The sequence below is a fragment of the Lampetra planeri genome, chromosome 13, assembly GCF_965212315.1.
Source record: "Lampetra planeri chromosome 13, kcLamPlan1.2.h2, whole genome shotgun sequence".
Classification (NCBI taxonomy): Eukaryota; Metazoa; Chordata; class Hyperoartia; order Petromyzontiformes; family Petromyzontidae; genus Lampetra; species Lampetra planeri.
The window spans coordinates 11,897,252-12,026,572 of NC_136119.1; the positions used below are offsets into that span (position 1 = coordinate 11,897,252).

Here is a 129,321-nt window from a genome sequence, read left to right on the forward strand (position 1 = left end):
TGTCATTCACATGTTACAGGAATAGGGCACTGGTGGAGAACGCATGGGGATTAAAAAAAAACTTGATTACATTGTTTCACGAACACAAAATAAAGGAACGGGAATAAAATGCAATTTAATTTAACAAAGTGACAACAACAGTCCCCCGATACCCTGAGTGTGATCCACACAGAGACTGGGTGAGGGGGGTGGGGGCTCTTTCGCTTGTCCACATCTGTGAAGGAAGTTTTACTGGTAGTAACCTCCTGGTTACACCAGCCCACAGGGGATTATTGCGTCCGTCCGTCGTGCATCAAAAAATGGGTGGGGAGGGGCTGGGAGGGGAGGGGCTGGGAGGGGAGGGTGGGGAGGGGCTGGGAGGGGAGGGTGGGGAGGGGCTGGGTGGGGAGGGTGAGGTTGTGTGGGGGGTGGGAGGGGTGGGGCTGGGTGGGGAGGGGCTGGTCACCCCGTGGTGCCCTTATAAAACTCAACGTTTAACCTACTCACGCCGGCTTGTGCCCGCCCTCACAGTCGGGCATATTTGCGGAATACACCACGCTGCCGTTGACCCTGGCCATTGACCGAGCAACCCAACGTTCCTACCAGCTCCCTCCGCAGCAGGAATGTGTTTATGTTAACACTCGTTTACTCAGGAAAATATCACTGCGCCTCGAGACTTGGTGAGGAGGGTTCTGCCAGTGTTGTTCCGTCTCATCCTAATAGAGTCAATTGCAGTCAAGGAATCAAATCCAGGCGATTCTTGCTGTAAGGCGCAAGTGTTACCACTGTACCACCCTGCTGCCCAAAATGCCGACTAGGAAATAATGTTTGGCGATAATGGAAGACAATGAGAATGGTTTGGACGAGTGTGAGATGTTCACAACCATCAGAGTTGCTTTCCAGAAAGCAGACAGCCAAATTTCACCCCGTCAAGTAAGAAAACAACTTTGAGTGAGCCTGCAGTGAGTCATCAGTGGCAACGAGGATACGTCCATTGCCTTGGGGTAGATCAAATGATAGGGAAATAGGGCATTGGAATATAGCTAATTATGTAGGTCGGCCTAATAAGACCACTGGCCGGGGTAATTGGGTATGCAAATAAAGTGCTGCATTTGGTATTGGGTGTTAAGCAATGTGTACGACCATTGTTTAACTTGGTCTGCCATTGCGCAGATGTGAAATTAACAGCATTGGAAACATTTTATAGAGTGCACAACTAAACAAATTATTGATGCCGATGGAAGACTGAAGGATAGTGGTACTGGCAGTGCTGAAATCGCACGTGTTACAACAAAACATCACCTCATTTGTATTCATTAACACTGCCTTAAAGCAATAAATGTGGCTCTTATATTTTGACTTCTACAGAGAAAATAAGTAATATTAAAAAACTTGTTTTAAAACACGCTTTAATTAAATGTACCCTACTCCAGGAAGTGGCCCCGAAGCTTGCCATAACGTAAGGGACCATGGTGATTTACAGCCAACGTCAGTTGAGCGTGGACAATTAGACCCAAGCCCAAACATAACATATAAAAATGAATGTTTAAACACATTCCTGCGGAGGGAGCTGGTAGGAACGTTGGGGAGCTCGGTCAATGGCCAGGGTCAACGGCGGCGTGGTGTATTCCGCAAATATGCCCGACTGTGAGGGCGGGCACAAGCCGGCGTGAGTAGGTTAAACGTTGAGTTTTATAAGGGCACCACGGGGTGACCAGTCCCTCCCCACCCAGCCCCACCCCTCCCACCCCCCACCCAGCCCCACCCTCCCCGCCCAGCCCCTCCCCACCCTCCCCACCCCACCCAGCCCCTCCCCACCCAGCCCCCCCCCCCTCGTCACACATCGTCACAAATGTCTGACCCCCTCCCCCTAGGTGCGTGACGTCATTTATGGACGGCCTCTAAGCCCCCCGCCCCCCCAACATTTTTTTTAAATCAAGCAGCAATCCATGCTACTGGATACGATGGTGGAGGAAGAATCGCCGTGGTCACGGAGATGCTGCTGTGCTGTTGGCGCGCCACGCGTGGGCGCACGAAGAGAGGGGGTAGGGGGGGGAAGACCGCGGGCACGAGGGCAGATGGGACATTTGTTACTCGGCTGTCGGCGCGTTTGGGTAAACCACACGCCTGTCACTTGCTGTCCGCTTCAAACACCCATCGCGCCAGATATGTATAATAATAACAACAACAACAACAACAACGGATGTATATAAATAAATAGCCGCAGAGAGCACACAAGCCTTTGGGTGTTGCACGAAGAGCTAGAAATGTTCCCCACATCCGAGGTTCTTTTTTTCTAGAAGGTCTACGTTTAAGTCTGTTTGCCGTGTTTTTATTGAGCCTCACCCCGATGCGCACGCGTGTAATCTGGACTCTCCGAGGCTGTGCTGAAGGGGGATATCCATCTTTGTTATAAACAACATTCATTGATTCGTTATTTCTCGACGGCACTTACATTCTTCAGTATCCTGAGGCTTGGTAAATACGATGGGCCTTCGTTTTTTTTTGGTAACTTTTCTTTTTTCTAAACGCGTGGCTCTGTTTTGGCACTAAAAGTTTTCATAGCACTTATCAAGTGGCCATAAAGGTTCGAGAGGGATGGAAATGAATTAAACGAAATGTTTTGCCACATTGCGGTGGCAGTGTTCCCTTACATGCGAGTCGCCTGCAGCGAAGTAGAATTACCTGTCGCGCCGTTCTAATTTCAAGTAATGAACCAGCATACGGATGGATGGACAGATTGATTGATGGAGAGAGTGGTGAAGGATCAAACGAATGGCTCATTTGACAGTTGGGTACGCGAGTGGCTAAATTGGTAGATGGACATGTGCGTGGATATATAAATGAATAGGTAGCGTGTTTGGTTTTATGGACAGATGGCTGCATGGTGTAAGATCTGTGGGAGACAAAACACGGTTGTATGTCCGTTGCAGTTCTTCATTTGTAGCCGCAGTTAATTGCAGCCACAATCATTTGGGCCCCCTAAGCGTTCCGAACTCCAAAGAATGTTCTCCTAAAATGTCAGCATCGAGGCAAAACTTGGACGCACACTTTCCCCAGCACGCAAAGCACCTCGACTACAAGCAGCCCTCGGCTTACGAACAAAGTTCGTTCCCCGAGACCCGTTCGTAAGCCGAGGACCTCCTGGTATTTTGAAATTTGCCAAAAGCTTACGGCTAAAAATTAGTTGCAATGTGGTGGGTGTTTGTGTGTGTGTGGGGCGGGGCGGAAGACACATTTCCAAGCTGCGTTGACTGTTGGTCCCATCCCTAATGAAGATGTAAAACTCTCCGTAAGACATCGCGGGGCCCCTAATGAGCACCGCATCAAGTCGGCGTGCCGAGGCGCGGGTAAAACAAAGCACGTGGTGGGGGTCCCCCCCCCCGGCCCCCCCACGCGGGCTTCCGATCCGCCCGGCCCCAGTCTAATGAAGAAAGTGACCGCCGCCGCGTTTACAACCATCGGCACGACAAAGCCGAGTGACAGCCCCACTCAGTAGGCTCGTTGTCTGTGGCTTTTGATTACTTGCAAAAACATATTTTTTTAAAGAAAAAAAGTACAAAAAAATAATGTTCATATTTATTTTTATCACGCAAAAAATGTTTATGTTTGCCCCCACCCCCCCACCCCTAAACTAGTGTGCTTTCACAAGGGATGACTTAAAGATAATTCAATGTGACTATTAAAAATACACGCGGAGTGCAGGCATGGCCTAGGGTCTTGTCATCCGTCAAATCAATTATACGGGCTGCCTTGACTGCCTGTGACTCCATTTGATGTTAATTTTACCGCTGGGCTCACCCATCTGTCACAAGCTAATTGTGCTGCCGCTTGAGTTTTCGAGTCAAAGGGACCGCAGCGATACCTACGTGGCGACGTCGGTGGCGGCCCATCCATTACGGGCCACCCAATTGTTGGGGCCGGGTGAGTTGGGGTTGGGGGCGAGGGGCGGGGCTGTGTGTTGCGAAATCTTAATGTGAATGTGACGTTCAGCATTTGCATGGGCTTCAAACGAAGCAACTTGGCCAATTTGGCTCTCCGTTTGATCAAAATTCACGGAGGCCACCGTCGCCGTCTGCTCTTCAAACGAGACGACGCGGACGCGACGGGGTTGAATGCCTACAAACGAAAAGACATCTAAATACACCGCAGGATTCGCCGGCGACCGACAAATTCACCGATGCGGTCGACTCGTTTTGACGATGCTTTGTGAAAGCATAAGCTTAGTTGCAGATTTCGATTTAAAGCTTTCGTGACTGCAAGGATTCATCTTCTTGGTTCTTTCGGTAAAGTTACGTAGAAGGGAAATAATAAAATGCAGATTTCAAGTTAAAAGGAATGGCACCAACAGCGAGGTTGATAAATTGACATTCTGTTACGTGACGACAATGGAGATGATGAAACAGTGACAACAGTTGTGATTATAAATTTGAAGGCTCATTTGCAGCCGTATAACTGTATAATATATATAACACAATAAACTAACACTGCTGTTGATTCGCCGTTGTTTTTGATACACGTTCTACAACATGTACAGCAATTTAAACACAAAAACAAACCTACAGCGAATTCCCACTTCGTCTCGTTAATGTCCCTGTTTTATTTACACTGCATGACGTGAAATGGTAAAACGCAAAGTAAAATGAAGGGTCGGAGAGTTTTAAGTTTGACACCGCATGGCGAAACATTGCAAGGCAGCTCTCATCATCATCGTCACAGTCACGACCCATGAGCAGATAGCCCGGAGGTACCCACTGCACATTTCGTCGTTTGTTTCCACTTTCCTCTCTGTCTTGTAGTGCCAACGTGCCCAAGTAGTGGCCACATCTCTCTGGCACCAACCTCTTGTGACGTCATCGTCGTCAAGCCATTCTCTGTTGGGTCTTCCTCTATTTCCGGTTCCTTCCATTTTCCCCAAACAACAACAACAACACTTTTAATGTTCCTGTTGTTGTCCATCCTTACACGTGTGTCCAAATAGTGCCAGTTTCCTTCTCATCACTGCGTGCATCATAACGTCTTCTTTATATGTGCAACATTTTTTTTTATTTCTTCTACGTTGGTCACTCTCAGTGTTGCTCAAAATAGAACAACAACAACGACAACAACGCAATCTGGTGACGGCCAATGAACACGCTGTTGCTGCTGCACGAGTGTTTCAGATATCAGGTGGAGACGCAGATGAAAATCCTCCGGCACGATGGGCCACTCATTCTCACCTGAGTGAGCAGACGGTGCAGCTTTCGCGAGTCGGGGACATTGGCTGGGGCACTGCAAACTCTCTCGCCGTTGTTACGTTGAGGTGGGGTTTCCGACAAAATGAAATCGACGCCAGCGGTTAAGAGTTGGGATCCCCTATACCTTTTACACGTCAGTTTAACACGTAGGCTTTCGCGACCAATTTCATCTATCATACTCGTTGTAATTACTGGAGAAACGTCGTGCTCGGATTGTAAATGTGGCTTGGCTCTCCAACACACCGGTGTGCTGTACTAGTGACGAATTGGCACGTTCTGTTTACGTGACAACGCTTACTAATTGGCTGTGTCGGGTGGTGGCGGGTTTTAACGACACATTTATATATCTACGCGATGTAACCCAAAGAAAAACTCTTATGGACTCATTGATATGCTAATTCTCTCTGCCCCCTCCCTCTCTCCGTCCCCGCCCCCCCTCTCTATATTAAGGGACCGTCACAGAAACGACCCCTCTCTTTGTGCCGATGTGTGTCATCTCGCTGTGTGCCGTTGTGATGTCTGTCTGCTTGTATGTCTGTCTATAGTTTTCTAGTTAGATTTTTGTTGCTATTTCTTTTATACCTGATGTAATATGTTATTTTAATTTATTATTTTATTTTATTTTTAGACGTGACTTAACCGAAAAGAACCAAAGAATAATTCCTGCAGTCACGAAAGCTCCTAAATTAAGATATTATGGACCTTGCCACGTGTCGGCTAAAAAAAAATCCAGATTGCGTCTGTAGCAGAGGGCGTTGTGTATGTAGTTAGGTAGTTGCATGCATGCTATATGGGGTCATGAGAAGGAGGTCCGTATGTATGTACGTATGTTGAACTTCTTTGCACCGTACGGAGCCAACCGTGCTAATCGGAGGTGCGGGAGAGGGCACCATTCATGTACCAATGAATATTGCATTGACTTGGCGGCTTTTGGATCGGCTATATGAGCCACTTTTGTAAGGGTAGAGAGGTTGCGTCATTGCTAAAAGATGGGGCATTTTGAGGAAGGAGTGATGTTTGTGGTGCTGTACCAGTCAGAGAGCCGTACCAGTCACACGAGTAAGACATTGTCGGAGGGCTTTCAACTTTGTAACTAAAGGAAGGAATGGTGAGGGAGTGGTGACATCGGTGGTGATGACAGTGATGACCTCATGAGTGTTACAATTTCATTGCAGCTATGCGTCTTTAATGCCGGTTAAATTTTCAATAACACTTTACCAAGAATCGTGTTTTCACTTCCATAGGACCCACGCATCACGACTCTTCTGTCACTACAGCATACATTTTTTTTCCAAAGGGTAAACCTAGTGAAAATTAATTCTAGATTTGAAGCTTTCATGACTGCAAGGATTCATACTCTTTGTATTTTTTCGGTAAAGTCATGTAGGTAAAACAATCAATAAAATAAATGAAAACAACTAAATTAAATCACGACGTTTCGGAGGCAACACAAGCTTCCTTCCTGATGATTGCCTCCGAAACGTCGTGATTTAATTTAGTTGTTTCCAGTGAAAATTGTTTGTGCGCGTGTGTTGTCTGCGTTCATGGCTGGCTTTAGTGGCAAGGCATGCCAGCCAACTTCGGGCAGGCAGCAAAATTCAGTGGCAACTGCCCCACGCGTTTGGAAGTTGGAGGTGTTGGGCGGGGGGGGCTAACGGCTCCCGGTGGTTGTCGCCGAGGCTACGGAGAGGATCCCAGAGGGTGCGCCCTGCCCTTCATTACGGACAGACGGAGAGAGAGACGGAGATCCTCCTGTGCCATTTCAAATATACGAAGTCGACTCGACTGCTGTGGCTACTCGCTCGGTACTTGGCCTCCTGTTTCTGTGCCCCTGGGTATTATTTGCAGGCGCCATCGTCAGCATCAATGTCACGGATGTTGACGAGAAGAAGGAAAAGGGAAAAATCCGCGGAATAAATAAAAAAAACGTGAGATTTGTCCGCATTGGGATGCACGGATGAAACGCACCTCCCAAATGTAAATTATTATTGTCTGATTGTGTTGTGTTGGGTGATGGGGGTGTCCAGACACTCACGACGCCCTATACGAAACTATTCTTCTTTTTTACCAGGTAAGGTCCACTGAGCTATACAGTTATTTTTCAGAAGCAACCTGGCCACAAATGATAGCTCAACGAAGTGGCTTATCATCACGTGGAAATGTATAGCATTAAAAAAAAAACCCGGAGCACTCGGACAAAAATCCACGCGTCCAGGAGGTGCTCTAACCCTGGCTTACCAGGAGATGGCGGTACAGCATAAATGCGCGGATTCCACCCGTTCCATCTGCATGGGAGAGTTTCCGCCTCGCACACGTGACTTTTCCCCGGGTGTTCTGCTTTGACCGATTAGAACACCTCGACGTACAGAGGCCCGCAGAGCTCGGGCAATTGCTGGCGTCGGCTTCCCGCCTGGCTGCTGCTGCTGCCTTCCCCGCTCGTCCGTGGGTCCCTCCTCCCGGCACCTCCGAGTCGTCCTCTCTCTTTACGAGAGCGAGGAGCGAAGTTACGAGTTTAAATTATTATAATCGTCATAGTCATCATAATTAGAAGATGATTTTTCATAATTTTCGTCCCGTCGTGTGTCTGCGTGAGATTTCACCGGCATGGTCGCTCCACGCGCAGCGGCAGCAGCAGGGTGACCCCGAGGGTCACGCGTTCATGCTTTTGGAGTTATTTTTATGAAAGCCACTGAACCTTGGACCCTGCTGCGAGTTGAGAGTTGCTGGGGCCAGAGCTGAATGCAAAACTGCTGCCTGCGCTGCGACCACGTTGAAGGTGCGTTACGTCTGACAGTCTACGAGAAACGATCCGTGCTTTTCCTTGGAAGTTGTTACGGCAATTAGCTCCGACTTACGTCTCCCCCCTTTTACGTCGTTTCCCAAACTCGTCGTCACGTCGTTGTGAACACCGCCACCCGCATCTGCGTCGCCTCAACCCCCTACGCACGCTCACGTCGCCGGCAGCAGCATCGCCCCTGTCGTTTCTCGTTATCCATCGCCTCTCAGCCTTCGTCACCACCACCCACCACCCACCACTATCCCCGTACACATCGCTTTGCTTTTACGTCGTTTCGATATTCATCGTCGCACCTTTCAGGAACGCATCCCCCGACGTAAACCTGGGAATGACTACTGCACCTGCAAGGGCGGCCGATCTGAGAGCTTACGTGGTGGGCGAGTCACCTTGCAACCCGACACCAGCGTCGAACCGACGACGCCTCGTCTGTTTCTGTTTACAAAGCATAAATACAACGAACCATAGCAAGAACGAGTTTATTTTATTTGTACCTGAACATCAACGGTGTTATGTCATGAATAGGAGAACGCCCGTAGCCCACTTGTGCGCGCAAGCGCGAAGGAAAACCGATAGTTTACGATTTAAAGCTTTCGTTCAAATGTTCGCATTAAGCAAAGTCCAAAGTGCACTGCCAGGCCACGTGGTGCTCTCTCGTGTTTACTGTTTTGTGTTCCAGTTGACCGCCGCTAAGCAGATTGCGAGAACTGTTGGGCAAATTCCCCTAAGTCGCCCGAGATTATCGGATTTAATTTTTAACTGCCTGGCTGAGAGGCGCGAGGGCCACTTAACTGTGCGTCGTCCTCTGTCACGTGGTCATGTTGCAGGAGCAGCTTTGATGATAATTATAATATACCCAAGAGCTGTGAGAACATTTCTCTGATTTTGTTTGTATACTGTTGTAGTCGTCGTTGTGTTTTTTTCCGGGTGACATCTTCCACATCATCTCAAGACACCCCAGAGAGAGGGAGAGAGGGAGGGACTTCGTTATCCGAAGTGGATCGGAGTGCCAGGTGTGGCCTCTGCTGTGGAACTGCTGTAACGCGTCGAGTTCTGTGCGTCGTTAGGAGCTCTTTACAATCTGAAGGTAAAAATCTGTTACTTTGTTTGTGACAGGCATCGAAATGCCACGAAAGGTAAAAATAAACGCGAACAGTTAATACGGGCAATTTATATTGCTCAGTTTGAGCCAATGAGACGTCTAAACGTGCAGTATAATATTCACAACAGCCCAACACTGCCGCGTGTATTTTAGTGGTTCGAGCGCTACGCTACAAAGCCGGCGATCAGAGATCGAATCTAGTTGGCGGCCAATACCAGTTACGTGTTTGTCTGAACCGGTCCTAGGCCTCTCTTAGGTCGACTCAGCCTCAAATGAGTACCTGGCGGCGATGGTGGTACAGGCTAAACGGGGGATCTTTCTCTCTGTTGCTGGTGGTGTTGTTGTCGCTCAACATGAATGTATTTTCTTGCTGAGAATGGTTCAACAACGGGTATCGAATTTCTCCACGGACCGTGATGATGTTATTGTGGTTTTTATCGTTTTTATTTTAACTTACGAATGAATTCTCGCTCTCTCCATGATTACCTCTATGTTGTGTAGCTAAACGGGCCCTGTGATGGATGTACAGAACCTCTCTGTACATAGTTTCATATTTACATAGTGTAGTGTATTACGTTTCATGGACGGTGTTTTATATCAAGGGATAATTCTAAGTTAAAGTGGGATTAAATAAATTGTGGTTGTTACTGTATTTGTTTTTGTTCAGGAAGCAGATGGAATATAAATGAAACACTTCTTGGCGAAAATGCTTAAACATTTTAGTAACGTTACAATGGCAATAAAATCATGAACTCGGGAGATGTACGCGTGGATATGTAAATCAACCAAAGTCTTTATAAATATCAAAATAAGAAGCTATATGTAATAAATGTGTTTTTAATATCTAGGTATCAATTGTAGATTTTAAGCTTTCGTGATTGCAAGGATTCATACTCTTAGGTTTTTTCGGTAAAGTCACGAAGGTAAAACATAATAATAAAATAATAATAAATGAAAATAACTAAATTAAATTACGACGTTTCGGAGGCAACGCAAGTCTCCGTTTATTGATACAGTAAATTTAGCTGTGACGGTCCCACCTGAAGACGGAGGACTTGTGTTGCCTCCGAAACGTCGTGATTTAATTGAGTTATTTTCATTTCTTATTATTTTATTTATTATTATTTTTACCTACGTGACTTTACCGAAAAAAACCTAAGAGTAGGTATCTAGGTATCATTGTACTGTGATGTCCTTTTCATTGAAACAGCGCCACAACTGAGTTACCATCCACACTTCTTGGGGAGGAATCCCTCCCTATACCGTGCCGGTCACTGGATGATTGTTTGACCACACTTCACCACACTTCACCACACTTCACCGTGCTGGTCAATGGGGGTTGGTGTAGGGAGGAGGAGCTCACGGACCGGTTGAGACAGCGAACCGGCCCAGGACCGGTTCGATTGCCAATTATATTAGTCGTAGCCAGGAGTCAAACTGTAGGGGCCACGTTCATATCACGGGGTGCACATCGCTGCCATTGATGTGCTTTATTAAACTATTTCGCTGTAAACTGAATTTAAATACCAGTATAGATTTGCGATAAATGTTCATGAGTATCGCTGTAAAAATAGCATTGGTAAACAACTCCTAAATGAAACGTGGTAAAATGCGAATTGGCTTTTTTACAGAGTGTAAAAAAACAAGTACAGTAGTGATGGCAGGTTAATCAGGGGTGGGGGTCTATTCACAAAAAGAACACGCATCATATATTATTATTATACCACATCTCACAGTAACGCGTCTGACAATGTTTAGGGTGCACTGACCTTTGAACCCAACCTCGGTCTAACTCTGGGCAACAGCAAACAATCAGTGGGTGAGTCACGCCTCGTAAGGAATCAACCCACCCAGGCACACTGAGTGATGACTCGTGTGGTGGTGGTGGTGGCGTGCGGTGAAACGAACTCACTCCTTGGCCGCGACACAGCAGCGTTGTTGGAGGCCTTCATCCAGCCACTGGACTCATTCTCATCATAACACGAGATCAGAAAAAGAGGATCGAGGTGAGGGAGGGAGGGAGATATTAGGGAGGTGGGGGGGGTGAGATAGAGGAGAGAGACTGAGGATGGAGTGTGCGGGAGATGGAGGACGAGACGGAGATAGGGCGGGAGAGGGTGAAAGGGCATGAAGCAGAGGAAGGAGAGAGAGGTCAAGAGGGAAAGAGGGGAGCGGATGAAAATCGACAAGCAGTGTGGGAGAGATGATTAGGGAGATGCAAGAGAGATCGAGGCTGGAAAGGAAGAGGTGGGAATAAGGAGAGCGGCAGAGAAACAGGGAGAGAGATGGGGGGGGGGATCGAGTGGAGTAGAGGAATAGAGAGGGAGAGTTAGAAGGGGTGACAGAGACAGAGCGACACATCGAGATAGATTCAGTGCAGCGAAGGCAAGAGAAAGGTGGAGACAGGGCTGTTTATAAGATCAAAAAGGTTTGCGGGTTTGGTGGCCAGGACGCACGGTCGCATCCCAAGTCCGTGAGTGTTGCCGGTAATCAGAGGTGGGACAAAGTCATTGTTATGCAAGTCCAAGTCGAGTCGCAAGTCATCAAATTCATGACTCGAGTCTGACTCGAGTCCAAGTCACATGACTCGAGTCCACACCTCTGCCGGTAATTATTATTAATTACGCGAGTTCACCACGGACAGCCCTCGCTTGAGTCTCTTCACTTTTTTCGGACGGGATCCTTTTCGCTTTCCACTGTAGGGAGTGCGATTATTACTTCTATTTGTGTACATATTCTAAAACGGGTGTATTATCATCACCACGTAAACACGTGTTTCCTTAACAGCAAAGTCAAGAAGCGAATTGAAAACGACCGACTCCTCGATCCAACACTCTGATAACCCAATCATTTGCTTTTAAATCCATCGACCGCTGTCACTTGGGCTCACGGCCGAGGGGGAGAGAGCCAGAGAGAGCGAGAGAGAGCCGTGTTGTGGCTGAGTTTGTCGGCCTCTGGGATGGTGACATCAGCACCGTCGTCTGTGATGTCGCTCACAGGGCGGGCGGCAAAATCAGGACGTGGACAAGTCAGCGAGACGGCCACCCCACCCCGGGGCCCCCATCACCACCAGCCCATCGGTCATCTCATCCCAGCAGCATGCAGGAGGAGGAGGACGACGCCAAGATCAACTCAATTGTGAGCTTTCCGCGATCGCTGGATTATAACCGTCTGTCTCGTTCTGTTGCCAACATTGTATGTGCGTACGTACATACGTACGCATTTACATACACGTGTATATACGTACGTACGGTGCGAAAGAAGTTCCAAGAAACATACATAGACTCACACAGATAAGCATTTTGACTTAAAGCTTTCGTGACTGCAGGAATTCATATTCTTTGGGTCTTTCAGTGAATCCATGTAGATAGAAAAAATTACAAAAATATGAATAATAACAATGTCACGACGTTTCGATCGCAATACAAGCAATCTTCATCAGGTGAAAAAAAGAGGGAGAAAGCTGCCGAGGCAGGTTGTTTATAAAGATTTAGAGAACCGGCAGTAGGTCTACCCCAATCAGAGAGCTGTTTACAGAGGTTTAGAGATGCTTGTCAATGTAAGCTCGGAGAGAGCTAGGAAAGAGCCATCACCACATGGAGGTGGAAAAGGATGGCAGGCCGCCATTCACTAACACAGCTAACGGTGGCTGTGTGAGTGAATGTAACTCAGAGAGTCGAAAATAACTGCTCACATCACAGCCAGTTAAGACCTAAACTGGTTGATAACGTCCTTCCAATGGTTGCTCAGTTTGTACCCATCTTCTCGGTTGAAATTGTGTCTGTGTTTATATATCTGGATGGCTTCATGAACGAATCTTTGCTGATAGCCAGTGGGTTTGCAAAATCGATTTCGTGTGAGCCCACCGCGTTAAAATAATGATTGGCCACGGCTGAGGTATTGGTCCTACCGTGTTTCAGATCTGCCTTATGTTCACGAACACGGTCCGAGACATGTTGCTTAGTTTCCCCAATGTAACTGCTGACGCAGACACAGTTTGGTTTGTAGACACCGGGGTATTGCATGTCAGGGATCACATCCTTCACAGATGGGATCAAATCACGAATTTTATGTACTGTGTTGAATCGTACCTGGATCTTGTGTTTGCTCATGATTTTGGAAATCTTTTTGGTGACCCCTGCTATGTATGGCAAGGTGATGGTTTTTATTGGGTCCTCAGATGGTTCTTTCTCAATGGTTGGGGTGATAGCTTTATGGATTGTGTAGTCTGAATATCCATTCATCTTGAGAGCTTGGTGTACGTGTTTCAGTTCACTGGCTAGGTGGTGATGGTCGGAAATACAACGAGCTCTATGGTGTAGAGTTTTGATGATGGAATTCTTCTGGGATGGATGGTGGTGGGAGTCAGGTTTTAGGTAGGCATCCGTATGGGTGGCTTTCCTGTAGAAAAGAGTGTCCCATTGAGCCATCAGGTCTCTTTTCGATTAAAACATCCAAGAATGGTAACTTGCCATCCTTTTCCACCTCCATGGTGAATTTGATGGCTGGGTGTATGGAATTGATGTGGTTGAGGAATTGGCTCAGAGCTGGTAGGCCATGTGGCCAGATGACGAACGTATCATCCACGTATATCTTCCACAAAGAAGGACGTAGGGTGGATGCCTGGATGGCATCTGTCTCAAATTTCTCCATGTAAACATTGGCTACAACTGGAGATAGGGGAGAACCCATTGGGGTACCTTCAACTTGTTTGTAGAATGTTCCATTCCAGGTGAAGTCAGTGTTGGTGAGGCACTTGCCTCAGCAGCTGTCCCCCTATTTTTTCACCTGATGACGATTACTTGTGTTGCTATCGAAACGTCGTGATATTGTTATTATTTTTATTATTTTTTCTATCTTCGTGGCTCTACCGAAAGACCCAAAGAATAAGATAAGCATTTCTTTCGAAGTTTTTTTGTGTTTAGTTTGTTGTCCTTCCCCCCACTCCTGATGGGCGCGGTTGGCTACGTAGGTGCAGAAGAAGTTCAACATCCATACAGACGTAGATAATTTGAACAAGAACTCTGCTTTGCGTGACGTAAACATTCCCCGGTTCGGTGACGATTCCAAAGTTCAGCGTAGATTATCTGCAGAAACGAATGACTGCTCCTGCGCCTGAAAACAAGACCTTCATGAATGTGGCGTTAGATTACGAGAGGACCCCACCTTGCCAAGTGTCTATAGGTGTGCCTCTGCTACAAGTTAATTGCTTCACCTCATATGACGCCTCCTCCTCTTGGAGCCATATGGGGTGAAGTAATTTACACGGTTGCGAGCACACTTACTCTATAAGCCCGGCTGCCCGACTTAAATTCGTGGCCACACAGCTAGCGTCAGTGTTAATTCATAGTAACGTGTTTTGGGGTTAGATCGCGTAAATGTAAATGCGCCGTTAAACCCGCCACCACACGACACAGCCAATCAGTAAGGTTTGTCACGTGAACAAAACATGGAAATTGGTTACTAGTTCAGCACACCGGTGTGTTGGAGAGAAAAACCCACAACATTTACAATTTGAGCACGACGTTTCGCTGGTGATTACAACTAGCTTCATCAGGCCATTGACATAATCGCGAAGAAGTCTTCCTGTTTCCGGTCTTATACTCCCCCATAAAAGTTATTATCAATAACATTAATCGCAAAAGCCTCGTGTGTTAAATCGGTGTTCACTGATATCTTTCACCAAACCTGCATTGACCGGAGTGGTGAGATATGACTGCCATGGCATGGGCAGGCCTTTATCCAGCTATAGTTGTACTTTTTAATCTCGAAAGCTAAGCAGCGTTCAGCTTGGATAGTACGTGGACAGGTGACGACTTTGCACAAACATTTTGCCACGGGGTTTGCGCAGCACAATCTGCTCGCTCCCCGACTTCACCAACCTCACCGACTAACGCCGTGAACCACGGCGCCGTCAAATAGCGCTCGTGGCTCGCACGGGCACGGGGGGGGGCCTCTTCCAGCAGTGGATTGACGACGAGGGCTGTGCCGTACACGGGCGTACGGACGGAGACAGCCGGAAGGTCTGTCTTCGTCGTCGGTTGTTGTCTTGCCTGTCGGCGTGCGTGTCTCTGTGTGTCTTTATGTGTGAATCGTTAACGAGTGACGATTGTCTGTACCGGTCCTGCGCCTCTCCTAGGTCGACTCAGCCTCAAATGAGTACCTGGTGCGATGTGTAAAACATCGCCACTCGGGAGACAAAGGCGGCCGGGAATGCCGTTGGCCACCCACCCCCCTTCGTGTGCCGTGCCGGCCTTCGAGCACCACTTGCCCCAACACTCTGTTAAGGCTACACGGGGGCATCTTTGTCTTTGTGTGTGTGCGATAGATGAGCAGCGCTCTGGTGCAGCGCAGCACCGGTGACACGGGCGTGCTGGTCTACACGCACGCCGTGATCAAGCACAGGCCCCGGCCCACGGGCGAGACGCCCTTCAAGGTGCCGCCCCGCGCCGCCCCCGTGAGTCTTGCCGGCGTCACGGCCCGCACCGCACGGCCCGCCACGCACACCGCGTACCACGTTCATTGTGCCATGCTCATCGCACCACGCTCACCGCGCCAAGCTCACCACACCACGCTAACGTGCACCGTGCCACGCTCACCACTCCACGCTCAGCATGCCACGCTCACCACACCATGCTCACCGCACCACGCTCACCGCGCCACGCTCATCGTTTCGCACGCCGTTTTGGCTCGGCACTAATTTCACAGCTGCGGCCTATGACAAGTTAACCGACTCGGAGACCGGAACCTCGGGGTTCTCCGCTTGGATTATAAAGTGAGCAGGTTAATCGGGAGAGGGCTTAAGGAGACTTACCCACGACTTACCGTCATATTTTAACCGTGAGTGGCACATTTCTGATGCGACTACAGTGAGGATGAGGATTTGCATTTATCGAGTGCTCAAATACTGAAAAGGCATCTCGAAGTGCTTTACAATGTAACCGAGAAACCATTGAGCAAACGAAACCGCAAAAGAATTCACGCACACGCACAACTGGCATACCTGTCAACCCATACGGTTTACCCCGTATTCTTGTCCAGGGAAATTGAGTTTTTCAGGTCCATACGGCGTACAGCCGTTTCAATACGGGCAAAACATTTTTGTTTATTTGTTTGTGTTTCCCCCTTGTGATGGGACTTTGTAGGATGAACGTTTATAAGGGCACGGGGTGACCAATAAGGTCTGAATTGGTCTGTAATAATGTAGCGGCACTGATAAGGAGTTGACAGGTGTGAACTGGGTACAGCAGCAGTGAAGTCCACAGCACTCGTGAAGTAGTACCATGGACTAAAATAAATAATGCAGGAATAAGATGGGCGCTCAACAGGCCAGCCACCATCCCTCTGCACCGTCGCTCAGCATCCTGCACGTTGTCGCAGGCGGGGCCCGCAGGAGCGTGCTGTCACCGCCGCGTGCCTCAGAGTTCCTGCGCTGCCACATCTCTCAGTGTTGCCAGCTGCGACGATGATGTTGATGTTGCTAGCCCTGGCAACTTTTTTGGCTTTCCCCGGTGACAACATTTTGTCATAGCTACTCGTGACAAATCTGGCGACCTTCTGGGATGAGTATATTATGCATATTTCGGAGTGATTCCAAATGTGTGTTAAGTATCAGGTTAAACTGTGCGTAATATTTGGGCAAATTGTCCAGTGGCATTTTTGATAGCAACGTCTCGCGACTTTTTGAGGTTTGTCATGTGACTCCGCTTCAAGAAGTTTGCAACGCCGCTCTCAGACACGGGATAGGGGGATTTCCATGTTGCGATGTTGTGTCTCAGGCCGATCCCAGGATCGTCCAACGTTATGTCTCAGGCAGGCGTCAGGAGCCCAGGAAGGCCCTGAGAGAGTTGTCACGCTCGCCACGTCGTCCCTCAGACCACAGAAGTCTGCACAGCGATGCAATGCAGAGTCTCCGGCAAATCCTGGGTGAAAGCCCAGAGAAATGGCGTCGGGAAAGAAGCGGGGCTGTGAGATTGAGACGAGAACATGCCCTGATGCAAGGGAGACAAATCATTAAATTAAGATCATATTTAATAAGTATGACATCACCGTAACATTTAAAGTAGGGGAAATTATAGGGCAGGTAGGAAATGCATTTTAACCGCACATATACTGTGGTGTCGAACGGAGAAAATCAATTGGATCGAGAGAGTGATGAGAAATGCAGGCTCAGGTGGAGAGGATTAAAATTATAAGAATCCAGAGAAGGAAAAATATGTGGCTTGGGCACATTGTCATGAGGGAAAGCTGAATAGAGGAACTGTGGGGAGTGAACGCTGTTGACAAAAAGGCCAAGAGATACATCGGTGCTGCTTAACGGCTTCAAGGAAGGGAAGGGGTCCATACAGTAAAATATCCTTCCCCCGCACCTCCGATGAGGACGGTTGGCTACGTACGGTGCGAAAGAAGTTCGACGTGCACACGTAAAGGTTGTCAACTGCTCGCAAGACGAACTGAGGTGGAGAAGGACAACGTAAAAAGAGACGCGCCACTTTCTATCCACTAAACTATTTTTGTTACTATACCGGACAAGGTCCGCTGAGCTATACAGCTTTTTTTTAGAAGCAACCTGGCCACATATGACAGCTCAACGAAGTGGCTTATCACTGTACAGGCCATCTACTACCTGAATAAATATCCATCTCTCTATATTATAGATTACCTCCCAATACGTACGGTGCGGATGACGTTCAACATACGTACGTACGAAAGGAAGAAGAAAGCACAAGATCGGACAGGATGGAAAGAGTTGGAGCCAGCCAACTGAACATGGGACAGAATACTAAATCAGGCGACATGAAGCAAATGAAAATTGGCAGGCAGGAGGAGCAGAGAGCACGTGGCAGCCAACTCGCTCGGTGTCGACATGGTTGTCCCTCCAGTGCGGTGCTGTACCAGGTTAATGGGTGGCGTTAATTCCATCAAAATAATGCAATTTTAGGTGACAAATGCATGCTGAGCATCACAAGGCCCCAGATTTGATCTATTAATACACGTGATCGATAGCGCTAAATCGTGTTGTATTTCAGGACACTAACGGCGACGAACTAACGAACAAAATCGCCGCATTTGAGAGACGGGCCGCACTCAGTGGGAGACCAAACACAGTGATGGAATGAAGAAATCAAAGCCACGTGTGCGAATTACGCTAATTGGATTACAGCTGGTGGTGCCATTATGGGGGGGGGGGTCTTAATTGTGATTGAGAATTGACGATTGATGATGATGACGGCATTTGATAATTATGCTGAGATGTGTACACGATTACCCAAGCCATCACCACGAAGGCGAAAACGTAACTTTCAGACCACCACTCTTGTGCACGAAGTCATTATTGGAAGCAAGCACATTATATTGAAGCCTATGACTCAACTTTACCGTAGGGATTTTTTGTTTTGCATGCGAGTGTGCACAGCACTCGTGGGGATCGGTAGTGGTTAGCACACCACACTACGATCCTGGCCAACATCAGTGACGATTAACCGAACCGGTCCTGGGCCTCTCCCAGGTCGACTCAGCCTCAAATGAGTGGGTGCGACGTGTAAACATCGCCACTGGAGAGACCACGACTGCCAGGCGTGTGTTCCGTGTCGGCCTTCATAGGCTGGGGCAGCACTTGCCCCAACATAGTTGGCACATCACTGTGTAATTATATCCTGAGTGCACTAAAGCACAGTCTACAAAGCCAATTGAGATTTTTTTACTATTTTTAGGACGTTGAACGTGACTTATTTAAACTAGAGCTCTTGTTTAGCACACCGGCTCGTGAAATCTTGTGTAATAATCAGCGCGCTTGTGTAATAATCAGCGCTCCTGTGCAGGCCACCCACAAGAGACGTGTTTTCTACTGATAGGAACCTCCTGATTTCACCAGGCCACAGGGGATTATTGTGTCCGTCCGTCGTGCAGGGAGGGGCTGGGTGGGGCTGGGTGGGGGGGGGGCTGGGTGGGGAGGATGGGGAAGGGCTGGGTGGGGAGGGTGGGGAGGAGCTGGGTGGGGAGGGTGGGGTGGGGCTGGGTGGGGAGGGTGGGGCTGGGTGGGGCTGGGTGGGGAGGGGCTGGTCACATCGTGGTGCCCTTATAAAACTCAACGTTTAACCTACTCACGCCGGCTTGTGCCTGCCCTCACAGTCGGGCATATTTGCGGAATACACCACGCCGCCGTTGACCCTGGCCATTGACCGAGCAACCCAACGTTCCTACCAGCTCCCTCCGCAGGAATGTGTTCAAAGCCACCCAACGGTTCTGAGCCGAGCACTCAGTGCCCGAACTGGGAGATGGAGGTGTGATGGTGTCTCGTCACCATTTGTCGATGAAAGACTTCCATGTTGCCTTCTCGGTGCTCTTCTCGTTTTATAACAAAAAATATATTTACAAACACACATTCAGATTGCAATTAAAAATAGCCGTTGTATGTTTTGAAAGTGCCAGACGCGAACTCCGAATCACCGGCAGCGTTGACAAAATGCAAATAGTTTGGTGTTGTCATCGTCCTGCCCTCTTCTCTAATTGTAATTTGTAACTCACGGCTGCGTGTGGCGGCAAGGCCATTAAAGAGTTGTTTGGCGTGACGTGTCGGCCGCTGTGGCTTAAATGACATCTCCACCAGGCAGCTGCATTGGGGGGGACTGCCGTGGGGTGGTTGGATTGCAGCTTCTATTTTGTACAGCGTTGGCTGTTATTGCTGTTTTGGCTTAACCCTCTCCTGTTCCGAGATGCCTGCAAGTCGCAGGGTCGGGGTGCGGTGTTCCCGTTCACCGACGAATCTCGGAACGCGCGAGCGGTTCGGTGTTACTTTTATTTAGAGAGGCGTAGTAGAGCCGTTGTTTCTATGAAAGACGTTTTACTCGCCGCGGAGAACCGTAGCGACACGACCGCCGCACTCTACGATAGCCGGCGCCAAACTGTGCCATGGCCGTGTGGGAGCCTCGCTGCCGATAAAGCGATCTTATTTCAGAAAAACTGATGCGGTACATGAATGTCATCGAATTTGGAATGGGTTAATTAGTCTGTCGGACAGCATGTGCGTTGTGCAAAAATGTTACCTGGAGAGTGAACAAAATTGCAAAAGTTGTTAATGATTTCCAAATATATATTTACAGATGCAATATGCCTTGTGGGGGTGGTGAAGTGGTGGTGCAATGGTTAGTGCACTGCGCTATGAACCCACCGATTCCACAACAGCAATTGAGATAAGAAAGCAAAACGATTGTGGCAAAAACATTTTTAAGTCGTTATATTCACACGTAAAATCTTGTAATTTGAAGCTTGTCAATGTGGAAACAGACAAATAACCAACCTGAATGTGTAAGCAGTGATCTTACATGCCAAGCACATTTGTTGGCATAAGTGCCCGATTAGTGTCCGCTTAGCGCGGTTGGCTGCGTATGGTGCAAAAGAAGTTCAACATGCGTACGTACGTATACTGAAGGAATGTATTTAATTGTCCGAATAATAAGCGTAAAAACCAGCGAACACTTGTCGCGTGGGCCAGCAGGGCTATACAGCACTGGTGATTCTTAACAAGGGTTAGACTTTGTACACGGCAGCATCGTTTACAAAACTTCCGTTTGAAAATCCACACTTTTTTGCTATTTTAATAACAGTGGCTGGCAATCGGGGCTGGTAGGCAGCCCACACCAACACAGCGCCACGCCTGGGAGTGGTGGACTGAATTCGTTCCATTCCAGTGAGGTGTTGCCCGAATGTCTCCCTTAATCTTTTCCCGTTCCGAGACGTCTGCAAGTTGCAGGGTGTGGCGGTCCCATTCGCCGCTGAATCCCCGAACATGCAAGCGGCTCGGCGTTAATTTTATTTAGAGAGGCGGAGTGCCACATTGTTTTTAGAGACATTGTACTCAACGCAGAGAACTGTAGCGGCACGATCGCCACTCTACGACGGCTGGCGCCAAACTGTGCCACTCGGCCTCCTGCATGGCATTTTACTTCCTATTCCGTTCTGGAATCGATTCGGATGACGTGCATTTACGTCATCGGAACTGAATCGGGATAAAAACTGATGACATACACGTGCAAGTGTACGCTACGCACGTACCGTCATCGGAACGAGGAAAAAGTTAAAGAACACAGTGCACTGAGCGTAGTTCTCGCGTTAACGCGTGTCCCCGTAAGAAAGCGCCTGTGCAGCAACCCCCCCCCCCCCCCCCCCCGTGTTCCGCACGCTCCCAGCGCAAACAGCGCCACCGCGGTGGCGGCAATCGCATGCAACGACGGCGCTTCACTCCAAGTGCTGCGTAAGGCCCTTCAGCTCTCCAGAGCACAAGCCTGGGGTCTGGCTGCTTAACGGCAGCCGCTGTGTTCCTGGCAGGGGGACACAAAGCCCCCCCCCCGCTCTACTAGTCGAGTGCAATGTTTAGCGCCCCACGTTACTCTTTGCAGTCCGGCTGCTGCATCGCTGTTAAAGGGGCCACACTATTATATCAAGAATACATTGTAAGCCACGCACGTTAGAATGAATTCCTCTTAATTGGGCTCAGCAGTCATCTACATTTCAATGCATGGGTGAACTAAGAAAATTGTGTTGCTTTGTGTAACACAAGCAACTCCGTAACGTGGCGCCAAAATGATGGAGTATATTGTCACGCGTTTGCCTTCATGATATTAATCATTTCTGTTACGCCTACTAAAAAGTGCGCAGAGAAGTCCAATGTCCCGTTATAGCCTCATTTTTCTTACGACATCTTTCACGGTGGACGCATTTCATCTCTGCGAGTAACACATTAAAATTTTCTTAAATTAAATGAGAATCTGTTCCTAAGAAATAAATAAGTCAATCGACGGATTTTCAAAGACCAACGAAGCAATGTAAACAAGCACGATTGGTAAACTCTCCGCTACATTTTCCTGGTGGGAAAAATCTCACAGCTCCCACCGCATGGAGCGAAACGTCGGACAACACACGGTGCGACCCGAACACACATCGAGGGCCGTGAAGCAGCAGCGGCGGCGGCGGCAGCACCACGGAAACCTGGAGCTCTTGCAGACGATACAAGAATGAGTGACGCTTATGTGCAACGCGTAGACATGAGTCAAAAGGGGACCTGTTCAAGAAGAATTGATTTAAAAAAAGAGGCAATATGCGACGTACACATTGAGCTTCGCTGTGATAGGAGTTGTTATTATTTCTACTTATGCTTTACCCCAAAAAGCCTCAACGAGTCTCAAGTCTCTTGCAGGAGGTCCTTGCCAAGTGTTTGCCGTAGGGGGTGGTGATGTTGCCACGACGTGTAATCCAAACTGAGCAAATTGCAGGTGCATTTTCTACATTGGGATGCTTCGGCCAATCCCGGTTACGTTGAATGATCGTTGAGTTCAGGGAGGAAACTGGAGACACTGGAGGCGGGGGAGAGAACAGGCGGATGCCACGCGGAAAGGCGCCCGAGTCTGAAATCGAACCCAGGCCATTCTTACAGCGAGGCAACGAGTGTTTGCCAAATTTCTCTGCCGCCCTCGGCGATGTCCGACGTGCTCTCCTGATGTGTGCCTGCAGACCGATGTGTCCCCCGTCGGTGCACGTTCAGAAGCGAAGACTCCACGGGTCGCGTCTCCTGCCAAATCTGTGCCCTCGAGCCCGGGCCCACCGACGCAGCATTCCGAGTCGATCACTTCCTACCCATTCTCTCCCGGGAGGAACGTCTCGGGTTATTCATCCGATTCGGATTGCGGGCGCAGTGGGGATACTCTGAAAGCGAACGGAAGAGCCGGCGTGAAGACGAGGGCGAGGAAAGAGAGCAAAGCGAGGATTTCTAAACCAACGCGGGCAACGGTGCCGATTGGAGGAGGAGTGAGGGGCACGCACGATGGTTTGAGTTCACAGTCGGAAGGCGAGCAGTCGCAAGCGGCCAACGAGACTGCAAAGCAGAGGGGGGACGCCTCGGGCAGAGAGAGGACGGCACAGTTTACGATTAAACCGGCACACATACGGGCTAGAATCAAAAGCCAGCCAGATCCGGAGCAGTTGGAGGGCGACGCTAAATTCAAATCCAAGCGGTTAGTGAAGGACCTGGTCAAAATATATTCTTTGCCAGTGGACAAACAATTGGAGAGCTGGAGCCAAGAAGTCGACGTGAAAGCTCAAGGTGCAGGAGGCGGTAATGGCACGGACGTGACTGAGAGCCTAACGCAATTGCGCACGGACAGCCGAGCGTCACGGGTTAAGGATGAGTCTAAGAGCGCTGGCCAAGCACGTCATTCTTCTTCTTCCTCACTGAATGGAATCAAAGCGTCATTTAATGGCGTGGAACCAAAGGAGATAATGGCAAACATAGGAATCGAGCAATTACCAGAGACGTGGGACACCCAGAGCGGCGGAATAGCCGAGGTACAAGGGACAATTTTGAATAATCACGATGAAGCCGAAGGCATGGAGGCAGATCGGCAAAGCAACTCAGCAGTGCTTCAAGGCCGGGTGTGTGCCGATAAATTAGATTCGTGGGGGACGGCGAGCTCGCCCGCGAGGAGCCAACGTAAATCACCGCGCGGGGGACAGATTGTGAGAAGGCACGTCTTGAGCCACGGAGGGGAAGATAGGCCCAGTGGGGAGGAGGAGGCTTTGGAGTCATCTGGCTCGGATTCAGATCGCGGAGAAGTCGGTGGTGCAAATCCATCCGAGCGAAATTCAATCGGCAATCCCCATCGCAATTTGCCTCACGCCACGATGCTTGAAGGCACGGGAACATCCCTGCCACGTTCCGCAAGGAGTGTTCAGGCAAGGCAAAATGTTCACGTTCGGTGCCTTGTTGCACCACACGGCCGTAAACATTTCACACAGGCGCTTGCACCGTAGAACTTTGTAGCGGCACGCAATTGAGCGCATTTTATATTTGCTCCCTTAGCGATTGACTTGATGTAAATTAAATACTGTACGTCACCACCCAGTCTGATATGCCACTCTTTCCTGCGTCCCGCGTTTAGTTATTGGACGCGGAAGGAGGCGTGACGGAGGGCCCACAGGACACCTCGACCAAGGCAGCGGCGCAGAACCACCCGCGGAGCCCTCGCGTGCGGCTCGAGCAGGTGATGCCCGTGTGCCGGGGAATCGTTCAGGATCGCAGTCCAGTCCAGTTCGTGGGTGCTGCTGCTGTTGCTGCCATGGTGTTGAGGTGCCGCGCGTGGTGGCTAGGAGATGTTAACGACCTCGCCTAGTATACAGGAGGTCGTGGGTTCGATCCCGACCCTGACGCCTGCTGCTGCATATTTGGAGTGTACGTGTCTCTCTCATCAGCATCACGGTGGCTAGGAGATGTTAACTACCTCGCCTGGTATACAGGAGGTCGTGGGTTCGATCCCGACCCTGACGCCTGCTGCATATTTGGAGTGTACGTGTCTCTCTCATCAGCATCACGGTGGCTCGGAGATATTAACGAACTGCCCACCACAAATGATGGCTCAACGAAGTGGCTTATCGTCAAGTGGAAATTTATAGCAGCCAAATTCTCTGCTTGCGGAGGCCGTTGGAGCTCAGGACCTGAGAGCGCCCACATCCAACATCTGGCTGCTGCACCCTTTTACGTCTTTGTGCTTTTACTTCATTTGTAACTAAATGTTTCTGTCGCTGCTGTTACCGCTACGTGCGTGGCTGTCCCCCCCCCCACCCCCCCAGTGACTCCCCCCGATCCCCTTAATGCCACCATCGCCTTCAATCCTCCGTGTTACAGTAACTCCCGCCTCTACGGGCTGGTCACAGATTACCCTGCCTGCGTACACCCAATCTCATCAGATCTCGGAAGCTAAGCCGGCATTTTGAGCCTAGATAGGACTCGCACGGGCAATCGCCATGCACGTAACAGGTGCTATAGGCTGCGATGCGACTCCCTCGTCAGCAGTGCAATAACATACAATGTTGTGTCTGTACTAAGCTCCCAACTTCTTTGTGTTCGCCTTGACTAAATCGCACTGACCGGCGTGATGAAGTATCGTTACATAATGTCACTGAACATGCACGCGTGCTAGTGAGAGGTGCGCGGATTTCGTTAGGTATAATATTGCACACTTGACTATGCAACGGTAGCATCTATTTATGATAAACCGCCTGACCTTAAAAATGTAATCGTTTGCAATCAAGTCCGAGATTTCCAATCCTTCCGATTCAACGGTGCATCACAAGGTGGTGAGTTTTATGACAAGAGCGCATACACAAATAAATATGCAAGGAAATACTTCGTGAAAACCTCTGCGTGCCTAATCGCTCTTTCCAGTTGCGTTATGAAAAATTGATGACCAAATTAGTGCACCTCTCCACTGGCCCGGTGATTTAGTAACATTACAGACTCTTCCACTAATAATACAATGGGACAGCACTTCCCATGAAGTAACCAGATGGTCATGTGAGAGGCCATCCATAATCATTCTCACTGTGGCCAGTCTTGTCACAATTATAAAAAAACATTATAATGCTGATTGATAAAATGTACACGTGCAACCGTGGATTTTATTTCCCCACTGCAGAGAAGTTCCATTTGTGTGATGTATGAATGGCTTCCTTATCCTGTGAGCCTTCATATCTCTCCATACAAAAGGGATGTCTGCACACAGCTTTGTCCTGGTTTTGATTCATGTCTGCAATTAGGCCGGATTGACCAACATTCAGTGCAGGGCCCTGTTAAATAAGGCTGAGCACGATCAGCGCTCACATTGCCATGCCTCTTCAGCTGAACCTAATTGATGTCGTTCAACCAAATCTAACCGTGTATATTGCATCTTTGCAAACGAAAGACATCTATAATATAGTTTTTTTGGGTTAGAGCGCTTAAATATAAATGTGTCATTAAACCCGCCACCACCCGACAAAGCTGATTAGTAAAGTTTTGTTACGTAAACAGGGCGTGCCATTTCATTACTAGTACAGCACACAGGTGTGTTGGAGAGCAAATCCACAACATTTATAATCTGAGTACGACGTTTCGCCAATAATTACAACTAGCTTCATTTGGCAATTGCCAGATTTGTGGAGAAATCCGCATTCAAAATCCTCTGAACTTTCCAATGCTGTTATGTTTTTCATGTATCCAAAATGCTTATACACCAATTAAATACAGGGGACATGGCTGTGGATACAAAATAAAAGTTAGTGAGCAGAATCATTGATGTGCCTATCAGTGATGCCACGGATAAGATCATTAACGTATTGTGCAACTCCTTATCCATAAACACATTTTCCGTGCAATCTTTGAAACAAAGGCAGTGATTACCTTTGTGTGCGGAGTGGCCACGTGTGTGTGTGTGTGTCCCTGCCCATACGATGTATGATTAACCTGGACATACAGTGCACTTGCCTGGACACCCATGACGTGGGCTATCAGTTCAGATATGGGCAGTGCGTGTCGGTACTCGGAGAACAAATTCCACGTGTACACACTGCAGCCTGCAGGTTCCACTTTCATGTACGCCTACATCGTCAATCGGAATGCAATAATAAACCGCGCATTCCGGCATTCTCTGTAAAAGAAAAAACACTCGGCCCATTTTCTGCCTACCTGCCAGAATGGTGCCTTCTTCCTCTTGCCTTCCTCAACTCCCACAATTCCTATCCCCAACAAGAAAGCCAGTGATATATATGTGGCAATAATATCCCTCTCTACACTACACAGAGCCCAGTCGAGAAGTTTAAGTAATTCATTTATCGTGTCCTCCCTTCGGAAGCCGTCTTCTTCCGCACCGATACATCGCTGCCAGTGATCGTGCAGCCCCTGGCAGCTGCCCTGTGGAAGCCTTCAGCTGAAACGTCTTTCAGTTGCCTCGTCGCATTCGATTTAACGCGCTCGGTGTCTTGACAACGAGATCCTTTCGCAGCGAGTTTCGCGCATCGCGTTCCCGGCGCAGGCTGCTGTGACAAGGCGGCGGGAGGTTTTTTTTTTTTTGGAGCGGCGCCCTAATAAAAGAATATCAAATAATCCCACAAACATTTTGACCGGAGCTCGCACGAATTCACGTTTCCCTTCGCCACCACTCGCTCCCCGCCGGCTGTGATGCTGACGGTGGAAGCAGTAATAAAACTTGACATCCTACATCAGGGGTTCTGAAACTTTTTCAACCGTGCGACCTCCTTTTGCGCGGCCAAAAAACAACAACCACATGGGGCCGCAGGAGTGGGGTTGGGGGAGTGGTGGTAGCACCACCACCACCACCCACAACTCACGGAGAGCGAGTGGTTGAGGGGGGTATCACTCTGCAGGCATCATAGCCTTGAGATGTGAGAGGTCTGGACGCAAGTCATTCTGACAAACGATGGAGCTAAATGTTAATTTGTTTCGGCAATTGAGCCGACAGGGTACCTATTTATTTAATAATCAATGGACAGGGTCAACAGGAACCTGGGTGACGACCCACCGTTCGGGATACACCTCGCCGCAACGTAATTGATCTGATTGGTCGGAGCACTCTGATCTGCAAATCACATCGGGACAGATTTCCCTTACCCCCCCCCCCTTATCCCTTACCTCACCACCGCCTCTCTCCATGCACCCTCCCGCCCCCGCCTCCACCCTCATCTGTGCCCAGCCCGGGCAGGTGTGGGTCGGGGGCAGCCTGCCATAGCTGCCACACGTGCAGCCTCGATCTGCTCGATCTGTGCGCGCGTCCAGTGAGCCATGCGCTCGCGCAATGTGAACGGGGATCCTGAGTTAGGGGGTTGCCGACCTTGGCGTACAAAAACCTCGGCAAATGTCGTGGGAAGAATACACTTTTTTATTTGACCAGGTAACGCCCACTGCGCTCTGTAGCTCTGTTTCAGAAGCGACCTGGTCACAAATGATAGCCCAATTAAGTGGCTTATCCGGTGGAAATGTATAGCAGCCAAATACCCTAAACGCGTGACGTTGATTCTAAATGTGGAAGGGGAAACCCGGAGCACCCGGAGAAAAATCCACGCAACCACAGGGAGAGAGACACGCAAACTCTAAATATACAGCAGGTCGGGATCGAATCTATATTCCAGGCGGAGTAGAAGGATGTCTAAGAAGGATGTCTAACACTGGAAGAGGGGAGAACTACACTGTGAATGCGTTGTACTTAGTCGTGTATGATTATAATGATGATTATTTTGCAACTGACAAACAACGGGACTTTTAGGTGTCCCTGGAAGGCTTACAAGATTTCCCAGGAAGGCAACGTCAAATAAGAGGACCCTGGGCGAACCAGCACAGGCGGCAAACCCATTGTCTTACGTGTCAGAATCGGAATCTTTCTTTTGACAGGAGGAATCCGATGAGCTATGAAGCTCTTTTTCGCAGATGTCCAGTATGGGCGCGTCAGCATTGTCCCCACGGTGAAGAGGTGGGCTCGTCAACTTAAACTCCTCAGGGACAAATGACAGCAGAAGGCCATGATGGCCAAAGTGTGTCGATGATTTGAAGCTTTCGTGACTGCAAGGATTCATACTCTTAGTTTTTTCGGTAAAGTCACGTAGGTAAAAAATAAAATAAAAATAAAATAATAAAAATCACGACGTTTCGAAGACTTTGTGTTGCCTCTGAAACGTCGTGATTTTTATTATTTTATTTTTTATTAATTTTAATTTCATTTTTTACCTACGTGACTTTACCGAAAAGAGTAAGAGTATGTGTCGATGAGTCTGAACAAAGATCATCTCGGTTTACAGTTGCCTGGTTGTACTGCTGGCCAAATACAATAATTGCCACAATCTCAGCTGTGTTGAGCTTCCGGTCATCGCAAGTCTGCGTGCATGATGTCCCCAAGGGATGATGATGATGTTATATTAACATGCAAAGCATTGCTGGGATTCCCATTATGTTTTTCTCTTCAAGGCACCTCTTTGAATATCATTTGTTTCCAGTTTAGACACACGCATTTGTCGAGGCCTTTGAATTGCGTCCTCAGCCGTGTCTAAAAACACGTCTTAGTTTGACGTTGCAATTGTTAAAACAATTGATCCGTCTATGAGTGCTGTTTTTAAAATAATGATATACTCGATAAAACATTGCACCACTTCATTTCCTAAAATCGACTTCACTCAACAATTGCAGAGCATCGACGCTGTCTTAGAGTATTTGTTGCAATTTGCCCACGGGAGGAAGTCATTGGCAAAGGTGCCGTGCGGAGGTCCGGTCGCTCGAACACTCTCCTTGTCGCGAGATCGGGCACGTCGTCAGCAGTGGCGCTGCCGTCAAAGTCGGGCATCCGCGTGTTTCGTGGGCCGAGCGAGAGGATCGATCCTAAAAAAAACCCCACAACGTTAAGGCAATCGATAACCCCGATCGAATTCATGACAATGGCGCCACCTGCAGTTTGACCTGCGATAGCGTGGCGAGGAAGGCATTTTCAGAAGTGGACTGTAGTTCAGAGTTATTCGGTAATTACGACAGTTGTAATATAGTTATATTAGCTAACACTTGTCTCTCCAGAATAGTTATTTTTTTTTACCAAAACAAAAGGTGACGCTTCCTTTGGCAGTACGGCACAAGCACAAATAAAAAAAACTCATCGCATTCGTCAATAACAATGCCCTAAAGAGGAACAATTATGTAATGGCAAACGTTTCGGGGCAATGCCACCTCTTCATCACACACACACACAGAGAGAGAGATGATAAGTGCAGGTTAACTTTCACCGAGCCTTTGCACGTATCTCATGCTCATTCATCGGATGGTAAAAAAACTTGATGACGTTTGGCCACGAGGACATCGACAGCAGTTGGCGACAACCATTTTCGGTCCATCTTCTTGGTTCTTTCGGTAAAGTCACGTAGAAGGGAAATAATAAAATAATAAAAATAAAACATAATAAAATAATTCTCACGACGTTTCGGCCACAACGCAAGCAGCCGTCCTCAGGTGAAGACCAGGTCTGTCGGGGAGACATCATTCAGACGCTGTCTCCCCCCCTGCAGTCACGAAAACTTTAAATCGAAACATTTTCGGTCCGTTGTGCTGTCACCAGAGTGATTGGCAGCTGAAGGAGAACAAGGCCATGCCGCAGCAGAGGCGGCAGCTGCAGGCAACGGAGGCTGCGTGGGAGGCTCAGCGAGCACCGGCCGGGGCGAGCAGACCCAGCACAAGCCACGCCGCGGATGTCCTGCGCGCCGAGATCATTCGTCTGAGCGAGAGGGTGTCTGCCCTTGAGGTACGCACACTTTTTTTCTTTTTTCTTAGAAATTGCGCATGTTTTCGGTTTGTTACTCTCACGTGAAACTCGTGTTATTTTACTTGATGATTCTTGAGCGGAATTAGTTTAACTTTTTATTTTAGCAGGTAAGGCCCACTGAGCTACGTAGCCCTTTGTCAGAAGCGACCTGGCTCAACGAAGTGGCTTATCAAGTGGAAATGTATAGAAGCCGAATAATTTAAACGTGTATTGAATCTAAATGTGGAGGGAAAAACTGGTAAGACACGGACAAATATCCACGTGACCATGGGGAGAACGTGCAAACTCCAAATATACAGCAGGCGTCAGGGTCGGGATCGAACTTACGAACTCCTGCATAACAGGCGAGGGAAAGGCCACAAGTGTAATGGAAAAATATTGAGCTCTGCTCATCTCTTTGGTTCTGGCTAAGGAAATCTCACACCCCGGTGTGGCCAGGAGAGGTTCTAGTGAGAGCTTGGTTTGTGTGGTGTTGCTGCTTGCAAAATTGTACGTTCGTGATTTGGTACCAGGTGACATGGGAAATGTACAGATCCAACTTGCTAATCTAAATTTCGATTTAAAGCTTTCGTGACTGCAGGGATTCATCTTCTTGGTTCTTTCGGTAAAGTCACGTAGAATGGAAATAACAAAATAATAATATATTATAATATATAATATTATTTTATTATGTTTTATTTTTATTATTTTATTATTTCCATTCTACGTGACTTTACCGAAAGAACCAAGAAGATGCTAATCTAAGTTCATTTCCTTTAACATGCCAGGCTATTTATTACCTTTACACGATAATACCTCATTAACACTATAATTTTGGCAACCTTTGTTCTCAAAACCGTCTAAACTCTCGCTGATAACAGCTTCTCTTCACAAGGCAGCAGACATCGCGGCTGTCGCGATTTTCACCTGAAGATGATGGCTTGTGTTGCTATCGAAACGTCGTGATTTATTTTGCTTTATTTCTACTTACGTGACTTACCGAAAGAACCAAAGAGTATGGATTCCTGCAGTCACGAAAGCTTCAAATCAAGAATGTACAGATCATTGAAACCTTATCACTTGAGGATATGTTGGCACCTAAACAATTGTTGTAAGTGATTTAAGTCAGCCGGACAAGACATAAGTGATTACCCAATTTGTTTCTGTACAAATAGACTTGAACAAAATATATATTGTGGGTTTTACACCGGATCTCAGTTGGTATTTAATTAAATGTATATTTTCTTCATCTTATTACTCATTCAAACTATTAAGGCCTGCAACAGTGAGATTTAGAGTTAGGATATCGAGGCATATATTGCTAGTCCCCATCTAAAATAAATATTGATAATTGTGATGATGATGATGACCATGATCAAAACATGCACATTAAACTACAGCAACAAAATTACCGTTTGCGAATATATGGGGCAATGTGCATTGATGTCGTGTGTGTGCCAATGCTGTGTCTGTGAACCAGGGAGAACTAAGACAGGCTCATAATGCTCTCAAGCAAGCAGAGAAAGCCGAGAAGTCACTGGTAACAGAGAAGGTCTCCCTTCACAAGGAGCTGGAGGACACGCAGGTAAGCCTGCTCCACCACCCACGCGAAACAATCGCAGAGGAGGGCCTGTGGGCTCACGTAAATGCAATACGGTTGAATTCAGGGGTGGCGATCTCGTGAGTTACAAAATCCCAGACATAGCACGCGAAGACTATCCCACAATACCAGACGAGAGAGCTAAACATAAATGAATTGTCTTGAGTGGTGGATTGTTGTTATTCGTATTTTAATGTCCTGGAGAGATTTCCAGACAGTTTGCTTAAAAATCCTGCCAACACCAGGACAGGTGGCAACGCTGTTAAACAGAAGCCACTGATTTATATTTCCACATTTTAACCAACATTCTTTTTCACTGCATCCAACGTTGTCCCACAATGCACGCGTCTGGTGATTGGTAAAAATGGAACCTGCTGGTGATGCTAGGTGGAGGATAATCACGGAAGTTTGGAAAGTCATTCGATAGTGTCCTTTGCCTTCTTCCCATCGCCTTTGATTTATTCAAGGGCTACATTTTGCTGAGCTCATTTTGATATTTTTTGTGCTTTTTTTGTTATTTTCATTTTCAGTGACCGTGTTTCAGGTCAATATTTTTCAACATTCATTGATTTCTGTTAAGACTGATTCAAGTCAATATCATCATAGCAGTGTAAACTTACAATCCATGTTTGTTTTTGGGGTTAGGCCACGCAGTGTCAGTTTGCCAATTTTTTATGTCATTAACCCTCCACCACCCAACGAGATTGTCATGTTTACAAAAACATATAATTCACGCGTGCCAACCTATCCATCAAATTCTGACCAATCAAGCTCCTCACCCGGTGGCTTAGAGGACTTTTCATGACCGAATTCAGCATCCACATGTGACGGCGTTTCGCTCCGACTGAATATTGAGTGGGCTGCCTCATCCGTGTAAAACTAAAACTGACAGCTTATTTGCACTGGTTGTAATTACTGCGAATGAATGGGACGCTTTGTGCGATGTCACCCCGCTGTACGGGGTACAGCAATGTTGCCGCTTGCAGTCGTCATGTCCGTAGTCACCCTGGATTTGTTTTGGTGAGTTAGTTGTTCACGCAATAGTTAAACGTGTGCAGTCGACATTGACAAGGCGACGTCGTTTTGGTCAAATGAGGAATTTAACATTTTACAAATCGGACTACGTTCCACATCCTGTTTCTTCAACTCCCACAGCCCCACGCCCGTCAATGGGTGTCGACATACCTGACTGAAGGGCAACACGGAATGCACGCTGCTTGAACTGTCAGCCTATTGTTCAAGTCACAAAAAACTCCTACGCGTTCGTTCATAATACTGTGGCCTTAAAAGGGGACGTTCGTGCCAATGGCCCTGCTCTAAAACACATTTTAACAACAGCCATTGCCCACAATGTCACCGACTATATGAATCTCCTTCTCCGTCTAAGGCGAGAGAGGGTTATCGACGAACACGTTGAGTTCTGTTGTTATTTGTGCTCGTGCACTACTGTCAACGCAGCAGCAGCAGCACCACTAAATACGTCGTGTTATTGGTCAAGCGATCGGTCGGGGTGTCACCTGCACAGAGCCAACATCTTTACGCACCTCTAAGAGCGTACCTCTGCCTGCCTTCGTGGGGGGAGCGGGCGGTTTTTCCCGCTGTGCTCCCACCTACCCAGGCGCCCTGGGTTCAATTCCTGGTCATGGGTAGCACCAGTGGTGTGTGGAAGGGAGACATATCCCGAGCCTCATATACATCGGGGGGGGGAGGGGGGTTGAACAAAATAAATGGGGGGGGGGGAGTTGGGGGGATGTAAACAAAATAAATGGGGGGGGGGAGTTGGGGGGATGTAAACAAAATAAATGGGGGGGGGAGGTTGGTGGGGGGGGGGAGGTTGGGGGAGTGAACAAAATAAATGGGGGGGGGGAGATGGGGGGGGGATGTGAACAAAAGAAATGAGGGGAGTTTGGGGGGGTGAACAAAAGAAATGGGGGGGGGGGGGGCGTTGGGGGGGGTGAACAAAACAAATGGGGGGGGGGGAGGTGGGGCAAAGCGGCTGAGGGTGGTTGCAGCCACTCCACCCCCACGCGTGTCGTGCCAGCCGAGGTAGGAGCCCTGCACAGTAACAGCTGACCGCATGGAGTCCATCAGGCTTAACAGGAGGCCTTTATCTTAGCGCGCGTGTGTGTGAAGAACTTATCGCCATCACTGTCAGGGTAATAATGTTCTCCTGATGTTTGCTATCGGCACGGTTTGCATGCTAGGGGATTGTTGAGGGTGCGTTCAGAGTATTTGTCTGCTATAAATGTCCTCGTGATGGTGACAAGCCACTTCGTTGAGCTGTCATTTGTGGCCAGATCGCTTCTGGACAAAAAAAAACAACAACAGAGCTACATAGCTCAGTGGTGGGCCCTTACCTGGTAAAATAAAACAAAATTGTTTAGTTAAAAAATCGTTTAATCAAACTCCAGTGTATCTCACTCGCACTCTACAGGATGGTCTAGATGTCTTGTGACCCCCCCCAATTTAATTATCTAAAACTTAACGTTTTTTTAAAGAAAGGTTTATTTAAAACATAAATTAATGTGCAATAGAAAATAAAGGGTAGGGGTTCCTTAATTGGGGGGGGGTGTCACAAGACAACTGGATCACCCTGTCCATCTGACTCGGTTAACGCTACGCGCTAATGCTGCTGTATTGGCTTACTGCCGGAATACAGTAAGCCTTTACATACCAGGTAACGCTTGCATTTAATACATTTCCTGGACTCTTTGAGTTCTCACCTGGTTAACCAAAATAAAACTTAACAAATTCGTGCTCTCCGATCCATCAAAAGCGTTTCTGCAGTAGGCTGCTCTGAATGAGGAACACGAACGACTCCCACTCCAGGACGTGTCACCATGTTCAGCCTAAATCTTGCTGTACGTCCTAGCTCATCACCTGGAATGTTGTTAGCGTGTTTGCAAGCGCCCAACCTAGAGTCATATTCCACGTGAAATAGGTTACAAACATAGGAACTGTACGTCATTCTACTGTATCACCCTCTTCTTCCAGACAAAAAAAACCCCACCTACCCCCATCATCCTCTCTTGAGCTTCTCCCTTCAAGCTCCTGCCAAACCCAATCCCCCACCCACCCACCCACTCATCCACGCGAGACCCATTCAACCTCTCCCACCAAATAAAAACCTGCCTTTCCCGCTCAGTGTGTCTATTCTTATCCTCCGGCTCAAACTCAACCACCACCTCCCCCCACCTTGTTTTTTGATTACCACACTTTCGTTTGGCAACAGCAAAGGAGAGACCTTGGAACGGCTACGGTCTTCTTTGTCTGTCGGTGGATTCGCTGCATCTCGCTCGCTCGCTCGCTGGTCACCTGTCTTATGCTTCTGCGCCTAGGTTCCGTGTTCACCGATTACAGGTATTGTGTATCACGCACACGCGCGCGTCTGTGTGCGCGCGTCTGTGTGTGCGCGTGCGTGTTGTTTTTTGTCGTCTTCGCTTCGTTCATAAGTCACGAGCTCCAGGCAGTTTTGTTTTTTTGGAACGCCGAGTCTGCAATTGGGTTATTTTTTTGGTCGTACGTTTGTCTCCGGCGTTGAAGACAAAGACGGACGCCAGGTAAGATGGTACAGCCGGCAAAGTGGAGTTGTCACAATGTAAAGCCAGGTGAGCAGAGTCTGCCGTAGGGGTGCTGGCGTGTCTGTGAACGTTAGTTCGTGCCAGTGTCAAGGTGCCCGCCAGGAGGGGGGCGGTACAGGAAATTTAGACTCCCAACTCTTCCATCTGTGTGGGATCGAGTGTTGCCCCCTCGCACGCGTGAGTCCCCCCCCCCACATGTAAATGATCATTTATTGGCTAAAACCATCTCTTATATGGAGGACTGCAGAGCTTGGGAAATTGTTGGTGCCAGCTCATCGCTCGCACTTCTCAGTCGTTCTCTCTCTCTCTCACTTCGAGAGCGAGAGAGAGAGCGCTGTGTGCGTTATAAGTTTAAATAGTTTTATTATTATCGCAGGATCGTGAGAGATGGCGGCAGCCTGGAGAGGCTTTTATCCGGCAGTGGCTTGACCTTGGCTGATGATGATGACCTTTAGATTATAAATGTAGAATTCCCTTTTGTTACAGTTTGACCAAATTGTAAATGAGCCCTATTGGTGGAAGTTATATATCACAGTGATGCTTTTGGTGGAAATAATTAATGGGCTGTCTTGTAGTGCCCTCATGTCGAGAATCATACCAGCAGCCTTACGTCACGATAAACAAAGAATGAGTTTACACATACAGGATTACACATGCAACCACAGGAATATTGATGCTGTGATTATACATACCTGCGACCTTTGTTGACATAATCATTATACTGTATAATAACCAATTTATATGAGCAATGGGAAATTATTGAAGACCTTAAGAAAGAAGGGTGCAAAGTTGGATTAAAAATTATAATTACGAAACAAGTTAAATAACTAACTCCCCTATTGTTGGAAGGAAATAACTGGAGTGTGAATATTGATTTGATCATGAAAAGCAACATGAATATGCCTAAATATATATTTTGCTATCATTAAATATTTCCATTTTTGACATATGGATCAGAAACATGCGCAAAAAAGTACACAAAGAAGCGTGGAGAGATGCATGCTGAGTATTGCACTCTAAAGATAAATTAGGATCATAAACACAAAATACATGTAAGGATTTGTTGTGATTTATTTTATACCTACGTGGCTTTACCGGAAAAACTTCAAAAGAAAGCTGTCTGGTGTGGACCAATCAGTTTCAAGGACAATGCATGTATTATCAGTGTGTTTTTTGTTTGCATTCTGACCACAAGCATTGTGGTTAATGCAGACATGATTCATTGTAAAAGGTTTCAGTTTGGTGTTTTAACATCTTAACAGCTGATGTACATGTAAGGATATCACGCGGTGTTGGGTGTAACGAAAAATAAGTGGGCATGAAGGGAAGATGGCCATTGGGTGAGACGTGTGAAAGGATGACAGCCAAAGGAGAGAACATTCCAGAGAGGATAACCACCACAGATATGGAGCGATAGAGATCGGCTCGGGTGGATTACGGCGGCATCGTAACATTGCGAGGGGTGGCAGTGGCGTGGGAAGGCTTATTTTCAGCGTTAGAGTGATCATGACCGTTGATTTTGTTAGTGGTTATCAATATGCAACTGTCGTGAGTAATTGGTCTAGATTGTAACAATGTTATATTAGGAAAAGTCTATGCGTTTAACTAAAACAAATAAACAAACATTTTTGGACCATCTAAAATGTTGGGGGTTGAACTTTTGTATCTTTGATCTTTGGCCTATGAGAGTTTGTGTTCAGATGTTTTTAAAGTTTTTGAACTCGAACATTGATATCATGTTTTTATCGCTCTTAAACCAAAACTATTTTAATTTGGCCTCCCAAAAATTACAGCCCCTACACAACTATGAGTAAGTCGCCTAAAAAGCGAAAGAGTGTCACATGTATTCAGCCTGTGTTTATCACGAGAAAAATCCCCAAATTAACATTTTCAAGTTTAGTCCCCCACTCCCCCAAATTGGTGGGGAGGTAAATATTGTGCACCGTTTTTGTTTTTGAACCTATGACAATTTTTGTACAGTTCTGCCCGTTAATCACTTTGCACGGCGGTGTCGTGACAGTGAGCTGTATTGTGCAGTGTGTTACGTGATAACCCGCATTAATAAGAGATGCCAGCAAATGTGAAAGAGGGCATTTCAACAGGTGCTCAGATCGTGAACATAATACTTTATACTGCACAGTAAATCCTAGACTGCAATTTCACCTGGCAAGATCAAAGCATGCACTTGTCACCTTGTAAGGGGCAATGCTTGCTACCTTGTTAACAAGCAGTCCAATCCATTGCTGTACTGTACTCTTCTGCAACTTCTATGCTCCACATCTTGATTAACTCCCACTGACCAGCATGGCGATGTCTCGTCACATGCCCCCTACTCTCTGCATGGGCATGGCAAAGGGGGAAACTGACTGATCTGTTAGTGGATGGAGTAATGTGTGTGTAGAGATATTCTCTAGAATACGCCAGGTCTGCTGACGTTCAAATGAGTTCTGATTCCATTTTCTCGGGTAGTTTTGGCAGTACAGAGTCAGTCGTGGAAAGTCCACATTCCTATGGCAGGGACTAGAGGCTATTTATTTTGTTGTAGGACGACGTTCATCGACTCCAAATGCTGCTGATGTTGATTGACGATTGACGACTTTTGCCAGATGAGAACCCATTGGGACTCCAGGAGGGGAGGGGGGGTGTCTCTTTCGCGACGGTCACTTGGGTCAACAATAGGGCTGAACCATTTGGGGAAAATATCTAATTGCGATTTTTCTGACATATTACGATTTGATTTGCGATTACATTTTGTAAAAGTCAAGCTTCAGTTCAATATTCAATGTGTAATAGATTTAAAACATGTGATGGAGCATTACCACGTGATACCATCAACATATGAACTGCTCTATATATTCTAATGCAAGGATGAGAACTTAAACGATATGAATTGTTTCCAACATGTATTTAAAAAAAATTAAAATAGAACAATCAAACACAGAACAATTTTTAAGTTAAATAAATAAAGTTATAATAATAACAATAAATAAAACAATTCCAATAAGAAAGTAACAGTACTTTTCAAATCGCAAAAAATCGCAGCCTTTACGATTTGCTAATCACATTGTTTCAAATTACGATTTCGATTTGAAATCGATTAATCGTTCAGCCCCAGTCAACAAGTAGCCGTAGCGGAACGAAGGGGGGCTGAGAGTTGACCCTCTCCAGGGTTTGAACCCGTACGTTTTTTTGTTGTTGCTGGCGGGGGCAGTGTTTGGTAAAAAAAAAGGGCTTCCAGCTACGAATGGTTCCCAGCTGCGAATCCGCCCACGGGCAGCAGAACGACGCGATCAGGGACAACTGCGGAATCCTGCAGCGGGAATGCAGTACGCCCTGTACTGTACGCTCGTAGAGCCAAGTGATTGCGAGACCTCCGCTTCGTCCGCTGTGTACTTATTGTTTGGTGCTTTGTCTATGATGTGATCATCATTTGCATGATTCACTTGCGTACTCGGTGTTGCATTAGCTGCGTACACTTTTGTAAAGCTAATAATGTCCGTGACCACAAGCAATAAATTGTGAGGTGTCTTTAACTGAAGCATGTGGATTTGTTTCTTTTACCAACACATGAGTCAGGGTCAATAATTTTTTTAAATATTTGCACTAATTCTAATTTAGACAGTACGGATTGTGGTTTTACATTTACCTTCATTTTCCTGTCGGGAATCAAACCCAGGCCCTTCTCGCTGTGAGGCACGAGTGTTACCCACTTGTGCACACCCCACCACCCTCAGTGCTAGCTAATCCAAGACGAACCCGACTTGGAAGGTCACCGAGGCAGTAATTGCTTCACTATTAACGCTGCTTTCCATCGCTAATGCCCGCTCAAGGTATTTGCCGTGACGGTTGCGAGCCTCGAACTGAGTGTTCGCAAGGGATTACGGCTGCACATTGACCTCCAGCACGATTAACGGGATCCCAGTTTTCCGAGAGGCCACGCGATTTGGGTGCATCCAAGACACTCTAAAAAGAAAAGGAACCGTCGGACCAGTCCACACCTATCTGGGAAACTTTTGAAATCCCATGGCGATTCATCCACCTGGTTGGGAAAGAGTTCAGAGGCTGTACGTGGACGTCCCTTTTGTCAACCCACCACTGGATGAGGGCCTTACCATGCCGCGCGAGTCATTGGGGTCATTTTCTCCATACTTCACCACACCGGTCAGCCTCGGTTGCTGAAGCTGCGGAGCATAGATCTGGGAGCATAGAAGAATGGTTTAACGAAAGGATTTTATTGCACTACGTCTGCCGACGACTGCCCCATAACCACGGAGCCACCTGTTTGTTCCAGGTGGTCACCTAACCAGGCACTTTCCAGGCTCAACCTGCTTAGCTTGTAACACTGCATTTGTGGATGTACACCACTGCATGGTGCGGTGTGCCGGTTCCTAAAAAGGATAACAACTGGAACCTCGTGATACCTCGGGGCTCTCGGCAAGCTTCTCGTTTTACCGATGTCCGTTTGTTTCAAAGCTGTACACACTGGCGACTATTAGAAAACGGTATTTTTTTTTACGTAACGTGGAAATTCATTTATAATCATTTTAAGTGGCCAGGAGAGAAGAAAAAACTGTTACGGCTGGGACCAAAAGGTTCGACTGGGTTGTTTGTGATGCGGACATTTATTGTTAGCGTTCTGATACAACAACAGGAAACAACAACAACAACAACAAAAACGTCAGTTGCCAGTGAGGATATGAAACGTAGTTGCTAATGGTCTATTTTTCACACTGAACAAATGTGGGCCATACTTCCACATTAGCTGAGGGGGGGGCAGGGACCCCAGTGCAAGGCTCCCTTGTGTCCAGAATTGGCTGTCCCTCCTCTCCCAATCTTTCTGCAGAATCAGATACGCCCCCCCGCCCCCCCATGATAATTGGACGTGAGAACAATGCCGAACAAGGCCAACGTTGTTTGGACGTGAAATCCAATAACCTTTTGACATTACAGATTCCCAGGACCATTCGTCGGAAGAGACCTCCGGTTGTGTGGCAGTGCCCCATAAACGACAAATTCATTTTTATTCGAGGAGTGCAGAAGCAACGTGCGCTTGCTGAAAGGTCCCGCAAGAGAGCCGGGGTTGCTTGCACGTGTCATCTGCAATCGCTCGTTGCATTGTTTTGTCTTTAAACGCCTTCCCCTCCGCGCCCTGTCTACCTCCTGCAAGCGAGGCTCAGTCCTCATTCGCGCGAGCAACGTTGCTGTGTCGAGCACATCTTTGGCAAGCGCCGTTGGGGCAGAGGGATTAAGCGCGTTAATAAATAAAACGGGGTTTTATTAAAATTTTAACAAAGAGAACGTTATACTCAATCAACTTAAGCGGCGTTTGTGGTCTATGGCAGTAACCAGATTATTAGACATGTAACGATGCATTGGATAATTTATTAAAATTGATCATCATAATACGCGCAATCGTATTTTGTAAAAATTAATTATATTTTGTATTCGTGTCTTATGCAATAGGTTCGCATTACCTCTGTAAGCACTACAGGCACTAATCACCTCAGTATTAATTTTAAAAATATTAATATTCATGAACCGGATTGAAACCAAGGCATTGAATCAGGAAGGGGTGAATCATTCCATGCCCACCGGTTATGAGGCAAGAGCTGTCCACCCACCCTGGGTTACCCGGCTGTGTCGATTTATCATCCTACATCCTGCTCATGAGACCGAGGTGAAGTTGAAACCACAGAAATCGCATCGATCTGTGAGCACCCGTTGTCCAAGGAATTCGGTGTTATTAAAATTTACCGAATTACGTACACCCCATATTTGAAATATACCGTATACACACAAAGACAAAGGTATCCCATATAGCCTATAATAGACGTTGGAGCAGGTGCTGTTAGCGAGCACCTATGAAGGCCGGCACGGCACACAAGGGGGTGGGTGGCCAGTGGTGATGTTTACACACCGCACCAGAAACTCGTTTGAGGCTGAGTCGACCTAGCGAAGGCCCAGGACCGGTTCATATTATCGTCACCGGTGTTGCGCGTGAGCGGCGATTCGAACTCGGGTCACCGGGTTCACAGCGCATCGCGCTAACCGCTACACCGCCGCTCCCCACACACACACACGCAAATATTGAACACAGTTGGCTCGCACTAACGTTGACCGCTCGTCTGGCGTCGGCGCGTCTGTGCGGTGCGAAGGGAGCGCTGGAGCGGCTGTCTGAGGGCCGCCTCGGCGTGGAGGGGCGGCTCCGCGAAGCCGAGCGGGCCGCCGCCACGCTGCGGCGGGACAAGGAGGAGCTGGAGCAGCGGGGGCGCCAGCAGCAGCACGCCATCGAGCGGCTGCACCGCGAGGTGGGCAGCCGTGAGAGACATTGCTGGGACTCGCCAGCGGGGCGGGGGCCCTCAACGCCAGGGCCCTGAACGCGGGGGGCCCTGAATGCCTGGGCCCTGAACGCATGGGGCCCTGAACGCCTGGGGCCCTGAACGCCTGGGGCCCTGAACGCATTCGTATGCACATTCGCGTTTGCGGCGCTTAACCGGGTGAATTCGACCTTAAGTAAGTCCCTGGTGCAGTGTGTAAACATTGGCACTGGGGAGGCAAAGGCAGTTGGGCATATTGTTGGCCACACTCGCCCGCTCATGGTGCTCGCAGACAGCACGTGCCCCAGCAGCCAGTGCAGGCTACGGCGTCATGATATCTGTGCTTGCGCGTGTGCGTGCTTGTAAGTGTGAGCGCGAGCGCGTGCGCGTGTGTAACACGTGGTTCCTGCTGGCGGCGGTGGGTGGCGGTGCGTAGCTGCAGGCAGCGCGGCAGGAGGTGTCTCGAGCCTCGGGCTCGGCGGAGCTCGCGGGGTCGCGCGGCGGGAGCGGGGACGGGCCCGGGTCGGAGATGGAGCGAGCGCTGCAGCAAAAATCCAGGCTCCAGGAGATGGTGAGTGTGCACCACCAAGTGCGCGCGTGGAGGGGAGTGCACCGAGAGCACGTGCCAGTGCCAGGGCTTCGGCCTGTTTGGCCGCTTTGGTCCGCGGTGGTGGCGGCACTGAGTTTTCTAGATTGAAAACTCATTTCTTTAGAACTGCTTTTTGTGTTCAGTTTGTTGTCCTTCCCCAGCACACCTCCGATTAGCATGATTGTCTACGTACGGTACGAAAGAAGTTCAACGTGCATACAACTGCTGGGCCGGGAGATCAAACCGGCGACTTCCGGATTGCAAGTCAAGTGTGCCAACCATTTACGCCGCGGCAGCGTCCCTGCGTTTGTCAAATCACCGATTTTTATATCCGCTGCTGAATGGGGGCCTCCTCATTCACTGTGTGACAATGGGGTTATTTTATCAGGCAAGCAAACCAGGGGCAAAGGCCCCCCCCCCCCCCCAGAGAACTGCAGGAATGAGCGGGAGGGAAACGTCGATTGCGACGGCATCGCCTGCGTTCGTATCTCCTGAACCCTCGAGTTGTAACGTTGTGCGGGGTTGGGGGGGGCTGTCCGGTGGGTCCAGGTGGAGAACCTCACCGTGGAGTTGGAGGACCAGACGGCCGAGCGGGAGACGCTGGCGCTGCAGACTCGCCGGCTGGAGCGACGCGTCGGGGAGCTGGAGGCTGAGCTGGAAACCGCCATGGCGGAGCGTGACGCCACGTTCAAGCAGCACAAGCAGCTGGAGGTGACCCGCCGCCGAGTGAGCGGCCCCTGGGGGCGAGCCGCCCCGGGAGCCTCGCTCCGTTCCCCGTGTCATTATTGTTGTTGTTGTTACCGTTATCACCGCCGCGCAGGGTTTCGCAGTCGCGCCGTACAACGCCCTCCGAGGCGTTTTTGGGTTGTGTCGCGTGTTGTTCGGTCGGCATGGTGTCCGACGTTCCGGTCCACGTGCTGGGCAGCTTCTTCAGGAACTGAGCTGAGCAGCTCGTGTTCTCCCTCTCGTGCCGAACAACACCTGAAACTGGAGCGCTTCTTTGATCGTTCACTTTTTCATTCCATCCGCTTAACATTCTTTTTGTGTGTTTTGCACGGTTGATACAGTGAGCAGCGTGCAATATTATATACATACAAAAAAGATTACGTGCCAACCCTACTAATAATGATTGTAATTTACAGCCTTTTGTCAGTCCACTGCTGGATCAAGGCCTCTCCCCATACCTTATCAGCCATGGGTTGTTTTTTTTGCCATATTTCACCACGCTGGTTGGGGAGCGGCGGGCCCAGTTCGTGTATCACTCGCCACTGATGTTAGCCATGGCTACGAATCAAACTCGAGCCACCAGGTTGGATAGCGCAGTGTGCGGCTTACTGTAGCACTGTCTCTGCCCCCACCTCTCAACCCTCCGAATGTCTGATGCCAATTTGACTTACAATGTTGGCACACAATGACCCGCCCTTGTGAGTGATGCTAATGGGATTTATTGGATCCACAAGTAGAGTAAACAGATGGGAACATTGCGCCCACACTGAAGGCACACGTGGTTGTTGTTGTTGTTCCCGGAGCACATTATCATCGGGGTGTTGATGCTATAGGGTGGCTTTCGGGTCGGCGTGCGGTTGCTTGAAAGTCATCCGTGTACTGAGAAACAACGCGTTGCTTCAATGTTTCAGTCGCCCAAAGTAGTTGGATCAAAATGTTTTTTTTTTAATTCTTCTTCTTCGTATGAACTTGGATCGGCGTTCGACTCGAGGGCTCTCACATTGCCTCCTGCCTAATCGCCGATGCAACGTGCACCAAATAGTTGAAACCGAACGCTCACAGTTCACAGCCCCTTGCCAGTGCGCTGCAGAATGAAGGTCCCCTCGACTCGCCGTCGGTCATGAGGCTCGTTCGGCCATTCCTCGCCACACTCGTACGGCTGGGTGGGTGACGGTGGTTGCCCAAGAGCAATGCGGGTGTCACTTGCCACTGGATGTTAGCCTTAGGCGGGAATCGAACTCTCGATCGCCGCGTTCATTAATCCGCGCGCTAACCACCGTACCAGCGCTCCGTGCTAAACAAGTCGTTGCCGACACGCACATGCAGAAATCCTGGTGCAGATTCGGCAACGCAGCACCCACGCGTGGCGCGAGTTGTTTTTTTTAATATCCCGTGAGACAACGTTTGCTCGCACGTTGTGCAACCGATTTTTGACACCCGAAGATCGCATCGCTCTGCGCTGAAACAGAAGAGCGCTGAAAGGCGCGCATTTTTTGTGGCACGCGACAGCCGCGTGCATCACCTTCGACGGAGGAGGTGTCAAAATTTAATTTCGCGGATTGCACCGGGCAGTTGTATAGAGGCGGTTGTCATGAGGCGGTCATCCCTGGTCAGTCCACTGCTGGAAAAAGGAAAAATATATTATTGGCAACGTTTCGGGCAATGAGCCTTCTTCATAGCACATTGCGTTTTACGTGCTATGAAGGAGGGCCCTAGGCTTCTCCCTGCACTGACCAGTGTGGGGAATTAACATAAACCCCGTGACCCACACACACGATCGAGCAGTGGACCGACAACAGGGTTGCGTATTTGCTACGAGGATGCTCCTTTTGCAGTTACGTGAAGATATTGGTCCCTCGGCTGTGAAGGGCCCCTGCCTCAGACATGTAGAAGTTCCACCACGACTGGCTCGGGGCTTTAAACAGACATTTGCAACATCCCTCAATTGATCGCACGGAGCAACGGTGTCTTTTCACGTCGAAATCTTAGACTGAAAAACAAAAGCATTCTGCATTTTTATTGCGCTTTTAAGAACGACTCTGCTCTTGACAGGATCGCAACAAGGAGCTGCAGATGGAGTATGCCGAGCAGTGTGAGAACCTGGACCTCATGATGAAAAAGGTGAATCGCCTTCGTGAGCAGGTAACTCGCCACGGCGCTTCACCAGTGCCGACACACGCGCACACACACACACACAGAGGGGAAACCGCTGCACTGCATCGCCAACCGTGACCGAATTGCATTTGCCGGTCAACGAGAAGAGTCCGTTGCACAGTCAAGATCGTAGAGCCACATGGGCTCGCATCGTGGTGCACGGTTATGGTCGATCGGCAGGTCACGCGCGTGGCGGGGTAAAGTTGTGAGCACTGCCGCCTCTTCCGAGAAGTCTGGACAACGTGCAAGAGGAGGCCCGAACACCCGTGAGTTAGTGGGACTACCTCTTGAGGGTTCTGTCGGCAAGCGATTCCAAGCCCGCACTGTTACCTGTCAGAGTGCATGCCTGTGTCTAGAGTGCCGCGGTGGCGAGATGTTATTTACCTCGCCTGGTATACAGGAGGTTGAAGTTTGTATGTTCTCCCCGTGGACGCGTGCATTTTTCTCCGGGTCCTCCGGCTTTTCCCTCCACATTTAGCAACGTGCTTTTTGAGTATTTGACTGCAATAAAATTCCACATGACAAGCCACTTTGTTGAGCTAGCATTTGTTGCCAGATCGCTTCTGAAAAAGAGTTACATAGCGCAGTGGGTCTTACGTGGCAAAATAAAAAATGTTTAGTTTAGTTTATGTATCATGCTGCATGCTATAGACCAACAACTTGGACGTGGTGGTATTGATGGATTGCACAGAGCTATCAGGCTTACAAGAGACACCCACTGTAATATTAGCTGCGTGAAGGTTTAGCGTTATCACCCTGCGTCAGTGAGCATTCCCTCACGCACTTCAGTTTCATCTCGCTTACAAAAGCACTCGAGATTCCCCAAGGTGTTGAGACTCTTGAGCACAAAGAGAGTCACAAGCCTCCTGAGTCTCCTGGGTATGGATCATTTCAAAAACGGGTTGGATCTCCCGCAGCCAGATCTTTTCTGGACCACACATCGATCCATAACTTTCCCACTTATAGCAGGGCCCAAAGACATAAATGTAATTTTTAGCAGTCGTCTTCATGAAAAAGACGACCCCTTGTGTTGCGATCGAAACGTCGTAGTTTTTTGTTATTTTCTATGAACTTATCTTCGTGAAAGACCCAAAAATATGAATTCCTGCAGTCACGAAAGCTTTAAGTCAAGATTCATGAGGAAATTGTTTCCCTTCCCCTGCACCTCCGATTAGCGCGGTTGGCAACGTGCAGAGCGAAAGAAGTTTCAACGTACATACGTGCATAAAGCCCAGTGAGTATAAAACGTTAACAGTGAAGTCTGGCTCACGCTAAGCAAGGCTTTAACAACTGCTGTTGTCAATCATCAATCAATCTAACATTTATAATGCGTCATTATCAGCAGTAAGTTGCGACGGAAGCGCGGATGGCACGGAAGAAAATTTAAATGAATTAAACTCGGGCAGCCCAATGTAACATGGCATTTATAACAAACAATTACCGCTCACGAGAAATAGCCCAAAGCATTTGTGTTGGGTTCATCGCTTATGCCGGTGTAATGCTTAATGTTCATCATCACTTAAGCCCTGTGAGAATTAGCGGTCATGTTTATGAGTCAAATAAATTCCGAAATGTTTTTTTTGACTTATTGTAATTAAAATAAAGTATAATATAAATCAGTGAATATGACAGTGGGGTCATTTAAAAATACGATGTAGTATGCCGATGGCCATTTTTATAAGGTTTAAAAATGTCAAATAAAAAACGTGGGGAATGATCTGTAGAGCCTAAGAAGCACTGAACCGATGTACAAAGTTGTTAGAACACTGACGGATGATCACTTTATAATAGATTAAATCTCGTTAAACTAAGCATCCGCATCTGAAATCTGTTAAATTAAAATAAATAACCCACTCCCCCCTCCCCGCCATGGTAGCTAGAATAAAATTTCTTTTTTTAACTGCACATTTTGTAACTTTACAACCCACTGAGCAATTTACACATGTGTCTTACTTGCAGAGAGTGCCATCGTTCTTAGAGTTGGGTGTGGGTTTTATCCAAAGTACAACTTAAAAAATAATTATCCATGTCTTTTAAACAAGAAGGTTATATTATCAAACCAGATGTTCACACTTTGCACTTCCTAATGAGGCACAATTGAAAGTGTTAACCGTATTTATTTGGCTTTTTCGTGATGAAGCGGTTATTTTTCACGTGTTATTTTCGTCATTTACCACGCTTGCTTGAGGTTACCGTTGGCATTTCAAGTTGTCGCGCTCATAATCATCATGAACAATATCGTCATCCATAATCCAGGCCCACTGCTGCTTGAAGGCCTGCCCAAGCCACCACAGTCTCTCGTGGCCTTCCGACGCAACAATCCAACTAGCAGATACAACACGAGCTCCTCCGATTAGGGCGGTTCGCTACGTACGGTGCGAAAGAAGTTCAATATACATCTGTCCTTCCCCCACCCCACACCTCCGATAAGTGCGGTTGGCTAAGTACGGTGCGAAAGAAGTTCAACCTCCATACATGTGTACATACGTGCGAGCTGATTCCCTTGCTCCCATCGCTACGGTGATTGTGCTCTCGGGCGTGTGTTCACTTTTGGCTGCCACTCCATTACTTGTGCAAACCTGTCCTGGCCAAGCCCACTCGCGTTTGATAACATTCAATATGTTTCGATTTAAAGCTTTCGTGACTGCAGGGATTCATCTTCTTGGTTCTTTCGGTAAAGTCACGTAGAAGTCACGTAGAATCGTGAGAATTATTTTATTATGTTTTATTTTTATTATTTTATTATTTCCATTCTACGTGACTTTACCGAAAGAACCAAGAAGAATATTCAATATGGTCAACACGTAGATTAGATTTTAATCAGAGTCAGAAGCTTTATCAGAATATCTATTTATACTGGAAGAATCTGATGCTCTTTTTCAAGGATGTCCAGCAGGGGCGAGTCAGAACGTGACAACAACAAACAGTGCAAAAACACGATTAAAAGTTCAAAGTATATAAAAAACATCTACAAATGAAAGTAAACTATTTTTGTCTGACCAGGTAAAGCCCACTGAGCTATTAGCTTCTTTTTCAGAAGCGACCTGACCACAAATGATAGCTCAACGAAGTGGCTTATCATGTGGAAATTTATAGCAGCAAATAATCGAAATAATTTTGACGCATGTTTCTAAATTTGGAGGGAAAAACCGGAGGACCTGGAGAAAAAAATCCACGCAACCACGGGGAGAACATGCAAACTCCAAATATACAGGCGTTTGGGTCGGGATCGAACCCACGACCTCCTCCATACCAGGCGAGGTAGTTAACATCTGGCCACCCCGGGACCCCACACACATTCTGCCCAGCGAATCGACACCAAAAAGTCTACACATGAATTGGCAGGAATGAGATTTCCAGAAAACCAAAATGTGTGTACTGCACACATGAATTGGGCTGCACAAAGTTCAAAAGTTCTAATTCCAGCCATAGTCCATAATGCAGCAGGGGTGAGTGAAAACGGTGAACCCACCTGGTTAGGCAGCACCACCTGGTGGGAATCCAACGGTGAGTGTCCTTGCAGGCAAAAGATCCTCGCCACGTTTAATGGTAATTCAGTTTTATATCGGGTCCTTCGTGCCAATTGCATCTCACAACGCTGTACCAATAATTATATGGGTTGGCCACATACGGTGCGAAAGAAGTTCAACATACGTACTTACATATTCATAATCACAATTTATGTATGCATGCATGTCGAAATTCTCTCGCGCTTCACATAGCCAACCGGCTAAAACCTATCCAAAAGTTATCACAGCAGAGGTACTGAAAATCACGCCTGGCAAAAAAGGTCCAGCTAGCAGCTCCCCACACCACCAAGAGCCATCGGTCCACCAAATGATATCACAGAATAATAATATCATATTTACACGATTGGTTCAGAAACTGTTAGCCGTGACCGGAAATCAAATCCAGGTCACTGGATTCAGAATGCAGTGCACGGTGGCTAGGAGATGTTAACTACCTCGCCTGATATACAGGAGGTCGTGGGTTTGATCCTGACCCTGACGCCTGCTGCTGTATATTTGGAGTTTGCGTGTCTCTCCCTCTCTCTCATCATCATCACGGTGGCTAGGAGATGTTTGCGTGTTCTTCCTCCAGGTCTGCCAGTTTTTCCCTCCACATTTAGAAACATGCGTTTCCGGTATTTGGCTGCTATACATTTCCACATGACAAGCCACTTCGTTGAGCTATCATTTGTGGCCAGGTCGCTTCTGAAAAGAGCTACATAGCTCAGTGGGCCTTAGCTGGTGAAATAAAAAAAGTTTAGTTTTAGTTGAAATTACTACGCCAGCCCACCACCACATAGATACACGCATTATGAGTAGCATTGTTCTAGCTTTTATGTTTTATTTAATTATTCATCACTCTTGCAGTGTTTGTGGTTCCAATTATCTTGAGTGAACAATAATGTAAAGTTATTCACGTCATAATTTTTCATCGCAAGGTTGACTTTTAGGGAGCGTAAACATTTATATTTCTCGGCAGCGCATAACTATAATTGCGGTATTATCTTTTGTCTTGTGCATGGTACATTACTACGCTATTAAATTATAATTATCATCATTAATTTAAGCCAAATGTGACCCCGGTGGATAGCATTCAAGTATTACTGTGTTTTTTTAATGCTTTAAAACCTTTTACGTGACATCTCCATTCAGCTGTACACAACTCACCTCCTATTGAGGCGAAATAATCATTGAATCATGGGAAGGGATGGACAGCGGGTAACGAACTTGCCTGGCTGTTGTCTAAAGCGCCACCGCTCTCCGATGTGGTTTTAGGCTGTCCTACGTGTTGATGTCCGACTTTTTTCTGGCTGAAAAACCTACACAGTAGCCAAAACACTATATCTCAACCCACCCAAAGTTCTCGTAATTACCAATAATTAGAAAATTAGACCGCACGCAACTGACAGTTGCTAATCGCGTGAAGCTATACCGTTGGGGGTGGGGTGGGGGGGGTTTGCTGAAAACTTCCGAGGTAGAGAAGCACCTGGTCTACAGCTCACCTGGGGTCGTGTCTAATGAGGTGCCCATTTCCCGCGCCGGTGTGTGCGAGCAGAAGGACGAGCTGCGCGCGGAGCTGGAGCAGAAGTGCGTGGACATTGAAAGCCTGAAGAACGACAACGCGGCGCTGGAGAGACAGGTGACTTGTCCCACTCAGCCGATGCCTCCAGACACACGCCTAGCCCTCGAGAGATCACTGCAGAGCGTTGCGTTCTCTCTAAACCTGCCCTAAGCTTAACCCGAACTCTCTAAACCTACCCTAACCTTAACCCGAACTCTCTAAACCTACCCTAACCTTTACCCGAACTCTTACCTGCTCCCATTGTTTGATGGTTTGGCTAACCGTCGAAAAAAAGACAGTCACTGTATCGCGCGCTTTCAGATGCACTTCTGCGGCCGTCTGGAATGACCTTGCTTCTGATATTAGGAAGCCACTGGATTTTTGCACTTTTAGATCTAGATTGAAAACGAATTTCTTTTAGAACTGCTTTTTGTGTTTAGTTTGTTATCCTTCCCCCACACCTCCGCTTGGCACAGGTTGGCTACGTACGGTGCGAAAGAAGTTCAACATACGTACATACATACGCATAACAATAACCATAGGGAGATCACTAAAAGATTCCTAAATCTACCACAACTATTAACAATAAACCTACCATAACCCTAACCGTAACTCGAATCGTAGCTCTAACCCTCGCCCATAACTCTAAACAGATGGTGAGATAGCTACACAGCACTGCAAGTCTACTAAGTCTACTGCAACTCTCACGACAAACTTACCGTAACCCAAACCAGAACTCGAACCGGAGCTCTAAACCTACCCGGCTCCACAACTCTAAACATAATACACGCATGCGGCTCCGGGCCAGTACTACAACTTGGCGGACACTCGGAGGGTTGTACTTAGCAGACATTATTAATGAATGAGGATTAAATAATGTATTAATAATGTATGAATTTCTGTGCGTATGCATAGTTGATTTAGATAATTTTTTTAAATAATCTCCGTGCGTTGTGAGTTTGCGTGCGTGCGCGCGCGCGCGTGTGATATACACAAGCTTTCACAGGTGCTACTCGCTAACAGCACTTGCCCCAAGAGCCTGTTAAAGGCTACACGAGGGATCTCTGTCTTTTTGATACACGAGCACTTTTGTGTGCTGGTTTTCCAGTAAGAGGGGGTCAAGTAGAGTTGAGTTGCGCTGCATTGTGGGGTTCCCACCACCTAGGCTCAATTCCTGGCCGTGCACATCGCTGGCAGTCCATGTCCGAGCCAGCGCCGTGTATGTTTACAAAGGTTAAAATTAGAAGTAGTCGTGGTGTTTGTAAAGTTTTCTTCTCCGTTGGCAGGCCTGAGCCAGTGGTGGAAATTCCAGAGTCTCTCCGCGAGAGACAGCCTATTGTTGACTCGCACATCAAAACATTGTGACTCAGAAATCGAGATGTGTAAGTAGGTCTTACTGGATAAGACTTTCGAATATTTTAAATACGCAACCGACGTAGTTCATACTTTGAATGGCAGTCGGCGCATAACGTACACATGCCGTCAATTTTGTGAGTGCACAGCTGCATAAGAGGCTCCGCATGCCCTGTGGGTTGCAAGGGTCATTTCACCATACTTCACCGTGTTGTACAGTGTGCGTTGGTGAAGGCAAGGAGCATAGACGGGGTCGGAGGGGGGGGGGGGCGGTTATAGTACAGCACAACAATGGATTTCGATGCACCGCCCTCTGCAGCCCACTGCTACCCCTCTGCGGCAGCCTATAACACCCGGTATGCACGGTAGCCAGCCATCCACGCACTGCCCAGGCTCCTGAGACGGGAGCGACGTCGGCCGCCTTTGCGAGCGATTAGCTCCGAGGCTTTGATGAAGCACGACGCTTGAGTGGGGGGGCGGTTGTTTGTCTTCACCCCGTCCTCAGAATGATGACCTGCGGGGCCGGGTGTCCGAGCTCGAGAGCCTGGGCAGTCGGGACCAAGGGGCGCTCCTCTCCGAGCTGGAGGGACGCTTGCGTACCCTGGAGGCTCACCTGGAGGCCACCGAGAGGTACCTCTCTCTCTCTGTCCACGCGCACCTTGAACACGGCGCCATACACACAACAATGATAATTTAGTTTTATAAAGCGCCCTTAAACAATCGTTCTCAGGGCGCTATGCATGAAAAGGCGGAAATAGTTTAACTGCAACTAAGGAGAGGAGAGGTGAGGATGCCGTTTAAAAATAAGTCGAGAGATAGAAAGCCATTTCACACGGATACATTTTCAGTCGAGATTTGAATTTTGTAAAATGTCACCCCCAAGTGTGAAGCCTAGAGACCGTGATGACAGTGAGCAATGCACAATCTGAGGATCTTAATGATCCTGATGGAAGAATATCGGTGCAGGGATGAGCAAGTCCATTTAAGGTCTTGAATACCAGCAAGAGAGTCTTCCAAATGAATACAAGGGACAAGAGCACAGGTTTCAAAGTTTATAAAATGGCTAAATTCATATGGAGTTTAGCCACCTTTTAGAGCACGTATGCAGTAAAAAAAAAATCACCATTATTCATCTGCTCTTCCTGTTATCTGTGTCCCTCAATCGATCCAGCGGCAAATCCATCAAAATAATCTGTGCTTACGTCCAGATCGTAATCCGACCGATACTTGACCCAGACGTGGACTCCCACAATTATGCCATTCATCCTGTTATCTCAGCAGAAGGAGGAACCCGGAAGTGGTGGCATATCCATCCTATTATCCACGTTCATCTGCGTGTCTGTGCATGGACAAGAGCAGGGAAATACGCGGATGATGGGATCCGCCAATGCTCGCTCCTCGTGTCTGCATGAGATAAGAGCTGCGTGTTCATTGGTGAAATTAAAACATTTAAGTCCTTTTGGGAGATGGAGGCAACGGGGAATTAAAAGCCACTGGCTCAAGCAAAGGACGCCATGAGACTACAAGGGGTCTTCTTATCTCGGGGAGAAGTAGTTAACATCTCGCCTATCTGACGAGATGTTAACTACCTCGCCTGGTACGCACAAGGTTGTGGGTTCGATTCCAACCCTGACGCCGGTATATTTGGAGTTGGCATGTCTCTCTCCCCGTGGTCGTGTGGATTTTTCTCGGGGTCCTCCGGTTTTTTTCCCCCTCCCCATTTAGAATCAACGTGCGTTTAGATTATTTGGCTGCTATACATTTCCACGTGATGATAAGCCACTTTGGTGAGCTATCATTGGTGATAGCCTGGTCGCTTCTGAAAAAGATCTATCCAGCTCAGCGGGCCTCACTTGGTAAAATAAATAGGCATTGAAGACTATAATCATAAAATAAAGAACATCTGCTTGCGCATGAACAGCAAGGAGATTGTCGATGTTGCCCGAGAGTTCCGCTTGTGCCCCACAGGGAGAAGGAGCGGCTGCAAGCGGAGGGCCGCAGGCTGGAGGAGAACGTGGTGGGCGTGACGAGGCGGCTGGAATCGGAGCGCACGCAAACGAACAGCGAGAGGGAACAGGTGTGCGACGGGCAGAGGTCGCAAACGGGTTTTGATTCCTTACCCGTACCCGTACCCGGCCGCACCAGGGTCGCAAATGGGTACCCGTACCCGTACCCGGCCGGGTACGGGTAGCCGTTCCCTACCCGTACCCGTACCCTACCCGAAATGAGTGACAAACGGCTACTCACCAGTGACTCACGGCCTACACGTACCCGTACCCGGCCGCACCAGGGTCGCAAACGGCTACCCGTACCCGGCCGGGTAGCCGAGTATCGGGTAGGGTACGGGTATCGGGTACCCGGTTGCGACCTCTGGCGACGGGTGACCGGGACACGCCGTGGCAAGTGGAATCGTCGGCACTCTCACAAGGGAGGGGTCGCAGTGAGGCGACGTGAATGATGTGGTCAGCACGCTGAGAGGTGCAGTCCAGAGGTCCCACGGTTCGATTCGATCTTCAGGCGCAACGGTTGGCAAATTGGTGGCAGTAATCTTAAAGCTCTCCCCCCCCCGCCTCCTCTCTCCAGGGGCGCCTTCTTCCCACCCAGCAGTATCAATTTGTACACCACAGTGAGTCGATCGGCAGGTTGCGAGTGGTGGGGTAAAGTGTGGGGACTCCGATGGTTTTTGTCCAAGAAAACATGGACAGGTGGGCCACAAATGCCCTCTTGATTGAGGGGCCTGCTCGTTTTCTCGAGTCGAGCCTCTTCCACCAGCACTCGTGTGAACAAGCAATTCCAGGACTGCACCTTAACCATGGATTTCATGTAATTGATGCTTCTGTTCAATAATCATACAGGGGGTGCTAAGAGAAGGAGATGAATGGATATATTGGCTTGGAAGGCCAGGTTTTTATGGAATATTGAAACTACTTTATAAGATTTTTTTGCTTCTTTCGGTAAAGTCACTTAGAAGGGAAATAATAAAATAATACAAATCAAACATAATGAAATTCTCACGACGTTTCGGCCACATCGCAAGCAGCCGTCCTCAAGTGAAGAACAGGGCTGTCGGAAAGGCCAGGTTTTTATGGAATATTAAACTACGTTATAGGAGTAGAGTGAGGGAGGAGGTGTCATGTCTGCGTTTGTATGGAGTCAGAAAGCTTCTCTTCCACAAAGCAACTAGGAGAGACATTTCTAATTGTTGAATACAGGTGCAAGCAGGGTATAGTAAGCAAAGTCATGGATAGAATTCGGTGGAAATCAGTTGTGAATGTAATCGGCAAGAGGAATGTTAGACGGGTGGGGCAAATGGAGGGCTGGTTCCTGACATTGGCACCGGAGTGGCGCTCAGAGTATCGGCCACTTCGGGGGGAAATCCCGCAAGGGCGAAGCTTGCGGGTCGGTTGTCAACTTGGCAAATGTTTTGTGATCGAGCGTCTAAAGGAGGAAAGCAGCAATGTCGGTGGCGTGCTTCGGTGAGTAGGCCAACACGGTGGCGTCACACCGTTGCGCGTTATCGTTGCCTCCAGGTGAAACAGCAGCTTTGGTCGTTGAGGCAGCAGGGCGAGGAGAGCGAGCGGCAGCTGGAGCACGCGTTGGGCATGAACAAACAGCTGCAGCACGAGCTGAACAAGCAGCGCTCCGCCAACGAGGGACACCTCGTCGAGCTCGGCGCGCTGCGGAAAGATCTGCGGTAGGCCACGCGCTCGTTCTGTGCCCGTTCGCGCACGCCCACCCAACCTGGAGACGACGGGAGATCGTCAACTCGGGCGAAATGGCGCGGAACGGAGGTTTGCAAGGGAGGATGGAGAAATGCACGCTGGGAAAAGGGGAGTGCGCGGGTCAGAGAACAATTGCAAGTTGGAGACATCGTAGCGACTGTTGAGAAGAGCGAGTGGGTTTGGGCAGGACACGTCTCGCTATCAGGGATTGAGCAGATGGATAAAATAGTTCGCCTGCTCAGAGACTTTTGTACTTGATGCTACTTAAATAATCTGTTTAAACCTACAAAATACCCCGCAAAACCTTTGTAATCCTAAAAAACAACAGTCATATGAAGTGCATTCAAGGAACGTCTCTCGCTAAAGAAAACACCGAAGCTGTCACGGGCGCGGTTAACTCGAACCGTTGCTGGGTGACGACGACGAGGACATCGGCGACGATCTCGTAACGTCAAATATCTGTTCCCCAACAGCCAACGGGCAGCCGCGCCGACGACGCGGTCGGGGCAGCCGCTGCGCTCGTCAAGTTTCCCGCCGGAGGCTACCGAAGACCCGTACGCAAACGACGACTCCGACCTTCCGGTTGCCGTCTTCTGATTCGCCAGCAATCGAGCGGCCGAGGAGGGGGGTGGGGGCGGCGGGAGGTCAACACTTATGATGGGTGCATTTTGTATAATTCAAGCTTTGCTGGGTGAGGCATTATATTTTATATAAAATTTGAAAAACTAAAATCAAACGGGTTCGGTGCTGCCAGCTGCTTGACGCACGTCAACGCTTAGCCACCGCATCGCACGCTTCGAAAATGAAATGCGGTCAGGCACACAGTGCTAGCGCTTGACCTGCACTTCACTTCGCTGGCGCCGTGCATAAGCATCGCCCATCGTAACACGCACGCATCGCACGTGCGTCCAAAACGTCCCTCCTCCCGTGTCGAGACGCACGACGTTTTTTGCACGTCCGTGTCACACAACTGCCACGAGTTTCGATTTAAAGCTTTCGTGACTGCAGGGATTCATCTTCTTGGTTCTTTCGGTAAAGTCACGTAGAAGGGAAATAATAAAGTAATAAAAATAAAACGTAATAAAATAATTATCAGGATGGCTGCTTGCGTTGTGGCCGAAACGTCGTGATAATTATTTTATTACGTTTTAATTTTATTATTTCCCTTCTACGTGACTTTACCGAAAGAACCAAGAAGATGACCTGGCACGAGGTTCGTCGCCAGGAGTTTGACTGTGCCGCTGGGTAGCGGTCTCGGGAGTTGAACCCCAGAACGTAGCGAGCCCAACTTTTTAATCGTTTAGAGTTGAGATTCAAGGTGGGGCAGAGTGCGTGATGTCCACACTTGCGTGGCCAACTTTTCCAGTTGATCGGTCCGACTCTTCCTGGGTATGTGCAGGTTGATTGCGATCATCACAGATGGTTGGGCAGAACGTTTTGTGGACATCACACACGGCTTCAGACTCACAATTATGAATGCATTTTTGTAATATGGTAATGAAATACTAACTCTTTAAAAGCAATGATATTATGACTTAAAGCTTTCGTGACTGCAATGATATTCGTTTTTCTTATGAACAGCACATAAACAGTAATTATGAATAAGACTGCCACTGTAATATGTGAAGTGTTTTGAAATTGTATGTGTTATTTAGTTAAACCTTTGACCACAATTTAGGCATTTTATTAACCCATATTTGTTGCACCATCCTCGATAACTCTACAGATTATTTTTTTACGAAAAACAACATTCCTCATTTTACAGTTCAATTTCATTATAATCTGATACAATATCCAGAAATGAAAGGTGAAAAGCTATCTTGCATAATATTTTTAAATTAACAGTTTTGTAACTGATCTTTCATTTTTTTAATATTATAAATTATGACTATAAATGAAGAATTTAGATCAGATATAAACACATCACTGTGCAACTATGTAGGTAGAACAAAAATGTAGTACAGTACTGTATTAAACTTAATGAGAGCTTAATGTGTTTTTTTTTATCTTGAATACAAATGCCGATATTATTTTTAATCTGCTTTTTCTGTTTGAAATATATATTTTGATAAAAAAAATGTTTAATTGCACATTAAAGCGACAACTGTCTGATGTTTAAAATAAAGATGTGTGTTCCTAAACTGCTTGTCAAAAACAAACCCCGTCCACATTGTTTAGATTTCAAGTGAAATATATATATAATTTTAAACTGTCTCCTTGTCAGCCTCCTGCGGCGATGTCGAAACCTGATTGGCCGTCGCATTGCTAATGTCATTGTCAGCATTGAGAAAGTCCTGATTTCATTTTGGACCTATATCTTGGCAAGTCCTTCATTGGTGCTGGAGGCGAGCGAGGGGTTTGGTGGATCACACAAATGTGAAATTCCCTTCCCATGGCCACCGAGGTGCCATACCCTACCTCACCAGGAGACGTAAGGACAGCAAATATGGACTCCACCTGTATGGGAGAGAGCAGGGCTCGCCAACTCAAAGAACAAGAAGGGACCTTTTTTTCGAATTCGGTAAAAAAAAACCCTCAATATGTCAAGAGCCACAATTCACGTGAATAATGTCACGAAGCGGTCCTTAAAGAGCCGCATGCGGCTCCAGCGCCGTAGATTGCCGACCCCTGGGATAGCGCGTTGCCCCCTCGCACGCGTGGGTTTTCTCTGGGTGCTCCTTGTTTCCTTCCTTCCACGTCTAGAACGTCTTAATAGATGGAGGACCACAGAGCTTTGGAAATTGTTGGCACTGGCTCACTGCCTGGCTGCCTTCCAGCTTGCCTGCAGTCCTCTCTCTGAGAGTGAGAAAATACTGTGTGTATTAAAAGCTAAAATGATATACATTTATTTACAGGTTAATTTCCCAGGCCCTCAATTGTGAGTTTGATCTCATCCCAGGCACAAAAAACTGCACAAAACAATGCAAATTTGCCCCGTCTAAATTTGTCCTAGGCCAGCCGTGGGATCTGAAATATATCGTCAACTCAAGCACAAATGGTTTTAGTCAGTATTGCTAAACCACATAGCAATCGTGTGTTAAATGTGATTCCTTTGTATTCCCACGGCATAATGTGAATCCTGCCAGGTGACGCTATGGGAGAGCACTTGACTTACGATCGAGGTGCTCTGATCTAACACTGGTGCGACAAGCCCATAAAAGGAGATTATCTCTGATGTAGGCCAATACTTTTAAAAACAATTCATAGTATAAGCGCATGTGTATCTTCATGTTTTGCCACGTGCAGTTAATGCAGACCTAATGCCTTGTAATAGGTATCTCTATTTTGGGTTTGAACATCTTCAGACCTGTGTTATTGCCAGAAAGGGTGAAGCCTATTCTTATTTCATCAACTACAAATCATCCCCTTCGAAGCTGATCAAATTAATACCATAATGATAAGTCAAGAGTGAGAGTCGTATTGATGTAATGGCCTCGGTCATATGAATGTAGAATTTCCATCACTGGCTTCGGACCACCACTAAAGATATGCACCGTCCATGAGCATGCAGACGATCGATTCACTGCTGGATGAAGGCTTCCGCATGCCATATTGGTCAAGGAAGTGTAACCATACTTCAGCACACATGCCCAGTGAGAACTTGCCCGTTCCGTACACACTGGGGTTGCCAACTGCTCTGGTTTGACCCGGACGGTCTGGGAATTGGCCACGTGTTCGGGTGGCAGAAATCGATATCTTCCGAGGTCTGGAGGTATTTGCCTTTAACTTTATTACTGGATGCGGCACTTTTGTTCGACTTGGTCTGACTTGAGAAATATGATCAGCGGAAAAGATGGCAACCATTTGTTCCAACACTGAACCTATCTTTAGATACCATACAGCATTGGCTAGTGTTAAGTAAATGAAGCCTTTTGAATAATCATCATCATCATCCATGATGAATCCACTGATAAAACTAAACTATACACTAAACTATTTTTTTTATTTTACCAGGTAAGGTTTATAGAGCTATACAGTTCTTTTTCAGACGCGACCTGGCCACAATTGATAGGTCAACGAAGTGGCTTATCATGTGCAAATTTATAGCAGCCAAATACTCTAAACGCGCGTCGATTCTAAATGTGGAGGGAAACCCCGGAGGACCTTGAGAAAATCCACGCGACCACGGGGAGAACACGCAAACTCCAAATATACAGCAGGCGTCAGAGTCGGGATCGGGATCGAACCCACGATCTCCTGTATACCAGGCGAGGTAGTTAACATCTCGCAACCGTGGCACCCTGCTGGACCAAGGGCTCCAATAGCAGAGCATTACATAAGGTCACTTGGTTTTGTTTTCCTCAATTCAAACCTGTAAAAGTTAATATCCAATTCCCCACACTTTATATTAACTTTGGTTTGTTTTGCTCTCCGATGACATTTCATTGATTCAGTCACGTTTTCAGCCTGCCTCAACATCTCATTGAAAATGTGTACATCCTTCAAGGATAATCACTTGCGGATACAATGAAGCCCCAACAACATCGAGGGCACTGTGGATGACTTCATCTCACAGTAGATTAGTAAATCATTAACAAGAAATCCATCGCTCTTGCTACTTTCCTATGCATCTAAAGTTCAAAGTTCCAGCTTACTGTTCTTGCTGAAAATATGACATTGCGAAATAAATCAATAAACATAATACTGCATTAAAAATATACAGCTATTGTTTTTTTTCCAATGGCTAATTTTGTGCTTTATTGCCGATGTTGCTGTGTAGGATGAAGAATAATGCTCAGGTAAATTGTACGTAATTGCTTGTGGTTCTATACGCTCACGTTGCCAAGGAGAGTTCAGAATTTGTCCTGGAGAAATCCACTGAGCTGTGAAGCTCTTTTTCACAGATGTCCAGTAGGCAATTGTTGAGTGACGTGTGGCTTTATTCATATGCACTGAATGTACTGAAAATGTGTTAAAAAAACAATGGGGTTTCAATTAATAAAAATAGCACATGTTACGAGCCCCGCACTTTCAAGGGCCCAACGCTCTATTACTATAGTACTATACTGCCTTCAACCTTTATGAACGACTGGGTGTTTAAGGTGAGCGATTTGTCGTATTATCTGGCTGTATAGCAAATAAACAAAAATACAATGACTTTACTATGCAAGTTAAACATTTGTGTTTTAATCTTTACGTTTTTTTTTATTTAGGGCCCCTTTAAAACATTTGCTACGAGCCTAATCCGGCATTGGTTCTGATATAATCGAAATGCTAAGTCCCATGCAAAGGGCTTAGAAAAAAAAACCAGTTGGGTGAGGTCGGCACAATCCTTGGGCTGACGTATTCTGCTCGGGGCCTGTCACAAAATATGTGTAAATAGGTGCGCGTGACATCATTGTGCATTACGAGCCGGCCCACCACTGCAGCTGCCACGAATGCTGATCCAGAGCAACTCTAGAGCAAACTATATATGTGTGTGTGTGGATATTATTTAAACAATTAATTCTCGTTCGGAATTCACTCTGTTGGCATCATTTGTTTCCAACTCCGTAGCAGTTGCGCGGAGCATATCCCACGCGAGTCATGGCAAGTCCTCGACTCGAGTTGAGCTCTCTGTCGAGCGAGTGCCCTCTTCAGAGGTCTGGCTCCACCGACTCGGGGCTCGACAGCCCCACGCAGGACGACACGGAGGGCACCTACGACCCGTTCGCCTCGCCGCCAGCAGACGAGGCAGAGGAGGAGGAAGAGGAGGCGGGGGAGGAGGAGGATCCGTCGTGCTGGAATAACGATGACCTGAGCGGGTGGCACGGCGAGGAGAGGGACATGCAGGGGCTCAGCCTGCCAGCACAGACTTCGGATGGCAGCATTCCACCGGCGGATGAGCAGAGGGACGATCGTCCAGAAATGGTGAGGTTCCATATGGACATGAGCTAGGGTCGCCACGTCTGCTGGTTTTCCCAGGATCGTGTTCTTTTTGAGGTAGCTGCTGTCCTGGGAAATCTGTAATAATACAACACGCATGGCAAAACGTCTTACATGGAGTATCTCTCCCTTGCCGCTATTGTGAGATATTCTTATCGCTACGATGCCTCCTGGTTCTATGACATCTCTGAGGTGAAGTGAAGACTCGAGACCAGGCCTTTAAATGATCAAAGATTGTCTTTCGCCGCACTGCGGATTAGCATGGCTGGCTAAGTAGGGTGCGAAAGAAGTTCAACATACGCTATCGTTGTATGTACATACGTACCTTTACACGATCTCATTTTAGAGATGCTTATCAAGAGGAGGCGCTCGTTTTAGAACATTACGATGTGAAATGTGTTTGCAGATGTCTCTGCCGAAGGCACGTCTTCAGTATATTGCACAGTATATTATAGTATTTTATACATAGTATTTACACGATATTGTCTCCAGTATATTTAATATATTCAGGCGATAATTCTCACTTTACACTGTGTGCACGTATACTCGGGGTTGTGTGACTCCTTCATCCTTCTGAGTTGGTCAAAAAATGAGTTAACAGTGTTGCCCAGAAGGTCTGCACGACGTCTACTGAGCCTCACGCCTTAGTTATGTAGAATTAAAACCATTGGCTCAGGACCGCAATTTGAGATAAGCACATCTTGCTTAAGCATGGATAATATATTATGGAGACTTTTACATAATATTAATAATGATGATAACAAACATTGTTTTCAAAATGCCTGGATATTATTATGATTCCATGGATCTTGTTCTAAAGATGCTTGTCGTAGTTTCAAGCGAAAGTCTACACACAGCAAATATACATTTCTGCCTCAAACTCCCAACCCCGGTCTTCTCCTAAGTCCACCGATATATGTCTTACAGTATCAGTTTGCATTCGGCAAAACTCTGCAAAACATGTATTATTGGAACGTCCATTAGATGTATCCCTCGAGATGCCAGACGAACATCTATCCCTCGTGACATTTCACATCTTCTGACAGCTGCTCACTCTGCCATGCAGCATTATCCTTAGCAGTTCCTCCACGCGAATTTCTCTCACCGCCCCGGCAGCAATGGCAACACACACACCACTCCACAGAACACGTCGGCTAGATGGGACGACGCCCATTGGCCAAGACGAATAATGGAGTGGCAGCCAGGGAATAGATGAGCGATGCAATAATCACCCCTCTGCACTTGTTTGGTCAATTATTGCACCTCAGGATCACGAGAGGGGACGGTGGCTTGGGGAGGCCTACATCCAGCTGCGGATTGAGCATGGCTGATGACAATAACCGCACACTCATGCCACCTTACCTGTTATTTTTTTACTGTCGTTTTTTAACTATCTCTTTGACTATAACTCATTTTCCCTATCTCCTCAGTTTCCTCTCTTCGCCGTCTGATATTGCACATTGATTCTGATGAGTCATACCAGTCATCATTGTTCTGGCTAAACTTTGACGGACCTCCAGGGCTTTTTAATTCTTTGAACATCCTGTCCTGCTGGTTTTATCTCTCTGTTCTTCAGATCGCTTTTTCTCATAATTCTGTTTACCACAGTCCTTGCAATGACCCTCCATGTTCGCGTCTTCCATTTCATGCCTCCTTCCAATAACCAATTCTACCCTGATTCAGTGTCAGGTTTATTGTCACTGCTTTTTCAGATCCTCCTTCTCTTCGCTGACAGCCATCCCCAGCATCAACAGACTTCGTGCCTTCTTGAGTTGAAACATTTTCAAAAATTCTAGATTTGAAGCTTTCGTGACTGCAAGGATTCATACTGTTAGGTTTTTTCGATAAAGTCACGCAGGAATTTTTTTAAAATAAATAATAAAATATTAGAAATAATAGAAATTATAAGACAAATAAAATAATAAATCATGACGTTTCGGAGGCAACACAAGTCTCCGTCATCATGTGGGCCCGTCACAGCTAAACTTACTGCATCAAATAAATTTAGCTGTGACGGGCCCACCTGATGACGGAGACTTGTGTTGCCTCCGAAACGTCGTGATTTATTATTTTATTTCTATTATTATTTCTATTATTTTATTATTTCGTTTTATTTTTACCTGCGTGACTTTACCGAAAACACCTAAGAGTATTTTCAGAAATTGTTTTTGTTTTTCACTGTCACATAAAAAATACAATTATTGCCGCTGTCTCGGGCGCAGCTGTCTTTAATCCTGACCTTCGTCTTGGTCACGTTTAATTGCATGGTTTTGTAAATCTTGCAAACACTGCATACCAAACCACGCACCATCGCTCCATTAGCCACGAGTCACTGAGGACACGATGAATGAACAGATACCGTCATGAAACTGACGCGGTTTCACCAATTTATAAATCTACGGTTTTTATTCAAACTGCATCAGCCCTGAGGTGAGTTTGGGACAACAACAACAACATCAACGACGAACAACAACTTCTTGGTTCTTTCAGTAAAGTCACGTAGAAGGGAAGTAATACAATCATAAAAATAAAACATAATAAAAAAATTCTCACGACGTTTCGGCCACAATGCAAGCAGCCGTCCTCAGGTGAAGACCAGGTCTGTCGGGGAGACAGCGTCACCTGAGGACGGCTGCTTGCGTTGTGGCCGAAACGTCGTGAGAATTATTTTATTATGTTTTATTTTTATTATTTTATTATTTCCCTTCTACGTGACTTTACCGAAAGAACCAAGAAGATGAATCCCTGCAGTCACGAAAGCTTTAAATCGAAAGACGAACAACAAATTGCTGGCATTCAAACACGACTTCCGAAAATGTCAGAACGACCCAACCGATGGTGCGTAACACGCCGGTTTAACACTGCCTTTGTAGCCTTTCAATCGCTACTGCCGCTGCCGCTGCTGTTGATGATGTTGTTGATGATGATGTTGTTGATGATGTTGTTGTTGATGATGATGTTGTTGATGATGATGTTGTTGATGATGATGTTGTTGATGATGATGTTGTTGATGATGTTGTTGATGATGTTGTTGTTGTTTTCATTTCCCCAAGCTCCAGGCGCCGTCCCGCGATGCGCGTCTCGGCGTGAGCCGCGTCGCCCAGACTCCGCTATGGGGGGGCCCCGAGACGCGGCTGCACGCAGCTGCCGCTGGCGAGTCGTGGTGCGGCCGAGAGGCACGGAGAGCTCCCATCGCCCTGGGGCCCGACGAGCCCGATCCCACCGCCTCGGATGTCGGTACGGTTCCACGTGTGTGTGTAAAATATTTTGACATGTAGAAAATAAAATGTAACTTCAAATGTTCAGCCGTGACGTATGTCATAGGGAGCCGGTGAGGTCTGCGGAGACTGGCCAAGTTCGGGGTTGAAATGATCATCTTCACGTCTTAAAGGTCTTGGAGCTGTGCGCGCACGTGCACCGCGGTCCGCGTGCACGTTTCGTTTGCACGTTTAACTTCTCTCGCACCGTGCGTAGCCAGCCGTGCTACACTGAGGTGCGGGACATCAGGTCGCAACGCCTGATTGTGCAACCCAGCGGCAGACGACGTTATGTCACTGCATTGTTTGCCATAGTTCATCGGTGTTCGGAGTGCTCGCCATGGCATTGTACGATGTGGCACAGGATGAGGAGGGGGGGGGGAGACTCAGGGATTGTAAGCCCCCAAACTGAAGGCATGACACACGAAGTAGACTCGATTCACACGGCTGTCAAATGATTGTTGAGTGATCTGATAAGGCATTCCCATAATCTCTTTGGAGATGTTGGAATGTACGATACAGTACGGTGATTGTTATTCGACCTGTATATATTGTGCAATGATTGTGGTCGGTCTGGTATTGCTTTAGAGGCGTATATCCGGCAAATTAATAATAGAACACATACTTTTTCCATGATCGTAATGGTATGGTCATACAGTGAATGAAAATTAACAACAGTATATTTTATTCCGTATCTATTTTGAATGTATGAAATGTCTCTTTCATCCCTTGTACCCTTCCTGAAACAATCTCTCACCTATAGCTCTTACATCCCTTCTGAATATCCCTCGTATGTCTTTACCACCTTATCCACCGTTTCTAAACATCTCTCTCTTATCTCCCGTCTGTATTATGAATACAGCTGCCACATCTTCTGAATACGTCTGAATAGTTTACATGTCTTCTGATATATCTATTCATCTCTGTTGATTTTTTTTTATATCTACACTAAAACTAGACTTTTTTTTTACTAGGTAAGGCCCACTGAGCTATATAGCTCTTTTTCAGAAGCAACCTGGCCACAATGAAATATGCACAGTATGTTGAACTTCTTTCGCACTGTATGTAGCCAACCGTGGCCATCGGAGGTGCATGATAGCTCAACGAAGTGGCTTGTCGCGTGGAAATTGATAGCAGCCAAATACTCTGCACGCGCGTTTGCGAATGTGGAGGGAAAAAACGGAGGACCCGGAGAAAAATCCACGAGGACATGGGGAGAACCGTTGCAAACCCATGCAAACATTGTTGCAAGTAATAAACACGTTAAAACTATACCATCTGTACAATACCTGATGTAATATTGGCTATTAGATATCTTCTGAATATCATCACCGTCATGATCATCAGTCATGTTTATCCACTGCGGGATGAAAGCCCGCACTCCGTCGCCATCCCTCGCAGTCTCGCGATGCCATAATCCACCTGGTTCCTGCGTACGAGCGAATCTCATCGCTCTCTGCCTGCGGTGGTCATCCCTTCTGAGGCGCCGAATCCCTCCCCGGGCCGTCATTCTCTCACCAGTCTCGCCCATCGTCCATCATCCCCTTGAGCGACGGCTCCTAACCCTCCGCCCGCCCAAGTTGATTAACAGTCGCCGTATCGATGAGTCTCCGATTCGCGCGCACTTTCTTCCGATCCGCACATTCCGCTTGTTGTTTCTCTTTTGAGTGAACAGCTTCGGCCGTTGTTCCATGGTCATTGTCAGTGGCCATGATTTCCGGTCTATCTGTCACCACAGCAGGTGCGTTGTTTCCGTTGAGACACATTGTTGTCGTGTTGATTTTCATTTCAGAAACTCAATTTTTGTAAAAGCACTCAGACCTGTTCTCGCTCCCCTCTTCATGTCATCCTTTTTCATTCTGGCCCAGGAAATATAATAGAGTCTATATATTTGTTTTTGTTCATTAATTTTTGTACTTATTGTGTCTCTAGCCCATGGCTCTTAAGCAATACAATCGGGCCATCAGTTGCAAACGTTTGAACTCCCCTGATGTAAGCAAATATTCGGTTACTCGTAACAAATTGTAATTCGATGAGGACAAGTTCCCTTGAAGGTCGGTGCGTGTGTGCATTCGCTCGTGTTATTTTATATTTATATAAGAGCGCCTTTGCTCAAGGCGCTTTACATAGATACAAAAAAAAATCGGCAAGACAAATCAAATAAAATTTAGATGACAAGGGGGCATTGCAAGGGCCGATGAATGAGTGACCATAACAGAAGGCACACGTGGTGGGGGTCACGAAAGGGCTTTCGGGGAGGGATGGGAGGGAGTGGAGGGGCGAGGGGAGGGTAAGAGGAAGAGAATGGGCAGTGGAGAAGAGGTGAGAGAGGGAGGTTCAGGAGGGGGGCGCTTTTCGCACGGGGGAAGTCGAGTCCGGTGTGCAATGCTCCAATTACCAATGCCACGTACATTACATTTACACAACCTGCAGTGCAGTGCCGTGACCGCGAGACTGCGCGTGTATTTTCTGTCAACAGATGGCAATGGTCATGAGAGCAGAGAGGATGCAGATTCACGCCTGGGATCACCGATTACCACCTCCAACACGGACGTAAGCCACCCAACGCAGTGTACCTTCAGAACACATGTCTTGACATCATCAGCTGTTTTGCATCGTTACCATGTGATTGTCGCACACTTCCTTAACAAGCATTTTACTTGTTTTTGAATCACCGCTCAACCAGCCGTGGTGTTGTTTATTTTCCCGAAGGCAATCGCGATAGGATTGTAATACGCCATTGTACGCGTTTAAAGGCTAACAATTGTACAATGCGCTCTTCCAACGGAAGGAAAGGATTTGCCGCTGAGTGGCTGTACCAGATAATGAATATAGCACGAGTAACAAAACCGCCTGACCCTATTACTAGCCACTCCCCGGTAAACACGGAACGTTGGCCCAACGTCGCACGTTTACTGGGACACGGCTTGACCCATGCATTCACGCGACCGGTTGGCTGTGGAGTTGTCAATGCAAACATCTGTGGCAGTTTCTGGCTCAGATGTCAGGGGCGAGTGCCTCGGGTACACGCTCCCACTACCGCAGATTTGGTTGTTGTTGTTGTTGTTTCTGCTCTAAACAAAGTCCTCATATTTGAGAAATTTAAAAAAATGCGGGTGCAGCTGCTTCTCTCTCGATTTCATGGCTCCCATCTCCCTTGGGCTGCCGCTCCATCACGAATCTCAACCAGCGGTCATCGTCCCCTTCTAGCGACGTGTCTTGCACAAGACTGCTCGCTAATAACAGCACGTGTCTTTAACCTGCGTTCGTTCTGAAGTCGATGTTTGCCTTGTTCTGCCGCTGAATGTCATTTGAAGCACGCGTCTCTGCACGTTTCTTTCGAACTTTTCAGATTTGTGTTCAATTGCTTTCGTTAATGTTTCTTTCTGATCTATATGTCATCATCATCATCATCAGCCATGGTCAATCCACTGCTGGATGGAGGGCTCCCCAAGATGTCGCCATCTCTCACGATCCAGCGATGTAATATCTGCCTAGCACCTGCACACGATCTGATTTCATTGCTCCATCTCCACAGTAGATGTTTAGATAAAATAATAATTATTTTTTACAGCCCTTTATCAATCCACTTTTGGATAAAGGCCTTGCCATGCAGTGTCAACCATGGGGGGTTGTTTGATCATACTTCACCACGCTGGTCAGCGTGCATTGGTGAAGAAGGTAGGAGCAGGACCAATTCAGATACCGCTCACTACTCTTAAACAAATTACCTTAAGATGGAAAGAACACAACATTGTGAATCTGGTCCAAGACAGTTTTCATCCATACAAACAATGGGCATTGGTAAATAATGTCCATTGCACATTGGCATCCGAGGATGGAATGCGCATTATAAAAATTGTTATTATTATTAATGGTTGTGAGTAATAATATGCAATAATTTTCAGGGCAGTTATTGGATGTGTGACTAATTGGTAATTTGTGAGCAGGCTTATTACACAAAAAAAAGTTCAGTCCCCTTTAGCCACGTATTCATTCAATGGGATGTCTCACAAACTGAATTTCAAACGTCACACATCTAATACATGTTGACGGTCTTTGCTTCGTGATTGATGTAAATTGTAATGACGTTATAGAGGCCTTAGTAAGATGGCATTTGGGTCAATTTTAATAAAGTCTACGCTCATAAATATGCAAATCCAAAAAACAATTTTTTTTAACTTTTGAGTTTTTTAGAGTCTTAATAATGTTAATATCTGGAGCTTTTTAAGGGTGCTGAATCCAAATTTGGCATTCATAAAAAATAACAGCTTTTTCGTCTTTGGATCCTCTAAAGTTAGGGCACAATCGTTTTTTATTTTCAAGTAACTTGGGCCTACGATCGTTTGATTGTTAACTTTTTGAAGGATGCTGAATCCCAATGTGAAATCACATTTGAACAACTCACGCGTTTATAAGTACCTTTTTTTTTTAAAGCACGACGCGTGAGCCAATATAGAGTGGGCAAGAGCCACAACTGGTCGCAATTAATAAATAAAATAGGTGTATTTGCAAAAGTCACACCTTTTATAATTTTAACGATATGAGGACGACATGCTGCAAAGACACGTACAAGCATCGGTTATTTTTCTACTGACACGCGTCTTTTCTGCCGCAGCTCCTGACTGATAGTGGATTTGTCTCGGCTTTGGATGCGGAGAATTCCGAGGACTCAGTCTCTGAGGACACCAACCGGTCAGTACACACCTCTGTTATCTTGTTCACGGAGCCGTCCAATTGATTGTCACAGTCCATTGTCACAGTCTATTGTCACAGTCCATTGTCACAGTCCATTGTCACAGTCTATTGTCACAGTCCATTGTTACAGTCTATTGTCACAGTCCATTGTCACAGTCCATTGTTACAGTCCATTGTCACAGGCCATTGTCACAGTCCATTGTCGCAGGCTATTGTCACAGTCTATTGTCACAGTCTATTGTCACAGTCTATTGTCACAGTCTATTGTCACAGTCTATTATCACAGTCTATTGCACAGTCTATTGTCACAGGCTATTGTCACATTCTATTGTCACAGTCCATTGTCACAGTCCATTGTCACAGGATATTGTCACAGGCTATTGTCTCAGGCACAGTATTGTCAAATTAAACATTCAGACTCTGTCTATAAAATAACCAACATTGTTATGAAACGTGGTTACGTGTTGTTTCATAACAAAGATATTTCACGATACCTTGATGTATTGCGTCGTGGGCTACCCGCCGATGCCCGTCAGTGCCCACTGTGCGGGTCACAGCTGAGTGGTTTTCACGGCTTGCCATTGGCTTGCGGGTCAGGTCATGACGCGAACATGATGCGATGGACATGACCTGACCCACACCAAAACGTTCATCTGTAAATAATAATAGCTTTGTTCCCACCCAGAGCTAAGGTCACGAGGACTACCGCTCAGCTATTACTCAAATTCAGGTTTTTCCAACCCCCCCCCCCCCCCACAAATAAAGATGCAAGATTTTTTGTTAAAAGTTAAGCATGCCAGGTCTGGCTGATTAAGGCAATTTGATGTTGGGTGTGCGCAAATTTATTGCATTTAATCGCGGAAGCTGCCAGCTGGCAATATGCAGCAAATGCCACACTCTGGAGTGTTGATATATCGCTGGAATATGACTTTCGCTGGAGGCAGTCAATTTTGGCCAAATTTGTGCATCCCAGCATCGCATTGCTCACCTACTTCTGCAAGGGATCGTCATGGGACGGCCACTGTGAGCCAAGCGAATTATGATGCCATTTAACAAATTCACACGTCAGAAAATTCGAGGTAATTGTTTGATTTTCAAGGCTCAGTCTTTGGAGCCCAATCCATCGGCATAATTTGAACGATGTTGTTTTTTTGCCGTTCATGTTATTTCGGCACGACTAAATAACGCCGAGAGACCGGCGGCAATGTTCGCGAAACCCAATCGGGAAAAAAATTCCTCTAATCCAATTCTGCACTATCCGTGCTTTTACTTTTCACCTGTGCACCCTTACTGATCCGTGTTCCTGCACGGACGAGCATTGAGATGGTGCTCATCTCCTGCTCACGCCGTACTTGAGCCAGTGGGGAAAATCCCACGCTCCTATGGCAGGCGCCGAGTACTGTAGAGGGGAGTTCGCTTCCAGAGATCTGTTCATTCGTTGATTGGTTCGTAAGTCCAACTTTACTCCTGTCGATTCCAAACATGTTGTACGGTGCACACACTAAACATGGGGATTGGCTTTAAACGTTGTATCATCTCCTGTAGATGTAGATGCCACTGGTTCTTCACATTCTGCAGATGTAGATGCTACTGGTTCTTCATGCTCTGCAGATGTAGATACCACCACCGCCATCTATTGCGCGGCGGTTGAACTTGACTCTCGGTTCAAACAAACAACTGGACATACGGGACAGGTTTGTTCGTATCTCTGAAAGTTCGTAAGTCGAACGTTCATAAGTCGAGGAGTCCCTGTATATCCAATAGGACGAGGACTGTTAATTTCCCCCCACGAAGTGGTACCCTTTTTAACACGAGGTGCAAGCGGGGGGGGGGGGGGAGAGATGATCGGCTGACGCAAACTCCGACCAGGGTTGGAACTCTCAACCTTCCGACGATGAGCCGCTTGCTCTTCTCATCCACACTGTGCTACACTTTGGAATTCCCTCCCCTTCGTCTCTCTTCCCAAAGTGCCCTCCTAAGTGTGTTGCGCGTCGTCACTTTAAGATGTTCTTTGTTCATGTTTTGCTTGTTGCGGTTGCACCCGAGTCAAGAGCCTCATGGCTCACAGGGCTTGTACCTAATCAATACAACTGAATCTCGGATCCACCGCTGCCACCTCACGAATCGGAATGTCCCACTGGAAAACTCACGAGGGCGCCGGCAGGCTTGGCACTCGGTGTGGGGAGTACCATTACTTGCTTCAGGGGTGTCCTCTTGGCCCTTGTGTTTTTATCTCGCCCCTTTCCTCCAATGGCTCGCGTTGACCAGTGCCCAGGCTATTCAGAAGCGGTTGCCTAGCCTCCGGCGAAGGACACAAATATTTCCATAGCGTGTGCCTCGCTCCGCACACACGCGCGCACACACGCACACACACACGCACACACACACACACACGCACACACGCACACACGCACGCACACACGCACACACACACGCGCGCACACACGCACACACACACGCACACACGCACACACGCACACACACACGCGCGCACACACGCACACACGCACGCACACACACACACACGCACACACGCACACGCACACACGCACACATACACACACGCACACACGCACACACGCACACACACACGCACGCACACACACACACACGCACACACGCACACACACACGCACACACACACACGCACACACGCACACACACACGCACACACGAACGCGTATCAGTTTCACTCGCAAACAATGGCAGCTCAAGCTTGGACTTCCCGACTTGTTCATGCGATCCAACCCGCTCCATCGCAATCCTTACACCAGCTTCAGCGAAACCCAGGGCAAGGCGTCGGTTTTTACTCTCCATTTGTCCAACAGTGGGTATAACAAATATCACTGGACGCACGTGTACACGAGCGTCTCGTGATGCAACGCAGTTTGGATGAACAAGATTTCGAAGTGCAACAGAATCTCCAGAAGCATTATGGACGAGCGTCACGGTGTCTTGGTTTACATCCATTGGCTCTTGAAATATTGTTTCATGCGCTCATTGAAAGCGTCCTTCTTCAGGCACATCGGTAGATGGCTTTTCATGATGTTGTTCATTTTTACAAAAGCACTCTGCCCTGTTTTTATCCTGCTCTTAATGTCATCAGTTACATCCCGATGCAGCCGCGTTCGATCATTAACATATTACCCGATATGATAGCGTGGTTGGCTAGGTACGGTGCGAAAGAAGTTCGACATACATATACATGATATATGGATTAGTAACGTGGACACTGTTATATTTATACTATAGAACAGAAAATGAAAAGTCCGCGAATAAGCGTGTAGAGGTGCATGTTTTGCATTACACTAAGAGACAGAAAAGAGGCGATCAGCGATCAATGCGAATGGAAGGCATCGTAGAGAATGTTCAGGAAAGTAAGCGGGCTTGGACCGGACACAGCACAAGAAGGACGAGGGCTGGTGAACGAGACTGGTGATGGAATGGCAGCCAAAGGCCGGAAAGCACCCGAGGAGATGACCACCACGGGGATGGAGTGACGAGGGGGTTTGATACGTAGGAGTGAGATTGATTGTGACATCAAAGGTCTTTGAGGGAATGGTAAGGCCTTCATCGAGCATTGAATAGACGATGGCTGATGATGACGATGGTGCCTGGATTAGCCCATAAAGAATACTTTCTGAATCTTACAAACAAGTGCTGTGTGATGTCTCAATGGGCTGTCACCTGGTTGCCCTTAACGCATCGGTTTGATTATTTCCTTGACAGTCGAAAGTGCCTTACCTCATAATGCCACATCTGAAATGCAGAACGTTTAAAATCCACGCCAATGGGACTGCAGCAGGGTGTGCTGGTATTGCGTACTCGTCTTCATCGCCCTGGGGGTCCTGCCATACTTAAGGGGGCCAGGGCCTTTTCAAAGCCACCTTGCTTCACAACAGACGGCACGGGTTGGCGATTCGATGCACAAATGGCCGAGCCACTCTGCGAGTCAAACCTTTGAGTCGGCGCAAGCCGGGCTTGGTGGCGGCCGTGCTGATGCCCGTTGCACTGTGGCACCATCCGCCACGTTCACGGTTTTAGTGGGAATGAAAGTCTGTGTCTCGGGGCTCAGGCGAGCGTGTGGCAGTGCTCATCTGCACCGGTGACCCCCCCCCCCACCCCCCCATGCTGTCTGCATAGAACGACTGCTGCCGTTGACTCTTTTCTTCTGCCGTGGACTCTTTTTAATCAAAACCCTGGGGGGGGTGGACACAGGACTGAGTCTATCCTCAACCTTGATTTGAAACTCCTAAAATAGATCAATACACAACAACAACAACCGTCAATCGCAACTAAGTGGCGGTGACGTCATCACATCGCTTGTACCAGGCCTTGTGCACTTTAAGGGCACACCGCTGACAGGCCTTGATCGTGTGAGGCTTTGTCATTTCTCTCTCGGCGAAAGTGTAAACGCGGTGCGTTTGCGTCCGCTGCTGGCCCCCCACGCACGATCCGGTGGCCCCGTCACTCGACCGTTGATGGCGGAACTCTGCCCGCTCTAAATAAGTAACGACGCAGCTCGGCTGTCGGGTTATTGTGAGCGCAATGATGACGACGCCACGCTTCATTTCAGCACCGCGGCCGCTCATGGCGTCTCGAGTCCGAGCTGAGTAGTCATGGTTCTGTTCTACTACGTGCAGTCTTACAGCCCCGCGGAGAACGGCAGCATCGGGAGGTTAGGTTTCGAATTTAATAATGTGACTTTTTGTCCCTTAGAGGTAAAGCAGTAAATATATTTTAAAAATTACTACTACGACGTTAAATGTTTTTTTTCTTCATAAAAAAATATCAAAGTCACCAACGTGTTTAAAGCTTAAACAGAATAAATGTATGCATGCCTGATGAGTGTATCTCGCATGCCAGACTATACTTTTAAAATGTGATTTGGATGCAAAGATGTTGCTGGAGAGTTTACGTTTGCGCAAATGAGTGCGCAGTGGTCCGGCTTGGTTGTCGGCGCATCGCGCTGGCAACCTTACAGGAATTATCAAATATTCACGATCGACTCCTATACAGCATTACAATACAGTGCCACTGCAAATCGAGCTTTTATATATAATGTATTTTAAAAAATGTTGCTCGGCTAATTGTTTTTCTTACTTGAACCAAGTGTGGCACTTCAACGCAAAGTACGGTCATGCGTTGTTGCTCTTTGAACTTCTTACAAAACCAAAGACAGGACTGAATACAGAATACATTATTGAATACAGAGGACATTATCGGTAAATGCTGATTCACCTTTTTTCTTTTATTTTCTCGTCGCAGGTGTTCGAGAGAAGTGAAGAGACTCTCACTCTACAAGGTCAGTTCCTTTGACGTGAGCGTCCCTGTTTTCGTGCGTGGTTAGGAAAGAATGCTTCATCGTCGTCATCGTTATCATCGCCAGCCACTGTACAACCTTCGGGGTGGCTCAGTAGGACTGTGAGCAGCTCCCGATGGGAAGGTTGCGCGTTCAAATCCTAGCTGGAGTTGGCTCAGCCCATCAATCCCTCGGGGGGGTCAATAAAATCACGTAACACTTTGTGGGGAACTCAACAGCGCTTGTCCTACGGATAGCCTCGCCTCCACCATGGGAATGTGGAATTTCCACCACTGGCTCAGGGCTGTAAACAGAAGATGAGCACTGCCTCAATGCTCATTTAAACAAGAGATCACTTTGGCTTTGTCTATCGGCTGCTGGAAAAAGGCCTCCCCACAGGGTCAGCGTCTCTCGCTGCTGTGTGACGCCTCATCTGTGATGTTCGACCTCTCGCTGGCCACGTGCACTGACTGGCTGCCATTCGTGCGCCGGTCCCATCCACCGCCGGCGAATCGTTACGCCACCACCGAATCATGCTTTGTGGATTCAACAGCCTCCCAAAATGTCACGGTGCTTCCGCTTTCTGCTCAGCACGAGGACCTTCCAGTCCCAGCAGGAGACACGACATAGGCCTCCAGCCACTGTGGAGAAATCCCCGCGCCTCGCTCAGAACGAGGATTGTCTCCATCTGCAAGTGGAACTCAATCCTCCCAGCAAACTGGCACCAGGATGTGCTCACGAATTTGGGGGGGGGGGGGGGTAGAATAGGTCACGTGGCACATTACCAGCGGGGGAAGTTTACACAACTCCGCTCGCTCGTGAGTTGAATCCTAGGTGTTGTGCAAATGTTCATAGGAGTGCATGCCACTCGCTCTGTGCTTCTCCCACAAATGCATTGCGTAATTACGTGGTTTATAAGTAAGTGTTTACTCACGCAGCGTATTTGACAGCTCAAATGCTACGTAATTAATTGAAGTAAATTTGAATGCGGCCTCGTGCAAATGTAAATAAAGGTTTAAAAGAGTGCAACAATATAAACACATTTGCCAACCTCAGTCTATTTGTTCTCCCAAGATAGCCACTTGCATGCAGCATCAGCTGTGCAGCCTTGGCCAAGATCCACGGGTGTGGTTCAGGAGTCGCGTGAGTTGCAGTACCGGAGTCTCACAGAAAAGAAACGAGTTGACTCGATCACGGAGTCAACTCGGCTCCAGGCAGATGAACCGAGAGGGTGATCTAACTTCTGTAGCCCACGAATACTCCAAGTGTGGCGCGTTAACCCGTAGTGCTCTTTTCCGTCTCGGACAACCTCGATTCCACAGCCCACGTGGTGCGTGTGGTGCGTGTGAGAGCTATGCTGTTGGCTGTGACGCCTGTCATCAATAAGTGCAGTTGGCGACAGATGTGGGTCTTCTTTACAAAGTACATTTCAAGAACGCTCGCACTCAATCAGGAAGATGTAGACAATCATATTTATCTTGTAACAGTTCACAGGAATAAGCGTGAAGCACAACGTTAATTCAAATGTTATATTTTACCTGCAACCATCCGTTTACAACGCCACGCCCGAGGAGCCAACATTAGCAGCGGGTGAAGGACTGAGCCCCATGCTTTAGATTCACTAATTAATTCATTCACACGGAAGAATAATAAAGAAAAAAAACAAGTTTCCATAGTTTTGTATTACATGAAATTGCCTTTATAGCCCTTAATAATTTATTCTCATAATAATAGTAACAATAATCTCACTCTGATAACTGCGCATTGATAAATGTTGGCGCAGCTATCCCGATACAAATGCGACAAAAAATAGCAAAGACACAGGCACCCAAGACAAAAACGTGCGAGGCAGTTACAGTCAACGATGGTTTTGATTTATAAACGAGTTTTTGCGTAACTCATTTTACAGACACAGTGGTTGAAGTGGAGACATCCAGTTCTTTCCCCTGGGCAAAGTTCAAGCCTTACCAAGTAACTACACCAGCCACTTGTGTTCGTCTGCATGCCTACATTGAGATGTGCAGTTAAAAGAAAACAAAATTAATCGAAATGTAAATTCTCGTAAAAAGGATGATTATCCAAATTACTGAATTTCTGTGTTGGTACCTGGATTACACGGCACGTTATGTCACGAGAAATGTGCCGTGGCACGGAAAGTGTGACGTGGGGAAACGTTGTAAGAATCGCCCGCTTCATGAGTGCTTTATTTATAAGTCAATTCTAAATCCAAGTTGTTCCCCGGCTCCGATAAACATGCAGCAGCAACAGCAGCACTAGCCTTTGCTGGTGGCCCTAAATCAGTGGTGGAAATGTCACGTGCCATTAGCGTCGTCATTTGTTTTTGTACATTGTGTGTATGTTTGTGTATTTATCTGTGTATATTTTGTGTATTTGTCTGTGGGGAGCGGTAGTGTAGCGGTTAGCGCGATGCGCTTACAAACCCGGCGGCCCGCGTTCAATTCCCGCTCACGGCCAACACCACCACCGGTGACGATTATCTGAACCGGTCCTGGGCCCTCCCCTAGGTCAACTCAGCCTCAAATGAGTTCCTGGTGCGGTGTATAAACATCGCCACTGGAGCGACAAAGGCGACCGGGCACGGTGCTGGCCACCCACCCTCTCGTGTGCCGTGCCAGCGTTCATGAGTGCTCATTAACAGCAACTTGCCCCAACAGTCTTTATTTGTCTTGTATGTGTCTAAATAGATATATATATGTAGAATTTACATTCTGAAAATGTGCAGTACACGAGACTTCACGTGAACATCATTAAGTCGTTCCATACATCGTTACAGTCCGTGACGTAAGTAAATGACGTGCACTGCTATTTTATGTAAATCACACCAAAGCCGATGTTTTCACAGCGGCTACAGACAGGTCATGCATGATTGTTGTCATGTCGAAAATGAGCCGTGAAGTCCGCAGCTTAAGTATGTGCAATGCCCTTGAGGGTTGGGCTGTTCGGCATAGCTGCAATGCTTGAGTTGGCTGTCTGTCGTCAAACACCTACACCCTTTTAAATCAAACTCACTGTTGAACTGAAGCAATTAAAGCGTAACACGTCTCGAGACGAATTGCCAAGAAGCGACCTGCCAAACCTCCAAACCAGTTACATGAGCCTATGTATCACTCGAGAGGTATGCATTGTTATTATTATTATTTTACGCTATTTACCGTGGTGGGATGGGGATGGATTAGTTTTATTTCGATGTGCTTGGGTGGTGCTTTGTTTACTTTGTACTTTGCACGACTGTTATTTGTTGTTGTAACTTTATTACCCGCCCCCACTGGACATCTGTGTACAAAAAGCTTTACAGCTCATCGGATTCCTCCAGTATAAATAAACATTCAGATTCCAATAACGCGCGGCGCGCACGCAGCTGTGGTCCAGACACGTCAAGTGTTGTGCCTTCGTTGCACTTAGAATCTATAAAAGCATTTGAAAATTGTCCCACCGATGCTGGGTTTTTTTGGAGAAGCACGTGTGGATCTTGCCGGCTTCGCTTGTACTCGAGCTCAGACTTGCGGCGCAGCGCTGGAGTGTGCGTGGAATGAGCAGCAGTGGGCACATGCCGCACAGTGGTTGCGTATTCAACGCGCTGCTGCGTAGCCGGGCCGCGGTGTTGTTTTCAGACTGTCAACTGGACTCTCTCATCGGCGTTGTCGTCAGACACTGAGCCCACGGGCTGAGTAAGAAACACAGCATTCCCTCGCCAACCGCGGAGGGGTTAGGTTCCTGGAAAAGGTCACGGTAGGCAAATCCGCGGTTGCTATATTACAGGGCCTATGGGACATTGGGGGTTAGGGGAACCACGGCCACGGTCAGAGTCGTCATAGCTTACTAAGTTGGATGTCATTTTTGCGGGGAAATTTGCCTGTAAACCTCGTAGTTTTTTTATTGTAATACGTTGAACTAAAATGTGTGCCAAATATATGTATTATTATAATGACTACTCGTAGCTATCAGGCCAATGCTTACATCACCTCCTTCATGAATGGAAAATTAAAGACACAAGCCACAGCATTCCGACTGTGGCCATGCAACACAAACTATGGACCGCACAGTAAACCCACTGTAGTCGTCTGCGCTTCTTCAACGGAGTAGGAGGGACAGCAAAACGACACAAACTCTCTTCTGAAGTATTCTTAGGTTTTTCCGGTAAAGTCACGTAGGTAAAAAATTAAAATTAATAAAAGTAAAATAAAAATAAAATAAAAATCACGACGTTTCGGAGACAACACATGCTTCCGTCTTCAGGTGGAACCGTCACAGCACGATAGCTGTATCAAGTGAGAGAAATTCCAAGAAAACAGTCCTTGTATATATACTGTATACTGGTTCAGGGTGGGAGGAGCCAAGGTTAGCCCTGGATATTATCTCTTCTGAAGCCCTCTCCTTGTGGCCAGCAGCAGGACTCGACGTGGGCACTTAGCCCCTGAACATATCGCTGCCATCACGCGCAATAACAGACGAGTTGGGGTCCGGCAGTGGCACGGTGGGTTAGTCCCGCATCGCGTGACAAACCCAGTGGACTCATTATGATTCCTCGCCACGGCGAACATCAGTGGCGAATGATATCCAAGCCAATTAGAGGCAGCCTTGTCAGCAGCCAACGCTAACCAGCATGGTGTATCCTGGTCAAACATGCCCCCGCAACTCAGATTAGCACGGTTGGCTACGTACGGTGTGAAAGAAATTCAACATACATACATGCAATTGGCGTGGGGTGGTCATCGATGCATTAATCCAGCAATAGATTTACAAAAGACTGTTATTATCAACCCATAGCTATTCTTTTTATTCGGAGCTATTTTTGTGATATGAAGAATGACCATTGCCCCTTATGGGCCGTGTTATGATTCATGTGTTATATTTTTTTAAAGTATTGGTGCTTTATGCCCCACTGCCAAAATCAGTTTCACAAATAACCCATTGTTGTATCTGTACGGTATATCACGTGTCCTCTGTGTTTAGCACAGTGTTGTGTATACAAGTTTAAAGAACATTCTAGCCTTGCACAGTCACCACGCCCACCCATGTCCGTAGCTTTTCAGCACTTTTCCACCCGCAGGATATATTTATTGGTCAAACAAATTCACAAACTTCCAAGACAAAGTGCGAGCGCTCTCCTCGACATGTAACCAAACACCGTCTCTTTTAGTTGCCTGTAAATATCTAACGAGCAGCAGCAGCAACAATGGGGAACTCATAAATAACGCTCGGCACAAAACCCGGCACGAGCATGTACGTACGGCACGTTGGATTTCTTTCGCACCGTACGTGTCCCCCCCGTACCCGTTTTGTTTGCTGTCCCCCCCCCCGTACCGGGGGGGACAGCAAACAAAACGAAAAAATCTGTTCGAACGAAATGTTTTTTTATCTCGATTTTTTTTTTGAGCGCACAAAAAACCTGGCGAAGTTTCACCCGGGACTGCAACAATCACCCATCGTCAGGAATTCACTTTCCATGCCTCGTACCCCCCGCCGCCCGACTCCCCGCCTGCCTGTTGCAATTCTCTCAGCGCGTTTTTTGTTCTCTCTCGACACTCGCTCGTCGTTACTTTTTGACTCGTCGATTGGATTGACCGCCGAGATGGTCGGCCGTCGCTTTTTGGCCGAGACGATTTAACGATTTTGGGGGGTGGGGGGTCCGCCGTTGTTCGGGTACGCGCAGAAGTCAGCCGCCTCTACTGAGCGTGAGCAGCGGCCCGGGGAGTGTGACCGCCGGGACCCGCTCTTCCTGGGCTCCCATGCAGCAGCAGCATCCTCATCCTCCCAGGTAACGAGAACTTACTACGCAGAGTGGCGGCCGCTTGGTGCATGCATCGGTGCGGGGGTCACCAAAAGCCGGGGGGAGGTGTGGGGGGGAAGGATGAAGGGGGAGGGAAGCAGGTGGCTGTTTCCCATGACCGACCCCCACGTGTAGCAATGGGGTTCTTTTTTTACGTTCACATTTTGACTTGTATGTACAGTCTGTTGAACTTCTTTCGCACCGTACGTAGCCGACTGTGCCAACCACTCCGTGGGGCCTGGCTCATGAGTCGCCACCACTGACGACACGTGACATAGATATCGAAATAGGGCCCTACATTGATAACCACCCAAACAAAAAGTTCATTATATTTTCTCCAGTAAATGTACATAAAATAGCATTTTTTGGGAGTTTCTCTAGGGCAGGGGGTGTGTCGTGGCGGCGATTGCCCCCCATCGACAATTTGCAACCGAGCGGAGCTGTAGAGGCCCAGGTAGAGTGGTGGCTGTCGTGTTCATCCCACAGACTGCGGCGTGCGCCGCTGCCCCGGAGGCAGCTGCAGGATCGACCGTGGGATCGAGTGTGGGATCGAGCGTGGGATCGAGTGTGGGATCGACCGTGGGATCGAGTGCCGGGAATGGGCAGCAGATGCGCGCACGTCTGGCAGTGTCGCCGCTGCGGACGGAGACTCGCTACGACCACGAGGTGGCGCGTCATGTGATGCCCCATCTTTTACCTGTACACGTACAGCCAGTGCTCGCCGTCGAGCCAAATGTACGTGGAGCAGTGCCGAATTAAGCTAGTGAGGGGCCTGTAGCATATGTTTTCAAGGGGCCCTAAATAAAAAAAAACACGTAAATATGAAAACACACATTTTTAACTTGCACAGTGAAGTAATTGTATTTTTTCATTTGCTATACAGACAGATAATACGACAAATCGCTAACCTTAAACACCAAGTCGTTCATAAAAGTTGAAGGCAGTATAGTACTATAGTAATAGAACAAGTGCAGAATCACTGAACTGGAATTGATAGCTTGAAAGCATTTAGCGCGGGGCCCTTGAAAGTGCGGGGCCTGTAGCATATGTAGTTACTTTTGCTACGAGGATAATCCGGCATTGACGTGGAGGTATTGGCTCGAGTTGGTATTATCCTGTCATAGCGAGCCAACAACAAAACAATTAAAAGTGTGTTGTTGTTGTTTGGAAAAAATAGAAGAAACCGGAGAGGAAGACCCAACAGAGAATTGCTTGACAACGACATGAGAGATTGGTGCCAGAAAGATGTGGCCACTACTTGGGCACGTTGGCACTACAAGGCAAAGAGGAAAGTGGAAACAAACGACGAAATGTGCAGTGGACACCTCTGGGCTGTCTGGCCATGGATTGTGACGATGAACAAACACCAGGGGAGCGATCATATGGCCCCATCTCATCAGTAATCCTGCTGATGTTCTGATCAGGAGATTTTGCGTGTTGTGGGGTAATGTGTGGACACTCCCGCTTCTACCAAAGACATCTGACGAGCGTAGAATATTATGGCCCAATTACCCTTTAGAGGAGCTCTCTCTTGACCTCACCTGGGTGGAGAGGGCCTTCCACCAGCGGTGGTGTGAGCAGGACATTGCCGAGCAGCGCCTCTACCCATTTCTATGTTGGAATAGAGAGAGACATTCAACGTTTGCCGTAACTGCGTGTTTTCTAAATGTTTAAACTGCACGCACTCGTGTACACAGCATGATGTATACCAAGGCCGTAATTATAATATATATTGGAGGAGACACATACCCCCCAATATTGAGATATGATCAAAATGTCCCCCCCCTATATATTGCTATACAATAGATTTCTGTTCATATGATTGTGGTTATGGTTGTACTTTATTAATCCCTAATCTCTGCCATTACATACAATGAAACAAGAAAATGTAAAAAAAAAGAAAAAAACAGAGCAATGTAATACAAAGCACTATTAGACATTGTATAAAACAAATAAAAAGTCCATCCTATGTGTTAATAAAAAAAATATAGATTTTAGGCAGGAAATTCGTTTTCAAATTTAGATTTTTTTTTTCTGGGGGGGGGGGGGGCTGGGGGGGGCCCAGACCCCCTGGAAGATTTGGTCCCCCCCAATGTTGACTCCATGGCTACGGTTGGGGGAGGAATGAATCAACTGAAAGACACACACTGACACCTAGTGAGTGAGCTTGGACATTACATGGCATGCGTGCACCGAGAGAGACACGTGCAGTTTGTTTTGCATTTTGGTTTTAACATAATTTCGTGTTGTCCTTACAGTATTATTAAGTTGTACTTTTAAACGAAAGCACTTTAAGCACGAGTGAGGAATGCCGGTTGACAATGACCGCTGTGATTCGTCGCGTGAATGCACGCTGACGAATGAAAATCCTTGTAAACGTGTTTATCAAGGTTTCCTAAGCTGGGGGGTTATGTCTGTGTCCTTTTGTTAGGCGAGGGCATCGCTTGAACAAGCAAGGGGACACGTGTCACGCGATTGTGAGCTCATGACTGAGAAAATCACCAAACTATCACATCAGCTCAAGGTACGGTGGCGATTGCACATACACAATTGAGAAAAAAAAACACATTTAATTTATGTAAAAAAAACAGTACGGTACTGCATTTTCAGCAAAAGCAAAATCATTACACACAAAGTGCTTGCAACAAATGAACCGCATGAAGCACCATCACGCGACACTCCGGGGGTCATCCTCGTAGCGTCAGCGGCGGGGACTTTTGGCTGCGGTGGTCTCCGCATCGCACGGCGCTTTCAGATGCGCTTCCGCGGCCGTCTGGAACGCTCCTCCCGATATTGGGAAGCCGCTGGAGCAAAGCACTTTTAAATCTGGAATGAAAACGCATTTCTTTGTAACTACTTTTTGCGATTACTTTGTTGTACCTCTCCCGCACCTCCGATTTGCATGGTTGGCAACGTACAGTGCGAAAGAAGTTCAGCACACATATATACGATCATTGTGTTTGTGTACATGTGTGTCTGTGTGTCTGTGTGTGTGACTCGCGCCATTCCAGGTAAACCAAGAGCATCAGCGGGATCTCAGCTCGGAGCTTTCAAAGAAGAACTCGATGATGCACGAGTACGTGAACATCAACTCCACGTTGCAGGAGACCACCATCGACCTGCAGGTGGGGAGCAAGAGCCCACGAGTCTCCGGCACTCCTCAAGCTTTGTGCTTCCATGCATCGTCCGATCACACAGCAGTCCGCACGCGGGAGAGGCCAGCATGGCAGTGGCCACCCTTCTCTAGCAGCAGTAGAGCTGTCACGTGGGAGGGGGGGCAGTAGAGATGTCACGTGGGAGGGGGGGCAGTAGAGATGTCACGTGGGAGGGGGGGGCAGTAGAGTTGTCACGTGGGAGGGGCGGCAGTAGAGATGTCACGTGGGAGGGGGGGCAGTAGAGATGTCACGTGGGAGGGGGGGCAGTAGAGATGTCACGTGGGAGGGGGGGCAGTAGAGATGTCACGTGGGAGGGGGGGCAGTAGAGTTGTCACGTGGGAGGGGCGGCAGTAGAGATGTCACGTGGGAGGGGGGGCAGTAGAGATGTCACGTGGGAGGGGGGGCAGTAGAGATGTCACGTGGGAGGGAGCGCAGTAGAGTTGTCACGTGGGAGGGGGGGGCAGTAGAGCTGTCACGTGGGAGGGGGGGCAGTAGAGATGTCACGTGGGAGGGGGGGCAGTAGAGATGTCACGTGGGAGGGGGGGCAGTAGAGATGTTACGTGGGAGGGGGGGCAGTAGAGCTGTCACGCGGGAGGGGGGGGGGCAGTAGAGCTGTCACGTGGGAGGGGGGGCAGTAGAGATGTCACGTGGGAGGGGGGGCAGTAGAGATGTCACGTGGGCGGGGGGGCAGTAGAGCTGTCACGTTGGGCGGGCAGTAGCACCCTGCTAGTGCCCAGCCTTGCCTGTCTTGTTCTTAAGGCAATTGCTGAGCTTTTCAGTTGGTTTCGTCGTGTGCCTGCACGGCAACCGTATTCACGTAGATCATTGACAGACACCATGGGGGGAAACACGCCCTGCACACAGCTCATTCTCAATCATGAGCGAGGTGGCGACATCCCTCTGATCCAGAGAGATGGATGTAGATGACCACATACAGGGTCGCCCTTCTATCAATGTACGTTGCACAAGTACTTCTTTCGCACCGTACGTAGCCAGCCGTGCTAATCGGAGGTACGGGGGTAAGCAAATCGTGCGCGGCATGCGTGCCTCCCCCGCCATCTCCTTTTCAGCGAGCGCTCACGGACACCACCCTGGGCAACTGCAGACTGCAGGAGGAGGTGAGGAGCCTCAGCGAGAGCAACGCTCGGCGCTTGCGGGAGCTGCAGGAGTGCGAGGGGCACCTGCGCAGCGCGCAGCGCCGCGGGCAGACCCTGCAGCTGCAGGTGAGAGCGGCACTTCGAGGGCTCCCGCAGCACGTGACCGGGGGTCGGTCATGGGCCGAGTTTGGTGGGGGGTGGTGGGGGGCATGAGGAGGCAACGCCCCCCCCCCCCCACCTCAATTAAGATGAAACTTATATTCGTTAGGTGCACCCCAGAGATGCCTAATGTGAGGGACAAAGCGAACCCCTGCCCACTCTCCCCCAAAAAACATCGAAGTCAAACTCCGAGCTACGGGGTCGGTGTTTTTACGACGGGCTTCGTGGCCAATGTGCGCAGTGCCCCCATTCAGGCTGGAGCGGCCTTGGTGGGGGCAGAGCAGCCTCTGAAGCTTGGACCGTGAACGACTAAAATGATTTAAAGTAACAAAATTATTTCTGTGCTTGGGTTCCATTCTCGATTCGGGGTGCATTTCTGTGCGGTGTTGGTACGCCTCCTGCGGGTTGCGTTTCCTGGCATCGCTAAAATAAACAAACAGTAACCAGTGTTGGCCAGACGTCACAATGCTGAAAATGTACCTTCAATTTACTCAATTGAGATTACACACAGCAGCAGCATTGGGCCTCCTACTGCAAAAACTTGACAGGACCCACCTGAAAAAGAGTCTTGAGATTGGGTGAGGCTTTCCTGGAAAATAATAATAATGCTAACACAATTTAAATAATAAACGACTGCGGCTGGTTCTGGAACAAGTTCTGGCCACTGTCATTCACTTCCCACATCAGCAACATTGACCGGGAGCTTCTTGCTGTGAGCTACAAAGCGTTCTCACAGCGCCAACCCCGCCGCCCAAAGTGGCCAAATGCGGTCGCGTTTTGTCCACGCTCGAGTTTAAGTTTCATTTTTTGTGTAAACCAGGTGAGGCCTCGGGAGACCAGGATGAGTCTCGATTATAAGAGTGACCAGGTTCACCAAAATTACTTCAAATAAAAAAAGGTGAAGTACAGCACGTAAGGAATTGAATATGTTGCACGGATGTGAATCATCGTTAAATCAAAAATTGGATCGGGCTGATTACCCCCAGATAAATCGCATTACAAACTACAAAACTGTAGGACTAATATAGAAACAAACAAGGAGACGTGTCTAAAGGTATTGCAAGTGAGGTTATTATAAAGAATAGATCGTTTTAGCATGAGATTGTGATAAAGATAGGAGGGACATTTTTGGAGTGATGGAATCCTAGGTATTTCGGGCACTAATAACATTCATCTAAGAATAATCATCCTCACGGCTACGTGCGGTGCGTCTGTCTCCGTGTGGCCGGTGGGCAGGTGGAAGCGTGCCAGGAAGCCAACGAGAGCGTGATCCGGGAGACTACGCGCCGCCTCTACGGGGAATATTACGCCCAACTGGCGCAGCAGGAAAGCCAGCACCGGACACAGATGGCCGAATTTCTGGTGCAGTGTTTTAATATTTTGACGCTTTTTTTTCGGTGCTTTTGATAACTTGAGAACCACGGTAAACTCTTGATTCACGCAACGGGGCACCTGCCGGCTGTTACGTTCGGTTGAGCCCTCGCTGGCTCATATTTTACCCCTGTCAGCTGTTAATGTGGTCTTGGCCAAATGTGGCGTTGTTATCTAAGGCAGATGAAGGCCCCCGGCAGGTCATCGGCATCAGATGTCATTGGCCCTCGTAACGTTCGCAACGTTCTGGTTATCCTCCCAGTTATCTAGATATATCCGCAATGTCTTGGATGTGTGATCACAGATAAAGATTTGGCATATTTTTTTCATAAAACACAACAAAATCTCCTCTAAGCCACAAATGTAACTGCAATTGCGCGCGAATGCCACCGCTGGCAGAATGGTCGGTACCCGCTCGATGAAGCGAGCCGCTCGAGAGGGTATTTTTGGCCTACTCTTCCACTCTGGCCAGACATAATTATCCATTACTGAATGTCTACAATACTACTGCATTGGTATAGTTTCAGAGTTTGCACGGGGCTGCTGATTCCCCCAAACCCCCAATGCATCGATCTCTCTCCCGTGCCGTCGATGAGTCCTGCGCGGGAATTGTGTCCCACTCCTGAACCCCGGCGGTGGCGCCGCTGCTACTACGCAGGCCCGGCAGATGGAGTACGAAGCGCGACTCCAGCGGGCAGACGCGGCGCGTGAGGACACCGAGCGGACGCTTGCCGAGAGCCAGCGGAGATCCCATGAGCTGGAGAGGCTGCTCTCTGGCCTGCAGGACGTACGTGAAATCTCCCTACGTGCGATTCATCCCATATATGTCACCAAACCGCCGCTGCTGCGGTTAGGCACATTGCATTATGAACACCAAATCTAGAACCAGCGAGCTGAGTTTGATGGCCAAACTCGGATAACTTGTGCGTGTGTGTATATTGAGCTTCTTTCGCACCACTGTACGTAGGCCACCATACTAATCGGAGGTCCAGGTGAAGGACAAGAAAGTAAACACAAAAAGTATCGAAGTTATTTAAAAGTGCAAAGCTCCAGTGGCTTCCAAATATTGTGGGGAAGAGCGTGCCAGACGGCCGCAGAAGCGCATATGAAAGGGCGTGATGCAGTGTTGGCTAGCCAAAACGGCACTGGCAATTCTGAGCCAAACCGGCGCAGGGACCTCGTGGTTACCGATGGTTTTCCACTGTTAGCCGTGTCAAGCCGGAACCAAACCGTGGCTCCACTGGCTTCACAAAACACCTTAATCTGGCTGAGAGCCAAGCAAGGCCAGGGTCCAGGCTAACAGTACTTCTCATTGCGTGCACGCGGTCAGTCGGCAACACTGTGGGGACACAGCGTCACCACGTCACACGCACCCATCGTGACCCCGTTCACTGCCTGTGATGTCGGTGGCACGGATAGACCTCTGCGGTGGAAAAAGAGCCTCGCACTTTTTGATCTTCGGCGGGCTGGCCTGGCACGGTCCTGGCGTGGCCCGGTTGCAGAGTGAGAAAAGAGTTGATTGCGTGCGTGTGTGCCTCCCCTAGGTCTACTCAGTCTCAATTGAGTACCCGGTGCAGTTTGTAAACATCGCCACTGGGGAGACAAAGGACGGCCGGGCGTGGTGTTGGCCACCCACCCCCTCGTGTGCCACAGTGCCGGCCTTCAGAAGTGCTCGCTAACAGCACTTGCCGCAAAACAGTCTGTCAACGCTATGCGGGGCGGGAGGGGGGATCTTTGTTTGTGCGTGCGTGTGTACTCACAGGAGAGGGAGCTGTTTCTCAGGCGGCAGGAGGAGGTGGAGTCTGAGCTGTCATTCATCCAGGCACGGCCGAGTGGCAGCCAGGGCGAGCAGAAGAGGTGAGCGCTCGTAACGTGGCAAGCGAGGTACAAGTTACGGCAAATTCCTCCGATTGTCTGCTTCCGTGAAGCTTTCACCCCATTATCTCCAAATTCAAATTTGTCTGTATTTGACACAAGTGTAAAACAACTCCCCGACTCTCGCTTGGCCAATAGCGGCAGCTTGCTCATCCCCACCGGTCGTAGCGTGAACGACGCGCGTCTAGGCCGCTTCCCGTCGCGTCGCTTTGCGATCGCGCCGGGGTATATCGCCTTTCCCCTCGAATGCCACATGGTCCTCACCTTCACCATTATCATGACGGCATGCTATGCGTTTTACTAACATTTATTTTGTTTTATTAACAGGCGTACGTTTAAAATTTGACCAAACAATTTCAGAAGTAGCCCTGTGATGTCTGCTTCCGTGGGCTGTTCTCTAACACGAAGGGTCGCGCTGCTGCCTAAGAGTTCCGAATTGATTCTCCGTCTCGTGACATGTCACCGGCAGCACACGCGGGATGAATCTGGGGGACAATGACAATGAAAATATTCAACTTAAAGAGCCCTAAATTGGGTCAAATGCAGTTGTCCTTGAGGTCCTCTATCCCAATTGGCCTCCTGTCAAACTCCCTGCATGCTGATTGGCCAACCGTCAGAATGCAATGGCGCCGATTGCTCGACTCTCCGCCTAACGGCTTTCCCACACGTTAGTCCAGAATCCGTGACATAAACCTCCCCACTTAAGGTCACGATAAGTGCCATCGTCCCATTGCTCGTCTTGAGATGATTGACGTTGCATTCGCTCTTCAGTTAGTCCGGCCCTCTGATTGAACGCTCTCGCAGGTACGAGCAGCTGGAAGGCGAGGTGGCCTGCCTGCACGAAAAAATCCGACATCTCAACGGAATCATCATCTCACAGGATCGTAAAATAAAGGGTGTGTTAGAAAAGGTGAGAGAAATGCAGTCCTTGTATTTCACGTGTTTATATTTGACTTTCTAAATATATATGGTAATCCATGAATAGTTACCACCTATAATAATACTGTATTAATAATATGGAGAAATGCCGCTCAGACCAAAACATTTTTAATAGGTTTTTTTTTAGGATGTGTTGCTGGCTTTGTTATGACTTTAGTTAAACAAAAATCTAGATGTTGTTTTAAATCGGTAACTACAGTTGTGTAAGGGCATAATGATACCCTTGCAAATGAGACTCTAGCCTGGTCTCTTAGACCTCTCACCTGGGTCAATAAACAAAATAAACCCGAACTTGAACCAAGAAGCTTGATTATGAAAAATGCAAATCGTGTAACCCCACCTGACACAGCCAGTCAGTAAGGCTTGCAACGTAAACAAAACTCACCGTTACCAGTACAGCACACCGGTTGTGTGTCGGAGAGTAACCCCACAAGATTTACTATTCGAGCACCGTGACGTTTCGCCGGTAATTACAACCAGCATCATCAGGCGACAGCCAGAACTGTGGCAAGATCTTCCTGCTGCTTCGGTCTTAAAATCGAGGTGGGGATAAATGTGATGTCGTCACTTGCGAGCCCGTCAGGTGCCAAGAGCAGGGGGTGGGGTTCAGTTTGACCCCGGGCGACGACGATGTCGCTTCGTCTTTGTGCGCATTGCGACAGGTGGAGCGTTTACAGTGGGAGCTGCAGCAGAAGGACGCCGTGATTTCGAACCTCCAGCAGAAGGTGGCCACACTGGAGTCTGAGGTAAACATCGATTCACGTCGGCATGCACATCGGTGAATCTGCATCCAAAACAAAACTTGCATACGCACCATCGTGTTTGTCCCCAGAAGTATTTAATTTGCTTTTTTGTGCTTTTTGTGTTTAGTTTGTTGTACCCCCCCCCCCCCGCACCTCCGATTAGCACTGTTGGCCACGTACGGCACGGATGAAGTTCAACGTACATATATACATTTGCAGTATGGAAGCCGACTCGTAGCTATCAGGGAATATTGCGTTTGAATTCTTGAAACGTGTCCATTTTAGCTCTGGCTTATGTCCCCAAGTTTTTTGCCAACCCTTTGATCAATGTGGCTGCTTTTCAATCGGGGTAAGTCCCTAATAGCGACACGACTTTATGCTACAGGTTCAATTGCATTGAATCATCTTAGCAGAATAATTAATAGTGCCCCCTCCCCACCCCGTTAAGGATGGATGGACAGGCCTTACCCAAAACAAACGCCTCAACCGTTTTTTGGAGGAAGTGTTAAAAATGCGTCCAAGCCAGCGGCACATGAAATAAAAATGTGTCCTCGCAAACAAATAACGAGATCCGGCCCAGGGGGTATGTCCGATGTGGCGCTCGCTCGATGCCCCCCGATGACTCGTTGCAGAATGCCGCGCTGAAGAGGAGGCTGGAAGAGCAGAGCCGCACGGTGAAGACGACTGAGAGGTCGACGCCCAACGTGTCCATCCCCTCCTACCAGCCCCATCTCCCAGCGTTGACGAGGTGAGGCTTGGCCGCACAGTCCGCCTCACACGACAATGGCAAACACTGTGTTGTGTTGCTCCTGTGGCCAATGCTGTGTTGGTAAGACGGGGCGAATGATCCGTAATCGTGGCTGCCGCCTGATGAGGCCGGTTGTAATTTTACCGGCGAAACATCATGCTCCAATCGTAAATGTTGTGGGTTTACTGAACTAGTAACGAATTGGCACGTTTTGTTTACGTGACAAATTTTACAAATTGGCTGTGTCGGGTGGTGGCGGGTTTAACGACATGTATATTTGCGCGATCTAACCCAAATAAAGCGGCACTGATGTGTGTGAGGTGAGAGCGAAGTGGCATCTACTCCAGGGAAGCCGCGCAACATGCGAAACGGCATCGTGGCAAAGGCTCACTTGTGGTCTCGGAGAAAGACCCATTGTCTTGGATGTCTATGGATGTTTCCCGGAGAAAAATAAATCTCACCTGGTGTAGCAGCGAGCAGCGAATGCAATGAAATGTCTCGTGGCGCCGCGCAATTTGTGTCCGCAGGAGGCAGTGGAGTGTGGAGTCGTCGAGCGAGAACGGCGACTCGCCCCTGGCAAGGCTGAAAAAGCTGAGAGCCAGCAGGGCCCAGCCTGGACCTGGCAGCAAGGAGACCGAGCGCAACGACTGACTGACGACGACGAAGCTCCTCCTCGTTCACCCTTCACGAGCATCGCAGTCACCCTCCACCATGCCACAACCACCTCCCCCCGCGACAGACCGCGATGTGACACACTGTGGAGTTAGCGCGCAGAATCGAGCAACCACATGATCTGTTACCGCGCCATTCTGCGCCATGGAAAAACCACGCGGCCAAGCCGAGCGGTAAAGTGCCCAGAGCCAGCAGCGGCAGCAGAGAGGGAAACCTTCAAGAGGGCCAGATGCGGCGAGCAGTCACTGCCATTGCCGCTATGGCAGCCGTGCAAGACAAGAGGTTGCTTCGTGGCAGCGTGAGACGGGAGGGGATGGTCTGTGGTCGTGCCGCGGACTAGATGATTTTTTAGTCGATGTAGGCTGGCTGCTTGACTGGCTATGTATATAGAGTGTCCATCGAGGTGTCATCCATTATCAAAGAAGTGTTATTAGGCAGGTTGAAGTCGGTAGACTACACATACACACGCTTGCTCGTATGCATATTTTATCATACGAGTCTCAACCCTTCAAACCTTGACATAGGCGTTGTGGTGTTGGTGACGCACGTGGCTTTGAGGCTGGGAGAGATCCCCCATGTGTGTTGCCGATTGTGATTGTTCCCATTGTGATTGTTCCAATTGTGATTGTTACCGTTGTGATTGTTCCCATTGTTATTGTTCCCATTGTTATTGTTCCCATGTGATTGTTCAGATTGTTATTGTTCCAGTTGTGATTGTTCCCATTGTGATTGTTCCCGTTGTTATTGATCCCATTGTTATTGTTACAATTGTTATTGTTCTCATTGTGATTGTTCCCTTAAGTGATTGTTCAGATTGGTATTATTCCAGTTGTGATTGTTCCCATTGTGCTTGTTCCCATTGTGAATGTTCCTTTTGTGAATGTTCCCTTTGTGATTGTTCCGACTATGATTGTTCCCGAATGCATCTCTCGTGTTGCTGTTGAAGATCACTCCAGCTTTTAATCTCACACCTGGTGGTAACAAAAAAAAACACAAGTGTATAACAAATGATGCCGACATTTAAACTTCGTTTTCATTCATAATAATAATACAAAACAATAATTATTTAGTAATTAACGATACCTTTATGGATGCCCTGTATAATATGCAAACTTTTGAATGGTCGATCAGATGATTCATGGTCCAGGTTTTATTTCAAAGTGGCATTTATTGCAACGGTAGCAGTGCTCTGATTAATATGAAGCCGACAGGTGACTCGAGCGAACAACTTTAGCTTCGTCAAACCCACTCACCAAGCCCGCATCATTCAGACTGTACAGCAAAACCTCATGAGCGGAGCGCGAGGTGAGCACCAGCAGGTCACGTTGTGGACAAACGCATCTTTAAAACCCGGACGAGTGCAGGTGGTCGGCAAGAGCACCCGCGTTACCTGCAGGCTCCGAGTAGGCCAGGAGGGCTCTAAACACACCGCCACACGACTCTCTCTCTCTCAGAGCGACCGCATCCGCGATGTGCGAGCGACGATGCAAAGCATCTGTCTGGCATTCCTCTAATTTCATTTCGAGCGTGAAATGTGTGGGAAGAGCTTCTCCAACGTACGAGACTTTTGAAATCTTAGTTTTTTGTCCTTTTATTTTACGCACCTTGAAGATGTATCCGAGATACAATATACGTGCGAATTTTTCTTTTAAAAGTCGGATATTAAGAGACTTTAGGCATTGCATGTTGCTTCAATATACCATTTGTATATGATATGGCTTTCCCCAGATGCTGCCCAGCCTGCCGACTACTGGCTAAGACAGCCGAGTTTGTTTCAGGGAAAGTGCAATAGCTGATACCACAGAGCTATTCCGGCAGAGTGGGAGGCTATTACAATGGTTTTCTCATGGCCTGCCTTTTCCTGCCAGATTTAGAGGTCCAGATTTCAGCAACCCCATCCATAAACGTGGAGTTCCTGGAGCGCTCTTGAGATATACTAACCTCTTGATTTTTGTCTGGCTATGACAACTATAATACGAGATGATGGTTTTGTTATCATTGTTAACATGTTAAGGCTGGTCTTCGTTCCTAAGTAAGCCTGTGTTCGTTTTTAGCAGTGGCGATTCAATGCTCAACATTGAGAAGACAACACAGTTTACCTCGGGGTTTACAGTGTCACGCCCAGGTGGACTAATTGATCATTGAAGCACAAAGGCAGTGATGCTGCACCGGTGCTGGTTTTCCCACCAGACCGGTTCTCCTGGGAAGCTACGTGTGGGTCTCTCTGTGATTCTATGGGCCTCTGTGTGAGTGTGGGTCTCTCCGTGAGTATATGAGTCTCTGTGTGTGTGTGGATCTCTCTGTGAGTCTATGAGTCTCTGTGTGAGTGTAGGTGTCTCTGTGAGTATATGGGCCTCTGTGTGAGTGTGGGTCTCTCCGTGAGTATATGGGCCTCTGTGTGAGTGTGGATCTCTCTGTGAGTCTATAGGCCTCTGTGTGAGTCTGGATCTCTCTGTGAGTCTATGGGTCTCTGTGAAAAAGCACTGATGATGAAGCTACTTGCCAGCACATTCCACATACTCAAATGACTCCACCTGCACACTGTCATCCGCTTAACTTTGTATCATATTTTATGTGTGTATGTTATATCAACAAATAATGTGTGTGATGGTCATGGAGCATCTGAATGGGGTTTCAATCGCTTTTTAAATCTCACAAATGATCATCATGGAGGAATGGTAATTCTGTCCAAATCGGGTGGAAATTCCAACAATCTGAGCATAAATGAGGGGTTGCTGGTTTGCGTCTCCAGAGATTGGTTGGCTTGTACATTTTAGAGGCTTCTAGATGGACTTCAGTGACCATCAAATTACATTAGCGGAAATAATCATAAATAGGTCATCAAACACGTTTGTTAACACTGTCTTAAAAAGAAAATGTGCATCATGGGTGAAATTTTTGGCAGTGATACTTCTTAGGGCTTCACAATGTGCGGGGTCGTTGGGGTTATTTGACTTTACCACTGATTACTGTTGTGTGCCTTTAAATGGTTTTAACAGCTACAATTGCATTATTTGGTAATATTACACACTTGTTTTTTTCAAGATAAAGCATGTTTTTGGTCGAATTTGAGTGTTAAAATAACAGTTTTTGTCGTGAAAACAGTTTTTTAATGCCAATTTCCAGCAAACTTTTTTTCTATTTACCGTTTCCACGTTACTTTTTGAGTTGTAGGGGCAGATAGTACTGCATTTGTATAAAACCAACAGTTCTGGTTACGTTGAAACCCCGGTTTAAGTGCGTTTATCTTCAATTAAATTACACTTTCAATCGGCAATTTAATACAACTGTGCACCTGGCGATGAAACAGCGCCCCCTTGTGGTTTGAAAGTTTTTTTTATCCTAAAAAAAAGTTTATTTTCACGTCCCAGGACTCTTTCACCTATGGCCCAGGTCACCACGGATTGATTCCGCATCCTCCTGCACCCCTCTAGCCATGAGTGCTCAGGGTCTCCTTCACATTTGTATCTGTGCAGGCACCTGCCATTGGGAATGTTCCCGTTCTTTTTGTTTTTTTCGGTAAAGTCACGTAGGTAAAAAAAAAATAATTGAAACAACTAAATTAAATCACGACGTTTCAGGCGCAACACATGAGATCTCTTAGATATCTCTTAGACATCTCTTAGACACACTTAAGCGGTTGTGCTTTCGCTACGTTGTCCCAAACCTGAACCTGAAGACGGACGCTTGTGTTCCGCCCGAAACGTCGTGATTTTATTTAGTTATTCTTTGGTTCTTTCGGTTAAGTCACGTCTAAAGATAAAATAATAAATTAAAATAATGGCATATTACGACGTTTCGATTGCAACACAAGCAATCATCATCAGGCATAAAAGAAATAGCAACAAAAATCTAACTAGAAAACTATAGACAGACATTAGATGTTTGTTGCTATTTCTTTTATGCTTTATGCCTGATGATGATTGCTTGTGTTGCAATCGAAACGTCGTAATATGCCATTATTTTAATTTATTATTTTATCTTAAGACGTGACTTAACCGAAAGAACCAAAGAATAATTTCTGCAGTCACGAAAGCTCCAAAATTAAGATTTTATTTAGTTGTTTTCATTTTTAATTAATTAAATTTTTTACCTACGTGACTTTACCGAAAAAAACAAAGAGTATATGTATCCTTGCAGTCACGAAAACTTCAATTCTAGAATGTTCCCGTTATTAAATCGTCGTTGTTTATCATATTTTTATTTCAAATGTACTAAAATCATTTACAAAAATAATTATTTAAATGTTAACTTCATAGTAATTATTCAAATTGATGAAATATATATAAAGTAAAAAACGAACATGGATTTGAACCCTCGACTCCATGGCTGGCAGCCCCACGTGCTCCCCGCTCAGCAACGGAATGGTGGTGACGTCACAGGACGCCACGTGGTGTAGTGACTTTCTCTGGCGGTATCTGATTTGTGTAAAAGTCTGACAACTTTTTTTTAAACCGATTCATATTGAGCGTGACGTAATCACGTGCATTGACGTGACGTTTGAAGTAACGTCACTACATCGTCAATCTTTTAAAATTCGAACATTTTACTAATTCGAACCTAGTTCTCCTGCTTCAGAGGCAGCCTCGACACCACGAGGGCCTAGTGGAAGCCGCAAACCGTTCTGGTTTTGAAATCGTCGTTTTTATCATTTATCAATAAAATAACCACGTGAAACACGCACCCTTGGACGATTGTTCTCCATGCATAAACATCTGTAGTTACTCGAGACTGCGGACTTGAACCCGGCAACACTAAAATTGTTCTTCACTAATTTTCACATTGGAGGGGCACTTTCACCGATAAGACATCATCATCGTGAGGACCGCCACATATTTGAAACCCATTGGGGGTTTGGCAGCAGCCAGTTGGCCCGCGGGCCTTGCAATGAAGAACACTGCGCAAGTGTATGAAATGTCTTTTACGTACAGACACTTTCAAATGACTCCCACAGCGGCTTGCAACCGTTGGAAGTGCGTTAAAACTTTGACGACGCTTGGAGTTTGGAACAAAGCTGCCTCAAGGCAATAACTGGTACAGAGGTGCCCCTCGTTCCAAAAGTTACCAGCTGCCTTCCAAGAGTGGTCCCGGTATGTATTTAAAGCTAGGATAGTGGACATTAAGGAATGTTACGTTTTGAATGAGAAAAGTTAGTGCGCTTGGGCAGGACACGTCGCCGATTTTTTTATTATTTTTTACCAAAGAGAGTTTCATGAAGTTATTTCAGGTCACCTTGACCCCTGGATCTGGGCAGAGTTGGCATGCCAGTCATGGGCGTTGTTTGACCATACTTCACCGTGCCGGTCAGTGCAGGTTCAAAGGAGGAAGGACCCAGGACTGATTAGGATTTATCTCCCCACTGTCATGAGGTGTGGCCAGGAATCGAACTCCGGGGTTCGTAGTGCAGCGTGCTGACCTTTGCGCCATCAGATGACCCCCCCGTAACTATGTATAAAATATTTATAATAAAATAAAATAAACAATTACGAATTGTTACATCTTATGAAGTGTTTTATTCAACAATTGACAATACAAATGTGCACTTTTTTAAAATCTAATAATATTCGATATGCATGCTATAAGAGGTGCCATTCATTTGTCATGCTCGTGTTTCATTGTAAATAAACAACGATGCATAATAATTTCTCTAATTGCAAAATCCAAATCATACCAATTATAATCTTACGTAATACCCTTAGCATGTAACCCAATCAACTACTCTTGGCACGCACACAAACACGCATGCTGTTATCGGCCAACAATAATCGGAAGTTTAAAACAAAGCATTGTTAATACTTCAACTCCTTAGCAACTGCATGCATACAGCGGCATGCACGCACGGGCGTTAATGTTAATATTGGCATTTTGCATCACTTATTATTTTGCATGTCTATTATTGTCAACATCTGCAAAAATAATATTTAGTACGTTTTTCTTTAAGTAGCAAACTTTCAACACTCACGTTGCACCGCAGCTGAAAGCCTAAGCGCATAGTGGAGAGATGGAAAAGCCAGCATTTCATTAAAGACGCTTGAGAACTGAAACGTTTAAGATCAAAGGTAAGGGTGGAGCTCTGCAAGCTGCTTTCTAATCAAACAGGATTAGTGGGTATACAACAATTTTAAAAGTTGCATCTGCACCGGCGTGTACGCGCGTACATCCAGCGGGTGTCTGTGTGTGTGCACGACTCTTGGGGGGGGGAGGGTCACATCACAGACGGTGGGAGAAAACATGTTTGGGGGAGTGCTGAAATACATTTGTGGGGGTGGATTTTTTGTTTAAAGTATATACTAAAAAATTATTGGTAAGTGAAATGTGTGTATGTGAATATCAATCTCTGAAACACAAGAGAACGCAAGGCGATGGACTTGACATCAGTGTTATGTTTGTGTATTTATGTTGAACTTCTTTCGCGCCGTACGTAGCCAACCGTGCCAATTGGAAGTACGGGGGGGGACAACAGCACCCGTGACCTTGCGCCGCTCTCGCCGGTTCTGGCTCAGAGATGTTTTCCTGCAGAGGCTGCGTTTGAATGATGCGAGCGAATAAACAGGCACAACGCGGTGTGTGGGGTGAGGCGGTGCGGAGGGCTTAAGTCCTGGTTTAGCCGTAGCTACCCGCGGTACCCTTGGGCACCACCAACAACCACAAAGGGGCCGCGCTCTCTCGGTCGTTCTCAGCGGCTGCTCGCCATGTGCACGCGCACAAAGGAGTCGAGGCGCTGGATCCGTTCCATCAGCAGGTCGCTCTCCCGCTCGCAGTGGTCGAATAAGAAATCCAGCGGGGAAACGTCCCAGTCCAGCTCCTGCGGAAGAGGCCGGCACATCTAGTCACCGTACGGGACGTGGCGCATGCACGTCGGTGGGTGGGTGTGTGCGTGGGTGGGTGGGCACGTGGGTGGATGGATGCGTGTAAGTGGGGTTGGCTTGTGGGGCCAGGCACAAATACAGGCACGTCCAAAAAAATGAAAGCTCATCCCAGTGTTATGTTCGTCTGATGACATCAAGCCCTTGGTAACACCCCAAACCGCTTGGACTCTTTTGGGGGCCTGACACTACCTCGACCATACCTCCTTGCAGATCACGAGGACGGGCTCCGTGTGGTCAGTTTGAACAGATTTGCTGGAGGAGAGGGCATCGCCATCCACCTCCAGGGCCTGCTCACTTCCCATCCTCACGTCGGGCGCCACGCTCAGCTCCACGATGGGCTCCTCGATGGCCTCCTCCGTGAAGGGCAGGCTGGGCAGGCCGGGCAGGCTGGGCAGGCCGGGTTGGCCGGGCAGGCCGGGCAGGCCGGGCAGGCTGGGTTGGCTGGGCAGGCCGGGCAGGCTCGGAACGGCGGCTGTGGGTGGCGTGGCAGCGACATCTGGGAGAGGTGGAACGACTGGCGTCGCATGCCCGCTGTTGCTCTCTACGCCATCCCACCTGGGCAGAGAGCGGCACAGCGTTGACAAGTGCCCCCAGGTTCAACTGACAAGAGACAAAGATACCCCGTATAGCCTTCACAGACTGTTGGGGCAAGTGCTGTTAGCAAGCACCTATGAAGGCCGGTGGCACACGAGGGGGTGGGTGGCCAACACCACGCCCGGCCCCCTTTGGCTCCCTAGTGGCAATGTTTACACACCGCACGAGATACTCATTTGAGGCTGAGTCGACCTAGGGGAGGCCCAGGACGAGTTCAGGATGACGACAATGACGATGATAATGACGATGATAATGACGACGATGATGACGATGACGATGTGGGATGCACAGAGTATTGGACTGTCTGGCCCAAACAACAAGTCCCTCTGCTTTTGACAATCGGCGTGTGCGTAGTTAAAGCACGAACATATTATATGAGGGGGGGGGAATAAACAACAAACCCTGTGGCCAATTTGCTCTTTTCCAGCTCACGCTCAGACTCCAGAAACTCCACCAGAAACTTCATCTCGTGGATCTGAGGAGCAGAAACTCGTGTTACATTTGCCTAAGTAAAGCGACTCCTCTGCTTACGAACATTCGACTTACGAACATTCAGAGATATAAACAAACCTGTCCGTATGTCCAGCTGCCTGTTCAGACCGAGAGGCATAAGTTCAACCGTCACGCAACAGATGGCGGTGGTGGCATCTACATCTGCAGAACGTGAAGAACCAGTGGCATCTACATCTACAGGAGATTATACAACTTTTATAGCCATTCCCCGTGTTTACGATATATGTTTGGAGTAAAGTTGGACCTACGAACAAATCGACTTACGAACAGATCTCTGGAACCGAACTCATTTGTAGGTAGAGGAGTCCCTATAAATTCGAATCTCTTAAGTTCGGAATTATTCAATGTATATATATTTGTAACATTTATAAAATAAAATGCATTGCATGCATACGAGAGTGTTCTTGCCTTTGTTATTAATTTATTTTTTACGATAGTCTATCTTATTCCTGATAGACCCTGATTATCCAAAGTGTTGACTTTCCCTATCTTTTAGCGTTTTAACGTAACGTAAAACAATATATGCAAAATTACTGGCACGAGGTTCAAGTGAGTTCTCCTTAACATCAATTGTGATGAATAGCAAAGGGAATGAATCATTATATCGACATGTCAGGAAGTCCACATACCCACTTTGCATTACTATTTTGTAGAGTGATGCTACCCACACAGCCATATATTTAATCAGTCATCGCCCATTTGAATCCGTGGCCTTTCAGTGGTAGTACATCGCTGTGTTGCGGCATGCTGATGAATCCCAATCACGGCAAAACAAATTTACGTCTCCAATAACACAGACTGGCTGCCTTTTGAAAGGACTGTCAGCCACAGCATTTAACTGTATCACTGAGTAAAAAAGCCATGCTGATATCATCTACAAAGTGCCGAATAACAGCTGCGCACTGACACGTCACAGTAACAACAATGTAATATAATCCCCAATTTCAATTGTGACATTGCATCCGTCGCGTTCGAGCGTTGTCTGACCTCATACTTCAGCTGCGAGATCTCCGTCGTCAGTTGATGATTTGTCATCTTCTCCTCGCCTAGTTTCGACCTCATCCCCTCCATCTGAGGCAAGAAGCCGGACACACCAAAAGAAACGTGGGTTCACATTCACACACGTGGACTTAGAGAAGGACTCATGACATCAGGGCTAGTGTCCTCTGTATGTGAAGGTGGTCACGATGAAGAGTATATTCCATTGGCTGTGTGGTGGCAAGGCCCCTAAGATCTCCCGTGGGGTCAGTGGATGAAACAAGCCTCTATTCGCGAACGACTAATGCCCACCTTTCCCCGCACGCAATTTTACTTTGAATGCCTACCAGACGTTCTGTTTTGGCCACCACGATAGCCCTGTTTATTAGACCGCCTGTCCCAGTTGCCCCAAAGCATTTTTGAAAATCAGGATTTTGCCCTGGTTTAACATTTTCTGGCCTCGTGCTCAACTCACGTTATGGGCAAAGGTTGGGGGGTGGCGGGCGGGGGGCGCTAGCCAAGCAGTGGGTGGGGTTGGCAGAAGGGTAGGTGGGGTCTTATGAGCAGCAGCGGATGGGGGCCACCTTCGGGAAGTTGGGCGGGGCTAGTAGCGATTTTGTGGGCGTGGTTATGTAAAAGTGGGCGGGGATGACATCTCGTCGCGCGCTCTCGGTTGAGCCTCCCAGAAATTCGGTAGCTTTTATTGATTTGCACGCTGCTCGTGGCCTACCTGGGCCACCAGGTCTCGGATCTTCTTTTGGTGCGAGGACAGCATGTCGTTGAGAAGGTTGATTCGCTTCTCCAGGAGAGCTCTGTCCCAGCCAGGTCCTCTGCAATTCAATTCATGTTAGCCGCAGAGGGCCCTTTCCCCGTTGACGATGGTGCGTTTGAATCGTAACAACTTTGTGTAAGGGACACCGATAAAGGCGCTCTCCACATGCGATAAACAAAGTGACTGGAGGGTCGAAGGAGGAGTTACGAGCGCGGGACGCACGCGCCAGGTCACGGGGTCCGGCCGGCAGCACGCAAGGTCAGGAGCCCTGATTGGCCACTCGATACTCAATTCAAAAACGTTGGCCTTTGTAGCACTGAAATCGTCACACTTAAATGTGAATATTGGTAGTGACTGAACAGTAAATATAGCTGATGAGTAACAGTAGCCCGAATTATTATTTGCGCAGGAATTGTGGTGTGTATTTGACGAGTCGTTACAATATTTACCTTATAACTCCCTCTGAGCTTATTTGAGTGACAGCCTGCAGGTCTGTTTCCAGAGCTTCACACTCCTTGGCCGATTCCCTCAGCTCCTGAGAATGAAAAAAAGAATCCAAAGAAGTCCCACAACCAGTCTGACACCGCCAGCCGTCAGCCCATCCCAAGCTCAAGTTTATTGGGAGCTTGGACCACCCTTCTGACGAGTGTGAAAGGTGTTTTCGATGATTGTGTTCACAGCATGAGGTGCGCCTTGATACAAACTCGCAGCAGTAATTAAACCTCTGTTCTGTTTAATTACTTTCATTTTTTACAACGTAGCTTTGCAAACTAGGCTTGCGGTTTGGGGATATCAAGCTGCGGACGTCCGCAGTTGTTGTCTAATGGCTGACCTTTTAATGACCATAAGAGCATAAAATTGTCACCACCACCTCAGGTTCATTCGTGGAGATTGGCTCCAACCAATTCTCAACGTTCTTTAAACATGACTTGGAGGGATGGAATAACGTTTTTTAATAACGAACTTTTTTTACGAACTAAGTATTTGTTTTATAACTTTTTTTGAAACTGAATGTCCAAAATCGAGAGAGTGCAAGGTTCCCACTGGCAGAGCTCGACTGACAAGGCCAAGGGAACGAGTCGACCCATTGTCTCAGTCCACCATGAGCTCTGCTGGCAGAGTCCGGCTCCGAGAGATGTGACTTCAGGCTGTGTTTGAACGTGAGCTGGTAAATAGATTTGAGGTGGCCAATCCCTGTTGGCCCCGAGACCATCGTGGCCGATGGCAATTGATGGGTAATGTGCGTTGAGGTACACGGTTAAAATGTAAAATATATATATAGATGATGATGATGATGATTGACGAGGCTAATGATGATGATGATAATGTATGTGGAACTTCTTTCGTGCTGTACGTAGCTAACCGTGCTAATTGGAGGTGCTGAAAATTATCATGAGGCTAAATTCACGTAGTTAAAAAATTAAATAAAAATAAATGAAAAAACAACTAAATAAAATCACGACGTTTCGGAGGCAACACAAGCTTCCGTCTTCAGGTGGAACCGTCACAGCAAAATTACTGCATCAAGTATTTTGCTGTGACGGTTCCACCTGAATACGGAAGCTTGTGTTGCCTCCGAAACGTCGTGATTGAATTAGTTGTTTTTTCATTTATTCTATTTAATTTTTACCTACGTGACTTTACCAAAAAAAAACAAATAGTATGAATCCTTGCAGTCACGAAAACTTCAAATCTAGAATCATGAGGCTGATAATGAATTTAAGATGATCTGCGACGACGACGATGATGATGATGAAGAGGACGATGTTGACGATGATGGCAAGCCGCACCCCGCTGATCTCCAGGATCTCACTGCTCATCCTCTGAGCCTCGGCCTGCGCTGCGTCAAGCCTGTCCCGCATGTCGCTGCCGCGCTCCTTGGTGGTTTCGATCTCCTTTTCGATTCCGATCACCTCCACCTGAACAACACGAGCACCGGTTCCATGAGAATTCTGCAATTATAGTAAAAAACAACAACAACAACACAAGTGCACCTGTCAGGTTTGAGTGACAGCCTCGGTTGACCGATGCATTGAGATACGGCTGAAAATGCTGCAGGGTTTGAGTCACTCAACTCTAATATGTATGTGTGTTGAACTTCTTTCGCACCGTACGTGGCCAACTGTGCTCATCGGAGGTGCAGGGGAAGGACAACAAACTAAATACATAGATAACAAACTGTGCTGTCAGTGTCACGGCCCATTTTCAAAATGTGAAATTAAATATTCAGATAGAGGTAATCTTGGAAAATAGACATTGCATATCAATGAATGATCACAGTTTTTTTAAACACTTGTTATGGACAAACACTTTATCTTCCATGTTCCCCTTTTTTTCCAATGTGCTGAATAAGGCCTATCACCTGAATTGTTGGCTTGCTACGCATGCTTCAGTTGTACAGCAGTATGAATCACAAGGTATTTTCAGCCTCTGCTTCTTTGACCGTTTGGCTGGGGCAGAGTGCGTCAGTCACAAATCAGATGGTCACGGACTAAAATCCCATTTGAGGGTTAACTTGACTCTGTTACCCACACTATCCGAACAATCCGAACCCCGAAAACCCCGAGCGGTTCGGCCTAGCTTGTCTCTATGTGAGTTGAACTTATTTCGTGCTAATCGGAGGTGCAGGGTAGTTGCAAGGCAGTCTCACCTTGATCTGCTGCAGCCGAGCCAAGGCCTGGTCGTAGCTCCTCTGCAGGCACTCACACTCCAGCCTCTGGGCGACGCTGCTCCACGAGGCGGTCATCAGCGCAGCCTGCACGGCAACCACCGACGGCGCGTCGACATCGCGTCGACACCGCATGAATACCTCATCGACACCGCATCAATACCGCATCGACACTGCATCAATACCGCATCGACACTGCATCAATAACACATCGACACCGCATGAATACCGCATCGACACTGCATCAATAACACATCGACACCGCATGAATACCGCATTGACACTGCATCGACACCGCATGAATACCGCATTGACACTGCATCAATACCACATTGACATCGCATGATTACCGCATCGACACCGCATCAACACCGACTCCACGGCCGTTTTCCCAGCATCGCCCCCCCCCCTCCGGCCGTGCTACCGGCGTCGCGTCGTCGGGCTGCGGCGTCGAGCTGGCCACGTGCGGCGTCACGGGCAGGGGCGCCCGGCGTCGGTGACCCCACTCGCGCTCGACCCTCGTGGGACACGACGAGGATCCCGTTGGGAGGGAGCCTCCATCGGCGCCTCTGGGGAGCTTCTTCAGCTACGGGGGCTGCGCGTGGACGGCTCGTAGCTGGAGGAAGGCGGTGCTCATCTGGCCACGGGCCGCGGCTACCGTCGCCGGGCAGCCGGCCCTTCATATGAAGCGCGGCCCTTCATATTAAGAGACTGGCCCGTGGAATTGGATCCCAAAGAACTACCCCTGAGATCCCTTTCAAGTGACCCTCATGTGAATTCTAGCAGTAAAACATTGCATACTACACACAGTCACTTGATGGCCATAGCCATCGCTTATCCAATCCAATGGGCACATTATCAATTGAAATGGGATGTATTCAATTAAAGCGTTCCAAACCCCCACTCTATCTGATCCTGAGCTCCACGCTCAACTCCCCATGTCTTAAATCCACCGTGAGCCTGAATTCCAGTCCACGTGACCCCAGGACGACCTTAGCGTGCCCCACGTCAGGTGACGGGTACCTGTGCGTGCAGGTAGGACTCCAGCAGCTTGGCAATGGAGTGCGTGTAGTGCTCTATCAGCTCCGTGCCAAGCTGCGGCAAGGGCACGCCCGTGATGGCTTCCTTTCATCCGGGACAGACGAAACACAGCGCGTGTGCGCGTGAGACGTCGGCAAAGAGAGCGACGGGCGGCAGTAGCCGGCAACGCAGAGGAGTTCGCGACGGCGTGGCCGTTGCTCGTTACCTTTCCGCTGGCCGTGCCCGCAGCGTTCTGGCGAGTGGCTTTCAAGTGACGCTTTATCATTTTGCTCAGGTTCTCCAAGTAACTTTTGACCTGATGAGGATACCACGAATGCCCACACACACACACACCAGAGGCTGAGTTTGTTGTTGGGTTTTTTTTCTTTCAAAAACACTTCACAAGTCAAGACACAAAACTATTTTGTCTACAAGCAGTGCGAGAGGTGTGAATTGGAATAAGGTGAAAGGTGAAGTTGAAGGAGCGAGCTACCTCTGAACATGTTTCTTTCTCCTCCACGATCAGCTCTCCCAGTTCACTGTCTCCTCCACTCGCCTCGACCAACCTACGGGGTTCAGAAATCAGCGTCTGTCATTGCGAAATGATGTTAATCTCTGCACTGATATGGTCGTATAATAACTTTTTTACTCCGTTCATTTTGGTGCGATTTCCTAAGAATTTTTTGTTTATTGGTAGTAGAGTTTTCATTCGCTTGGTAGTGACTGTATATGGGATTTGGTGCTTTAATATAATTAATGTACAGCGTTGTGTGATGCTATCTTCTTCTTCTTTCGCATGGCATGTAAGCAACAGTTTGTATCGATGATGTCCTAGTTGAATGTTAAGGTCCTTCAACCAATCCAAGGCGGCAGTAGACGCTGAGTGGATTTCAGCAATGCCGCCAAGGTGTGAATGGATGGCGCACTCATCGGTGATGCATTGGATGGTTTGGGCTTTACCACAGTCGTAGACTGGTGATTCTTGAATTGTACATTCATGGAACAACGTGTACGCACATCCCCAGTGTGGTCTACAGCCGTCGTGAGAGAGATAATCACGGCACATCCACAGTCGGGTCCTCAACGATGTTTTTGTTTGCCACGATTGTAGCCGCCCACCTTTGAGACCAGGGTTGGGGAACGTCCGGCCCGCGGGCCGTATAAGGCCCGCGAAATCATTTGATGTGGCCCTGCCAAGGCAACCGCAGGCGGGACTCGAAATTCAATCAATCTAGGAGCAAATCTGGAAAAGCAGTTGCGAGTAGCAACATCATCAATACCAGCTAACATCACACGCCTCACCAAAGAGAAGCAGTCCCAGCCATCACATTAGGGGCGAGTTAATTAAACGTTTGGCCAAATATAACGGTCTAATTTTTTAGTTGATAATTTTGTATGGCCCGCGAATGATGTTATAAATATCCAAATGGCCCTTGGCAGACAAAAAGGTTCCCCGCCCCTGCTTCAGACCATCGAGTGCCGGTGTCTTTATTGTCGGCTGCCAGAGCCGAGGCTTCCTGAATGTAAGCCTCGGGCGCGTGGGGTGCTATTAGCACGACCGACGCCGCTGCACGTGTACCAAACGCCTTTACCCAGGCTGCTGCGGGCCCACACCGGTGGCCTCCTCTGGTCCCTGGCCCAGCGACGGGATGTGTCTGTCCAGAGTGAGGACGAGCTCCTCCAAGCAGCCAACCACCTTCCACAGCCTCGCACACTCCTCCTGTCCACACGGAGGTCGCACAGACACAGGTTGCCAACCACACCCCCCCCCCACTCCGTGCATAATCAGTTAAACAAAAAAGGTGAATGTGCAGCCCTGCAATTGCTTCCTAATGCCACTGCTGCCAGAATGGCCCTCCACTACGGGGGCACTATACCCCATCCCGTGCTGGTAGTAAGGGGTTGTCTTACCGGCTAGGAGATGGTAACTACCTCGCCTGGTATACAGGAGGTCGTGGGTTTCGATCCCCGTGGATTTTTCTCCGGGTCTTCCGGTTATTTCCCTCCCATTTAGTATCAACGTGCGTTTAGAGTATTTGGCTGCTGTAGCTTTCCACACGACAAGCAACTTTGTTGACCTATCATTTGTGGCCAGGTCGTTTCTGCAAAAGAGCTACACAGATCAGCGGGTCTTACCTGGTAAAATAAAATTAAAAAAAATAGTTCAATAGTTCAAATCGTAGTTCACTTTACCAAGCTGGTCAGGTCAGGTTGGTGATGGGATGGGTGCAGAGCTTGAGTCGTGTTAGCGATGACGGGGAATTGAAACGCGGTGACAGGGTTCAGAGTGGAGTGCGCTGACCATTTCACCAGAGCACCACCCCCACGTATTTGTATTGGACATCTAAATCTATGCTTGCATTGCGGTGACACATTTATCACGTTAATCGTAAATTTAAAGACAAAAATATTGCATTTATTCGGAAACGCATTCTACATACCTCATCTGGAAAGTGTAAGGCTTGTCCAACTAATCTATTTCCTCCGTGTTCTTCCAAAGAACTCACGTTCTTCAGATCCATCACTTCGCTCGGTCCACGTTGCACTTGCCAACTCGTGCGATCCTTGAACCTCCCAGCATCCTCAATCTCCAAATCAACTTCCGATCTCAAGTCTCTATCTTGTCTTCTCACATCCTCTTGCATTTCTAACTCAACTTGCATTCTGGACATTCCAAAGCTTTTCAATGCACCGCTGTCCCGTTGGTCTGCGCTCAACTTGTGAAACATTTGTAAATGCATATCTTCTGGGTCTCTTCTGAACTCACTCTCTTCCATACATGACACATACGTTTGCCTTTCACACTTCCCTGAACGTGGAGTTTTCAGCATCAGTCTGTCGGCTGCGTCCGAATAAACTGTGGAAACGCTCGACTTTAATTCGCCACCTTTTAGCGATTTTCCCATTTGCGTTGACTCGTCCGTAAAAGCTGAACTCATCGAAGCGGCTACATTACCGAGCCACATCGGCTGCGTTCGGTGCAGCGCGTGGCTACAATCCGGCCTCGCACTCTCAGCCTCGTTGACAGCGACTGCGGCCTCCGTTTGGAAGTCTGCTCGGTCTCGCGACGCCGCTTTGCTCGCAGTCAGCTGAGCCTCAGCACGATATTCTCGCGACACCGATAACCGACCGCGTTGCTCTTTTACGACTTGAGCCGCCAGCCTTGGCGACGGCTCGGAGCTGGCCCCTGCATCCCGCTGCTGCCCTCTCTCCGTTTGCTGTCTCGCGCTCCGCTGATGTTCCGCGTGACCTTGCTTCGTCCGGGCGCCTGCTTCCGCTTTTCCCGACTCAAATATTTTGGGAGACAGGCCGCGTTCACGAGGCACCTTCAATTGCTCCTTAGTGCCATGCTGCAAATATTCTCGGCCACATTGTGGTGCCTTTTTTGGGGACGTTTGAATTGTTTTAACCGTTGCTTCATCCGATCCCTGTATCAGGAGCAGTCCACCTTTCCACGTCAGTCGCTCTGCTCCACTCTGCTCCCAACGCTCCGTCGCGCTGTCTTCGGCAAGGAAATCATCGGCAGACAGATACGGCTCATCGTCGTGGGAGTCCATGCTCTCTCTGGCATCTTCGACATCGTTGCCGGAGTTTCCCTTTGTGTACCACTGGCACGGTTGTCTGCCTAATGCTCGCGGCAGTCTTTGCTTGCTTCCATTTCGCCCATCCTGCAAAACAATTCGCCTCATTAAAACTAAATACAGGTGCAGCCCTATCGTTGCTTGGTCACACAACTGCTGAAGGACCTAAACTAGTGGGAGCTTTTCCACGCTGACTTGATGCCTAGGAAGAGGTGGGAGCGCTCAATCTTTGCCTGACCACACCCGACCTACCCATCGACTGTCACGAAAACCATCTCCACGGCTTCGTGGACAGAGGTGAGGACATTTAGAAAACCTAACCCCCCACCGTGTCAACTGCCGTGCCGAGAGATCGAACCGGTGATATGTGGGTTGCAAGTCCAGTGTGCTCACCATCACACCATGGTAGCATCTCTACTTTTTTGAAAGTTTATGTCTTACTATCGTACATCCACATTCTGTCAAAAGGTAGTTTAAGAATTGTGTATCGACATTGCGGTTTGCCTTGAGAGCAGAGTAGTAATTTAGACTCTGAGATTATAATAATGTTCTAACTATTTTTAAACTCTATTTAATGAAGGAATATACTGTAATGCTATAAAATTGAGTTTGGAAGGAGCAGTGGTGCAGTGGTTATTGGACTACACTATGAACCCGGTAACCTGAGTTCGATACCTGGCCACAGCTAACCAACAGTAAGTGACATCGCGAACTTATCCTTCACCAGCCAACACTGACCAGCAGCGTGGTGAAGTATGGTCAAACGACCGCCACGACCGACCCGGAGAGGGGAGGCCTTCATCCAGCAGTGCATTAATGACCGCAAAATCTATTTATTAAATCCTCAAATAACATTAAATGCCTGTTCTTACGTTCCTCCCAAATTGATATTAATCCTGCCACAGCTCATACAAACACACATATATTCACATTGTCAGAAGTATCTCACCCTTAATGAACTACATTAAGTGTTTGTTGTTACTGGACTTGTCGAGGACTCACCACATGCGAGAAACGAACCTCCTGGACACCGCTACTGCCCACAAGCGCCTCCTCTCCCCTCCCGCGAGCAACCCCCGGTACGGTCTGCGTCGCGACAGACGTAGACGGCCTTTCGTCCGTGCACTCTTCGTTATCCGAAGAGTCGCTCTTCGTGTCGTACGCATCTAGCTCGCGGTAAGTCTGCGTGGATGCAGACAAGCTTGTTCTGCTGCCGCGCACATCGCCGGGATGCCTCTGGATCGCTGCTGCTGCTGCTGATGTCGATTTTGATGGAGCGCTATTGCCTAGGGTCCTCCTTAGTTTGGTTCTACCTTCGTGTTCATCCTTATGTCTCCCCTTCAAAATAGAATGACGTTGAAATGAATTAACTGCCGTTTTATATCTCGCCACAGAGTTTACGGGTGACGTTTAAAAAAATAAAATGTATCCACATTGCGTTAACGATGAATAGGGAAAAAATGCTTCTGTGTGTAATATTAACTAACCAATAGATTAAAAGGTTAGGAATAGGCTGTTTATGAATCGTAATTAATCCGTTCGTGTTTATTAGTGTATAATCGGTGTTTATTTTACGTACAAAGCACACGGATTCTTTGTGTTTCGCTCTTATGTTGCGGTACATTACTAGATTATAATTATTAGTAGTATTAGTATTATCACCTCTCGTTTGTGAATTCCTCTGTGCAGTGCCTCAAGACACTTTGTATTGATAAAGTTATATATAAAGTCAAATAATTATCATAACTTTTACTGTTTCGTTACTGAAACACCATGCTTGGTTATTTAACAGCCAGTAAATAAAATATCTAATCCTATGCTGATATTTGTCATCTATATTTTGTATTTTTAGATATTACTGCTATAGATGTGTGTGTTGAATTTGTGAAGATACTGTTGCTTCTTCGGATATGCTGTGATATTAGCAGCTGTATGTGTGCGTCAGTGTAAATATACTATTCTCTTGTCATCGTTTTAGAGTTCGTATATACACACACATCATGTACCGCACTAAATTATTTTACCTTATCGTGTTTTTGTTACCGTTGAAGCGTTATCTACGTGACAAAAAAATACAAAATGATTTTAAACGATGCGGAGGGGGAACAGGCAAAGGCAGTTTGCATTTTAGCTAAAAAGTCCTTTTATCTGGAACAGATAAAAAAAATAGAATTTTAAGCCAAAATATCAACCGCATTGCAACGTGTCTCCCCCGCATCGCTTCAATCCGTGTGCGCTTTTGCCGGTCTCAACCTCACCTGTTTGTTTCTAGAGCGGTTCAGTCTTTTTATAACAACGTTCACGATGGTCGTTTGGGGAACGTGATGCGATGGGAGTGTCGGCTGCACGGCTGCTGCTCCAGCGGAGCCTGCGCAGCCGTGCCCCGAGACGCAGCCTCCGCCGTGCTCGTCCGTCGGTGGCTGTGCCAGCGCTTGGCTCGGTGGGTGCCCGAGGGCGAGCGTCGAGAATCCTTGGCCGAGTCTCTCTGCTCGGCTCCCCTCCGATGGGGGACGCGGCTCGACGGATGAAGACCCTGCGGTGGCGCCTTCTGTAAAGTGGTGCTCCTTGGAGCCCGAGTCGCTGTCGGAGCCGTCTGACGTATACAAGGAACCCCTTTTGTACTTCACCGGTCCGATAATTATCGTCGATGGCAGTCTGCCCGGGTGTTCCGCGTCGATGTCGGATCCTTGATGGCCGGTTTCGGGCCGCGCCGCACGAAGGCTCACCGACACGTCTGGCTCGCGGCCTCTCTTGTCCGTGGCCATCGGGCCCCAAGGTCGTGGCTCCGGCTCCGCTTCGCCGTGTGGCGGAGGTGAGCCCTCTCGTCCCGGGAGGTTCGCTCGCTTCGCGCCGGACCCCGGTTCGTGTCGCGTCTCCAACCACTCGCCACCCCCACGATGCATCTGCTCGGCATGCGGAGGAGGACCGCGCTGCGTCATGAGTTCATGTTGTCCTTGTTGTTGTTCTTCTTCTTGTTGTTGTCGCCGTTGTCCTTGTTGTTCTTGTTGTCCTTGTTGTCGCTGTTGTCCTTGTCGTCGCTGTTGTTCTTGCTGTCGTTGTTGTTCTTGTTGCCGTTCTTGTTCTTGTTGTTCTTGTCGTTGTTGTTCTTGTTGTTCCTGTTGTCGTTGTTGTTCTTGTTGTCGTTGTTGTTCTTGTTGCCCTTGTTGTCGTTGTTGTTCTTGTTGTCGCTGTTGTTCTTGTTGTCGTTGTTCTGGTTGTTGTTCTTGTTGTTCTTGTTGTCGCCGTTGTTCTTGTTGTCGTTGTTGTTCTTGTTGTCGTTGTTCTTGTTGCCGTTGTTGTTCTTGTTGTCGCTGTTGTTCTTGTTGTAGTTGTTGTTCTTGTTGTCGTTGTTGTTCTTGTCGTTGTTGTTCTTGTTGCCGTTGTCGTTCCTGTTGTCGTTGTTGTTCTTGTTGTTGTCGTTGTTCTTGTCGTTGTTGTTCTTGTTGTCGTTGTTGTTCTTGTTGCCGTTGTTGTTCTTGTTGTCGCTGTTGTTCTTGTTGTCGTTGTTGTTCTTGTCGTTGTTGTTCTTGTTGCCGTTGTCGTTCTTGTTGTTTTTGTTGTTGTTCTTGTTGTCGTTGTTGTTGTTCTTGTTGTTGTTCTTGTTGTCCTTGTTGTTGTTCTTGTTGTCGTTGTTGTTGTTGTTCTTGTTGTCGTTGTTGTTCTTGTCGTAATTGCGGGCGCGGTGGCTGAATCAGAGCCTCGTCTCTTCTCGGTGTATATTCCGCAGGCCTTGTGTTTCTCTCGCCCTTGGTGTCATAGTACGGCATTTGCGGTGACTCAGCCACTGCCTGAGGCATCAGGGATCTCCCTTCATCGTCGTCGTCTTCCCCTCTCTCTCTCAACGCCCTCGGCTCATTTGAAGTCGCCGGTGGACGCTTCTTCTCAGGCGACTCGTAAGCCCCAGGTGGAACTGCACGGCTATACGTCACGTCTTTGCCACTCTGACCATTTTTCCTCGATGGCTCGCGTTGCATTTCATCTTTTCTTTCGGGTTCACGACTTTTCCAGCCAGGGTCCATCCGTCGCTTTTCCCCCGGCCGAGCCTTGAAGGGAGAACAACACGCGTGGCCGATGTGAAACCTTCCCGTGGAATTTGGAAGGGGAACGCGTGAACGAGTTGCTGTGACTGGCTTGAGAATTGTGTTCCTCTAGAGCAGGTGACCTGTCCGCTGGATGATCAGACTCAGAATCTTTATTTAGACTCCAGGAGGAATCCGATGAGCTATGAAGCTCTTTCGCACAGATGTCCAGTATGGGTGGATCAGCGAGTTCGAACAGCAAACGATGCAAACACACACGATAGGGGTGCCAAATAGAGAAAAAGGTAAGCAAGTCACGAAATATAAATAAATAGATAAAAAAAATTATGTAAGTCCGATTTAAATTGTGATTTAAAGCTTTCGTGACTGCAGGGATTCATAGTCTTGGTTCTTTCGGTAAAGGCACGTAGAAGGGAAATAATAAAATAATAATAAAAATGTACATATAAAAATTATAAAATAACCCATAATAAAAAAATATACTTGTATTTTTTTTTATTTTTTTATAATTTCCCTTCTACGTGACTTTACCGAAAGAACCAAGAATATAAGTCCGATTTATCAAGCTTTGGAAAGACAGCAAAAGCAAGAACAAAACAGCCCCAGACCACACCAACACAACACCACACAGCAGATCAACATTGAACTATCGACACTACGCAGGTGAGGATCGAAGCTACAAATCACATTTTGCAAATGTGGCTGCATCCGGCACTATTCTCCTGCTTCAGGACACTGAGGGCTGTTGCAGCCCGAGCTGAGTGACCGCTTCTTCTCACCCACACCGCGTTCCGCACACCAAACTTTGCGCGTCCAAATACTTTATCGCTCTCAATCATTCCACGCACTGCTCAGCTCTTTTCCTGAGTTCTCACGACCTTTCTCAATCTAAGAAACATTTTGTCTCTTGACTCTTTATACCAGTGCTGTTTGTTGCTGGTCGCTTGCCATGTTGCACCTTTGGGCCATGTGCTCAGCACCCGTTATTTAGATTAGATTCCCGCAATGTCCTGACTCCAGCACACCCCTTGTCACCTCAAGATTTTTGTTTACAGATTGCAAGAGTTCCATGGCACATTTATGCACGCAGGAGCCATAATCTGTGCCCTTTCCCGCGGATAAAATGAGTGAATTTATGAGATGGTCGGATGAAAGCTCCTCATTTCCATGAATTTCCTCATGCCAGGATGCCCCCAATGTCCTGCCAGGTCGTGCGGATGTAACGTTCTTACCCGGTGCCCCGACTGAACATCTGTGAAAAAGAGCTTTATAGCTTATCGGATTCCTTCTCCAGTATAAATAAATATTCTGAATCTGATGTACAGGGTGCTTTAAAAAAATGTTAACACTTATATGGGACTATCGTTTTAAATTGGAAAAGAACGGATAATACACTGTAACATGATAACAAACGTATGTTAATAGCTTCAAAACGTTAAAGAGTCTCTACTTGTTCGCCTTTATTGTCAATGCACGCCTGGAATTTTCCCCAGGTGGTCTCCAGAGCCCAGAGGCACATTTCCCGTGCTATTGCTGCAAATTCTCGTTTCAACATTTTTTTTGAAGCACCCCCTGCATGTACGTTCAACTTCTCTCGCACCGTACGTAGCCAACCGCGCTGATCGGAGCCGCGACGGCGGGCGAATGTGGGTAGGCGTGCGAGCACCTCGGCGTCCGTGACGACGTCGACAGAGGAGCGGTCCCGTGGGGGCCGCCGGTTCTCGTCGCCGGCAACGGCGGCGAAGGGCGCTGGTACCTCGTCCGGGGACTGCACGCGGAGCGACCGCCTCTCGTCGTGCCCGGAGTCGCTCTCCGAGAGCGTCACCAAGCCCGCCGGCGCGGCGGGGGAGCCAGCGCCTCCAGGTCCTCCACCCTCCACTGGAACACATAAAGACAAAGATCCCCCACCCCTCCGTGTAGCATTTAACAGACCGTTGGGGCAAGTGCTGTTAGCGAGCATTTATGAAGGCCGGCACGGCACACGAGGGGGTGGGTGGCCAGCACTACGCCCGGCCGCCTTTGTCTCCCCGGTTGCGATGATTTTACCCACTGCAGCAGGTATTAATTTGAGACTGAGTCGACCTGGGGGAGGCCCAGAACACACACGGATGCACGTACCAGCACGCACAAACCAAACAAAGACAAAGATCCCCGCCCCCCGTGTAGTCTTAACATTGCTGTTAGCATCGTCACAAAAATACATGTGTAGTAATGCTTATGACTCGTTGACACCGGAGTTGGAGGCACACTTGTTTATTTGAATACCAACTTTGTGACATACACAATTGAGGGGGTATCGGCCCCCTCACCCGTCTATCTGAGGACACACCTCTAGGCTAACCCTAGCCTGCCTCTGAGTCCTCCACTAATGGGCTAGGGGAGGCTATCTTGGCCCGACACTGGTCAGTCGGGCCCGGTACCCAGAGTCCAGACCAGCACTGGCTCTGGCTCTGGTACCACGCCACTGGCTCGAGCCTGCGCGGTCCTGATAAGGACGGCGTACCAGGGGGAGTCCAGGGCTCTATCTCAGACGTCTTCCGCCTCCTCTTCTTTAGCTAAACATCACTCCCGAGCCCCCCGATACATTCCCCTTTTATACACCCCCCTCCCTGAGGGGTGGGGCCCCGGGGGATCGTAACGTCCGAAGCGCGGACGTCGTAGAGGGCACCTGCCCGTGCACTGACGTAGCCCCGCCCACTGTGCTTGTTTACCATAGGCTGCCATGCATAACGGGCTCTCTGTAACAGCCCTACATCACTCCCCCCCACATAGCATGCAGCCGTCCCGGCTGCCAACATACAAAATTTGACAATAAAGGTGCCTTCACCCCCTGACGTGTGCCTCACTATTTTTGAACCATAACAGAAACCAGAACAAGACACAACAACAAGATGAGAAACAACCCGTCGCACCCCCCCGAATAAATACGAATTCCGTAAAAAAAAACAGCTTATATACAACCAGCAGGGAACCCACCCCGCACACACAACAAACGGTGAACCCAACATATGTACATCCGAGGAGCGGGAAACACACCATCCACACCACAGCCAATAAACACAACAGCTATGTACACATTTTCCGGCCTCACAACAGTTTGCGCATTTTAGCGCGCGTCCTTGCAGCGGGCCCCTCACACGGGGTAACCCCGCGTGGCGGACCATCAGGTGGCGACTGTCCGTCTTGAGGTGAGCATTCCTCTGACTCCGCGTGACCCTCGGTATCCGCAGGAGGGGTGATCGGGCGTGAGCCCGTCACTCCTGATGCTCCTGAAGGTGGCACAGCCGGCAAGGCATCAGGTGAGAGCGACAGAGACGGACCCAGCAAGTCGGCCGACCCCCCACATGTTTGGCCACGCGCGTGTGAAGTGGGGTTGTGTACTGCAGCGAAGGGTTTTAATCTGGAGGGGTGCACGAACCATCGCCGCTTCCCCCACTTGATGCGCACGCACTGCGGACGTAACACCTCCACCACTTCCACAGGGCCCCGCCACGGCCGCACAAGTTTAGAGGAGGTTGCCAGTGGCACCTGGGGGCAGTGCAACCATGCCTTGTCCCCCGGCTTCCACTGCAGCATGTGCGCTCGACTCAATCTGAGGCGCTCATTTGCCTTCTGACGGAGGTCAGAGTTTTGCATTGCAGCATCCCGTGCCTCGGTCAATTTGTCCAGATTAAATTTAACGTGGTCAGCCAGATTAGTTTTTCCCTGCGGCACGGGGATCCGCAACTGGGCACGAACAGGCGGGTCTGGTTCTCGGCCGTACATGAGGTAAAAGGGAAAAAACCCCGTAGCCGCATGGGGTGCCATCCGGTACGCCGCCAAGACCCCCTGAATTTGTAGGTCCCAATCCGTTTGCGAGTCCGAAACTTGTTGTGATAACATGGACGAGATGGTGCGATGCAAACGTTCGACCATCCCGTCAGTTTGTGGGTGATATGGGGAGGTCCGAATTTTCTTTGTGCCCAGGAGATCGCAGACTTGTCTGAGTAGTTTACCGGAAAAATTTCTGCCCTGGTCGGTCAGCAGCCTCTCCGGAGCACCTTTGTCCAGGACATAACCCTGAACAAAGGCCTCCACGATGGCTGCTGCCGACTGGTTGGCCAAAGGCCAGGCCATAGGCCAGCGTGTAAAATACTCGACACCCGTCAACAAATATCTATTCCCTCTGGGGGTGGCGGGGAATGGTCCCAAAATGTCCAGAGCGACCAGCTCGTTTATCCTGGACACTTTGATCGATTGCAAGGGCGGGTTAGACTCCCGTGCCGGCGGTTTGCGTTGTGCACATTGAGGGCACGATCCCAACAAATCCCCCACATCCCTCGTCATGCCAGGCCAGTAAAAATCAAGTTGCAGCAAGGCGAGAGTCTTTTGGGTCCCCAGGTGTAGGAGGCGCTCATGAGCGGCCCATACCACCCTACCCCGCAACCCAGTAGGGACAACCAGCCGATGTCGACGTGACTTCCCGTCCCAATGCATTAGCAGACCTTGGCACATTTCCCATGCGTCGGAACCACCTCTTTTTCCCCCCGCCGCACCGCCAACGCGACGTCGCCACCCGAGGAGGGAGACATCCTCCATCTGGAGGCGCCCCCATTCAATGACGGGCAACCCCAACAGGGAATCTCTGCCCTGTTGTTCGATCGAATTAGGAACCATTGCATCGTCGTCGTTGGCGGCCGCCAAGACAGGTACCGATGTGTCCCCTGGAGGCCTGCAACGTCCAGACCCCAGGAGGCATGCACACTCGGAGGTGGTTGGCAAGCGTGACAGAGCGTCCGCGTTGGTGTGGCGAACGCCCTTACGGTATGTGGTTTGGAAATCGTAATCCTGGAGGACCTCCAACCATCGGGACAATTGTCCCGATGGCTGTTGAACCCTCAGGGCGTACTGCAGTGCCGCATGATCTGTGCGGACGGTGAAATGCCGACCGTACAGATATGGGCGATACTGTTGGACGAAATGGACAATTGCCAACAGTTCCCTACGGGTGACACAATACCGTTGCTCCGCTGGAGACAACACCCGACTGCCGTACGCAACCACATGTTCCACGCCGTCAACCACCTGGGAGAGCACGCCCCCAATACCCGTGTTGCTCGCATCGGTGTCGAGCAAGAACGGTTTTGAAAAATCAGGGTAAATCAGGGGAGGAGCGTTTACCAAAGCATCCCGAAGGGAGCAAAAAGCAGCCTCCTCCTCCTGACCCCAGCAAAACCGAACCCCTTTAGATGTTAAAGCATGTAGGGGTTTGGCGATAGTCGCAAAATTAGCGACGAAGCGTCTATAATACGACGCAAACCCAATAAAACTCCTAACCTCTCCCACTGAGGTGGGAGTCGGCCAGGAGCTTACACACTGCGTTTTGGCGGGATCGGTAGAAATACCTGAGCGCCCCACGATGTGCCCCAAATAACGCACCGACTCGCGTAACAAATGGCATTTTTGGGGCTTAAATTTCAAATTAGCAGCCCGCATCTTTAGGAAAACCGCCCGCAACCTCTGGAGATGTTCCTCAAAAGTTTTGCCAAAGACAATGACGTCATCCAAATAAATCAGGCACGACTCCCATTGCAATCCAGCCAAAACCAATTCCATCAACCGCTGGAAAGTTGCCGGCGCTGAGTGTAAGCCCATCGGCAACCGGTTGAATTGAAACAGGCCGTGCGGAGTACGGAAAGCAGTTTTAGGCTTTGAATCATCGTCCAGAGGAAGCTGCCAGAATCCCGAAAGTAAGTCCAATGTGGAGAAGAATCGCGCTCCCGCCAAGGCGTCAAGCGATTCGTCCATCCGTGGGAGCGGGTATGCGTCGGCAACCGTAATTTTATTAAGGCGCCGAAAGTCAACGCAAAACCGCAACGAACCGTCCTGCTTCTTAACCAGGACGATCGGCGCTCCCCAAGGGCTGTTGGAGGGAGAAATTATGTCGGCGGCTAGCATGTCATCAACAGCCGATTTGACATGGTCCTTTTCGGCGGGACTCAACCGAAAAGGATTTTGGCGTATTGGCGCGCTGTCACCCGTATCAATATGGTGACGTAGCAGATGAGTGCAGCCCAAATCGTATTTATCCCGACTGAAAACGTCGGAAAATTCCCTCAGTAGTGTCTTAAGACGTTGGCGCTCTAAATTTGACAGGTCCGTCGATCCCGCGCAAAGCGCCTCGAGCCACCCTTCATCGCTGTCTGAATGTGGTCGCGGTGCAGGGGCAGCGCCGACATGACTCGCGACGGGTTCCTCACAGGGCACCGGCGTTGCGTGAGCAAGCACGGTCCCCTGTGGGACCACCACCGTCTGCGAGCCCACATTGAGGACCGCGATGAAGGGTTCTCCATCCCCTCTCACTATGGTCTGGGCCGGGAGTAAATTAGGTCCACTGACCCCGGCCCTAGACGGTCCCAGCAAAACCCCTTGAGCCCCAATGTCCTTAGCGAAGGGCCGCCGAAGTCTCAAAGGAATTAACATTTGCGCCCCCGGAGGAACGCGCACCGTTCTATCTACGAACGCCGGCACCGTCGCGAACGCCGTCCGGCTCGTAGCGGGGGATGGCAAAAACGCCATGCGTCGGCCCGATGGGAGCTCAATGCATCCCTGGTCGATTAATATCCTAATCGGCATTTTGGCCAGGAAATCCGTCCCCAGCAGGCACGGAACCGCCAGCGAGGAGGAAACAAAAATCGGCCCAGATAATTTAATATCCCCGACACAAATTTGGGCTCGAATTTGTCCGATGATGCCAAGTGAACCCCCGTTAGCAGCAAAGAATGGCACATTAACAGGCATCAAAGGACGGCTCTGGGCAGGGAGAATGTTATAAATCAACTCCGAAATAATGGTCGCCGATGCTCCTGTATCGACCAAGATGCGAACCTCCACCCCATCGATGTGACCCACAACGGCCGACGACCCCGACGACGCGGCTACAACCCGATGGGCCAACACGGACCACTGGCTGGGTTCAATGTGAGTACCCAGAGCGGTGCGTGTTGGTGCCATGGTACGCGATATTGGCCCCCCCTTCGCTGCGGTGTTTAAGTGTGCGACGGGCGTGTGCGTGGGCCAAACGTGAGGGGTGCCGCGACTCGCCGGATTATGATGGTGGAGCTTGTGACGAGGGCCGGCGTCCCGTTGAGGTGTCGTCCCGCGCTGCCGAGGAGAGCGGCACCCCGAGGCGACGTGGCCCCGGATGCCGCAGTTGTAGCAGCGTGGAAGCGCTGGTGGCGACGATGGACGTTGTAGATGGCTTGAACCGGCCCGGTCCCCCCGCGCTCCCGCTCCGTGCTGCCGTAGATGGTTGATGGCGCAAACCTCTTCCGCCGGGAGGGTGGCCGCAGCGACGGCGCGCCCGCTCGCCGCCTTGCTGGCCTTCCGTCGTTGAGAGGACAGGTTTGCGTGGAGGAGACGGGCCGCTTGGAGGGAGCACATTTCTGCATCGTCCTGTGCGACAATGACGATGTCTAAGTCGTCCGCCAGCAAAAGTATCTTTTCTGTCACCATGGCGTCGATCCCCTCGTCGTCCATTCGTGGAAAGGCTTCCTTTGCCAGCGCCAGGAGGCTTGTACGGTACGCCAGGGGCGACTCCTTCGTCCCCCGCTGGCGATCGTAAAAGAGTTGACGACAGTCCGATGGTGGCCCATACACAGCGGACAGCACTTGCATCGCCTTCCGCAGCGTGGAACGCCTCTCCTTCGTTGCCGATGTTAGTGTGGCGAGGGCGTCGCTGTCGAGGAGTGCTGGCAGTGCTCGGAGAGCCTCGGCGTCTGTCCACTGTGCCATCTCCTGGTGAGCGAGGAAGCGCCGCTGGAAGCCGCCCCAGTCGCCCTCCTCGCCCACAAATTCTTTGAGCGGCGGCAGTCGCTGATGTAAGGCAGCGGCTGCAGAGGACGATCGCGCTCCCTCGTCTCCCTCACTCGACTTAGCGTCGGCCCGAAGCAGCGATGGCATCGCCGGTCGCACCCGTGGTGACGCGGCAGGTACTGTACTCCCACCGTTGGACGCGATGCTTAGAGCGGCCACGCCCTCAACAGCAGCTGCGGCGATGGCGGGAGTTTCAAAATGTTGCTCCGTTGAAATGGCGGGAAGGCGCTGTGGTCGTTGGCTGCTGTCGCCTCGTGGCGGTCCCGCAGCCCCCAGCCGTGTGATGTTATCGAGCATGGCGGCTGCGGCGTACAGCAGCTCGGCCAGCTTCGCGTGCGCCTGCCTCAGCCCCTCCGTCGACGGCTCCCCTTCCTCCAGCTGCTGTGGCGTGGATGCACCCAGCCCCGGCTGCTCGATGGCATCTTCAGCCGTCTCGGGCTCTCCAACTGCAGCGGTGTCCTCCGCTCCTGGTACTCCGACTCGAGTCGTCCGGCGTGTATCCATGTTCGTACTTTGTTTCACTTCTGACGCCAGATGTAGTAATGCTTATGACTCGTTGACACCGGAGTTGGAGGCACACTTGTTTATTTGAATACCAACTTTGTGACATACACAATTGAGGGGGTATCGGCCCCCTCACCCGTCTATCTGAGGACACACCTCTAGGCTAACCCTAGCCTGCCTCTGAGTCCTCCACTAATGGGCTAGGGGAGGCTATCTTGGCCCGACACTGGTCAGTCGGGCCCGGTACCCAGAGTCCAGACCAGCACTGGCTCTGGCTCTGGTACCACGCCACTGGCTCGAGCCTGCGCGGTCCTGATAAGGACGGCGTACCAGGGGGAGTCCAGGGCTCTATCTCAGACGTCTTCCGCCTCCTCTTCTTTAGCTAAACATCACTCCCGAGCCCCCCGATACATTCCCCTTTTATACACCCCCCTCCCTGAGGGGTGGGGCCCCGGGGGATCGTAACGTCCGAAGCGCGGACGTCGTAGAGGGCACCTGCCCGTGCACTGACGTAGCCCCGCCCACTGTGCTTGTTTACCATAGGCTGCCATGCATAACGGGCTCTCTGTAACAGCCCTACACATGCATGCAATGAAAACTCATTCTAAATTGAAAACTCATTTCTTTAGAACTGCTTGTTGTGTTTAGTGTTGTTGTCCTTCCCACGCACCTCCGATTAGTACGGTTGGCTACGTACGGTGCGCAACAGATGTTCAACATACATACATACATACTCAGAAATACACACACAACATTACACACATCAATTTCCGTATGAATGTATGGGAGTTTTTTCAGAGTTCCTGCAAAAAAATACTCAAGATAGACAATGGCCAACAGGCTAAGCAAGAAGCCCCTAGAAAAAAAAAGTGTTGAGACTCTCAGGGGCCTTCGTTCCTTCACCAGTTCTGACTGGAGGTGCGTTCCTGTCCATCGGTCTCGATGGCCTGTGGGCATCCCCTGCAGACTGCGCGGAGTTGCTCTTCTCAGGCCAAGGCTCTGTATGAGTACCTGTGCACGGAAGCATGCACGCAGAGAGGCACACGCAAGCAACGTTACACAAATGCATTCACGCATGAACTGTAAGATAAATGTGTATGCGTGTATGTATGTATGTTCGCACACACTCATGTGTTTGTAGACAGAAGTTTAAAAAACACAAGTAGAACGTACATCATCATCATCATCAAAAGAGTTATAGAATCCCTGGATTGTAGCAATGCACCCAACCCACCTTCGACTGAGATTTTGACAAAAATGTCCACACTAATGTTGATCGCGATGGCCAAAAATGCTAAAAGCGGGCCTCTGGAAAAAGTCTTAAGGTTCGGTAAGACTTCCCGAGTCAAGCCATACTTATTGTAAATATTCCTCAATTCTCGAAACGAAACTATCTTTATTTTACCAGGTAAGGCCCACTGAGCTATGTAGCTCTTTTTCAGAAGCGACCTGGCCACAAATGATATCTCAACGAAGTGGCTAAACGTTTGGAAATTGAGCTCAACCAAATACTCTAAACGCATGTTTCTAAACGTGTAGGGGAAAAACTGGAGGACCCGGAGAAAAACCCACAGGACCTCGGGGAGAGACACGCAAACTCCAAATTGACAAGTATCAGGGTTGGGATTGAACCCACGACCCTCTCACCAGGTCTAGTTGAAGGTTCATTCCTGTCCATCAATCTCGATGGCCTCTGCGTATCCCCTGCAGACTGGACATAGCTGGTCTTCTCAGGCCACGGCTCTTCCACAGGCCTTCTTGGGCCGCCTGCCCTGACATCGTCTGCAAGGAAGCACGACATTGTTGGTATTTGCAATAGCGTAGTAATTCTGTTATCGGTGACGAAGTGGGGGTTGGGAACACCCATCGAGGTATAGCATCCAAGATTCTGAGAAAACCACTAATTTTATGAATACAAAATGTATCGGTAAAGATGAGATGAGGTGAGAAGGGGGGTTGCAGTGCAGTGGACAGTGTTGTAGCATCCAGTTGCGGTGTCGATAACAGTGTGTGTGTGTGTACGTATGCATGCACACACACGCGTCTATGCACACGTGTCGATGCACAAGCAGGGTTGCATATGCATGCAGGGTGTATGCCCACAGACTTGCACATACACAACAAGGTATATTACACAAATCCCAACACACACACACACATACAGAAGAGGCGTTAAACAAACGTACGTATGCATGCACACAAGTGCGCACGTACACAAGCAACATTACACACCTGATGACGGAGACTTGTGTTGCCTCCGAAACGTCGTGATTTATTATTTTATTTTATTTCTATTATTACTTTTAGTAATTTTTTTTTTACCTACGTGACTTTACCGAAAAAAACCTAAGAGTATGAGCATCACACAAATGCACGCATGATGCACACAGACAAACGTGTACACAGTCACGTGACCGCATGCATGTTTGTATACATGCACACAGACAGGTTCACGTTCACCGTTATATAAATTCATTCATGAATAAACAGATTGCAATGATTTCAAGGTTTAAAGGCGCACATAGTCAGACCAGTGTATCACCACCATCGTCTGACTTTCATGGAATGTCCACACGAATGCTTAGTGCACATGCACGAGCTGTCTTCAGGCGCAAGGTTTCCTCCGCACGCAACGATACCTCGAAACGAGAGAATGGCCAATATCCTCAGCTGGCTTCTTGAAAAAGTCTTGAGACTTGGCGAGACTCTTTTTTCGAAGTTAAATTGTAATACAATCGCGCAAGTCATTTTGTAAAGCAGAGCCCTGGTTCGCTCACCAGTTCTGGTGGTTGGAGGGGATGTCCTCCGGACATCTCCTGCAGACTGCAAGTAGGAGGAGGTTTTCTCAGGCCAAGGCTCTTGTAGAGACCTCCTTGGGCCTGCCGTGACATCGTCTGTAAGAACACAGGACATGCATTAGGGGCCGTCCATAAATGACGTCACGCGATTTTGGACGATTTTTTTACCCCCCCCCCCCTCGTCACACGGCGTCACAAAAAGTCAGACCCCCCTCAAGTATGACGTCACAAAGCTCTGCCCCCTCCCCCAAAATAAAATAAAACATGCTTCAAATCGCTTTAAGCTATTGCCATTGTAGTGCGTATTTAATGTGGCGCTGCACTCTGATGTTGTAGGAGAACACATTTATTAAAAAGTCTATTTAATTAAGTAGAACGTGTTGTCTGTATTTATTTAAAGTTGCGCATTTTGATGTGACGTCACATTTCTCAAACCACCCCCCTCGTCACGCATCGTCACAAATGTCTAAACACCCCCCCCCCCTAGGTGCGTGACGTCATTTATGGACGGCCCCTTACCTTCATCCAGCAATGGACTGACACAACAGACACCTTTAGTGTTTGTACACCTCGAGTTACTTACCTCATTAAACAGTTCCGTACACAAACTTTACATCACGTGTTGTTTTCAAGCATTACAGCTAAAATAACAAATAAAATACGGTATTTATTCTTAGTCGTCAGCCTATTCGCTTTCGAGACCAATATTATCATGCAGCATTTGTTTAAGTGAGCAAACTCGGCATGTATTTACGTTGAACTTCTTTCGCACCGTACGTAGCCAACCGTGCTAATCTGAGGTGCCGCGTGGGGGCGGGGGGGAGCAGGTCAACAAACTTAGCACAAAACGCAATTCCCAAGAAATTCGTTTGAAATTTCGACCTCCCGGCGGCTTGTCAATCAGCGGAGCCAGAGTCGCCAAACAAAATTGCCGACGGATTCGCAGAACGTCAGCCGGCGGGAGCCACTGGGCGCGCATCTCACCGAGGGATTTGCCTGCCGCGACGTCCTCCGCTGTGCCACCCCGAGCAGCTTCCCGCTTGTCGCGAGAGGATGGGTCCAGCCGGCGGTCTCCGCTCCATGCCGAACCCCGCTGGAGCCCGTAGGTGGCACCACCCGGCACCTCGCTCTGCCTCCCGGCTGCGCTGCCATCTCCTCGGCGCTCCTCCTCCGAGACCTCCGGCTGCTGCTGCTGCTGCCCTCCGTCAGCCGGGACCACCACCGCTTCGCCTTCGCGCTTTGCCCGAGGTTGCGACGCCGGCAGCGGCGCGGGTTCCGAGGTGGTGGCACCATCGCGGGCGGGGAAGGTGGCGTCGGGGGGCGCAAGTTGCAGCACGTCCAGAGTGCCGTCGCGTAGACGCTTCAGCCTCTCCGTAGACGACTCGTTGCCCGTCCGACGGCGCACGTGGATCATGACCATGGCGCGCAGGTAGTTCCTGTTCTTGGGGTTGTTGTCCGGATCGTCGGTCACCGAGAAACGATCCCGGAGCTTCGGGGAGCCCTTGGCAGCCGCCCTCTCGAGCATCGGCGAGAATTTTTTGCCCATCATGGGTGACATCTTGCCACTGTTGCGCCTGATTCCCAGCTTGGGGCTGGGTTTGGGCGATGCCCTCTTGGGCAGCTTTGGAGAGGATCTATCCTTGTCACCTTTGGGTTTATTTTTGTCACTGTCTGCTTCACGGACGTCCTAAAACAACAACAACAACAACACACAAACGCGTGTGCAATTCACATCGAATGTGCCATCATGTTTTTTTTATTTTGTTGCCATCTGGTGCATTTTTTTTTGTTCAGTGCAACTCGGCTGAATTTACAAAAACAATGGAGAGTAAAAAAAAATACGTATTCATCAAATTAGAAAATCTTAAAGCGGCGACAGCTATAAATGTGATTTGCACGTTAAGTGAGGGGCTGAACGGCGTGATGGTCGTTGCACTTAGCACAGCCAGATTGCATGGGTTGGCAGGCCAACGTCTGCACCCCGCAGTCATTTCTACGGTGGACATCAAGGACGTGAAGAATTTCCCATTTGCAAGAGAAGGCCACTGTCTGCAATAATCAATGCTGAAATCCCACACTTCTCAACAACCGGATGTGAATTTTCAATATTGTCCCCTTCGCAGCTGTTCCTATTTTTGTTTAATGCTTCTGGCAAAACACTTAATGAATCTCAACGAGTGACCGTACACAGAAGGAGTATCATTACCTCAATGCCTTAAAGCAAGAGTGAGTGAACAAGGTATTTTAGGGCATCTCCCAAAGCCTGCTCATCACGCTTCATGCCCAGGGGTCGGCAACCAAAATTTAAAAAACGCAATATTCAAGAGCCGCAATGCACTGTGTGGTGAATACGAGAAGGTGGTCCTTCTTAATAAATGACCTCACGAAGCTGTCGGAGCCGCATGCGGCTGTGGAGCAGCAGGTTGCCGAGCCCTGTTCATGCCGGACCCGTGACATGCAGAGAGCAGTGCAATGTACTTCCAATCAACAACATCAAAAAATGTTCATCGTGTAGTCGGGTTTTTTTCTTCTATGCAGCCATTTTTAACTGAGATAAGAGCAAACTTTTTTTGTTGCAATTCACAATCCTTCCGGATCACTTAGGTCACTTGGGAAATTTTTATTCAGGATTTTATAATAATAATGATGATGGATGAAGGCCTCCTCAAGCCATGAACATCTCTGACGGACCAGCGAGGCAACATTTATAACCTGGAAACTCTCATCGTTCGATCTCCAGATTGACAACTAATTTCTCTCGAACGTATTTTCTATGTTTAGTTTGTTGTCCTTCCGCCGCACCTCCGATTTGCACGGGTTGGCTACGTATGGTGGCGAAAGAAGTGTAACACACTCGGTGTACATCTCTGCTGTGGCCATCACCTCCGGTGTGCTCCCTCCTTTGGCTACCATTCCGTCATTATTCCTGACCACCATCCCATCTAGCAGCGTGTCCTGTCCAAGCCCACTTACTTTCCTTGACAGTCGATACGTCGTCTCTAACTCTGCGCATGTTTTGTAATCCACGTGTTCCCCATTACGTCTCTCGGGTGTCATTCCAATCATGCACCTTTGTTTCTTTGTGAAGTTTTCAACCTTTTGTTCAATTTCATTGTCAATGTCCATGTTTCTCATTCATGTCACAGCAGGTGTGCATTGATAAAAAAAAAAGAACCCGGATAAGCATATTGGCCCCCTGAAATTATAAGTTATTTTTTACAACATTACTCCAACCTGTTATTGGCTACAATTGTTTTTTACCATTTTGATCTCGCTCCAACTTAAGTAACTGTCTTAGGTATTATATTCTGGTGTTGTTTTTATTAAAAGTTATTTATCCCATTTTATTCACTTTGGAATTTGAAATCAGAATGCAGTGATATGCTCATGCGACACAATGACCTTCTACTCGCACCGTGTTTAAATTGAGTCCATGGCAGTTGAGGCCAATAACAGGACCAGGGAAGCCGCTTGCCACTGCATCAGCTTAAGATCTACAGAGCCAATTGTTCCCGAAGAGCATGCATAGTACAATCACCCAGCTTACCGTCACATCAGGGATTTCTCTCTCTCTGGAATCCGGTTGCCTCTGAGCTTTGCCCACATCAGCATCGTGGAGATGGAGCGATGTTTGGTCACCAACTTTCCGTGTCGCTATCAGGGCGTCAGTGAGCTCGCTGAAGGACGTGGGCCTGCGAGTGAAGGCAGCGTGTTTAATGTCTTGCAGCTTGTTGGCCAGCTGCTTGAATGGCGACGGCATCCGCTGCGGCTTGTTTGCTTGCATTATGACCGCATAGGGAGCCTCTGGAGTCGATATTTGCGCACCCATCGCACCAGCCGGTCGAGAACCAACGCTCGGAAGGTCTGAATTGTCTCCGCCTGGTGGCAAAGTGTCCCTGTCCGGTGGTAGGGTTTTAGTGCTTTTTGGGCCAGGTGTAACTACGTTTGTTGACTGTGTGCTGTGTACAGGGTATGCAATCTCTTCTTGGCTCGGACTTTTTGATTTGGCGTATGCATTTTTTAGTGTCCCGGGGGCTTGGGTCATCTGAGCTTTCTGACCATCTTCTGGAGTTATTTTGCTCGCAGAGGGTGAGGATGTGTGGAGATTCGTCCTTGGCAGTGCCGCGGACCGTGGGTCACGGATTTGTGGAACCTCGCGAGGGGAGAACGACCTCGCCAACTCGACACCGTCGCTCTGTGCTGGCGTTCTCGTGGGTTGGGTCAGCTGAGGTTTCTGGCCATCTTCTGGCGTTGTTTCGCTTGCACGAGGCGAGGATGTGCCGACAGTTGTTCTTGGCATTGAGGAGGCTCGACGTAGGTTCTCTGACATGGGGTCTTGGTATTGTGGAACTTCATGAGGGCTGTATGGGTTTACCAAATAAACAGCAGCAGCTTGAGGTTTTTGCCCGTCTTTTGGAGTGGTCTTCATTGTAGACGGAGTGGTTACGTTTTGATCAGGTTTTGCTCTTGGCATTGAGGAGGCCTGATGCATTGTCTCTGATCCTAGACCGTGAAATTGTGGAGTCTCGGGAGAGACAAACGACCTTGCCAACGCGACACGTGCACTGTGAGCTGGTATCCTGGGTGCTTGAGTGGCCTGCGGTTTCTGCCCATCTTCTGGATAACTTTTGCCTGCACAAGGTGAGGACGTGTCAACAGTTGTTCTTGGCATTGAGGAGGCTTGACGTAGGTTCTCCAACACGGGGTCTTCGCCACGAGGAGCCTCGCGCGGGGTAAATGACCTTGCCAAATCAACGCCGGCACCGTGTGCTGGTGTTCTGGTGGGTTGGGTAGTCTGAGTCATTTGCCGCTTTTCTGGAGTGCTGTTGCTTGCAGATGGTGAGGATCTGTCGAGGCTTGATGGTGGCAGTGAGGAGGCTTGGTGCGGTGTCTCTGGCCTTGGGTCTTGGAGGTGGAGGTTCTCCCAAGGGGTATACGGCATTGCAAACTCAACACCGCTGCCGTGATGGAACCTGCTCAACATAGACTCGCTGGCGGGAGCAGTTTCCTGGAGGAAGCTGTAGGGGCTTGCCTCTGCCATTTGAGGCTGGTACAAATGGTCCCGTAACGGTGAGAGTTCCCGGTAAAGCCCATAAAACCCGGGATCCTGGACCCGTGCATCCTGATTGTAAAAGCCATACATGGTCGGGTCATGAAGGGCCAAGTGTTCTGGATAAGGGCCGACCTGCAGTGCGTTTTGGAGGCCCGGCCCTTCTCTGTAAAATCCAGCCATCGCAGTGTCGCGAATCGGCGACACGTTCCTAAAGATGCCGTACGCGCCGTCGTCCGGAACGGGAGACCCCTCTCGATAGAGTGCCGCCAGGGGTGGGCTCGGAATGGGCGAAGCCTCCCTGTAGAAACCCACGAGATTCTGTCCCGACATTCGCGAGGCGTCTTGGTGGTAGAAGCCGACGAGCGCGGGGTCGGGAATGGGAGACGCATCTTGGCCGAGGAGCCGCCCCCTGAGCTTCTCTCGAGTCCTGTAGCGCAGTCGAGACCTGAACCGCTCCATGCTGCTGCTTGAGTCCCCCGCTGCACTGCTGCTGCTGCTGCTGCCGCTGCGACGCTGACGACGACGGGGCAGATGGGTGCCTGGGCGCTCTCCGGTTGTCGTCTCACATCTTCCTTTGTCTCGCCGCTGCTCCCCAGGGTTACAGAGTCGTAATTCGCACCGTCGGTTGTGTGCGTGTGCGCACGTGTTTTTTAGGCATCCACAAAAAAAACTTTTTTGTTGGAGCGATCAATTTAATTGGGGTTTGTTTCCGAATTTATCTCTTTAAGGTTTATACATATTATTACAGTAATGGTTTAGATTCTAAAAAACAAGCATAACAAATTCTAGATTTGAAGCTTTCGTGACTGCAAGGAATCATATTCTTAGGTTTTTTCGGTAAAGTCACGTAGATAAAACATCAAAATTAATGAAAATAAAATAAAAGCATGACAAAGCGAAGCAATAATGCACTGCACTAAGGATTGCAAACACACACTACACACTACCTACCGTAGACAACAATCATGTCCACCTTTCTCACATTATTAACTGGCATGTAAATTAAATCGTGAAATATACATGTTCTGGTTGATCAGGCACACATTATGATGTTGGCTTGTATTCACAAACCTTGTTAAAGAT

At 48.4% G+C, this 129,321-nt stretch overlaps 2 protein-coding genes and 1 long non-coding RNA gene across 10 annotated transcripts; 2 read left to right on the forward strand and 1 right to left on the reverse strand.

Moving 5' to 3' along the window:
- The first annotated feature begins 7,911 nt into the window (after window positions 1-7,911).
- On the forward strand, window positions 7,912-57,481 carry LOC144722070 (uncharacterized). 7 transcript variants are annotated; one of them, XM_078600179.1, is made up of 15 exons: window positions 7,912-7,992; window positions 12,112-12,250; window positions 15,441-15,569; window positions 24,046-24,147; window positions 30,028-30,210; window positions 31,691-31,795; window positions 41,547-41,699; window positions 42,145-42,279; window positions 42,847-43,008; window positions 45,076-45,165; window positions 50,242-50,325; window positions 52,106-52,230; window positions 53,569-53,677; window positions 55,131-55,294; window positions 55,796-57,481. In XM_078600179.1, the coding sequence occupies exons 2-15, from the start codon at window positions 12,212-12,214 to the stop codon at window positions 55,917-55,919; spliced, it is 1,704 nt and encodes a 567-aa protein (XP_078456305.1). In that variant the 5' UTR covers window positions 7,912-7,992; window positions 12,112-12,211; the 3' UTR covers window positions 55,920-57,481. The 7 variants fall into 7 exon arrangements, with proteins under 7 accessions (XP_078456305.1, XP_078456304.1, XP_078456307.1 ...); XM_078600178.1 differs by lacking the exon at window positions 7,912-7,992 and adding an exon at window positions 8,285-9,097; XM_078600181.1 differs by lacking the exon at window positions 7,912-7,992 and adding an exon at window positions 8,285-9,023.
- A 3,201-nt stretch (window positions 57,482-60,682) lies between these two features.
- LOC144722071 (myocardial zonula adherens protein-like) lies at window positions 60,683-95,675 on the forward strand. Of its 2 annotated transcripts, XM_078600184.1 has the most exons (18): window positions 60,683-61,172; window positions 64,241-64,424; window positions 66,924-66,997; window positions 67,862-67,927; window positions 69,063-69,139; window positions 74,411-74,447; window positions 80,119-80,223; window positions 80,722-80,901; window positions 82,667-82,759; window positions 83,247-83,360; window positions 84,461-84,613; window positions 85,883-86,008; window positions 86,676-86,804; window positions 87,780-87,874; window positions 88,697-88,802; window positions 89,494-89,577; window positions 90,207-90,322; window positions 90,850-95,675. In XM_078600184.1, exons 1-18 carry the CDS (start codon window positions 60,849-60,851, stop codon window positions 90,971-90,973), a joined length of 2,187 nt encoding a protein of 728 aa, XP_078456310.1. In that variant the 5' UTR covers window positions 60,683-60,848; the 3' UTR covers window positions 90,974-95,675. The 2 variants fall into 2 exon arrangements, with proteins under 2 accessions (XP_078456310.1, XP_078456311.1); XM_078600185.1 differs by lacking the exons at window positions 80,119-80,223; window positions 80,722-80,901.
- Window positions 95,676-96,565: 890 nt separating this feature from the next.
- Window positions 96,566-101,401, reverse strand: LOC144722167 (uncharacterized). The gene is made up of 5 exons (XR_013586020.1): window positions 101,170-101,401; window positions 100,679-100,778; window positions 99,958-100,041; window positions 98,064-98,932; window positions 96,566-97,799 (listed from the first exon to the last, which is right to left on the reverse strand). It is a non-coding gene; the product is annotated as an uncharacterized LOC144722167 (long non-coding RNA).
- Window positions 101,402-129,321: the final 27,920 nt, after the last annotated feature.

Bases quoted from the DNA above. Each gene is read 5' to 3' on its own strand.
- LOC144722070 (XM_078600179.1), top strand. From the start codon at position 12,212: ATGCAGGAGGAGGAGGACGACGCCAAGATCAACTCAATT. The intron at 24,148-30,027 runs GTGATGCCCGTG...TGCTGTCACCAG, and splicing joins CTCGCGTGCGGCTCGAGCAG to AGTGATTGGCAGCTGAAGGA. The intron at 45,166-50,241 runs GTAACTCGCCAC...GTGTGCGAGCAG, and splicing joins TGAATCGCCTTCGTGAGCAG to AAGGACGAGCTGCGCGCGGA.
- LOC144722071 (XM_078600184.1), top strand. From the start codon at position 60,849: ATGGCAAGTCCTCGACTCGAGTTGAGCTCTCTGTCGAGCGAGTGCCCT. The intron at 84,614-85,882 runs GTGAGAGCGGCA...GCCGGTGGGCAG, and splicing joins GGCAGACCCTGCAGCTGCAG to GTGGAAGCGTGCCAGGAAGC. The intron at 88,803-89,493 runs GTGAGAGAAATG...GCATTGCGACAG, and splicing joins TAAAGGGTGTGTTAGAAAAG to GTGGAGCGTTTACAGTGGGA.